The 144179-nt window shown below is 35.5% G+C and overlaps 3 protein-coding genes and 1 long non-coding RNA gene across 6 annotated transcripts in view; 3 read left to right on the forward strand and 1 right to left on the reverse strand.

Annotated features, from left to right (window-relative positions):
- Window positions 1-910: 910 nt before the first annotated feature.
- On the forward strand, window positions 911-35902 carry vps37ba (VPS37B subunit of ESCRT-I a). Its single transcript, XM_059336435.1, has 4 exons — window positions 911-1178; window positions 11844-12015; window positions 29191-29273; window positions 33196-35902. The coding sequence occupies exons 1-4, from the start codon at window positions 1074-1076 to the stop codon at window positions 33697-33699; spliced, it is 864 nt and encodes a 287-aa protein (XP_059192418.1). The 5' UTR covers window positions 911-1073; the 3' UTR covers window positions 33700-35902.
- Window positions 35903-40571: 4669 nt separating this feature from the next.
- ppp3cca (protein phosphatase 3, catalytic subunit, gamma isozyme, a) lies at window positions 40572-104345 on the forward strand. 3 transcript variants are annotated; one of them, XM_059336427.1, is made up of 14 exons: window positions 40572-41349; window positions 57038-57235; window positions 62235-62359; window positions 74127-74238; window positions 79984-80129; window positions 80324-80463; window positions 83571-83648; window positions 84234-84328; window positions 84430-84555; window positions 86242-86319; window positions 88476-88560; window positions 90717-90814; window positions 96902-96928; window positions 103749-104345. In XM_059336427.1, exons 1-14 carry the CDS (start codon window positions 41283-41285, stop codon window positions 103907-103909), a joined length of 1536 nt encoding a protein of 511 aa, XP_059192410.1. In that variant the 5' UTR covers window positions 40572-41282; the 3' UTR covers window positions 103910-104345. The 3 variants fall into 3 exon arrangements, with proteins under 3 accessions (XP_059192410.1, XP_059192411.1, XP_059192412.1); XM_059336428.1 differs by having other exon boundaries at window positions 103758-104345; XM_059336429.1 differs by lacking the exon at window positions 96902-96928.
- Window positions 104346-123597: 19252 nt separating this feature from the next.
- On the forward strand, window positions 123598-140342 carry LOC131974217 (uncharacterized). Its single transcript, XR_009394646.1, has 2 exons — window positions 123598-123659; window positions 140256-140342. It is a non-coding gene; the product is annotated as an uncharacterized LOC131974217 (long non-coding RNA).
- Window positions 138226-144179, reverse strand: part of arid3c (AT rich interactive domain 3C (BRIGHT-like)) — a 125982-nt gene continuing 120028 nt past the window's right edge. The window contains exons 7-8 of the mRNA XM_059336425.1: window positions 141036-141125; window positions 138226-139370 (exon numbers count right to left, since the gene is read on the reverse strand). Of these exons, the coding sequence (XP_059192408.1) occupies window positions 139192-139370; window positions 141036-141125 (269 nt within the window). The 3' untranslated portion in view covers window positions 138226-139191. The remainder of the gene's footprint in view (window positions 139371-141035; window positions 141126-144179) is intronic.

The raw sequence follows: 144179 nt of genomic DNA on the forward strand, positions 1-144179 counted from the left end.
GTGTGTCTCTCTATTGAGCTGTTACGCTGAGGGCGCCCCCTGCAGGTTTGGAGCATGCAGCGTTTTTCGTTTGCAGATCGTTTCTCGGTTTGTAGATCGTTTCTCCATTTGCAGCGCGTTTGAGTTTGTGATTTTGCATCGTTTCTGTACTTGAAGCTGTTTTCTCAAACTGAGACGTATTGGGCCGTTGCCGTCCGTTTGACCCTTGTCGGCCACCGTAAAAAATCACAAAGAGGAAAAAGAGAGGAAAACAGTAACATTTCATTTTCAACAAGTATAATATTCAAATTATTCTAACAGAGTTCACCGGGAAGAATTTGCCAGCAAAATATATAGTCAACAATAAGATCAAAGAAATTTCTTTTAAAATAATTCACAGAATCTACCCCACTAAATTTTTTCTTCAACGTTTTAAAAAAGATTTAAATTTGAATTGCTTTTTTTGTGAAGGACACCCTGAAAGTATTTTTCATTTATTTTGGTCTTGCCCTTTTTCGTCTAAGTTCTGGAAAGATATTTGTAACTTCCTTTTTTTTTCAATTGAATCTAATTTGTCCCTTTGTTTTGAAAATATACTGTTTGGTTTCACTGACTTCCCATACACAAAAAAAAATCAATATTACATTATAAATCTAATTATACTATTGGCAAAATATCACATACATAAATCTCGATACACCAAAAAAAATCCCCTCTTTTCTATATTTATAAGTGAAACCAGGCAGTATATTAATTCTATTAAACACTCTACTAATTTGAAAGCTGCTAAAACTCTGAATATTTGTAATTTTTATAATATTTTTGTATGACAACCTCTTTATGATTTATTGAAACCCCCTGGCGACGTTCTGATGTATTTTTTTGTATTACACCCCACCCAACTGCCTTAATAAAGTTTATTTAAAAAAAAAAAAAAAAAAAGTTCACCGGGAAATGCCATATTTCCGACAGCCCGTGAAGGCAGCACGGGGCCTGACAGACACTACTTCCTGTAAGAGAGGCTCAGTCAGCTGTCACAACCCGAGAGGCGAGAAGAGGATCACAGCGGAGAGAAACACACCACCGGAGCTAAAATGTCTAGTTTTTCCAACAAGTTCAGCGCTTACACGATGACTCAACTCAACGAAATTCTAGAGGACGACGAAAAACTCACAAATATGGTCCAGGAGATGGATGAGGTATGTTCAGCTATTCGCTGCTGACTCCTTTTTCTCCCTCACTGTTTTTCCCCTCGACCCTTTGTTGTGCTTCCCCAGCATATGCTCGCTACGGCAGGGCAATAGTTGCCTCTAATCACGTTTAGGATTTGATCATTAACACGTGTTGTTTTTCGAACTTCAGTGTTGTTAAAGCTAAATGATGGTTAACCTTGGCACGGAGCTAGCACTGTCTCAAGTTTGAACACTCGAGGATTCACACTTTGCGACATTGTTGCTCGAAAAAAACTGTATGTACCCAGACAACAGGAGCTGGTCTACATTCAGTCATGTGGATGAACGGGAATATGTTTTATTGGGCCACATGAATGGTGATTGCTTTGCATAAATGACTTGAATATAAGCAATGGCCTTGGTTCGACTCATTTCAGACAGGTCGTCATGCAAAACTCCACTCACAAATGTGCCAATTTATGAGTCATTGCTCAGGTAGAGGAAAACAGTACCTAACAGCCTTATCTAAACTATAAATTATTAACTAACTCAATAAATGAACCATAAGTAGTTCCAAGAACAGAGACATTATTCACACCAGTGGCTGAATTGTTGAATAAAGCCATATGCCCAATTCACCACTAGGGCTGGGCGATATGGACCAAAAAGTCATATCCCAATATATTTAGGCTGACGATCGATATACAGTATATATCCTGATATCTTTATCACAAAGAGAGAGCAAATGTTCAGTCAATGTCAAAACCAAATATGACATGACAAGTAGTTTTATTGAAATAGTTGAACAGTATACCAGTATACCAACAGGAGTACCTTTTTTAAATTCAAAGCTCCATAAAGTGCACATTTAAATAAAAAAAATATCTTAAATAAAAGCTGCAGCTTGCCTGGAGCAAGGATCACAGTGCAAATTTCAACTATATCGATATATGCGATATGGTCTAATTCCGTATCACATTTAAAAATATATCGATATATCGCCAAGCCATATTCACCACATTATTCTGTGGGTACACAATAGGTGATGCTACACGAAAAAGGTCATTTTGCTGGGTAAAATTCATGGACACTTTCAGAGTTGCTTTCTTCATATAGACAAAGGGCTGGGTGATATTAACCAAAAGTCATATCCCGATATATTTAGGCTGAATATTGATATACAATATATATCCTGATATTTTTATTGCAAAGTGAGAGCAAATATTCAGTCAAAGCCAAATATGACATTTCACAAGTAGTTTTATTGAAACCGTTCATACGTTCACATACATACAGTATAACAACAGGAGTACCTTTTTTAAAGAAAATCAAAGCTCCATAAAGTGCACATTTAAATAAAAAAATATCTTAAATAAAAGCTGCAGTGCACAATTTAAACTATATCGATATATGTGATATGGTCTAATTCCATATCACATTTAAAAATATAGCGACCTATCTTTTATATTGATATATTGCCCAGCCCTATATAGACCATTCCCTCATTTAGTTTTCTCAATGGCATTGCTCCAGTAGCACAAAGACTCAGCAATTTCCAATTAATATGTACCTGCTTTGCACTCTATCACAAGCTTGACCTTGTCATGATAAGCAGCTGATAAGGAAGGCTCAGTGTTTCCATACACGCATCAGTTACAAGCCATAGTCCTTATCAAGAGGTAGTGCGAACAGCTTGAACAACTTTTTGTACATTGGTTTCAGCTGCTGAATATTTCCCACACTGCTGCTAATTCCAAAATAGTCAATTCCAGTGTGGGCTTTGGTTTAACCTGCTGAATCAGCCCCGCAAAAATCCCCGGTGTTGGAAGAATTTTCCCACCGTGCTCAGTCTGTTTTTACTGTAAAGTGAAAACTCTACCAGAAACCTTCTGTCTTCATGTCTTACCCTACTTCACTAATTAGAAACATTAAACACACACTGTCAGGACACAAGCTTTTTTCTTTCCTGTTGTCATGGTGCTGTTTCTTTTACTGGCAGTCTCATTTAAGTTCATTTTGTGCAGATTCATGGCCAAAAAAATGTGATAAAAGCCTCTCTTCTCAGACATGAAGAACTATAAACTGCTATATGACAGCTCAAGTGTCTCACATCCAGTTTTTTTCCTCACAACAAGCAGGACGAATACAGGAAGTTATTAATAGCTGTTTGGGTAAATGTTGTGGTGTGAGCTGGCCTTTTGTGTTGTCAGTTCTGTTTTTGATCCACACCCTGTCTGATTGTCTCCATGGTTTCATTTTCCTCTTCCTGCAGTTTACAGAGAGGGAGGGACTTGTTTACTGCAATGACACTGCTGTTGTTGGCTTAAGTTAGTCATAAGATTATGGAAGAGATGGCAGAGAATCAGACAAGTAAATACAAGCCTTATTTAAAGGTGGAACTGTCTGGGAAATTCTTTCTTTGTTATACAGTGTATGGGAACAAAGGCAGTGGGTGTCATTAGGAATTGAGTGAAACCTGAGAGTGCTGAGAACTTCTGACTTTATAGCTGCAGCATACCGACGCCTGAGACGTGTGCTTTACTGTAGGTAATAGTCTTCTCATTTAGTAAAACTCACACTGAGGGCAGCGTGTTTTACCCTTTGAATAATGCAAATGGTCCTGTCATGAGTTCAGATTCAGTGCACTGTGTTTTTTTCACAGGAAATGACTTTTAATCTGTCGTACCTGTGCCTAACATTCTTTTAAACACTGAATGCAACTTCTATGTATGCATCTATGTAATAATATTATGTAGTAATAGTTTGTGGCTTACTCAGATAGCTTAACATATTTCTTTTCAGCAATATTTTGATAAGTTACTTTTATAGGGTGACTGGACTAAGGCTCCGTTTACATGATGACGGTCTGAACAGAAGACGCAAAAGTGGCGTCACGTCTTCACTTTTTATTCCGCGTTTAGACGAGCGTTTTCAGGAGGAAATCTGCTGCATACGGTGACGCTACAGTGTGTGAATGTGATTGGGTTTGCAGCCAGGCGGCATCACTTAAAGAGATAAGAGCATCTTTGGGCATGTGGAAGTTTTCCCGCCACACATTTTCATCAGCTACTCCTTCCTCAAAGTTCTCCACCATCACTAGATCTCCCAGGTCTCGTCCAAAGCCGTCTGGCTCGCCTCCCACCAATTGCTGCATCCAGAATGTGATGGAGGTAATTCCAGATCCTTCTCTGTTCACTAATACTATCTCTACATATCCTGTACATTTGGTGGAAAGACTCCTGTAAGTTTATTAGAGCTGCCAGAGCAGCTTGAAGGTCTGACGCATGGAAATAATCCCACGTTTTCTGGGGGCGGCTGTGGCTCAGTTGGTAGAGCGTTCTTCTACTAATCGAAGGGTTGGTGGTTCGATCCCTGACCATGGCAGCCTACATGTCGAAGTATCCTTGAGCAAGATACTGAACCCCAAATTGCTCCTGATGCTGTGTTCATCTGTGTGTGAATGAATTGCCAATGGTGGCAGGTGGCACCGTTTAGGGTAGCCTCTGCCACCAGTATGAATGTGTGTGTGAATGGGTAAATGAGTGCAGTCTGTAGTGTGAAGAGCTTTGAGTGGTCGCAAAGCGACTAGAAAAGCGCTATATAAGTGCAGGTCCATTTACCATTTACATGTTTATTTCCCTGTACTGGTACACGTATGTGATGTAAACGTGACGTGAGCAGATCTGAGCAGAGTTTTGTGCTTGTTTTTCACATTTTTGCGTTTTAAGCTCCAAAAGCGCCGTCACCGTCTAAACGAAAGACACTTCCCATAAAATATTTTGTTGTTTTTACCCGCAATCGTCCTTGTGTAAACGGGGCCTAAGGCCCATATGATCACGCTTTGTAGATGACCCAATTTTATAATATCAACACATGATGATTTGGCTCATTCAAGCTTTCTACCATACTTTACATTTTTTTAAAACAAGTTAAGATGAAGCTGAGCATCATCTCTCACATTTGGCGTCTTATCTTTTTAAGGTCTTCACTAATCCAGGAATGGTTTCACAGAGCATGCTTGCTGCAGGGTTAGGGTAAAGGAAGGGTTAGGATGAGACCAAAAACATTTGAGCCAAAGCTCATAAGAGTACAACTGTAAGTTATGTTTGCATACTTGCATTAGACTTCAATCAAAAGGGAACTAGTTTCTCCAAAACATAACCAAATCAGTTTTTTGTTTGAGCCCTACTCTACAACTGTTAGCCTATTAGCAAATTAGCAATTTGCAGACTGGACGCTAAGGGGTTAACATCCCCTCCGGCTCTGTGACTGTAGCTGGAGAGACTGCTGCAGGAGGACTGTGCCGCTTCTATTTGTTCTTACTCTTGTTAAGTCCCCCGCGACTGGTTAAGAAGAATAAGAACGAGTCTCCAAAAGTGCTAGTCTTAGCTTTGCGCATTGTTGAAAATGCCACTGTACAAAGTTCAGAATATCTGAACTTTACACTGGTTTGCTGTTTTGTTGACCTTTCAAATTACGACCAATAAAATACCAGCTGCAGACAGGAACGAGTTTGTTCTTGAGACAGAGTACATTTTTTTCCTGATTTGTCCGTCTGAAAAATGCAAATTCAGTGTCCGAATGGTCAGACAGAATATGCGGCTTGTGAAAAATGGGTCCAGTATTTACTATGAAACCAAATGGTCATAATCCTTTAATCTTCTCATTAGATTAATTAAACACAGGTGTGGCAGTGTCGAAAGGAAAAGAACCGTCAGTGGACTGTCCTTTTTATGAACTTCCTCTACTATATACTTACAATCTGCTGATATTGCCAGATTTCAGTCATCTTAATACTAATATTTAGGTACTTCTTGTCATAGAAACTGTGATAGTTTTGGCCAAGAGTGGGGACTCAGAAGAACATCAAACATTTACTTTTGTAAAGTTTGGGTTCAAACTCATTCTGTTTCCGCCTTGTGTGACATAGAGGTGGGCGATATGGCCCTAAAATAAAATTACGATATTTCATGTTTTTTTTGCAATAACGATACTCTTGACGGTATGACAAAATCCTGAAAAATATATAGAAAGTGTGATTTTTGTCTGTATAAATAAAAATCGTACAACAAAATAAAAATCAACCATAAATCTAAATTGTAGCAAATCTCAACAGTTGCCAAATACAAAAAATGACTCTTCAGTGCAAAATGGAAGTATTAGAAAATAATAAAAATAATACTGCAAATGCCATTGGTGGAATGTAACGAAGTACATTTACTAAAGTACTGTACTTAAGTACAATTTTCAGGTGTACTTAACTTGTGTATTTCCATTTATGTAACTTTGTACTTCCACTTCACTACATTTTAAAGGCAAATATTGTATTTTTTAATCCACTAAATTTAGCTGCCAGTTTAAATTACTTTTCACGTCAAGACTTAACATAAAAAATGTGAATAAACATTTTTATAATTTTACCCGTATTATCATGAACAATACGATATGGCACACCACTAGTGTGACAACATTTATGTGGTCTAACAATACAGGAAAAAGGAAGTGCAAAGTGGCATTTAAGCAGAAGAATTAGTACCACAAAATGAGCTTCCGGTTTTTATTTGTTGTGAGTGGCATATTACAGCAACCTGTATCTTATTGTGGGTTCATTACACTAGTTCTCAGAAATGCAGGTCTGTGGTCCATGCAGACGAGCTCTTAACCTACACTTCCTGTGATTTGAGGCAGTACAGGGAGAGTGGAGCGTTCCCAGCAGCAAACAATTATGTGTTTGGTTTGACAGAACAAGCCTGCAGTTATGGATGCTATTTAAAGGTCTGATTCTTCAGCGGGCCTCGTTGAACGAGCAAATCGGCTCTTGCAAAAAAAAAAAGGAGGCCGGTCACCTCAGGATATGAGTGCAGTGGTAATTGGCAAATTTATCCGCTTTTCCTGCGTGAAGTGTTGTTTTCTGTCAGTCCAACCACCAAACAAGGCCTGCCTCTGTCACTTTTACAAACTGTTCCATAATAAAGACCTACGCTGCTGTATTTTTAGAGTTTCCTACATGTTCCTGACTTATCCTGGTTGTGTTTGCATATACAACATGTTGGTTGGATGTGTGAAGTGAGTCATATGAGAAGTGGCAGAGGGACATTTTTTATCCAACCAAAAAACTGTGAAAAAGAAATGTTACACATTCTCAGGTTCCGCCTTCTCAAGAGGAAACATTTGCTGCTTCTCTGTCAGATATAATAATAAGTGAATATATTCTGGTTTTGGACTTTTGGTCAGAAAATTTGATTTGAAGACGTCATTTTCAAAATGTTATGCTCTTTTTTTAACCCATTTAAGGCGGGAAAGCATTCCCGCATTTCTACCATTAAACGGGGGGCGCTGTTGCGTTATTCTATCATTAAAGACGGGAAAGAGGATACGTCGTTTTGTTGTATTTGTAGTTTTTTCCACCTATTTTCAGTCTCTTGGCCAATGAAATGCATCAGAATACATGTGGGAGTGTCGCAGTGCAACATGGGACTTTTCCAGAACTTTGAAATCATCACCAAAAAAAAGACACAATGACCAAAAAGACACAAAATGACTAAAAAATGACCCAAAAAGACACTAAATGAGAATATATGTGGGAGTGTTGCAATACAACCTGGGACTTTTCCAGAACTTTGAAATCATCACAAAAAAAAGACACAAAATGACAAAAAAAGACACAAAAAAAACCCAAAATGACCAAAAAAGACACAAAATAACAAAAAAAGACACAAAAAGACACAAAATGACTAAAAAAAGACATTAAATGAGAATACATGTGGGAGTGTTGCAATGCAACATGGGACTTTTCCAGAACTTTGAAATCATAACCAAAAAACCCCCCAAAATGACCAAAAAATACACAAAATGACTAAAAAAAATACACAAAATGAGAATCATGTGGGAGTGTCACAATGCATCATGGGACTTTTCCAGAACTGAAATCATGGCGGAAGACGACTATAGCGGAGGGAGCTCAGATATAACAGCTATAAGCTCTCAAATACTTTTTGAATTTTATTTCTATCTGCTACAGAGGCTGAAAAATCTATTATTTAGTAGAAGAGTTGACACTTCTGTTGAATTTCCAGAAGAACTTCAGCTTTTAGGGGCTTATTTTAAAATCACTGAGGTTTTACAGGCAGTTTTTACAGCCGTTTTGGGCCTAAAAGGGTTAAATTGATACTAGTATTCTGGCTTCATGTGTGCAAGGGAGTCCAGTCTTCTCTGATTGGTCAGGATCTCAAGGTCTTCTGCAAGTAACCTATATATCTAACTTATATGTTTTTTGGTCTTTCGCATCTGCTCTCTCACTGTCTCTGTCATTGCAACAGAGAGAATAATAACAAAGTAATCAAGGATCTAAAAAACTGTGTAGAAACATGCAACAACCAAACCAAGACAACCGGTCTCCCTGATATTAGCATGTAGCTACATGTAGCAGTGTATGTGATGTAAACACTGCAGTAGAGTGCCTTGAGCAATGGTAATAAATAGAAACCTGTCACAAGAGTACACCAACTCAGGCCGACAGTAGAAAAAACCTGTTGGAAAAGTGTTGAGAACAGCTGGAAACCTGAGGCTTTTACTCTCAGGCTTAATTCTACATGCGTTTACCACATTATTTGACACTTTTATACATTTAACATGAACATCCAGCATTGTAATATCACATATAGGACAAAAAAATCCATGACAGCATATTAATTGATTGATTAATTGTGAAATTAGTTAATAATTGTATTTAGGGCTGCAACTAACGATTATTTTCATTATCTATTAATCTGTTGATTATTTAAACGATTAGTCGATTAGTTGTTTGGTCAATAAAATGTTGAAAAATATCAATCAGTGTTTCCCAAAACACAAGATGACGTCCTCAAATCTCTTGTTTTGTCCACAAACCAAAGAGATATTCAGTTTATTGTCATAAAGGAACAAAGAAACCAGAAATATTCATATTGAAGAAGCTGAAATCAGACAATTTTATCAGGCAAAGAACCATATTTGGTAACTTGAGCCAATCAGTAAATCATACAAGATTCAAGCTTTCCTTTATTGCCATTGTATTTAAATAGTATACAACTAAATTTATGTGTGCTTCTCATATATAAGGTGCTTTAAAAAAGACATTTAGACATTATGCATATGTAATAAGTAGTCTAAAAAGATAATAAATAGTTTAAAGGTTAAAGATAAAGTGGTGATGGATGCAAATGATGTGTTATTGTCTATTTAGGGTTGCTGTGAGAAAGAGACTATAATAAATATAATAATAATAATAATAATTACTCAATTGACCTCGATTTGCAATATTAAAATGAAATATTTTGCAAAAAGTCTTGCGTTATTCTCCAATATCACTTCAGGGTTGATATTTTCAATTTCCAGCAGTGCCCTATAAAGGGTTAAAAAAAACTGCTCAAACCAATTATTCGATTATCAAAATAGTTGACGATTAATTTATTAATCGGTTATTGTTCGATTAATCGAATTATTGTTGCAGCTCTTTTGTATTAGTGTTTAATATTGGGTTTCATTTAAATGTCACTGCCAGTGATTGAACTTTGCCATAATTTTCCAAGCTGCAGTTGACACTTCTGTACTTCTTTATTGGCTCACCTGACTGGAATGCAGTCATGATTATTGTTATTAGGTACACCTTCTTTGCTATGACATTTCAAAACACAGGTCTGTCCTGAAAAAGGGTCTTTTGTTTAGTAACAGGGTGGCTTTTACAACCTAATTTTTGTTTTGAGTCAGTCTGTCACCTACAGCTTAAGTTGCTAAATGCTGCTGAAAGAAACCATGTGACAGTTTTTATTTCTTCATATAACCGGACATAAACTGCTACCTGCAGCATGGCCGTGCATGTGTTTTAAATAGGGTTGTCACGATACTAAAATTTTCAACTCGATACCGATACTCTGAGGTCTGAGGTAGTGCAAAAAATAAATAAATAAATACAGTAAACAATAACAATTAGAGCAATATTTTTGGCTGTGTGTGTTGCTGTTTGGTTGCAGGTCGACTTTTCTCTGCTTCATTCTAACACTTTTCAGTCACCAACATTTATGTGAACTTATTAACTCTATTCTTATGTATACTGACACTGTGTCAATTAACGTAATATGGGCATACTGCGTGCCTGATTTATTTATTATTATTGTTATTATTATTATTATTATTATTATTTATCGATACTTTTGAAAATGAGTATCGTATCCGGATGCAACGTTTTAGTATCGATATTTTTTTGAGTATAGATACCTTTGACAACCCTAGTTTAAAACATATATATATATATATATATATATACACAGTACAGGCCAAAAGTTTGGACACACACCTTCTCATTCAATGCGTTTTTCTTTATTTTCATGACTATTTACATTGTAGATTCTCACTGAATTCATCAAAACTATGAATGAACACATATGGAATTATGTACTTAACAAAAAAAGTGTGAAATAACTGAAAACATGTCTTGTATTTTGGATTCCTCAAAGTAACCACCCTTTGCTTACTAGAATATAAGACATGTTTTCAGTTATTTCACACTTTTTTGTTAAGTACATAATTCCACATGTGTTCATTAATAGTTTTGATGAATCTCCAATGTAAATAGTCATGAAAATAAAGGAAACGCATTGAATGAGAAGGTGTGTCCAAACTTTTGGCCTGTACTGTATATATATATGTATATATATATATATATATATATACACATCACATCATATCACATCTTTCAAGTTTGAGAGTTTTATTGATTTAGACTTATCACTGTTAAAAGATAAGCGATTGTAAGTTTTCCTTCCTTGTGAAGAAAAGGGGCTGATTTTGAACAGCGGTGACACATTTTGTCGTCATGATTTTCTAAATATGTGAGAGGCTTGTGGGAGTTGTGTGGAAACTGGCAGGTTAAGTGTGATGATTCATAGTAAATGACACAGAGTTATTTATCTTTATTTCATAAATGTTTCTCAGCAAAGAATTGACCAAAGTCAAATATGATATGGTACAAGTAGTTTTATTGAAACCATTTATTTAAGGGAACATAAATACTGTATAACAGGAGTACCTTCTTTTTTTTTTTTTTAAATCAAAGCTCCATAAAGTGCACATTTAAATAAAAAAATGTCTTAAATAAAAAAAAGCCTATGAAATAAAATAGGCCAATCTTTTTCTGAAATAAATATATTTACAGTTGCAAGAAAAAGCATGTTTATTGTTTATTGTTAAAAAGATCCCCATTAGCTGTCACCAAAAGTGGGAGGAGCTAGTCTTCCTGGGGTCCACAAGACAAAACAAAAATCACTTAACAATTAAACATTGTAGACATTATTATATACGTCATCAGAAATCATTCCGAATAAGTTATTACATTCATATCTATTACATGAATTCTCACTTTCATACAGTAAATATGTTAATTCCCTACTCACAAATTTAAATAGTGCATTCTCAAGTAATAATTAAAAGATACTTTACTATTCAGTTCACGTATATTCAGTGGGCAATTATTCCAATAACTGATAGCACGATAAATAACTGTTCTCTTTAAGGCATTTGATTTTGATGTAAGAGGATAAACCCTTCTCTTAAAACTCAATCAGTCAAGAGTTGTGAATTGAAGGCAACACACAGGTTATCCCATAAAGATATTTCATCTGACATCTCTGGGGTTTTTGTTGTTGTCTTTCTTAGATGGAGGAAGTCCAGCAGAGCAAGGAGAAGACACTGGTCAATAACCGAACCCTGGCAGAGCAGAACCTGGCCCTGCAGCCCAGCCTGGAGCACAAGAAAGAGGAGCTCACCAAGCGCTACAGCTCTCTGCAGGAGGGCTTTGAGTCCTACCAGCTTCGCAAGTCCACCCTAGGTACAGCAGCAGGACAGCTATCCCACACTGCAAAAAAGTGTCTAAAAACATTAAATCTGAGGGATTGATCTTGCTGCATGGACGGATAATTTCACTTGACAAGATTTCTTGAATTAAGATTGTTAAATCTAGAAATTAGCATTTTGAACGCTTAAAATAAGAAATTAACTCTTAAAACAAGATAAATTAAAGCTGCAAGCAGCGATGAACTGGCCCGAGCAGAGTGCACTGACAATTATTAGCTAAGTAGTTAGCTTAGCAAGCTACTTAGCCAAGAAGTTAGCTAAGTATTTAGCTTAGCAAGCTACTTAGCCAAGAAGTTAGCTAGGTATTTAGCTTAGCAAGCTACTTAGCCAAGAAGTTAGCTAGGTATTTAGCTTAGCAAGCTACTTAGCCAAGAAGTTAGCTAAGTATTTAGCTTAGCAAGCTACTTAGCCAAGAAGTTAGCTAAGTAATTAGCTTAGCAAGCTACTTAGCTAAAAAAAATGGATATGGGTCATTTTTGACCCATGTTGTGCATTAGAAGCGTAGTGACAGAAAAAGGGATTTTATTAAAAAATGAATAAAGGAAAACACAAAATTTAGGATGTATGATGATCAAAAACTATTTGAGGAAAACCTGGAATACTGAATGATGAAAATCATTTATTGCAAAGATATAGAACATAAAATCTCTATCGGGTCACTTTAGACCCATGTTGTGCATCAAAGGGTTAAATCTAGAACTAAGCATGTTGAATGCTTAAAATAAGAAATTAACTCTTAAAACAAGATAAATTAAAGCTGCAAGCAGCGATGAACTGGCCCGAGCAGAGTGACCTGCAAATTATTGTTTCTTACCAAGATAAAAAAAAACCTTTAGATTTAGAAGTGTTAGATAATGTATCTTGTTTTAAGAGTTCAACATGCTTATTTCTAGATTTAATAATCTTAATTTAAGAAATCTTGTCAAGGTAAATTATCTGTCCATGCAGCGAGATCATTTCCCTCAGATTTGCTGTTTTTGTCTTGTTTTTAGACACTCCTTTTTTTGCAGTGAGAAAGAGAAACATTTTTTATTGATTCCTTTCTCTCTCTGTCTTGAATTTTTAATGTCACCCAGCCCTTGAATGTGGACGTCTTGATGTAATTGAAAACTGATACATAAGCAAATGCATGCGGGACAAACTTCAAACAGGGCACCAGACACATTATACACAGTAGGGTTGGCCGATCATTTTTCAAATAGTCTCGTCATGGTTACTGAAGATCACTGATGGGTGATCAGATTGCCTGTCTGGCAGGCAGGCTACTTTGAACACACAAGTGTAGTGCCAGTTAGTGGTGTGGCCATTAGGGACCTGTGTACTTTAGGCTTGGGTGGTATTATGTTATGCCAGGGTATTTAATAATCCAGACGGTATGATTTTCATTACTGTCAAAAATATAGATGCCCTCTTTCAATCTATTTAAACTGGTAGAATCAAAATGGGCTACAGCCAAATGCACCAAATTCAAAAAAAGCCCACCTTTAGCTTCCCAGCAATAAGCAGTGTTTCCACTAGGGGGAAAGTGTCCACCGGGAAAGTCTCAGGCCACACCCTCTCTAAAGTCCGCTCACTCTGCGTGTCTCCACTACAAGTTAGCCCCCAGAGCGATTTTTATAGACTCTGGAGGTGACGTTTGGTTTTCACCGTCGCTAACTGTGCACAGCGTCAGCAGCTGAAAGCAGCATGGCTAATTATGCACAGAGTCTCCACTGATCATAAACATAGTGATTGTGAATTAACAGCATCACTAACTGTGCACAGAGTGTCTGGTGCTTGTTGTAAACAAACAGAGATAACTAAGTGAACACCTCCTGCAGCAGCAGCACATACACACTGTACTGCTACAGAGCTAACTGTAGCTAACTGCAGCTAACGGCGGCTCCGGCTCGTTAGCGGCTCGTTAAGAAGAGTAGGAAGGAGTCGCTGGATTTGTCTCCAGTCGCTTTCTTAAGAAATAGTCGCTAAGGGGGTCTGAAAAGTCACTAAATTTAGCAACAAAGTCGCTAAGTTGGCAACACTGCTTTGCCGGCTTTTACAAATGGCGTGTGTTGTTGTCGTGTAGAGTACTACGTCACATCCTGCTTAGCGATCTATCCAGTCAGTAACCAGGCTGTTTTCAGGGGAGAAAAAAGACCCTGCTCTTCTACAGGGACGAAAAAAGTCCAGACAAAAGCTGGCTCCAGACTGCTCGTATTCAAATTAGGGGCGTTTCGGCGAGTGAGACCCGCCTCATTCCGGGTATTGGGTGGTAGTGGAAAGTAGATGAACAGTTGTTGAGATGTGTGAAGGACACACTTAAACTAAACCCCCTTCTTTTAGCAACTTTCTCGCTAATGTTGTTTCGAGGCTATTCAGGTCTGTTCTAAGCTGTTTTAGCTTAGTATTTATTGATGGCTTCTCTCTCTTCCTCTCCTGCTCGGTTTGTCAAATGTTTACTGATAATGATATCTATAATAAGTGTAGTGCATTTGCCATGTAGGAGGCGAGGCGTGGTGAATTGGAAGCGCAGCTCTGCACCATAGATGTTAGCTGCTGTAGGTAACCAGCCTCCATTAGCTGGTGTGGGCGGCCTAATGTAGCCTTCCAGCAGCTCCAGAGCGGCCAAGAAGCTAGGGAGACTTGGCATAAGAGACGAAAAACTGGTTTATAATTAAGGATCTTAAATTCAGTGGTCACTGGTGCTAATTAGCAGAGCACAGCGGGCAGTTGTGAGACTCCACCACAAACATCTCTATATGCATTTTTATTATTTCTGATAGTAAGTTTGTTAAAAATCCCCTTAATATTCATCCTTTCAATTGTTTATATATGATATATATGATCACCAATTGGTACAACTCTAATACATAGTGGACATTACTAATTAAAATAATTTTACTTTAAACTAAGGCTGCACGATTATGGACAAAATGATAATCACGATTATTAATCACGATTATTCATCATGTTAGAGAAAGCATCTGTATTATTATTGCACTACTTTTAAACAAACAATAGAACAGTTTTAAGTGTCTGGTGCTTGTTGTAAACAAACAGAGATCGCTAAGTGAACACCTCCTGCAGCAGCAGCACATACACACTGTACTGCTACAGAGCTAACTGTTAGCCTGTTAGCACATACACACTGTACTGCTACAGAGCTAACTGTTAGCCTGTTAGCAATTTGCAGACTCGACGCTAAGATGTTAACATCCCCTCTGGCTCTGCAGCTGGGAGAGACTGCTGCAGGAGGACTGGGCCGCTTAGCAGCTCGTTAAGAAAAGTAAGGAGTCTCTGATAACACCAGAAAAAGTTGCTGGATTTGTTGCCAGTTGCTTTCTTGAAAAATAGTCGCTAAGGGGGTCTGAAAAGTCCCTAAATTTAGCAACAAAGTAGCTAAGTTGGCAACACTGCTTGGCCGGCTTTTACAAATGGTGTGTGTTGTTGTGGCGTCGAGTACTACATCACATCCTGCTTAGCGTTCTATCCAATCAGCAACCAGGCTTTCTTTTTTTTTTTTTTGAACTTTATTGCCTTTATGCACATTTACAGACAATTAACATCACAAAGGAAAACAAATCAAAACATCTTGAGATTGGGTTTCATCTGTCACAAAAATGACACTGTAAAGGGTATTACACATATTTTATCTGGTTCTGTACTCCAAAAAAATAAAAATAAATAAATAAATAAAAAGGGCAACCAGGCTTTCTTTAAGGGGAAAAGCGGCCCCGCCCCCTGGTGGTTGGTTGGTTTAATCATGGCCGCCAAAATCGTGATCATGATTAAAATTCGATTAATTGTGTAGCCCTACTTTAAATTATACTTTCTACAGATTTTTTGTATAATACATTTAATTAAATCAATATAACCCCAAACAAGCATTGTTAAGCCAAGGGAATAATAAACATACTAACTATAAAAATGTTTTGGAAATGATTGAATTTCACATATAGTAAGGAATCGTTTAGCAGCAGTCATCTGCTTTCAGTTTTAGAATGGACCTTTCCATACTGTCAGTCATTATCATAGGAAGCTGACATGTTATGTAATGTTTTTTTTACCACTCGGTTAGTACTTGTTCAGCATGAACACACGCTAAAGAGACCTGTTCTACCGGTTCTGGTGTTCTCCGTCAGAGGCCTTAGCAGCCCTTTTACCGACAGCGATGTTGTCATGTAGCCGCAGGAGTTGCTGGAATTGGACTTCACTCAGGTTGAGCAAGTTCCAGATCTGATTGACATCTCCACTGCAAGATCTTGAGAAACTTATAGGGCCATAATAACCCTTAGTGACGCACCGGCACATTCACGGTACGTCCTGGTGTGTGAATAGGAGGGAGGGACAATTCTTGTGACCTTGTTGACGCAGTGGTTGCCAAGCAGCCCTCTCAAAATAGCATGCCAACCGTTCACTACTCTGCAGAATCTTAAAGCCTGGTGCTGTCATGTATACAATACACAATACAGCCAGAACTGAAGTTGGCAAAGATTAATAAACAGTTAGGCCTGGGAAACATGGCCAAAATCTTTTAGCACGATTGGTAATTTCATATCTAGTTAATGATACATATGACAATATAGCATCAGTAGTTTCTGGTAATTCAATAAATAAAACCCTCATTCCAAAGAAGTTGTCCTACACAAAACAGACTTCCATTATTTGCTTATGCTTCAGTTGAAAAAAGTACAAAAACAATATATTTAATATTCAATTTGATAAACATTTGTTTTTGTAAACATACCCTCTGAATTTGAAGCATTCTTTTTTTATTTGCATTTTGCACAGCTTCCCAACCTTTTGAATGGCGTTGTTTATAGTCTGTATGAAATCATGGTGTAGCCACCTTTTGAATACTGTGCGACGTAAACATGTATTTTCTCAAAATTGCATTTAACAGATAATAGAAAGTAAGAAAAAAATTATAAATATACATACAATATTCTGAGAAATGATTTTATTATGTGCTTGTTATTATCAATTTATTATCTTCAGATGACAGAGTTGTATGTCATGATATCTGAATATATGATTTCATCGCAACACGGTTCTATCAAAAGATGATAAAATGATCAATTTAAATTATTGAACCAGGTTGAATTAGGGCTGGGCGATATGGACCAAAAGTCATATCCCGATATATTCAGGCTGAATATCAATATATGATATATATCCCAATATTTTTATGGCAAAGTGAGAGCAAATGTCAAATATGAAATGGTACAAGTAGTTTTATTGAAACTGTTTATTTAAGTGAACATAAATACTATATAACAACAGGAGTACCTTTTTAAAAAAAAAAAAAAAAAAATCAAAGCTCCATAAAGTGCACATTTAAATAAAAAATATCTTAAATAAAAGCTGCAGCTTGTCTGGAGCAAGGATCACAGTGCAAATTTCAACTATATCGATATATATGTCTCATTTAAAGATAAATCGATATATATTTTATATGGATATATCGCCCAGCCGTAGGTTGAATATTAGTCAAAGTCAAAGTTTATTTATGGAGCACATTTAAAAACAACCTCAGTTGACGAAAGTGCTGTACAGTTATTAAAATAGAATAAATCATACACAAATAGGTATACATAAAAACAATGAAAACAATGAAATACTAAAAACAGTAAAACAATAAAATAAAATAGAATAAAATAGTAATAAAAACTCAATCCAAAACAGAGTTAGAGATAAAAAAAAAAGACAAATAAAAGGGTAAAAAAGTAAAAAAAAAGAAAGCCAAGGATTCTTGCCTAGCTGGGACTGAACGCCAAGGAGAATAAATAGGTTCTTATTAGCTATAATGTGTGCAGATATGTTGTGTTTGTTGACATAATTTTTTTTCTTTTATATATAAATGCCACCCTTACTAGGGCATATTGTCACATTGAGTTGTTTTTTAATGTTCGTTATTCTTTTCTCATATACAGTGGCAAGAAAAAAGTATGTGAACCCTTTGAAATTACCGAGTTTTCTGCATTAATTTGTTATAAAACGTGATCTTGTTTAAGGCAATAATGATCCTGTTGCCTCCCAGTCTGAGGCTGTGTAGCATTCCAAGGCCTTCTTCTGCAGGAGTCAGCACTGCTGCAGCAGTCTGTGGTGGTGTTTGTTGTCAGCAAGCGATGGCTTTTGTCAAATGTAGGTTACCCGGTGTCCCCCGCCCCCACCCTCCATGCTCTAGCCGTCCTAGTTGTGGATTTGCTGTAGAGCAGCTGTGGAAGGACAGAAGCAGAGAGAAATGTAGCCGTTTGACCCAGATGAAACATCCAACGTACAGTAGCTCCATGTGTTGTCGTCTGCATGAAGCAGCGGTTCCCAAACTTTTTCAGCCGTGCACCCCCTTCTATGTCCCAACTGTGTTGACGCACCCCCAATCCCCCACACCTTCAAAAAAAACAAAATGCTCTAATTGTATACGAGTTTTTATAGCCATATTAAAGGTGGAGGATGATGACAGGCTCAGGATCAGAGGCAGAAAGCAGATCAGTTGGGAAAATGTTATAATATTTTGAGCTGCGTTGAACAAAAATTGCTGCAAATTTAAAGGAACACTCCACCGTTTTTTCATATTAAAACATGTTATTCGGGTAAGTAAGACGAGTTGATACAGACCTCTTGCGTCTCAATGCGTGCACTCAATCGCCCTGGCGCGCGGCACCACTTGGCTAGCACTTAGCTTAGCCCAGTCCTAATGAATGAACTGGGCTATGCTAAGTGCTAGCCAAGTGGCGCCGCGCGCCAGGGCGATTGAGTGCACGCATTGAGACGCAAGAGGTCTGTATCAACTCGTCTTACTTGACCCAATAACATGTTTTAATATGAAAGAACAGTCGAGTGTTCCTTTAAATGAGCGTGGAGTGAACATAACCCCGTCATCATAACACAGGTTGGAAAAATGATACAAGAACAAGAAGATAACTTCTACGCTTCATTATAAGATCAAAAACAACCAAAAATAGATGCAAAAATGACCAAAGATGACACAAAATGATCAAAATAGACACAAATTGACCAAAAATACATGCAAAAATTACCAAACAACCAAAAAATAGATGCAAAAATGACCAAAGATGACAAAAAATTATCAAAATAGACACAAATTGACCAAAAATACATGTAAAAATGACCAAACAACCAAAAAATAGATGCAAAAATGACCAAAAAAGATGCAAAAATGACCAAAGATGACACAAAATTATCAAAATAGACACAAATTGACCAAAAATACATGTAAAAATGACCAAACAACCAAAAAATAGATGCAAAAATGACCAAAATAGATGCAAAAATGACCAAAGATGACACAAAATTATCAAAATAGACACAAATTGACCAAAAATACATGTAAAAATTACCAAACAACCAAAAAATAGATGCAAAAATGACCAAAATAGATGCAAAAATGACCAAAGATGACACAAAATTATCAAAATAGACACAAATTGACCAAAAATACATGCAAAAATGACCAAACAACCAAAAAATACATGCATAAATGACCAAAATAGATGCATAAATGACCAAAGATGACACAAAATTATCCAAATAGACACAAATTGACCAAAAATATATGTAAAAATTACCAAGCAACCAAAAAATAGATGCAAAAATGACCAAAATAGATGCAAAAATGACCAAAGATGACACAAAATTATCAAAATAGACACAAATTGACCAAAAATACATGTAAAAATTACCAAACAACCAAAAAATAGATGCAAAAATGACCAAAATAGATGCAAAAATGAACAATAAATGACACAAAATTGAATAGCCTGTATTTATTAATTAATTAATAACACGTCTTTATTGTGTGGGGGTAAAAAATACTCGCCCCACTGTCCATCCGACTCTAGAGAAAATTGCTGCAAATTTAAATGAGCGTGGAGTGAACACAACCCCCCATCATCATAACACAGGCTGGAAAAATGATACAAGAATAAGAAGATAACTTCTACGCTTCATTATAAGATCAAAAACAGCCAAAAAATAGATGCAAAAATGACCAAAGATGACACAAAATTATCAAAATGGACACAAATTGACCAAAAATACATGTAAAAATGACCAAACAACCAAAAAATAGATGCAAAAATGACCAAAATAGATGCAAAAATGAACAATAAATGACACAAAATTGAATAGCCTGTATTTATTAATTAATTAACCCATTGAGGCCTGAAATGCCTGTAAGTTTTTCTGGAAATTCAACAGAAGTGTCCACGCTTCTACTAAATAATAGATTTTTCAGCCTCTGTTGCAGATAGAAATGAAATTCGAATCCGCTTTCCAGGCTTCGATGGGTTAATAACACGTCTTTATTGTGTCGGGGTAAAAAAATACTCGCCCCACTGTCCATCCGACTCTAGAGGCCAAAATGGCAGGGCAGCCCCATCACCACCACCGTCCGCTGCCTCTGAGAACGGCAGCCCACAGTGGGCCATTGTGCTGCCAGGCAAGCTGGTGTAAAACAGGCCCAGTGGGAGGGAGGGAGGGAGTGGTGGATGACGGGACCGGCAGGCAGGCAGGCAGGGAGGTGGGGAGGGAGGGAGTGAGAGAGAGAAAGGCAGTGAGCCAGGCCAAAAACTCCCCCCTCAGATTCACAGCAGAGGTTGATGTGGATTCATTTCCTAAATGGCTGTCTCATGATCTCCAGGCCCAGACTGTGTGCTGTGTGCTCTGCAGGCTCAGCCAGAGAATCACAGCTTTGTGCGGAGGAGTGCTGCTGATATGCCTGAGAGTCTGCCTTGTTATGGGAGAGAGAGACAGAAAGGAATGGGAGTTCACCCTGGAAAAGGCTGTTAAGAATGAAGCCTCTGTCTTTCAGAGTTTTTCTATTCAATTCAATCTCTCAGTAAAATCTGGCAAACCATCAGGAGGTTTTGGCATCAAGTGCCAACAATAAGGAGACGTTAAAAAAAAAAGACTACCGGTAAATTGGCCAATTTGACTAATCTTGGTCCGGCTAATTGTTGTTTGTGGATTCCCTCAAAACCATTTTATTGGCAAATTACTCAGCCAGTGCAGAAATGATACAACAAGTTGCGTATGAAATCATGGTGTAGCCACCTTTTTGAATACTGTGCGACTTAAACAGGTATTTTCTCAAAATTGTATTTAACAGATTATAGAAAGTAAGACATTTTTTTTATAAATATACAAAATCTTTTAGCACGATTGGTAATTTCATATCTAGGTAATGATACATATGACAATATAGCATCAGTAGTTTCTGGTAATTCAATAAATAAAACCCTCATTCCAAAGAAGTTGTCCTACACAAAACAGACTTCCATTATTTGCTCATCCTTCAGTTGAAACAAGTACAAAAACAATATATTTAATATTCAAATTGATAAACATTTGTTTTTGTAAACATACCCTCTGAATTTGAAGCATTCTTTTTTATTTGCATTTTGCGCAGCTTCCCAACCTTTTGAAAATGGCGTTGTGTATAGTAAAATTGCATTTAACAGATAATAGAAAGTAAGAAAAAAAAAGATAAATATACATATAATATTCTGAGAAATTATTTTATTATGTGCTTGTTATTATCAATGTATTATCTTCAGATGACGTAATTGTATGTCATGATATCTGAATATATGATTTCATCACAATACGGTTCTATCAAAAGATGAGAAAATGATCAATTTAAATTTTTTAACCAGGTTGAATTAGGGCTGGGCGATATGGACCAAAAGTCATATCCCGATATATTACATAAATATTATATAACAACAGAAGTACCTTTTCTTTTTTTTAAATCAAAGCTCCATAAAGGCGAATTGTTGTTTGTGGATTCCCTCAAAACCATTTTCTTGGCAAATTACTCAGTCAAAGCCAGCCAGTGCAGAAATTATACAACAACCTTTTGAATACTGTGCGACTTAAACATGTATTTTCTCAAAATTGTATTTAACAGATTATAGAAAGTAAGACATTTTTTTTATAAATATACATATAATATTCTGAGAAATTATTTTATTATGTGCTTGTTATTATCAATGTATTATCTTCAGATGACATAATTGTATGTCATGATATCTGAATATATGATTTCATCACAATACGGTTCTATCAAAAGATGATAAAATGATCAATTTAAATGATTGAACCAGGTTGAATTAGGGCTGGGCGATATGGACCAAAAGTCATATCCCGATATATTACATAAATATTGTATAACAACAGAAGTACCTTTTCTTTTCTTTTTTAAATCAAAGCTCCATAAAGGCGAATTGTTGTTTGTGGATTCCCTCAAAACCATTTTCTTGGCAAATTACTCATACTTAAACAGGTATTTTCTCAAAATTGTATTTAAACGATTATAGAAAGTAAGACATTTTTTTTATAAATATACATACAATGTTCTGAGAAATTATTTTATTATGTGCTTGTTATTATCAATTTATTATCTTCAGATGACTGAATTGTATGTCATGATATCTGAATATATGATTTCATCACAATACGGTTCTATCAAAAGATGATAAAATGATCAATTTAAATTTTTGAACCAGGTTGAATTAGGGCTGGGCGATATGGACCAAAAGTCATATCCCGATATATTCAGGCTGAATATCAATATACGATATATATCCCAATATTTTTATGGCAAAGTGAGAGCAAATTTCAAAGTCAAATATGATATGTCACAAGTAGTTTTATTGAAACCGTTTATTTAAGTGAACATAAATACTGTATAACAACAAAACCTTTTCTTTCTTTTTTTAATCAAAGCTCCATAAAAGCCAATTGTTGTTCGTGGATTCCCTCAAAACTATTTTCTTGGCAAATGACTTGTGAAAGCCAGCCAGTGCAGAAATTATACAACAAGTTGCGTAAGTCCCTGACAGGTCATCTCGTGGTCACATTTAACAAGGAGAAAGTGGCGAGGCTGCTCCTTATGCAAAGTTAATCATTAGTGCTTTACAGTCACTGTTTCTGTTCTGCGTGATGCACAGGCACAATAAGTTAAGGAGAAGCATCCGTCATCTGTCATGCATATAAGTGAAGTGGCTTGAAGTTTAGTTATATTTTTACTTTCTGGCCTTTTACCAGAGAGAGGGAGCCTGTGGGACAGGACGTTTAGAACAGGAAACGGGTCTTACACTTGTGGTTTATTTATCACTCTTTACATGTTCTTGGCAGATTGTGTGTTGCAAAACTGCCTGTGATATTTTTCACACTTTTTGACAATTTTGCAACATACACTACTGGTCAAAAGTTTTAGAACACACCAACTTTTCCAGAATTTAATTGAAAATGATGCAGTTTAATGTCTCAGTGTACTCTGAAATTAATGCACATTTGCAACATTTAAAATTCTTCATTGAGCATGATAGTGTTTTGAAAGTAAAAAAAAGATTCAAAATCACATTTTATGTTGAACTAAAGGACTAAAAAAAGACACAAAATGACAAAAAAAGACACAAAATGACAAAAAAAGACACAAAATGACCCAAAAAGACACAAAATGACAAAAAAAGACACAAAATGACAAAAAAAAAGACACAAAATGACTTACAAAGACATGAAAAGAATTCAAAAATGGACAAAATAGCCCAAGACTCCATAGAGTGAAGTTGTTAACCCATTTCTTGTCCCCTGAAAAAGGCCTACTTGTATAATTCTGAAATGTACATTATTTTTCAGTTTTGGTTAAGCTTACCTTTTTTTATTTACCTCTGGCAGTTCACCACTTACCTTTGTACCCTTTCAAGCTGTTCATTTGACTTGAACTGCTTGAATTTCAATAAAAAACTGGAAAAATTGGGGTGTTCTAAAACTTTTGACCGGTAGTGTATATCAGTTTTTTTTTTTTTGTCTCTACCGATTTAAAAAAAACAAAAAAAAGGAGAAGTTGTGTAACATTTTAACTGCTACATTATTACATTATTACATGACTCAAAGAAAGTGTGAAAGGACGAGGAACCTTGGCAAGGCCTTTGGTCAACACTGTTTATTTTCTAATGCCTGCCACACCATCACTCATTTACTCTTTTTAACTCTTTCCATGGAACATGTTGGAAATGAACCCGTTGGTGTTCTGGTGGCCCAAGGCTATAGAGAAGATATCCATATCATATGAAACTAGAAGACCGCTGAAATCCTTTGGTACATATTGTGATACTTTGTCAGGAAGGAGGGCTAAATGATGCTCTGAACTAAATTTAGTATTTAGTAACCCTTTGATCCACAACATGGGTGTAAAGTGACCCGACAGAGTTTTTATGTTCTATATCTTTGTAATAAATTATTTTCATCATTCAGTATTCCAGGTTTTCCTCAAATAACTTGTTTTCCATCATCATACATCCTAATTTTTTGTTTTAATTTCTTACTTTTTAAATAAAAACCCTTTTTTTTTTATCACTGCACTTCTGTTTTTGCATTTTTGTTTTTGATCATCATACATCCTAATTTTATGTTTTCTTTACCAAAAGGTTTTTTATTCAAAAAGTAAGAAATTAAAACAAAAAATTAGGATGTATGATGATCAAAAATAAGTTATTTGAGGAAAACCTGGAATACTGAAAGATGAAATTAATTTATTGCAAAGATATAGAAAATAAAAACTTAGTCGGGTCACTTTAGACCATGTTGTGAATCACTTGACTTGAAGGTACACCCTCAGTGCTAATCATACTCAACATTAATTATGGAGTTTTGATTGCAGAGATATTGTAATCACTTGTAAGAACCTATCTATCTGGCGCTCAGTGTCCTGTGCATACATTAATTGGTGCAGATCTTTGTTCCCTGTGATGAATAGGAGGAAGTCTACAGTAGAACAGCACATCAGGTCTGACTGGAGGCTCTCCTGTAATTAGAGATCCTCTATATTGTGTCCTGGCTTGGTGGAAAGAAGGTGAGCTGCTAGTTGTATAGTGGAGATCAGTAACCAGTGATGTGTCATTGGTCTTGTTTCCAGAGTGCCGCCCTGCCTGTATGCGGTCCCAGCTCCAGTTGGTGTTGACTTTCAGTCCTGCTTGGGAACACAAACAAAAAAGGGTTCCTCCTTAGAGACACCGAGCCAGTTTCGGTTGACTCTGTGGGGCTTTGCAAACAGAAAGGCGTTCTGGTTGTTTGGATGTGTCAGTCACAGGACTACAACTGGCAGATTTCACAAATCCTGTCTCAGCCTCGTGTGACAGGCTCATTAAAATCTGTTACCACCAACACATTCATTTCACCTGAAGAACCACGGGGATATTTGTGGTGTTTTGTTAAGTGGTCGGCCTATTACATCAGGGTTATTGCTGCCTGATGGCCACCAATATTCAACTTTTTTTTTAAACATTACATATAATGGAGACAATTATGCCAGGGGTAATTTAGAAATAGAGCTATTTCATTTATCTATCCAATTAATTTGTATTGTTTAACCCTCCTGTACTCTTGGGCCCAAATCATTTTCAACATATGATTAATAGGTTAACTTTCATAGAATGGCTTGAAATTTTCAGCATAAATATGAAAAAATATGAAAATTATATATCAATGTGTTGGTCATGAGTTGCCTTAAAAGGTGGGGAAAAAAGTTATAAAATGTTTTCTACATGTCCTTAAACCAGTCTAATGTCATAGGGTCCTTTTTGACCACAGATGTGATTTTTTTTTTTTTTTTTTTAACTTTTTTTTGCTGTCATCCAAAAATGAGCAATGCTTTCAAAACATAAGTTTCACTAAAAGTTGACATAACCTACTCTGTGCATTCCCATCAAGAAATTATTATTTCACTATCACTATTTTAAAAAAATTCAGCTTTTATAACTTTTTTTCTCTTGAAATGAGGTCTAATTTTGTATATTTGACTAAAATTGACCAATAATGCCTTTGATGCACAACATGGTCTAAAGTGACCCGTCTAAGTTTTTATATTCTATGTCTTTGCAAAAAATTAATTTCATCTTTCAGTATTGCAGCTTTTCCTCAAATTGCTTGTTTTTGATCATCATATGTCCTAATTTTTTGTTTTCATTTCTTACTTTTTGAATAAAAACCCTTTTGTTCACCAATCACCAATATAAAACCTGACAAAGAAAACACAAATATTAATATTTTGTTAAATTGGTGTTTTTCCAATGGAAATTATTATTTGGTGGCTCTAATAAGTCTCAAATGTTAATATATGTTTTTCCAATGTAATCTGGTGGTTCTAACACCTCTTTTAAAGTTGAACCTTAAAGATAAGACAAACATAATTACAAATTTGCTCAAATTGTTAATTTACTACGCTTCTAATGCATGTGTGTAAACTTGATCTAATAATACGAAAACTGTTTTTCTTAATAAAGAATGAAAGGAAAAAAGGATATAATGAGCTCTTATAATAAAAAAAAAAAGATATTCAAACACACAACCAGCATGAAATAACATGGGAAATGAATGCAGGTCATTTCTGACCATTAGAAGGTGTTTCTATGTTGAGCATCAAAGGGTTAATCTTTCCTCTATACTCAGTATTGCTCAGTTGGGTTCTAGTTTGCTTTGGCAAGTGAGCTGCTTGGTTAATTTGGGTATGGCTCACACCTAATCCACAGTGCATCTGTGTTGTTTCAAGCTTTGTGTAAATGGTGCGCCAGTGTCTTGTGACTGAGTAGAAGAGGTAAAATATAACACTTGTTTTGTTTACTTCACACTTAAATTCCATCATAAAAAATAGCATTCAGTGAGGTTTGAGAGTAATGTGGGTCCTGTCATTTTGATCAAAAGACGATTTTGAGCAATTTTACACGTCCAGTATGTTACCACATCGTTAGCCTCATAGCATATTTGCTTAAGTCATATTTGAGCGTTTCGGAAAACAAGAAAAAAAACGATATATACATCACACTGGTCTTTTTTTGGAACGAACACAGTACACACAGTATTTCTGCTCACTGAACAATTTTTCTGAAATATGAACGAGTTCACTGCAAAAACTCCAAATCTTACCAAGAATACTTATCTTATATCTTGTAGCCAGTGGTGGAAAGTAACTAAGTACATTTACTCAAGTACTGTACTTAAGTACAGTTTTGAGGAACTTGTACTTTACTTAAGTATTTCCATTTTATGTTACTTTTTACTTCTACTTAATTTCATTTTTAGGCAACTATTGTACTTTTTACTCCACTACATTTAGCTGCCAGCTTTAGTTACTTTAGTTACTTTTCAGGTCGAGATTTAACATAAAACATAATAGATTTAAAATTTGTACTAATTAAACCAAACAAAAGTATATTAAGTAGTTAAAATGGGCCCTATGTTGACAACAGTAAATTCAAAGCTAACATAAATGCATCAAAAATAATAATACAATAATATATTTGGACAATCTGAGTGAATCCATTATGCATTGCGAATACTTTTACTTTTGATACTTTAAGTACATTTTGATGCTGATACTTTTGTACTTTTACTTCAGTAAGTTTTGAATGCAGGACTTTTACTTGTAGTGGAGTAATTTCACAGTGTGGTATTAGTACTTTTACTTGAGTAAGGGATCTGAATACTTCTTCCACCACTGCTTGAAGGGTTGTCACAATACTACAATTTTCAACTCGATACCGATACTCAGGACGATATTTGATATTCGATACCATTTTCGATACCACCAGGATAAAAACAAAGACCCCAAAATTTAACAGAAATATTTTTATTCACAAGAAAAATGCAACATGTAAAAATTAACAGAACCACAGGTTAAATATTTATAATAAAAAACAGTTGTGCAAAAAGAAACTGCAACTATGATAACAAGCTTCAGATCTGAGGTAGTGCAAAAAAATAAATAAATACAGTAAACAATAACAATCGATATATCCGGATACAATGTTTTAGTATTGATACTTTTTTGAGTATCGATATTTTTGACAACCCTACTATCTTGTCAAAATGTCTTATTTCTAGTCAAAACAAATCTCTTTACACTGACAATAAAAAGTGTTTTGCTAGTGTTTACATCACTTCATCATACCTCGTTGCAAAAATGTGATTAAAAGTAAAAACACACTTCTCCTAATCCCTTTGATTGACTGAAAGTACATTTATTGTCCAGAAAGTTGAAGAAACATGAACTACCTTACCAGATGAATCAAAGAGAAGAATTATTACTTCACATGTGGTCACCAGAGCCCTCTGTTTGTATGTAGCGGCAAAAATGCCAAAGTCAAAGAGATGACTAAGGCAGGAAGTGATTTTGGAGTCTAACAAGTGTTCTGATAGGAACACGGAGAACACGTGTTAGAGTAGAACATAGGCAATAAGGCAGAAAGATGCAGCAGCAGTAGTAGGAGAGTAAAGTTAGGCAGATATCACAAATTGGCCAAAAAATGACTTAGGCAATTATGCTATGAGGCTAATGAATTGCTTGAAATTTTTTAGCATAACTATGAAAAAATATGAAAATTATATATCAATGTGTTGGTCATGAGTTGCCTTAAAAGGTGGGGGGAAAAGTTGTTATTATTTTTTTTCTACATGTCCTAAAACCATGGGGTATTTTTTGACCACAGGTGTGATTTTTTTAAAAACTTTTTTTTGCTGACATCCAAAATTGAACGATGCTTTCAAAACAAAAGTTTCACTAAAAGTTGACATAACCTACTCTATGCATTCCCATCAAGAAATTATTATTTCACTATAACTATTTTTTTTTTTTTAAATTAGGTTTTATTACTTTTTTTTCTCTTGAAATGAGATCTAATTTTGTATATTTGACTAAAATTGACCAATAATAATGAAAATACATTTTTTGATCATGAGTTGCCTTAAAAGGTGAAAAAAAATGTTGGTAATATTTTTTTTCTACATGTCCTAGAACCAGTCTAATGTCATGGGGTCCTTTTTGACCCCTGAGGACCATGGGTGTTTTTTTAATTTTTGCTGACATCCAAAAATGAACAATGCTTTCAAAACATAAGTTTCACTAAAAGTTGACATAACCTACTCTGTGCATTCCCATCAAGAAATTATTATCTCACTATAACTATTTAAAAAAAAAATCAGCTTTTATAACTTTTTTCCCCTTGAAATGAGGTCTAATTTTGTATATTTGACTAAAATTGACCAATAAATGCTATGAGGCTAATGACATGTTGCTTTTAGTGTCACTCAGTTCAGGTCCATCAGAATAATAACATTTGTGTTTTTCCTCTCATTTGTGATTTTATAGACCACAAGTCAGGAAACACCTCCCTGGACATTCTGCTGGCCCTCCTGCAGGCAGAGGGAGCTAAAATAGAAGAGGAGACAGAGGTAAGCATGGTCCTGCTCTCTCCATCATCACTTCATGTGTCCCTCAGTGGAATCACTCACTAGTTCATATACCTGCATTTGCAGTTTTTGATGCCTTCCCCCACAGAGGATTTATTGTTCACTTGTGCAGCTCTTGTTGGAGAGCATGTGGGCAGCAGAATGACAAATTAACCTAGAGGTCAATATTTGTATCCTGGCAAAAGCTGCCTGTCCATTCATTGTTTCTGTGCTATAAATCAAATTATTAAGGGACTTATTCCAAAAGGTTATAGATAGTGGTCGACAGATACAGGTTTTTTAAGGCCGATACCGATTATTTTGACATCAGTCTTAACCGATCCCTGATATGTGCTGCCGATTTTTTTCGGGCCAATTCTTTTTTTTGTTTCTTTTACAACTTTTTTTAATGATTTTTTCATATTGAAAACATTGACATCATTGGTTAAGCATTTTTTACAAAAGTTGTGAACCCCCCCCATCGAGGTGGCACCCCCACAAACACTCACGTTTCAGACAGGCAGACAGAACATCAGAGGAAAACAAATATACATTGATGATAAAAACAGGAAGTCAGGCAAAAGGCAGGCTCTTGACACGAGTTATGAACTGTGACCAGGTTCTGTCATATTTATCCTCCAATCCACGTACTGCATACCTTTGGGCCAATTCTTGAAGCCGATATTGCCTTTTCTCCCTCCATTTACATGATAAAAAAGGAGACAACACACACAACACAACACACACCAGACCCAGACAGGATATAACTATGCAATAAAAAGTAATGTTCAAGTCGTCTCAAGTCCAGTTAGTGGTCACACTTTTGATGTGATTTGAGCCGTTGTTTCAGATTTCCTTTAAAAGAAGAGTAAGTGGGACATTCCCTTATTGTGGAGGGAAGACTGTTCCAAATGTCCCCCCATATGTAGTGTATGAGGGGAATCTCTCCTTTAACACAGGCCCTGGTGCTCACACCTCCCAGAGTCCTTTTCCTTAAGGCCCCCACACAACGTCCCTACGGGACCCGACGGGACCCGACGCCAACGAGCTCTTGTCCGACGATTCTGTCGCCTCTCATCAGACACAGCCGGGTGAAAAAAAACAGTGAAACACATCGCCACGACGACTGCCGACTACACAGCAGCCTGTACGTTCTACGCTTGCGCGAGATGCAATAAGTCTCCCTAACAACGGGTGGCGCTAGTCTCGTGACTGTAATCCAAAACATGAAAACAGGAAAGCTTGTTATTATCTTTGAGAAGATGTTTTGGAAATCAAAACTTCGCTGCAAAACGGTCGCTCCGGCTGAGCGGCTGTTTTTCTAAAAACGATGCAAAAAACGAAGCAAAATGTAGCCATGTGCCATGTGTTTGTTTACTCTCGTAACTTCCGCCCCTCCCACACACCGCGCTCATTCGCTAGAGCACCACCAATCAGATCCGCCCATAGCTAGCACACAGCCAATCAGAGGACCCGACGAGTCTACTGACCCGACAGCCGACGCTCCCCGACTGAGCATGTGGAATCAGGCCCGACAAGACCGACAGCTTCCGCGCTTCCCCGACGCAGATGAACACACGAAACAGACGCATACCGACGTCGTCCGACTGTCCCCGACTGTCCCCGACTGTCCCCGACGCCCAACTGTCTGGCCGGTGTGTTCCTGGCTTTATAAATTAATTCAGCGGTGGTGGAGCTAGACCATGGAGACTCTTGTATACAAAACAGGCAAATCTAAAAGTTTTACAATTATGGAAAAATGGTGTTATTTGAAGGGTCTGGCAGATATGGAAGGAGAAGGGTTTTTTATCCAGAGTCTTCAGGGCTTTTTTCTAGAGAGATTCTATGGGTCAAACATGTGAGTAACCAGCTGGTTAAACAGTAGTCTCTGTGTGAGAAGATCATACAGTGTAAAAACATCAAAGCTGCACTGCCTGTTTATGAATTCTTTTTCTTTTTTTTTTTATCTTGGCCTGTTAACCCTCTGGAGTCTCCAAAAGCTCCAAATCCAGACTTCTTCACCACATCCAGACTAGAAAACAAAGCAGCGTGGAGCCCTACTGTAAATTTACCTCTAAAGTTCTGGCTGTAAACTCCATGAGGCCAGTTTCAGTTTGATGATGATAGACCAAGTAAAACTGGAGACAAGCTCAAATATATTTAGTATAAAATGATAGAACTGGATGGAACGCTCTTATATGTTAGATTTGCAACATTTAAAATTCTTTATTGAGCATGATAGTGTTTTTGAAAGTTAAAAAAAAGATTCAAAATCACATTTTATGTTGGACTAAAGGACTAAAAAAGACATAAAATGACTAAAAAGGAAACAAAATGACTACAAAAAGACACAAAAAGACTAAAAATAGACACAAAATGACAAAAAAGACACAAAACGACTAAAAAAAGACAAAATTACCGAAAAAGACACAAAATGACTAAAAAAAAGACACAAAATGACTAAAAAAAGAAACAAAATGACCAAAAAAAGACACAAAAGACTAAAAAAAAGACACAAAATGACCAAAAAAAGACACACGAAAAGGATTCAAAATGGGCAAAATAGCCCCAGACTCCATAGAGTTGAGAGCTTTTGTATTCCAATCTTTTGCAGTGTCTTTTTGCAAACTTTATAATATAAATCCATTAATCCGACACAGACTGTCTACTATAATAATTATTCATGAGTCATTAGGCACCTTTTCATGGTTGTTGTTGTTACCTGTCCCAGCTGTCCATTAGGCCTTGGGTTGAGGCTGACCCGTCCCTCGTCTAAAAGGAAATCAGAACCAAACTCAATCTATAAAATACATTTAAGTGGTAATGTACACAAAGTCTTTGCTGTGACCGGCAGTTTTTTATTAGCAGCTCTTTGCACGGTAGGCATTTCTTGACCAATCGTGTACAACACATTACTTATGAGTATTTTTTTGGTAAATTCTTTGCCCCAGTGCATGCTGGGAGGCTGTCCCGTATGCCTGTTCTCAGTGTCTTAACCTCTTTTTCTGTGATGTTTTGTCTTAATCTTTGTTTAGCAGGTGGTGTTTTGCTTCCTCGCCATTTTTTGACAATTTTATTTGACCAAACAACTAATTATTAATAGAGAAAATAATCAACAGATTAATCTGCAATTAAAATATTCACAGACCGACTAACTTCAGGTAAACCACACACTTGTGTAGTGCCAAAATTAATATTATTCCTGATTATTTTACACAGGGCTGCAGCTAACAGTTATTTTCATTATCGATTAATCTGTTGATTATTTAAACGATTAATCGATTAGTTGTTTGGCCAATAAAATGTATAAATATATTAATCAGTGTTTCCCAAACCACAAGATGACGTCATCAAATCTCTTGTTTGGTCCACAAACCAAAGAGATATTCAGTTTATTGTCATAAAGGAACAAAGAAACCAGAAATATTCACATTGAAGAAGCTGAAATCAGACAATTTGGACTTAAAAAACAAACTAATTATTAGATTATCAAAATAGTTGACGATTAATTTAGTAATCGATTATTGTTCGATTAAGCTAATAATTGTTGCAGCTCTAATTTTACGTATATTAATGTGTTCGCTTACAATGGGCTTGCGTAAATATTTTGTAGCTGAGGAGAGGGGCGCCTGGAATGCCCTGATTAGCCTGCTGCCCACGCGACCCGGCCCCGGATAAGCAGACGAGAATGGATGGATGGATGGATGGATGGATGGATGGATGATCAAATAAATAATCATTAGATGATCTTTTAAAGACAGCAGTGTATGGGTGTCTGGTTTTATTTCTTTGTGGTTTTCCCTGGATGCTATTTCTATCTTCATGACTCAGCTGGCTCTGCGCTTGATGTTGAATAACAGTCAGAAGGGACTTCTGTGTGTTCTTTCCCTATAACTGTCACAAACCTCTTCCTCTCTGTCAACAGAACATGGCTGATTCATTCCTGGACGGCGACATGACCCTGGACTCCTTCATCGATGCGTACCAGAGCAACAGGAAGCTGGCCCACCTGAGACGGGTGAAGATCGAGAAGCTGCAGGAGATGGTGCTGAACGGCCAGCGGCTGCCTCAGGCCTCCGTCCCCAACTCCAGATCTCAGGATGTGTCGGCAGCAGCCAGACCCTCGTCCTCCTCCATCCTCAGCGAGGCCGGCAACAGCTCCTCCCCTCTGGCCCAGCCCAGGAGGAAACCGCCCCTCCCTCCGTCCCAGCCGGCCCCCAATCTAACTCCAGGTCCAACAAGCTCCGCCCCTCAGGCTCCCGTCTTCTACGCGGCATCACCGTACCCGCCGATTCCTCCGAGAACCGGCCAACCCTACCCCAACGTCTCCTCCGGCTACCCCAGCCACTTCCTGTCTCAGTACCCCCCCGCTCTGCCTCAGAGGCCTGCGCCCCGCATGGCCCCGCAGCCCGGCTTCATCATGCAGTAAATAAAGGCGGTCGCCACTCAAGAGTACACAGTGTGTCTCGTGGACTTTTCACTACTGGAACTCCTCTGAGAACTCTTTTTCTATGACGTCTACCTTCTCGGAATACGACCAATCACAACGCCAGAAGGCAGACCTGCACTGGCTGGTCTGGTCATGTTCAGCCCAAGCAGATCAATAATCTCTGTGGATTCGTGCTCACTTCTTACTCCAGTTAACACTCCAAACGAAAAAAAAAAGACGAGATCGGCCTCGACTCTCACTGACTTGAGTCCCTTGGTGAAAGGGCCCCATGCAAGTCAAACAAGTGTCCATCTAACGGGTCACTGGGACTTCTCATCTATCAGCACCTTCTGTCTCCTGGCAGCGCCCTCAGCTCTGCATGCCCATTGGTTCTTCGTCTCTCACCTCCCTTCAAACATGTTCCTCAAACTCTCACGGAACACTAAAGTCATTCAAAAAGGGGTTTGATTGGTCATTTTCCATCTGCAGCATACTAATTACTGGTAACCTATATGCAAGCAAAGAGAGACCCTAATTACTGTGCAGTAATCCCAGAATATATCAGGCGAAACTGCATCTATGCTGTGATTTTTTTTTTGGTTTTCTATAAAATTTCACAAGGTACATAGGAATATTTGAGTGTCAGCATCTTTTTATGATATAGTACTAATGGAGTTATGTTAATGATAGCCAGGATAGACTGATTAACACGTGTAAAGGAGGGCTTTGGTTGGCGACGTATCTCTTCTTCAAAATGTGCTTGTGTCTCGAGAGAGAGAGAGAGTCCAGACCTGCCTGGTTCAAGATGGCCGACTTGGTCCTTCTCAGGGCAGAAGTCAAAAGGGAGTTGAAGGAGCGGATTAGAGGCTGAACTATTGTAACAAAATGACTAGGGCCTGTTGAGCCTTGCCTGAAAATGAAGGATTTTTGTATAGCCATACAGTACACTTCTGGAGTGTGTTGTTTTCTGTGGGTTCCTGTTGTAACGCAACACTCCTTTTCTAATGTCTAATGTCTTAAACATCCTCAGTCGGGGTTGGAGATTATGCCAACAGTTCTTTGGATCTCATACATATGCTCCTGTTCAGTTTCCTGTCACACTGAGCACCAAAGACTTCCCACATCACGTTGTGATCATCAACTTTTTTTTTTTTTTTTATGTAAGTGAAACATTTAGTGAAATAATGTACCATTTGTTCCCAACATATCTGTTTGTTTGTGATGTTGAGCTCAAAAACACTCTTTTGTAAACATGCAAGCAAGATTTCTTGAAAGAGAAACTTGCGAGGTCAACCTGGCTTTGGGAGGAGATGTTTTCTGGTGCGATAGAAATTTTTTTTTTTTTTTTCTTTTTCTTTCCTCCCAACTGCTGGCGCTGTGCACTGTTGAAGAGCCACGAGTGCCTACACTTGAAGTGACGTCGATGGCGTCCTGCTGACTACTCCATGTTTCTTTATGCTCAGCTGTTGAGGTAACAATCGCTCCCCGCCCAGTCCATCAAAGAACAAACCGACCGAGCATACGGTCTCCTCCTGCAACTGATTTCATGTTCCACCAGACGTAGAAAAAGGGCAGGTCTGACTGTTGACTGTCGGGCCTGTTTTCTCACGAGAAGCAGAAGGCCAGAACAGAGTGCCACTGAACATGTGCCAGAGACGAGAGACGCCCTCAGGCTGGTTGCCTAGCGGTGCTTGTGCTTCTCTTGTATTCTTCCTCCATTGTATTGAGGTATACCTGGGGTGAATTCAGAGATTTTTTGCATGTCGTTGTTGCTGTTTTATTTTTAATCGGTGAAATAACAGGGCTCCAAATGTTTTGTGTAATATCTCGGTGATAATGCTTCACCACAAGGCAAAGAAGTGAACCACACAATGGACAAAAGCATATTTGTCATCAGGCAAAACTACAGAAATAGCTGAAGCTAAAACGTCAACATCACGATGAACCAGCGTTTCTAACAACTAACAGATACATTTTTTTTGTGCATGGCCTTTGCTGTCTGTGTCCAGTCTGAAGATTCCTCTTTAATACTTTTTTTTGTTTAGCTGTTGAGCTGCTTTTTATGTTCGAACTGATCCTCTATCCATGGTTTTATATGTGGTTGGTGATATTTTCAGTGTAATGTTGTAGGTATTTACTTATAATGAATGTGTAAGTGGAATTTAATGCTATTTTCAAGTTCAATAAATCTCAAATTTTTGTATCTGCTTTGATCCAGTTGTGTTATTAGTACATATGAACTCATCTGACTTCTCACTGGCTAACTGCTGTGTGTCACATAAGACTGGGCTGAGCCCAAGGGCTTTGAACATGAAACAAGACAGCCACCTAGTGTCCCTGGGATGCTAATGAATAATACTTTTCAATAACACTTGTGGAAAAACCTCTTTAAAAAAATCTGGTTTAATCATGCAATGTAATAAAAGATTTCTGGCTATCTCTTACAGTGCCAAGAGAAATACTGTACATTACTCTATTAAAAATGTATCTACACTACTGGTCAAAAGTTTTAGAACACACCAACTTTTCCAGAATTTAATGGAAAATTATGCAGTTTAATGTCTCAGTGTACTCTGAAATTAATGCACATTTGTAACATTTAAAATTCTTTATTGAGCATGATAGTGTTTTGAAAGTAAAAAAAAGATTCAAAATTACATTTTATGTTGAACTAAAGGACTAAAAAAAGACACAAAATGACCACAAAATGACACAAAATGACTAAAAAAAGACACAAAATGACTTACAAAGACATGAAAAGAATTAAAAATGGACAAAATAGCCCAAGACTCCATAGAGTTAAGTTGTTAACCCATTTCTTGTTCCCTGAAAAAGGCCTACTTGTATAATTCTGAAATGTACATTATTTTTCAGTTTTGGTTAACCTTACCTTTTTTTATTTACCTCTGGCAGTTCACCACTTACCTTTGTACCCTTTCAAGCTGTTCATTTGACTTGAACTGCTTGAATTTCAATAAAAAACTGGAAAAATTGGGGTGTTCTAAAACTTTTGACCGGTAGTGTATATAAATACTTCTCTAATATTTTTGCAACCAATACTAACAGTCCCAAATCACAGGTATATTTACTCTAAAGTAAAAACTGTCAAAGATGAAATGTTGGCAATGAGTACTGCATATATACATGAGAAATGGAACAGAGGAACCATGGACTCTTGTCTCCTGTGTGATTTAACCCTTTGATGCACAACATGGGTCAAAAATGACCCTCATTCATTTCCCATGTTATTTAATGCTGCTGTGTATTTCTGTGCTCTATCTTTTGATATCAACTTATTTTATGATTGAATATTCCAAGTATGCTTTAAATATCTTGTTGATAACAACAAAAAAGTTTTTGTATTATTACATAGCTAAATACTTGGCTAAGTAGCTTGCAAAGCTAACTATTTGGCCAAGAAGTTAGCTAAGTAGTTAGCTTAGCAAGCTACTTAACTAAGAAGTTAGCTAGTAGTTAGCTTATCGAGCTACTTAGCTAAAAAATGGATATGGGTCATTTTTGACCCATGTTGTGCATTAGAAGGGTAGTGACACAAAAAGGGATTTTATTAAAAATTAATAAAGGAAATCATAAAATTAGGATGTATGATGGTCAAAAACAAACTAATTGAGGAAAATCTGGAATACTGAATGAGGAAAATAATTTATTGAAAAACTATGAAATATAAAAACTCATACATATCGGGTCACTTTAGACCAGGGGTCTCAAACTCAAATTACCAGGGGGTCGCTGGAGGCAGTATCAAAATGACCAAAAAAGACACAAAATGACTGAAAAAACACTATATTACTTTAAAACAACACAAAATGACTTTCATACTAAGGTGAGGGCCACAAAATATCGTCACGAGGGCTGCAATTGGCCCGTGGGCCGCAAGTTTCAGACCCATGCTTTTTGTTGTGCATCAAAAGGTTAAAGGCAATCGCATCTCACAAGGTCAAAATTAGACTTTGAATGTAACTTGTAACTTGTGTTGTTGCAGGTTGTCTACTGGAATGTGATTTACTTTGATAAGTATTAACATTTGTGGTTTTGAATGCATCTCTCCTTCTCTAATGTTGCATTCATGTCCCATTTAATGTACAGAACAGTGAGTTTTTACAATGGAAAGAACAACTAGTAGCTCTTCTGAATAAATATCTGGTAAATCCACAAATTATATATACATTTAAAATAAACAACCATGTGCATCATCTCCACTTTTTTTGTGATTTTTTGTGATTATCATCATTTACAGGGCGAAGACTTGAGGCACGCCCATGCAAACTGGCTTTTGTTTTTTGTTTCTGGTGTTGAATGAAATAGTCACATGCAACATATTTTATCTTTGCTTTCAACTAACGCTATTCAATTTAATTTGTTTATTTAATTGTTATGTTTGCTTATTTATTACAAGGCCGGTTCTAGGCCACAATAAGGTGGCTAACCCTTACTAAAAAAATAAAATAAAATACATGAATAAAATAAAATGTAACATCCTTCATCCAGATTTCAACCAACAATCGTGTATCGTGGGTCCCTTTTTCTGCAGATTTTTCCGCTACTGCAGATAATTTGATCAACTTGTAATAGAGGTTAGGAATCAGGCTTGTAACTGGAGAGTCGCAGGTTCGAATCCCAGTACGGACAGGTCATAGAACTGAGGTGCCCTTGAGCAAGGCACCTAACCTCCCTGCACAGCTCCCCGGGCGCAGTAATGTGCTGCTCCTTGCATGGTGTGTTCACTTGTGTGTAAAAAAGGATGGGTTAAATGCAGAGGTTGACTTTCCCCATTGTGGGATTAAAAAAGTAATTAATCTTAATATTAATATCAATTTTGTGAGTATATTAAAATGTGCTTTCTCAACTTCTAAAATTTTGATTTGAGGGTTCAAGACATTTTATTGAAGGAGGCTCTGAGCCTGGATTTATTAAAACTTTCAGATTAATTTCGATTCAATCAGGAAAACCCATGAAACGTTCAAATACAGTTAGGAAAATGAAAACACAGACAACAATAAACGCTAAATCTACAAACATTAAAGCTATTTGCATGGACTATTAACACATTTGACACAACACTTGCTCTAGAAGCGTTTAGCCCAGTGCAGCAGTATTAACCCTATAAAGCCTGAACCATTAAATAATTGCCAGAATTTATTTTTTTTAAACTTGAGTGTTTATTGAACCTGCTGACAGATAATTTAAAAAAAAATCCAAAAACAATAGGGATATATGATTCTAATTTGTATCATATTTGATACATCAGCTCTTTTTGTGCAATTTGTTTCTCACAATTTGTTTTTCTTGAACTAACAAAAACATATAAAACCCAACATTTTTAACCTTTTAAGGCTTTACTTTCTTTTAACATTTTCCTCAAACATGCAAAATATTTTTTTCCATATAAAACAACATCATACATCTGCTTATATGAAGTTTTCACGCAGCAATGACTGATCCACCAGTGGAACCTGCATATCATTTTTGCTATATCTTGTATTTTTGTGCAATTTGTTGCTCGGTTGTTGTTTTTTTCAACACATGTATACATCAGGTTTTTCAGGAAAGAAATATCACACTGATGATGCATAGGTCTCAAAAACTTGTGTATCAAATATGATACACTTGGCTTTATAGGGTTAAGGGCTGTTTCACCACATCCAGAACCACTGCAGTGGGTCCCTTTAACCCTATAAAGCCAAGTGTATCATATTAGATCCAGTTATTTTTGAGACCTCTACATCATCAAAAACCTGATGTATACATGTGTTGAAGATAAACAAACTGAGCAACAAATTGCACAAAAATACCAGATGTAGCAAAAATGATATGCAGGTTCCACGAATGGATCAGTCATTGCTGCATTAAAAAACTTCATATCTGCAGATGTATGATGTTGTGTTATATGGAAAAAATATGTATTTTGCATGATTGAGGAAAAAGGAAAAGTCAAAGTCTTAATAGGTTAAAAATGTTAGGGTTTATATGTTTTTGTTAGTTCGAGAAAAACAAACTTTGTGAGCAACAAAATGCACAAAAAGACCTGATGTATCAAATATGATACAAATTAGAATTCATATATGCAATTTATTTATTTCTTAACCCTCCTGTTGTCCTCGGGTCGAGGAAGGAAGAAGAGGGAAGGACGCAAAGGGAAGTAAAAAAGGATGGAGGAAAGAAGGAAGGAAAAAAAGAAGGATGGAGTAAGGAAAGAAGAGAGGAGGAAAAGGAGAAAGAATGGAAAGGAGAGAGAAAGGAAGGAGGATGGAGGAAAGAAAGGGGAGGAGGAGAAGAAAGGAAGGAAAAAATAAAGAAGGAAGGAGGGAGAAAAGGAGGGAGGCAGGAAGGAAAGAGGGCAGAAAGGAGGGAGGAAGGAAGGAAAGAGGGCAGAAAGGAAGGAGGAAGGAAAGAAAGGAGGGAAGGAAAGGGGGGGCGAGGGAAGGGAAGAAGGAAGGAGGATAGAGGAAGGGATGGAGGCGGGAGGGATGAAAGAAGGAAGGAAGGAGGAAAGGAGAGGAAATCAGGAGGAAGGAAAGAAGAGAGAAAGGAAAGGAGATAGCGGAAGGAGGAAAGAAAAGAAGGGAAGGAGGGAGGAAAGGAAGGAAAGAAAGAAAGGAGGGGCGAGGGAAGGAAATAAGGAAGGAGGAAAGAAGAGAGGAAGGCAGGAGGAGGGAGGAAAAAGAAGGAATAGTCAAAACAGATTGGGTCAATTTGACCCGGAAGGACGACAGGAGGGTTAAAATTCGTCAGCAGGTTAATAAGCACTCAGTTTTTACAAAAATTGAATTTTCTGGCAATTATTTCATGGTTTCAGGCTTTATAGGGTTAACAGAATCTCTGTATTTTGGGACGCGGCCCTGAAGCACGTGTTCCGTGACGTCACGTCGGCTCCACCATGTTGTAGGAAATCCACCGCTGCTCCTCACTCACTGTCAGATTAGAGTTTAATCCGAGGGGAGGATACACTGTCAAGACGCTGTCTGCATCTTGGAAGGACTCTCGCTGTTTATGCATCCGAAGTAAACGCGACTTTTACCTGAAACTGCTTTTTTTTTTTTCCTACAACAACCGGCCTGCAAGTAGAAGATGAAACACCAGTTTTCCTTTGCTGTCTTTGTCAGTCAATCCGTGAACATGTTAGCTGGCTAACTAGCTGGAAAAGAGTAACTAAAGCGGATTATGTGATAACGGCAGCTCCATCTCGCTAATATCCACTATTATTAGCTCTAACGGGACTTGGCAACTATTCCACAGCAAACAGTCGCCTTTGTTATTTTTTTTTTTTGGTGTTTATTACATTTCTCATTTTTTTAACATTACGTGAACGCACCACTTTATGCTGTAAATATTCGCGAGCGTTAATGTCGCTGCAGGCCAGCTAGGTTATTATTATCCAGTCAAACCGCAACAAGAGCTCTGCAGCTTGTGATTTTTTACGGTTTGTTGGAAAAAAAAAAAAAAAAAGCAAACATAATATTAGGCTAGGCTGATGTGCTAGCTTGTCTTTTTGGGCCAGCTGGCAAGAGAGCTGTAGAAAGATTTCCCCCTGAAATTAATTAACCCTGAGATAAAAAGCAAAGATGTCAGGAAAGGATAAAGACAAAGACAAACAGGAGAAACAGTCCACGACGGAGCGGCTGGTTAAAGGTGAGTGTTGTCCTCAAACTTACATGTTACTGTTCTCACATCATCACACCTGCTGAGACTGAAGCTAACGCAGGCATTGAAAACCACCTGTAGCTTTTTAAATGACTGTCTGAACCCCTTCCTGTCAGACAGTATTGTGATGTATATATGTATATATATATATATATATATATATATATATATATAAGTATATGTGACTTCCTGTCAGACAGCGTGTGGCTGAGCACGTTATTAAAGCAGTCAAAGGGCAGTGGGCTTATTGTGATATGACATAAAAGTTGTATATAGAGTAATTATCAATTAATATGCTCAGAAATAGGGCTGGGCGATATGGACCAAAAGTCATATCCCAATATATTTAGGCTGGATATCGATATACAGTATATATTCTGATATATTTAGGCTGGATATCGATATACAATATATATTCTGATATATTTAGGCTGGATATCGATATACAATATATATTCTGATATATTTAGGCTGGATATCGATATACAATATATATTCTGATATATTTAGGCTGGATATCGATATACAGTATATATCCTGATATATTTAGGCTGGATATCGATATACAATATATATTCTGATATGTTTAGTCTGGATATACGATATATATCCTGATATATTTAAGCTGGATATCGATATACGATATATATCCTGATATATATATCAGGATATATATCGTGGGGGAGGTATATCGTATATCGATATCAAGCCTAAATCGATATACGATATACATCCCCGATATATTTAAGTTTATTTATTTTTAAGGGAGAGCAAATGTTCAGTCAAAGTCAAATCTGACATGTCACAAGTGAAACCGTTTTTTTATGTGAATGTAACTACTGTATAACCAATCCAATCCACTTTATTTATATAGCACGTTTATGACAAACAGAGGGTTTTCAAAGTGCTGCACAAAAACACAATAAGTAAATAACATTAAAAAAAAGGATATAAAATAATAAAAAAGGGATAAGTAGACAATAAAACACTAAAATACAATATGATGAAATAGAATAATATAAGATAAATAAGATATAACAACAGGAGTACCTTTTTAAAAAACAAATCAAAGCTCCATAAAGTGCACATTTAAATAAAAAAATATCTTAAATAAAAGCCGCAGCTTGCCTGGAGCAATGATCACAGTGCAAATTTGAATTATATCGATATATGCGATATGGTCTAATTCCATATCACATATAAAGATATATTGATATATCTTTTATATTGATATATCGCCCAGCCCTACTCTGAAAAAGAGGTGAATCAGGGCATGTCTTCCTATGATTGCTTAGGATAGAACTTCATAAAGGTATCATCCCTACAGTTGTCCACAGGTATAGGGCTGGGTGACATGGACCAAAACTCATGTCCAAATATATTTAAGCTGAATATCAATATATGATATATATCCCGATATTTTTATCTCAATGTTTAGTCAAAGTCAAAGCCAAATATGACATGTCACAAGTAGTTTTATTGAAACTGTTTATTTAAGTGAACATAAATACTGTATTACAACAGGAGTACCTTTTAAAAAAAAAAAAAAAACCAAAGCTCCATAAAGTGCACATTTGAATAAAAAAGAATCTTAAATAAAAATAGCCTATGCAATTAAATAGGCCAATCTTTTCCTGAAATAAGAAAATAATAACGAACATTACAAAATAACGAAATATAACAAACCCTAGTAAGGACAGCATTTATATATACACATACAAAGTTTTTTTAAACTATATCGATATATGCGATATGGTCTGATTCCATATCCCATTTTAAAATATATCGATATATCTTTTCTATCAATATATCGCCCAGCCTGACACTGGTATATGAAATACAACACCACATAGCAGAAATCAAAGGCAAGAAGTCGTCCTATATTGGTGCCCTATCTCCTTGACATTTCGGATGGATGAAATCTTAATTAAAGAAGCCATGGCTCACGCTCTGGAATACCCAACATCTTCTCCAGTTACCAGCAGAACTGGACAAGATGGATTCCTCCACACTGAGGTGGTCGTGGCTCATTGCATAGACAGGACACCATTTGTTGTGTCTACCCAAGACAGGACAGGCAGAGCCAAGTGTGAGGTAGCTCTGGGGAGAGAACACAACCCCACCACTGCTGCCACCACTACCACTACTCCTTAATGCCACACAGCCTACATCCCTGTCTGTCTGCAAGGGCACTGGAGTGTCCTGCCAGGGGACTGGAATGCTGTAGTGTGAGCCAGTATGGAGAGGGTGAGTTAATTGTGGAAAGAATCTCCCCAGTGATGTTCCCAACATGGTCAGCCAAAAGGTGTAGAGAGAGAAGAGGAACTTGACAGAGAAGAAGAGGGGGAAACAACAAATTGGGGTTATCCATATCGTTGTTTTATTTGTAAAATGGATGAATAAAATGCTATAAAATGCATTGAGTAATACAAACTGTTAGGGCTGGGCGATATATCGATTTAAAAAAATATGTCAATATATTTTTCAGTTCAGTTCAGCTTTTATTTCGAACATGTGCGAGTAACACAACAAAGTAAACACAAAAACAAATACATCCAATGAGAATAATCAAAAAAAAACAAAAAATAGCAATAGTCAAAACAAATGCCGAAAAGGAGTAGGATGAAGCATATGCTTATTTAAACCTTCTCCACTACTCAATTAACACTTTTTTTTCTTTTCCCCCTAAACATACATATTTAAATAATACATATTTACAAAAAAATATATTTTTTTTGAAAATACATAGATTACATTAACAAATACATGAATAATTTATCATTTATGAAAACACCCGGTTGTTAAAGCCCTTCTTCCTCCCTGTACCTTGTGAAAACCATGTGTTTGTACCGCTTTTTTTTAAAAACTGGATCATGCTTTTTGAATGTGATATGGAATTAGACCATATTGCATATATCGATATAGTTTTTTTTTCTTTCTTTAGATATAAATGCTGCCAATATAGGACAACTTCTTGCCTTTGATTTCTGCTATGTGGTGTTGTATTTCATATACCAGTGTCGGGCTGGGTGATATATCGATATAAAAGATATATCGATATATTTTAAAATGTGATATGGAATCAGACCATATCGCATATATCGATATATTTAAAAAAAAAGTTATTTCTATATATATAAATGCTGCCCTTACAAGGGTTTGTCATATTTAGTTCTTTTGTAATGTTCGTTATTATTTTCTCATATAAATATATTTATTTCAGAAAAAGATTGGCCTATTTTATTTCATAGGCTATTTTTAAAGATTTTTTTTATTTAAATGTGAACTTTATGGTGCTTTGCTTTTTTAAAAAGGTACTCCTGTTGTTCTACAGTATTTATGTTCACTTAAATAAACAGTTTCAATAAAACTACTTGTGACATGTCATATTTGGCTTTGACTCTGACTAAACATTTGCTCTCACTTTGTGATTAAAAAATATCAGGATACATATCGTATATGGATATTCAGCCTAAATATATCGCCCAGCCCTACTTTACATTAAATGAAATCTCAAAGTGCTACAGGTTTAGAGCAGAAGAAAACAGAAGAAAAAGTATACATATATACGTACACAAGCTAAAAACCATCTGGACGGGAGGAACCAAAGGTTTTGCTAAAAAAGAAAAGTTTTTAGTCCTTTTGACTTTGACTAACAATTTGCTCTCAATTTGCGATAAAAATATCGGGATATGACTTTTGGTCCATATCGCCCAGCCCTACAAACTACGAGTGTTAATATCACTAAAAATAGGAATCCACGGTAGATTCTTTGTGTTTGCTGGCAGGTAGTCACAGTGGTGTTTTCCGTTGTAGGGCTTAACAGGTTGACTATCTAAGACTAATGCTGCTCTGGTTGTGTAAGTCAACAGTTAAGCTTATTCACTGTGGAGCAGAGCAGTCGACCTGCTAGCTCAATCACTTGGTCACTTGATCAGATGAGTTCCCTCCAGGCTGTGTGTGAACAATCTGTTGACTAATAGGTGTGTGTTGCCACCTTTACTTCCTGAAGACAGGACTTTCTTGGCTTTGTGTGTTTTTCCAAAATCTCCATTGTCAAAGATTCACGTCAACTTTGACACAAATTGTATCGGATTGTTGCTGTGTGTTTGGGCTGGGCGATATATCAATATAAAAGATATATCAATATATTTTTAAATGTGATATGGAATTAGACCATATTGCATATGTCAGGGATGGGCAACTGCAGGCCCGGGGGACGCATATGAGCCGCACCCTCACTTGTAGTGGCCCGCAGTAAAACTACATGCATTTGAGCATGAAATCTGTGCAGTGCAGTGTAAAAATGCACTAAATTACTTCTTGCAATTAATGTTGGTCTGCTGTTCTTGCACTGGATAAAAAAAGAAATCACAGTAAGTGGTTATTTTTTATTTTCTTCAAACCTTTTGTATTCCTATTTATACTGTTATACATGCATTTGAGCATGAAATATGTGAAGTTACTGCACTGTAAACATATTTAAAATTGCAGTTTCATCATATCTGGTTAGTGCACGGTCCTATATGTGGCCCTGTGGTAGTATGCATGAAAAATTGTGGCCCCCTCCAGTATTTAAGTTGCCCATCTCTGGCATATATCGATATAGTTCAAATATGCACTGTGATCCTGTCTCCAGGCAAGCTGCAGCTTTTATTTAAGATATTTTTTTTCTTTAAATGTGCACTTTATGGAGCTTGTTATTCAAAATAAGAAGTACTGGGCGATATATCGATATAAAAGATATATTGATATATTTTAAAATGTTAAATAGGAATTAGACGATATCGCATATCGATATAGTTTTTAAAAAAAAGTATTTCTTTCTATATAAATGCTGCCCGTACTGGGGTTTGTCATATTTAGTTCTTTTGTAATGGTCGTTATTCTTTTCTCATATAAATATATTTATTTCAGAAAAAGATTGGCCTATTTAATTGCATAGGCTATTTTTATTTAAGATATTTTTTTATTTAAATGTGCACTTCATGGAGCTTTGATTTTACTCCTGTTGTTATATAGTATTTATGTTCACGTAAATAAACAGTTTTAATAAAACTACTTGTGACATGTCATATTTGGCTTTGATTTTGACTAACAATTTGCTCTCAATTTGCGATAAAAATATCGGGATATGACTTTTGGTCCATATCGCCTAGCCCTACAAACTATGAGTGTTAATATCACTAAAAATAGGAATGTTCACTTAAATAAACAGTTTTAATAAAGCTACTTGTGACATGTCATATTTGGCTTTGACTGAACATTTGCTCTCACTTTGCAATAGAAATATTGGGATATATATATCGATATTCAGTCTAAATATATCCGGATATGACTTTTGGTCCATATCGCCCAGCCCTACTGTGTGTTAAACCTGATTCTCTGTGTCTGAACTAAAATCAAAGACAGGCCAGAGGGGAATGTGTGCTCGTACTACCACACCACACGATTGACTGACGGAGATGACGAATAAACCCGAGGCCTGGCTATTTAGCTTGCGAGGGTAATACATTCACTGATAATTAGAGCAATCTGAAGTGGACTTCATGATTCACCCAGCCACAGTCTGCTCCATTCATCTCTACCCAGCCGCATCTTTGTAATTCAATCCTCCTCTATTGTGTTGATTTTGAAACAATGGCCAACATATTCGAGACCGTGGCTCATATCACTGTCCAAAACATTATCCTGGGTGGGCAGGATGGTAGATAGTAGTGTCTTTGTTTCTTGAGTCGTTTGTTGTCATGCCAGACTGTGTGGGTGTTGATGCAGTGCAGCACTGGCCCCAATGTGTGTCTGTGGTTTTTGAGGAGTTCATCAAACATTAATGCTAATTAGGCCAGGCTGTGTCAAATAAGAAGCCAGTCTCAGGGCGACGATGATGGCTTATTATTTTTAACGAAACATTTTTCTTCATTGGGTGATGTGTCAGGAAAGCCAGTGGCTCGCTTTACATTGTCTGCATCGTTGTTTGAACTGAGTGATGCTGCTTACTGGCAGCCAGAGATTCATTTGTATCTGTGTTTGAACAGACTGCTCCAGCCTTGATTGTACAGACGAACCTACTCACACTGCAAAAAGGTGTGACTAAAACAAGATAAAAACACTAAATCTGAGGGAGATGATCTTGCTGCATGGATAGATAATTTCACTTGACAAGATTTCTTAAATTAAGATTGTTAAATCTAGAAATAAGCATGTTGAACGCTTGAAATAAGAAATTAACTCTTAACCCTCCGAAGTCCAGGAGATTTTGGTTCAAATTTGTCAACTTCCTAACTTGGCTATCAGTCAGATTTTTCATTTTATCTGAATTAAAAAAGTATAAATCTGTCAGGAACTGAAAATACAAAGAAAAGACACAAGTTTCTATAGAAATTTACCATTTTTTCCTACCATTTATACACACAAAAACATCAGAAATAATAATAAATAATAAAACTACAAAACAGTATTTGCATGTAAATTAAAAATAGTAATAGTTTTCATCGTAGAAAGAAAATTCCCATTTTAAAAATGGTCTAGAAACATAAATGGCACACTTTTTCACTTGACAAGATTTCTTAAATTAAGATTATGAAATCTAGAAATAAGCATGTTGAACGCTTAATCCTCTGGTCACGCTGGCTGATACTTTCTCCAGTTTTTTGTTTGACGTTCTGAGGTTATGTAAAACCAAAGATATGATCGTTTTAATTTGATCGTACAAAAATATTTATTCAAGTGTAAAAGTAGGATGGGACGAGGCAGACAGTTAATTTTGTAAAAATGGGGGGAAAAAAGGGCTCTAATCATCTAACACATGTTTTTATGGTATTTTTTTATGTATAGTTTTATTATATTTGAATTTTACCTTTATATGTTCATATTACTAACCTATGTTAACATGTTTCAGGTCATAAATAGTAAAATTTTATTTCAGATTTCATGATTTTTATGGTATTTTTTTTATGTATAGTTTTTTTTATTATATTTGAATTTTACCTTTATATGTTCATATTTCTAACCTATGTTAACATGTTTCAGGTCATAAATAGTAAAAAAAAATTTCAGATTTCATGATTTTTATGGTATTTTTTTTATGTATAGTTTTTTTTTATTATATTTGAATTTTACCTTTATATGTTCATATTTCTAACTTATGTTAACATGTTTCAGGTCATAAATAGTAAAATTTTATTTCAGATTTCATGATTTTTGTGTATTTTTGGGCTCAATATGTTAATAAAGTGGGTTAAAGTGAAAAAATAATTGTCAGATCATGTTGACATTGTGCTGAGAAAATAGGCTACAAAATACCAAACATGAGTATAGTAAATATTATGTGGTATGTAAAGGGAAAATATGCTCAGACCCTATAGAGGCTTAAAATAAGACATTAACTCTTAAAACAAGTTGAATTAAAGCTGCAAGCACCGATGAACTGGCCCGAGCAGAGTGGACTGACAATTATTTGTTTCTAAAAAAAAAACCTTTAGATTTAGAAGTGTTGGAAAATGTATCTTGTTTTAAGAGTTAATTTCTTATTTTAAGCTTTCAACATGCTTATTTCTTGATGTAACAATCTTAATTTAAGAAATCTCAGAGAAATCTCTGGAATTATCTGTTCATGCAGCAAGATCATTTCCCTCAGATTTAGTGTTTTTGTGTGGTTTTTAGACAGACCTTTTTTGCAGTGCAGGATTTATCATTATTATTATTATTGGGCAGGGTGTGGGCTCATTCCTGTTCAGTTGGAAGGAGTGTTCACTTCTTTGGAATGGACACCAGCTATTATTGTCCAAGCATGGCGAATTACGGCCAGACAGAAGCTCGTAAATTTGGTCAGCGTTGTTGTTGTTGAAATGTCTCCGAGTCTGGTTATCTCGTGCCCATTATGTTTCCTTTTCTGTGTCAACAGGTTTTCTCTAACTGTCTGTTTTGTTCGTACTGGAGCCTTCCTTCAGTGTGACAAGGCTTTTAAGTAAACAGCCCCTGAATCTGGAAGCCCTTGCTAATAGAGGCTTTACCTAATCTGTTCTTAAGGCTCGTACCTCAGCTTACAGCTCTCTTCGTGGCTGTGCCTCGTAGGTCTGGGAGCACTTACTGTTTATTTATACCACACTGGTCAACGCATGACAGCTTGTCCTCGGCACAGGCTAGCCAAGTTAGAACTGTGCTCTATCGTCTCCATTGCAGGCCAGGTTATAGTCTGTGGCCTAACTAACATCAGTTACCAGTAGGCAGTAGTTCTCAACCTTTTTGAGTCGCAACCCCCAATTTAACATGCATGTTGTCCACGACGCCGCTCTCTGGACAGAATCTCACACGCACAGTTCAGATCACCCAAAAAAGAAACAAAATGACCAAAAGACACAAAATGACCAAAAAAGACACAAAATGACCCAAAAAGAAACAAAATTACCAAAAAAACCCACAAAATGACTAAAAAAGACACAAAATTACAAAAAAAGACACAAATTGACCACAAAATGATCAAAAAAGACACAAAATGACCAAAAAAGACACAAATCGACCACAAAATGATCAAAAAGAAAGACACAAAATGACCAAATAACACACAAAATGAAAAAAAAAACACACAAAATGACCAAAAAAAAAGACATTAAGTGACCAAAAAGACTAAAATACATTAATACATGAACACTTTAACACAGTGGAGACAGAGCTGACTTCCAAAATGATTTGGCGACCCCCAGAAATCATCTCGCGACCCCAATTGGGGTCCCGACCCCAAGGTTGAGAATAGCTGCCAGTAGGGTTGCAAAGGGCTGGAGAATTTCCGATAAATTTCAACAGATTTATTGTAAGTAGAACAAGTTTTAATAATTTTATTGAACAATCAATTCTTTCATTGAACAACAAAAAAAACCTTTTGTCGTTTTTTTTTTATTTAAAAATGTGTTACGGCAATAAATTTTGCTCACAGTGTCTCTAAAAATGTCAGAAAATACCTTACATTTTTAAAAATAGATTATAAATTCATATTAAACAGTGACTTTAGATTGTATATGTTATAAAGGGTCAAAGAAAATATGTATTCAATCATGAGAATCACCTTTGCAAAGGGCTGGAGAATTTCCGATAAATTTCAACAGATTTATTGTAAGTAGAACAAGTTTTAATAATTTTACTGAACAATCAATTCTTTCATTGAACAACAAAAACATAAAAATGTTGAGTTAAACATTACTAATTTTCTTCGACCCCACCCATTCAAAAATGAAGTAGTTAAAATGTTAAATGAAAAAAAAGTCCCATTAACATGTATGTTGAATTGAACACGTGATTTATTTATTTGTATTAATTTATTTGCACCATAAGAAAAGACAATTACAAAAAACAGAAATTAAACAAGAATAGTAAGTGCGGGAGAGGTTAAAAAACCCTATGGGCTTATAAAAAGCACCTCCCAAAGAAATATACAAAAATTCAAAAATAAATCAACAACAACAATGAGAGAAAGCAACAACAAATGGGTGATTGTCATGAAGCCAGTCTAAGTTCTGTCTGTGAAGATTATAAGGACATACTTTATTAAACTAAATATATTTCACTTTTATATGAATGAACAATATAGCCATAATGAGGCGAAATTCATTGTTTAGTGTTAAAATAATATTTTCTATATTTTTAAACATATTTTTGATTCACAATTTCATTACCGTAATGCGTCCAGATAAAAATGTCATGGTTTCCCCCACACTTGTATACAATAAATATTTAATAAACTTTATAAAAATAAATATACATTTGTTTAAAAATGTATAACTTCACAGAATATAATCAAACATAAATTATGTCTATGAAGATTATAAGGACATACTTTATTAAAACTAAATATATTTCACTTTTATATGAATGAACAATGTATCAAATATAAATCAACAACAGCAATGAGAGAAAGCAACAACAAATAACAACAAAAAAAGAATGCAATAAAAACACAAAAAAGTAAGAAATAAAGCCTGGGTGTGTATAAACGTAAAATAATTGTATTTGAGTGTTTGAGTATATGAACATGTATAAGAGATAATGATCCAATGACAACTAAACTGGAAAATAAACTATTAGGAGTCTTGATTTAACTGGTAAGCTTTCAGTCTGAACTTAAAATTATTGAGGGATGAAAATAATTTAACTGTGATTGAGAAATAGCAGAGATATTCAACTGCACTGCATGAAATCTCGTTTTTTAGTGAAGATTTTGCTAATTCCTTACAACCCTAGTTACCAGCATCTTCTGCACTGCACCACTCGCAGCCCAATATTCTAGGGTTGTCACGATATTAAAATGTTCAACTTGATACCAATACTCGGTAAAAATATTCGATACTCGATACCATTTTCCATACCACAAGGATAAAAACAAAGACCCCAAAATTTAACACATTTTTTTTTTATGAACAAGAAAAATATTTTTATATTATAGACATATTTTCGTTGTTGGTCAGACACAGACACTGTGAATAATTAGGGCCGGGACTCGATTAAAAAATTAATAAAATTAATTAGAGGCTTTGTAATTAATTAATCGAAATTAATCGCATTTAAATATTTGACCTGAGAACAGTGAGAAGTATTTTTTTTCCCATGGATTTTTAGTATACCATTGAATGATGACTGAATACATCAGCTTAAGCAACAAAAATATTGTTTATTTTTGTTCAAGTCCAACAGACCAGTGCCTGTAGGTAGCCTATAGGTAGGTAGACCTTCTGTACTTTGGTTTTTTAAGTAAAACACAATCCACGCTAGCTACCACACTAGCCGCTAGCTGCTATATGTTTAGCATTGAGGTGATACTTGAGGCTGGATGTGCTGCTATGGTGATATGTGAATTCCTTGTTGCCTAGCAACACAACCATGCTCTTATGGACGCTTCCATCCGTTGATTTTTAGTAACTAAATGTCCCATCATCCACGGGGCCAACCAAAGGTCTCATCAGCTTCTTCCTTCATGTTCACTGTGGTTTGTTGTTGTCTGAACTCATCAACGCTAGTTGGTGCTCCAGTATAATCGGTCCTCCTGAAACTCATCCAGTGAGAAACGTTCCGCGGTGCAAAAATAAGTGTGATTAAAATGCGTACATTTTTTTAACGCGTTAATTTTTGTGTCATTAATTAATCTTAATTAACACGTTAAAGTCCCGGCCCTAATGTAAACTTATTAACTCTATGCTTATGTATACTGACAATGTGTCAATTAACGTAATATGGGAATACTACGTGCCTGATTTATTTATTTACGTTGTTTATAATCATTAATGTGACGTCAGCCTTTAATTGCTAGCTGCGGCTAATGGCTAATAATAACACAGACAACATTAATGCGGTTAATTAGGTCAGTTCGATACTTTTGAAAATGAGTATCCAGATACAATGTTTTAGTATCAATACTTTTTTGAGTATGGATACTTTTGACAACCCTACAATATTTACAGCCTTTACTTTATTGAACCAGAAGTAAATATAGTGTGTTTCTTGATCAGATATAAGAAAAGTGCATACGATTCTAACCTATAATATGTTCCTCAAGTCCAGAATGAGACAGTGAGAAACACTTGAGGCAGGCTCTGCATTCAGGCACATCACTGATTGGCAAATGCACCCACACTAAAAACTCATTAACGCTTTTTTTCATATTGCTCTTTGGTTTGCTCTGTGTGGGTGTGACAACATTCTCAGAATGCCTCCCTCCCTCTCTCCTCTTCTTCTTCATTGGCACTGGCACAGTTTATCGCACAACGAGTGCTGATTTCCACAAGCTGATACAAGTATTTATGTGATACAAGTATTTATTTGATGGCTCTGTGTGTACTGTGCACTGACCTGCAGATGGAGCGGATGATAAGGGGGATCTGAGATGAAACATCTTTTAATTAATGCAAACAATTCTATCATCACCGTAACATTTAACCATTTTTTCTCATCAATTTTCAGTCAGATTTTGTTCTTTATACATTGTTAAAAACCATTATATTTGATTATATTTTGTTAAATTATACATTATTAACCAGATGTATATTTATTTTTATAAAGTTTATAGTGGAAACCAACCTTCGGTAACAGTTTCTGTGGTTTTTATGCTCACTTTTTTTTTTAAACTGTGCACAAAGGCAGTCATTTATTACACTCCTATTATTTTCGTCTCTGCATGCATTACAGGCAGTGTTGGAAAAACCAGACAAATACATAGTTAACTGGTGCCATAATGTTTGCCAGGCAAACACCAAATACTAATCGCTTTCACCCTGGAAGTGAGAAGGCTTGATCACACTCTACTATTGTTTTGAACATGTGCAGCTTAGTCAGTAACTATCTGCTCCCACAGTTTTATGAGCTGATGAAGCTGTTGCCAATGCTACATTACTAGTCTGCACTGTGGAAAATTGGAATTTTAGCCTTTTTTTCCATACGGTAACGCATTAATTCACTGCACATTGCAAAAAAACTTTTCTTTTTTTTGCTCTTTTACCAACCTGGTCTCACAGGAATCCGTGAAATAGCCACGGATTTGCTTAAATCAAAATCTGTGGAATAGCCACGGAATAACTCAAATTTCCGTGAAACTGACACGGATTTGGCTACAATGCAAGTTAATGACAGTCATATCCCGTGGCTATTCCAACATACAAAGTGATTATGTACATTCACTGAGTGAAGATTTGGAAAATAAAACATATATTTCTCACTAGAAATGTGATCAAAATCCATTTTTATGCAGAAACTAAGTCAAAATATTGATTTTTTCACTAAAAATGAGAGAACTGTCCGCCATGTTTTTTGTTCTGACCGCCGGGACCTTGAAAGTCACGTGACTTGGAACAAACCAAAAGGAAAAAATATCCATGGAATAGCCACGGGATATGACTGTCATTAACTTGCATTGTAGCGAAATCCGTGTCAGTTTCACGGAAATTTGAGCGATTCCGTGGCTATTCCACGGATTTTGAGTTGCATATGCCTACCTTTCCCAGTTTGTTCAAAATTCTCAAATGTAATACACTTAACTTTCTGTATCTTGTTTCTTGATTTGTAAACAAAAAAACCTTGATTGTGAGTGGCAGAAACGTTATTGTATATTGTCTGAAAGTAAGCACTGTATTATAATGCTCCCACAAAATAAAATAAAAAATGTAAAAATAAAAAATTCTAACAAATCAATAAAAATTTTTTCTCTTCCATGCAAAAAAGGTGTGTCTAAAAACCAGATAAAAACACTAAATCTGAGGGAAATGATCTTGCTGCATGGACAGATAATTTAACTTGACAAGATTTCTTAAATTAAGATTATTAAATCTAGAAATAAGAAATAAGAAATTAACTCTTAAAACAAGATAAATGTTCTAACACTTCTAAATCTAAAGTTTTTTTTATCTTGGTAAGAAACAAATAATCATCAGGTCACTCTGCTCGGGCCAGTTCATCGCTGCTTGCAGCTTTAATTTATCTTGTTTTAAGAGTTAATTTCTTATTTTATGCGTTCAACATGCTTATTTTTTTAATCTATTTTTTATTTAATTTTGTTTTGTTTTGTTTTTTTGTTTGTTTCTTTTACCTTTGTCAATTCCTTATTTTAATGCACTTTTTGCACTTTTATGTGAAGCACTTCGGTGCGGCTCAGCTGTCTGTTAATGCGCTATATAAATAAATTTGACTTTGACTTCATTTTTAGATTTAATAATCTTAATTTAAGAAATCTTGTCAAGGTAAATTATCTGTCCATGCAACAAGATCATTTCCCTCAGATTTACTGTTTTATCTTGTTTTTAGACACACCTTTTTTTGCAGTGCATTCATAGTCCATTTTGAAAAATCTGATTAAATGATGGTTATATATTCCATATTAGTGAGTTTGCATTAAAGTTAATTTAAAGAGAAAACTGTCTGTGTCTAATATCTTCACTTCACCACTATCCTCCTGCTGCTGGATCCCATATTAGACAGCAATACATTTTGCTGTTTAAGATGTTGCACTTGACTGTGTTTTGATCTGGAGTCTCAGCCTGTAAAGCATTGACTTTTAGCGAAGACAGTAAAAGGATTGTGTAGGTGGAAGGAGCAGAACACTGAGAGCAGGGGGGTCAAGTGAGGTGCAGAGCTTCTTACTGAGTGTCTTCTGTCTTTCTTGCATGGCATTATCACGTAGGTGTATGCGTCCCTCCTCTTTGGCTTATGTCTTGCTTCAGTCAATGCAAATGTCACTTCATGATTACGATTTAAGCAGTTGCGGTTGTCTGAGATGCAGAACGCTTCTCTTGCTCCAAGTTTCTTTCAGGGCTCATATCTTTTCATATATTCCTGTTATGAAATTGCCTTTTTTTTTTATAGATGCACTTCATCTAAATGGGTGATTCTCATGAACATGGTACAGGTTATAGCAAAAATCCAAGAGCATTGAATACATATTTTCTTTGACCCTTTATAACATATACAATCTAAAGTCACTGTTTAATATGAATTTATAATCTATTTTTAAAAATTTAAGGTGTTTTCTGACATTTTTAGAGACTCTTTGAGCAAAAAAACTCATTACTGTAACACATTTTTAAATAAAAGAACAACAAAACCACAATGTATTTTATTAAAATATACACATTTTTTTTTTCATTTTTATTGTCTGTTTTTATTCTTATTTTTTGTAAAGCGCTTTGTTTTTTTGTTGTTGTTTTTTTTAATTTTTTTTATTTTTATTAACGAATAAACAAAGAAAAGAACAGTGGATTACTTATTAGGAGCCACAATATGAAAACAAAACACTAAAACACAATTCTAGACAACAAAGACTCAAACATATTTACAAATTAGACAATGTACCAACAAATAACATACAAAGAATAATATAAAGGATAACCACAACAACAAAAATGAAAACATGGCGAAAACAGACAGATAAACAAATGACCCAACAAAAAAAAATATATATATATATATACATATACACATATTTTAATGCATCATTACTGTAACATTTAACCATTTTTTCTCATCAATTTTCATTCAGATTTTGTTCTTTATACAATGGTTAAAAACCATTATGTTTGATTATATTCTGTTAAATTATAATTTTTTCAACAAATGTATATTATTTTTATAAAGGTTATTAAATATTTATTGTATATAAGTGTGAGGAAACCATGACATTTTTAATCTGGACGCATTACGGTAATGGATTTGTGAATCAAAAATATGTTTAAAAATATAGAAAATATTATTTTAACACAAAACAATGAATTGTGCCTCATTATGGCTATATTGTTCATTCATATAAAGTGAAATATATTTAGTTTAATAAAGTATGTCCTTATAATCTTCACAGACATAACTAAGACTGGCTTCATGACAATCACCCATTTGTTGTTGCTTTCTCTCATTGTTGTTGTTGATTTATTTTTGAATTTTTGTATATTCCTTGGGGAGGTGCTTTTTATTTTAACACAAAACAATGAAGTGTACCTCATTATGGCTATATTGTTCATTCATATAAAAGTGAAATGTTTAATAAAGTATGTCCTTAGACTGGCTTCATGAGAATCACCCAAATGTCTCTTGAATACATTTTAAATTCAAACAACTTATTTGTTATTTTCACCTCTCTAAATGCCATGGAAGAAAAATTGAATTGTATTGAACCTATTTATCCTAAAAGCTGCTTTTTTTTCTTCAACAGCTGTGCCATACCCTCCACAACACAAGATGACTGTAAAAGAACTATATGAAGATGGCAAACCCAAGGCTGAGCTGCTCCGCAACCACCTGGTGAAAGAGGGCCGGGTGGAAGAGGACGTGGCTCTAAAGATCATCAATGATGGGGCCAACATCCTCCGCCAGGAGAAGTGCATGCTGGAAGTAGATGCTCCTATAACAGGTAGGCTGCTGTGATCAGTAATGCTCCCTATACACCAGAAGACTTTGAAAAGATTTGGAAAGACTCCTGCAAAACTATCAGCTCACACCTGCTCACATCTAAAGACAAGTGTTTAGAGTTTTTAGTCCCAGTCTAGCCTCACACTGAGATTCTACAAAGACTGTCAATCTTGCAGGATCACTATTTACAAGACTACAACTAGATTTCCTTTAGCATTTTTTACCTACCATGCAATGTTTGTGTGTGCAGTGGCTTGTGTTGGAAAAAAAAAAGAAAAGAAGAGAAGACGCCACAAAATGCCCCTCACAAAGCTGAAAAAGGATTTCTGTTTTTCTATTTTACAGTAAAAATAGATATAAGGAAGAATAAAGGGAAGGAAAATTTAGAAAATAATTCATGATATACATTTATGCCCTATTTAATTATGTGTTTAATTGAATACTTATATTTATCAGCTCTTTCAACTCTCATTTAGTTAATCATACATTAATTATCGATTGTATTTATACATTTTTACTGGGTCTCCTTACTGTTCTCTTTACTAAGAAACAGCACCCCCAAAATCCCGCTTGTGGCCGTAAAGATATTGCATCTCTATATTTGTATTTAGTACTGAGCTTACTAATGTTATTATGATGTAACTTTTTCCTGGTGAAGTGGTTTTACTGGTTTTACTGGCCGGTCTGAACTGGGGACCTTTCCCCCGCTCATCTATTGGTTGGTGATTGTGTTACGTCACTGAGACTTGAGATAATATCAAACACGTTTGATATGATCCAAACCAAGACTAGGAAAAGACTGATAAGAAACAGAGCAGATTACTACCTTAAACTTAACGATCTGGATAACGGGAGCGCCGTGACTCCAGTAAAACTCCTAGATTTACTAAAGACTTTCAGTTTCTAGTCTGGGACTGTGAAATTGTTTGGTGTAAGCCCAACATAAGGGACAGCTCAGCTTTGATCTCTGACCACGTGGGAAAATAATCTAGTTGAGCGGTTCCCAAACTTTTTTAGCTGCGCACCCCCTTCTATGTCCCAACTGGGTTGACGCACCCCCAATCCTCCACACCTTCAAAAAAAAAAAAAAAATGCAATAAGCTTTTTTATCGTCATATTAAAGGCGACATGTTTAATCATGCTCAAATGACCAGAACACACATATAATAAAATAATCACCATCACAACAATGCGCTCTCGTATTTGAATTAACCTGAACAGTTTCATTATAATGCAACAAAGTTATGTGCAAGCTTCCACTTTTAAGAGCAAAGAGGATGATGACAGGCTCAGGATCAGAGGCAGAAAGCAGAGAAGTTGGGAAAATGTTCTAATATTTTGAGCCGCGTTGAACAAAAATTGCAGCAAGTTTAAATGAATGGAGGTTACACAACCTGTCATCATAACACAGGTTGGAAAAATGGAAGAAGATAACTTCTTCTACGCTTCAGTTTAAGATGAAGTGCATTTTGAATAGCCTGCATTTATTTACCACACTTTGGGAATCCCTGATCTAGTTGCAAAGACCAATTCAGAAATTACAATTTAAAATGCAATTTTTCCACAAAGTTCCTTATGTCCCTCTATCTTCTTCTTACTGATCTCCTGTCAGAAACAAATGGCATAAAATAAAAAAGTGCACGCTGTAACCAACAAGAGGACACATATCCGACAGGTCGGTTAGATTGTGTAGCTTTTAAAAGAAATGCTTTTGCAATTTGGAAATTACATTTTGTTATAGGGGTGTGACGATACACTGAGCTCATGAGAAGACAGGCACGATATACCAACAGACTTTTATTGTTGCACATGCATTTTGAAATGTTTTATTATAACTCTTTACATGCATGATATAAGCATGAGCTTTTAATAAACTTCTTCTTCCACAAATTGAAACTAAAACTAAAATGTATAAAGTGTCTTGGCAGTGTAGACGGACACGCTACAGCGGAGCGGATTACAGTTTTACACTCTGGAGGATGGTTTCAGATTTTTGCGTTTTTAACCCGCAAGCGTCCTCAAAGCCATGAGCATTTACAAACTGTTCCCAGCATCAACATGTCTGGTTGTTGCGTATATGGTTGTACGAATCGCTATTCCACTGGTGGACTAGGATTCCGACAGGATCATGACAATTTCAGAGCAGCTTTGATTTAATGGGAAGCCTTGTTTGATAAGCTGGCGTCAGATTTAGCTAGTAGCCTGCTAAGCTAAAAAAAAATTGCTTGCTTGTGTTTTATTTGCAGGCGAGGCGACATTGGACTCTAGTTGTCCTGATTTTGTGCCTTCTGTGTTTATGTACACAAAACAACAAAGCCACTAGAGTCCAATCACCAATGTCAACAAGGCTTCTCGTTAAATCAAAGAGTAGATAGATACCTTATTCCAGTCCAAACGTTTAATCACCTGCAGCCACATACGCTGCCAGTTTGTTCTGAAATGGTCGTGATCCTGTGGGAATCCTATAAGACTTTAGTCCATCGTTGGAACATCGATTTGTACAACCATACATGTTGATGCTGGGAACAGTTTGTAAATGCTTATAAATGCTTCTTGGTCAGTCAGAAGGGCTGGAAAACAACACCAATGCGCGTGCAACATTTTGTGACGTCGGCTGAAAACAGGTCTATAACCTCTAACACAGCCTCTGATTGGTCAACAGGTCAGGAACACAGCCAGTAGACGGACTCAACCCAAGGCTCCATGGACGGATAGTAGATGATAGGGACGGAACAATACGTCACAAGACAGTTAGAAATTAAAACAAATGTGTGATGATTAAATTCAGTTGAAATGAAAATTAATCAGCAGAGGGTGTAATCTACTGTTAATTTAGTGGCAAACATCACGGCATACGTCACTGTGACTTACAATCATCGCTTTCTGTTAGCTTTGTATTAAATGAAGGAGCCTCTATCTTTTAGCAAACAACAGAAAAATGTCTAAAAGCTGCTATGTGGTTAAATGTGCTACCAACAAGTTAAAGTAAATGCACATATATAGCGCTTTTCTAGTTGATTTGCAACCACTCAAAGCTCTTTGCACTACAGACTGCGCTCATTCACCCGTTCACACACACATTCATACTGGTTTGGGAATTAATTCACACACCGATGAACGCAGCATCAGGAGTTATTTGCGGTTCAGTATCTTGCTCAAGGATACTTTGATGTAAGCTGCCAATGTTCAAGGGTTGAACCAGCAACCTTTCGGTCAGTGGGCGACCACTCTACCACACGAGCCACAGCCGCCCCTAGAGAAAGTTTTACAGATCTCACAAACAGGAAAACTGAACTTTTAAGAGGACAAAAATGGGTTTTGGCTAACATTAGCTTGCTAACTTATTGCTAACATTAGCTTGCCAACATATAGCTAACATTACCTTGCTAATATTAGCTTGCTAACATATAAGTATCATTACCTTGCTAATATTAGCTTGCTAACATATAACTATCATTACCTTGCTAATATTAGCTTGCTAACATATAACTAACATTACCTTGCTAACATAAAGATTACCTTGCTAACATTAGCTTACCAACATATAACTGACAGCTTGCTAACATATAGCTAACATTAGCTTGCTAACTTATTGCTAACATTAGCTTGCCAACATATAGCTAACATTACCTTGCTAATATTAGCTTGCTAACATATAAGTATCATTACCTTGCTAATATTAGCTTGCTAACATATAAGTATCATTAGATTGCTAATATTAGCTTGCTAACATATAAGTATCATTACCTTGCTAATATTAGCTTGCTAACATATAAGTATCATTACCTTGCTAATATTAGCTTGCTAACATATAACTAACATTACCTTGCTAACATAAAGATTACCTTGCTAACATTAGCTTACCAACATATAACTAACAGCTTGCTAACATATAGCTAACATTAGCTTGCTAACTAGGGTTGCCAACCGTCCCTTGAAAAACGGAATCGTCCCGTATTTAGAAACAAAAGCACCGTCCTGTATTGAGGTGAAAAGGGACGCACTTTGTCCCGTATTACTGTGAGATTAAAAAAATACTTAAAAGAATACGCTCATCCCATTGGTCGAGGAGGTACTGTTGCTCGCGAAGAAGATAGCGAAAGACAACAAATGAATGGGTGACAGTGACACAGATGCCGACCTTCAATTTTGTAAATTCCCTGTATTTCTGTTTAATCCCATAAATTCCTGTTAATTACCATGGAAGGTTTCAAACTTTGAAAGTTCCCGGAATTTTGAAACCCGAATCAAAATTGATTATTAATGCAATTAATCAATTTGACTGGCTAAAGCAAATAGCAATATGAAACAGTCTAAGTCTACTTCCACCATTATCAGTATTATACTATTATTGACACTATTGCAGTTGTCTTACACCATCAACAACAGTAAACACACCTTACAAAGTGAGTAGGGAAATAATATTTGGCCTACAACACAATAGAAAACCTATTAGTGAATGCTTTGAACTGCATGTTTAATAAATATGGTGGCTTCTTTTTGTTTGTGTGGCCCTTTGAGGAGAGAAAAGGGGCAACATTTACCAACGTACAGTACAGGCAAAAAGTTTGGACACACCTTCTCATTCAATGCGTTTCCTTTATTTTCATGACTATTTACATTGTAGATTCTCACTGAAGGCATCAAAACTATGAATGAACACATATGGAATTATGTACTTAACAAAAAAAGTGTGAAATAACTGAAAACATGTCTTGTATTTTAGATTCCTCAAAGTAACCACCCTTTGCTTACTAGAATATAAGACATGTTTTCAGTTATTTCACACTTTTTTGTTAAGTACATAATTCCACATGTGTTCATTAATAGTTTTGATGAATTTACAATGTCAATAGTCATGAAAATAAAGAAAACGCATTGAATGAGAAGGTGTGTCCAAACTTTTGGCCTGTACTGTATATATCCAAAGGACCAACCTTTTCAAATCTCAGCATGTTGTTACTTTAGCTGTTGACAGCAGTGTGTTTGTCTTTTGGCAGTATGCGGTGATGTCCATGGACAATTCTTTGACCTTATGAAGTTGTTTGAAGTGGGGGGATCCCCCAGCACCACGCGGTATCTCTTCCTCGGTGACTACGTAGATCGAGGATACTTCAGTATTGAGGTAAGTTGTTGTATCTTCCTGGTGCATATGTAATGATTTATGTACAGTTAAATGAAAACCATTTGGGTTCTATTGGGTTGACGATAGCAGTTAACATGTTGTGTTCTGCTCCTACAACAACAACATAATAACAATACAGTCAGACCGAGTTGTACTAGCTCTTGATGTTTGACGTTTGTTCACAGATACGTACCAGCTGACCCACCAAAAGTTTGCTAGGGCCAAGTCGTTGCCCCTGGTGACAAAGATTCCATCGAAAGGTTCTATTAGTTGTCAGTTAATTGCCTCAGCCTTTCTGGTAGCATGCACAAAGTTGGCTCCATTAATAGTGAAGGACAAGCGTTGCTTACCTTGTTGTCTGCTGGAATGCTTGCGATGTGCGTTGCAAAAATATGTTGTGCATAATCTACAATGGTGTAGATATGGTCATATATTGTCAAAATGAACCAAAAAAAGTATTGTTGGCAAAAGTAATAACCTACGGATATTCTCATGGGCTTTAAATGATTCTTTGACCCAGAAAATGTATTTTTTGACACCAAGATTGACATTTTAAGTGGCTTGGAAGATATATTGGTTCTCATAGACTTTATATGGATGCCATATCCGTTCCGGAATCTTGATGAAGTGGCTCCTACCAAAAATTCAAACCTATGGTGATAGAGAGCATGTGGAAAAAATGTTGTGCTTTTGTCCGGCGTGTCCCCATTCTTCTCATATCTGGTCCTAAGCCGCCTGACTATACCTTAATACATCACAAAGTAACAGAATTACAAACTGGATTTTTATTGTGAAATGTGTGCATTAGATATGTAGTGATATGTTTCAGTGTATTGTTACAGCCCCTCAGTATTTGTGCATGATGGCTTAAAAGGATGTCTTTATTTTTACATTTGCTGCAGGTTTAAATCATATTTCTGTCATAAAATATAATAATATAACCTGACCTCTTGGTTTGTTGCTGGCTTCGGACCCCGCTGCTTCTATCCTGGTGTAGTTTATGTGAAGTAGGGCCAGTGTTGCCCTTTGGATGAACATGTTTGTGTAATAAGATAAAGGTAAACTAAACTGGATGGGGGTTCGATTCTTAGGATGGTTAAGATGGTGGGTCAGAATAGCTTCTTAAGTTTCAGGCTTTGCTTTGCTGTGTGAAATTCTATTTCGATGACAACTTCAAAGGGCACAGTTCATACATGCCTATTAGATGGTTAAAAAAAGACAGAGGATTGAAACAGAGAGCTGGTGTCTGAGTGTACAAGTGAACATGCAGTTCCCTTTATGAGACTCCTGGCCAGAGGGTGGCAGCTGGAGTATAACTTGGATTCATAGCAGTTACAATGGTGACCCAGCTCCTTGGGTAAAATAAAGTAGGGCTGGGCGATATGGTCCAAAAGGCATATCCCGGTATATTTAGACTGAATATCAATATACAATATATATCCTGAAATTTTTATGGTAAAGTGAGAGCAAATGTTCAGTCAAAGTCTAATATGACATGTCACAAGTAGTTTTATTGAAACCGTTTATTTAAGTGAACATAAATACTATATAACAACAGGAGTACCTTTTTTTTTTTCTTCAAATCAAAGCTCCATAATGTGCACATTCAAATAAAATAAAAAATCTTAAATGAAAATAACCAATGAAATAAAATAGGCCAATCTTTTTCTGAGATACAAATATTTATATGAGAAAAGAATAATGAACTTACAAAAGAACTAAATATGACAAGCCCTAGTAACGGCAGCATTTATATATAAAGAAAGAAAAAAAAATTGATCGATATATGCGATATGGTCTAATTCCATATCACATTTTAAAATATATTGAAATATCTCTTATATCGATATATCGCCAAGCCCTAAAATAAAGGTCTCCATAAAAAAACAAAACTGCTGTGTGACCCAGTCCTCTGCTTTGCACCTGTATGTATATATATATTCCATACAATCATCCTTTCGCAATGGTTTGTGTAGAATAGGTCAAAAAGTACGGCAAGACTACCACATCAAGCATCGAACATTAGCTGAAATGAAAGATGTAGCAATAAAAATGTTGTTGAAAGTTTGAAGCTGTGGAATAAAGACGGCTATTTCAGCATCTCATCTTCTTCTTCAAAAAAAACCCTCATATTGTTCCTGTAAATACAGTGGGGGCTAAAATTCTGCCCAAATTCCATTCTCAAATTTAGAATTTTAAGGTTTTTTAAAGATTTTTTTAAAAACAACTCTTCACATGGGCATAATTTGATCCTTGACACAGCACTTAAAAAGAAAAATACAACACTACACTTGGTGGTTCGCCTGTAACTCCAGTTATTTCCTTCCACAACTGTGAAACAGAACACCAGGGACAGTTGTCAGGAGTTTAGTTTTTATTCAAACAAAATTATGTCTAGTGTGTTAACTGCATTTCTATAGTAATCTGAGAAAACAAGACCATATTGCCTCAATATTATAAGTCTGCATCTGACACAGTGCTCAACTCATAAAACGCAACATTACAACAATCTGGAAAACTTCAAGTCTATCAATGAGGTTCACTCTGACCTAGCTCAGCTAAAAACACAAAAACAGCCAACCTGTTAGCACTTTGATTGATTGATTGATTGATTGATTGATTGTCTTTATTTCGAAACATGCAAGCAAGTAAAAAAAACAACACAAAAAAAACCAAGTTTAAATATTAATAGATGAATAAATAAAAAACAAAACAAAAAAGCAAAAAAAATTGAGAAAACAGACACTTTCTGCAAGCTCGAAAGGGGGTAGGAAGAAGTAAAAAAACGTATTGAGTCCTACCCCTTAACAGGTCTCTATATCTATATACATATATATATATATATATATATATATATATGAATAATCAATATAGTCACATACAAATATTATAAACAATTATATATATATATATATACTATAAACAATTTATATTACATTGTAAATACCTATACATGTATATTGTAAATTACTATATAAATATAAATATTATAAACATAAATACAATTACCATGTGTATTACAAAACTACAGTCTACATATGTCCATGTTACAAAGTCTTTTCTAAATTTCTGTACTTTGTAAATGATGTCTTTATATTTGTTTACTTCAACATGTCATCAACTATTGAGCAACTTAACTGACAATGCTATCTTCACTTGCCCTGTTTCTCCTCTGCTTTGCTCAAGGTGGATGCCCACGTACATAAGCACAGGTTCTGTGGTCACAGTAGTAGTTTGAGTTGATTATAATGGACACGCTCTGTTGCTGGCACGCTGCAGCTGATGTGTTGCTTTGTTCCCTATGAGACCTGTACTTGCATGTGAAACAGAAGCTGTCCTGTTTCTGTCTTCCCACAACACAGTGTCCTCATGCCCTGGACTGTAAGACAAGCAGTGTCTCTGACAATACAGCAGTCAGAGTTGGTTTCAGTGTTACATTTATACATTAGGGGTGTGACAAGATCAAATGCCTTGAGAACAGTTATTTATCGTGCTATCAGTTATTGGAATAATTGCCCACTGAATATACACTACTGGTCAAAAGTTTTAGAACACACCAACTTTTCCAGAATTTAATTGAAAATTATGCAGTTTAATGTCTCAGTGTACTCTGAAAGTAATGCACATTTGCAACATTTAAAATTATTTATTGAGCATGATAGTGTTTTGAAAGTAAAACAAAGATTCAAAATCACATTTTATGTTGGACTAAAGGACTAAAAAAAGACACAAAATGACCAAAAAAAGACACAAAATGACAAAAAAAGACATCTAAAGACACAAAATGACAAAAAAGACACAAAATGACTTACAAAGACATGAAAAGAATTAAAAAATGGACAAAATAGCCCAAGACTCCATAGAGTTGTTAACCCACTTCTTGTTCCCTGAAAAAAGGCCTACTTGTATAATTCTGAAATGTACATTATTTTTATATTTTATATTTATTATATTTTCTTAGTTTTGGTTAAGCTTACCTTTTTTTATTTACCTCTGGCAGTTCACCACTTACCTTTGTACCCTTTCAAGCTGTTCATTTGACTTGAACTGCTTGAATTTCAATAAAAAACTGGAAAAATTGGGGTTCTAAAACTTTTGACCGGTAGTGTACGTGAACTGAATAGTAAAGTATCTTTTAATTATTACTTGAGAATGCACTTTTTAAATTTGTGAGTAGTGAATTAACATATTTACTGTATGAAAGTGAGAATTAATGTAATAGATATGAATGTAAGAACTTGTTCGGAATGATTTCTGATGACGTATATAATAATGTCTACAATGTTTAATTGTTAAGAGATTTTTGTTTTGTCTTGTGGACCCCAGGAAGACTAGCTCCTCCCACTTTTGGTGACAGCTAATGGGGATCTTTTTAACAATAAACAATAAACAATAAACAAGATCTAGTGCCACGAGATCTCCCGAGATTAAACTCCACGATATTTCTCGTTGCCTTAAAATCTGTCTCACGAGATTTGTGAGCTATCCAAACTTCTATTAGTGACCTGTGGAGGCAGTAAAAGTAAAAGAAGAAGAGGAGGAGAAAGGAGGGGAAGCAGCAAGCAGCCAGAATGACGTCGCAGGGGCCGGAGGCTCGTTAAGAAGAGTAAGAACGAATCGAGGCGGCACAGTCCTCCTGCAGCAGTCTCTCCCAGCTGCAGAGCCTGAGTCAGCAAATTGCTAACAGGCTAACAGTTAGCTCTGTAGCAGTACAGTGTGTATGTGCTGCTGCTACAGGAGGTGTTCACTTAGCGATCTCTGTTTGTTTACAACAAGCACCAGACACTCTGTGCACAGTTAGCGATGTCGGTTAATGCGCGATCGCTATGTTTATGATCAGCAGAGACTCTGTGCATAATTAGCCATGCTGCTTTGTTTATGATCAGCTGCTGATGTTGTGCAGTTAGCAACGGCGGCCACAGTTGCATCTCTCGTGTTTAATCCGTTGTGTATGTGATCACGGATCACGGTCAAAACTGTTGCTAAGCGATTACGAGACGGTTGAAAATCATACGTCACCTCCAGAGTCTCATTAATCCCTCTGGGGGATTTTATTTTTTTATTTATCTTATTTTAACTTTTATAAATTTTAGTTTTAGTTTCAATTTGTGGAAGAAGTTTATTAAAAGCTCATGCTTACATCATGCATGTAAAGAGTTATGTAATAAAATATTTCAAAATGCATGTGCAACTCGGTTAAATAAAAGTCTGTTGGTCCAGTCATATATTTTGTCATTGTAGTTTTATTAAAATCTCGTCTCGTCTCGTTCTCGTGAACCCAATATCGTGTCTCGTCTCATGAGCTGAGTGTATCATCACACCCCTAATATACATTACAGTGAATGAAAAAAGAATGGATTACAGTAAACAACAATTTGAACATTATGGTCAACAGCCCATAAACTGTATGAAGTGAATTGTGAATATGATTTTAAATGAATATGAATCATGTAAAAGTTTTTAGAATATATTTTTTCTGCGAAAATTCTATGTGACCTGTTTTTAACTCTTTGTACTTGCCCCACAAGGCGTTGAAATCCAAGCAGAAGAAGAATCAGAATAATTAAAATCCAAGCGATACCGACCCTACTTGGGGCTAATAATGAGTATTGCATATTAGTGGTCGACCGATACGGGTTTTTTAAGGCCGATACCGATTATTTTGACATCAGTCTTAACCGATCCCTGATATGTGCTGCCGATTTTTTTGGGCTGATTCTTGAAGCCGATATTGCCTTTTCTCCCTCCATTTACATGATAAAAATGACACAATGATAACAAATGTTACACAAGTCTCAATTTAAACAAAAAAGAAACATTTATTAACAAAACAAACCAAACATATTAACAGCTGGATAACAAACAATGTTTATGTTGTTGTAGGCCTGGAGGTTTTTTCTGGTATCAGCAGCAGCTCACCAGAGAATGGAGATGTTGCACTGAGCCTTGCCTGCTGTTGGCTCACTGAAATGGGATCATTGATCGGAGAACGCACGCACATATGGGCTGATGCCGATACAAGTAAAAAAAGCCAATATCGGCCCGATAGGGGTGTGCCATATCGTATCGTTCACAATAATATTGGTATATTTTTTTATGGTTAAAAAAAATGCATATCATGATATTGGCAACGTTCTTACTTCTTGCTGTAGTGGTTAAAGTTGTTTTAATCACAAAAAGCGACTTACTCTTTGTCGCTAAACACATGCAGCTTTAAAAATAAGAGCACAGTGTGTTAAGAGAATCCATGACAGAATTTACAAGAAGACTGTCAAAATAAGATGCCTTAAATAAAACATACAAGAACCTTTATTCTCCTTTACAAAATGTCATTAAAATATGCCCCCAGAATCCCTAAATGGTTATTTTTATTATTTGCTCATACTCAAGAGTCAAGAGTAAAAAATGTTGTGTTTGGCAACTGTTGAGATTTGCACTTCAACTACATTTTAGATTTTTAATTATTTAAACAGACTAAAAAAAAAGTCATATTTTCTATATCTTTTTAAGTATTTCCTAATATCGTCAAGAATATCGTTATCGCAAAAATAGCCTGAAATATCTTGATATTCTTTTAGGGCCATATCGCCCAGCCCTACGGCCCGATATATCGGTCTACCTCTGTTGCATGTGTCAAAAAGGTTGTTTGATTGTTGTGGCTCCAGAGGGAGCTGTGTGGAGCTTGTAATTTAAAGGCAACATTTCATGTAAAGTGTATTGACAAAGGGAAATATATTCTTTTTTTCAGTGTGACAAGTCTAGAAAGTAGTAAGTTACAAAATGTTAAGTTTGTTTGTTTGTGTTGGGCAGTCCTGATTCCGCTCTGTTGTCGTAGTTACTTATTTGTTTGTAACAACATACTTCTAAAATGTCAGAATGCCGTCTGTAATATTTGTAAAGGAGAGGGTGGATTGTGTTGTTGGTTGTATGTAAGAGTCAACAAGCCAGTGTGTTGACATTTGACCACTCGGTGGGAGACTTTTGATGGACACTGGGTAGTACAGAGGTGACTGAAATGTCACAGATGAAAGGATCAGATTCAAAGAGCATAGGGAATGATAGACTGATGCCGGTTTAGGGTCCGTGTCCACTGAGGACCTCCAAAAATCGGCCCTGGAATTATTTGTGCAGAAGTATGGGGTAATACATATGTGAGCAATATATTGCCTTTGTTCTTATTGCAGAAAAGAGCAATCCGAATCATCCACAAAGTCAACTTTAGGGAACATACCAATAGTTTATTTATTGAATCAGGGTTATTGAAACTTCCAGAGATAATAGAACTCCAGACACTGTAACCTGCAAAAGCTATTTGTGTTTACTTCAGAATATGAAAATCATAGAAGAAGATTTAATTTTAAGCACCAAGTTGCTCGGACTACCTTGAAACAAATGTGTGTTTTAGTTGTCGGTGTTATCAAAATTGTGACTTTAATTTGTTCAGGAAATATGGTCAAAACAAGTTAAATTCAATACAGGACACCGTATTAACGGATTAGAATTGTTAAATGGGTTTAAACTTTGCCTAGTAACAAAAAATAGAAGATTTAACATGTTTGTTACACGGGTGTCACCATGGGTTCTTATTGGTTAATAGATTTGAAAAAATGTACAAATCCAGACATTTTTTTTAAATTCAATATTAACTGTAAACTTAAACTGATTGTTTATGATCAGTTGTTGTTTTTTTTTGGTCATGTACTTGTATGGGTTTTTGTTTGTTTTTTGTCTTGTTTGTTTGTCTTTGTTGTTTTAATTGTTTTGTTATAATTAAATTTATGTTGGTGTAGGCTACTGAAAATCAATTGTATGTGATGTCAGACCATCTTTTTCTATTTTTATTGTTCAAGTAGGGGGCAGACAAATATAAGAAATGTTTTCTTCCTGCTGCTCCTTTCCAATCATGAAGGTGTAGAGCAGGGGTGTCAAACTCAAATACACAATGGGCCAAAATTTAAAACTTGAATAAAATCGCGGGCCAACATTGAACAAATAAACCTTTTAATATATACCAAACATGTTTTGCTTTAACATTAAATATGGAGCCAGCAACGCTTATAAACATACAATATAAAACTAAATAGTGCAGACATGCAAAATCAAATTTCAAATAAAAAACACATCAATGTCATTAATTAATTAAATAGAAAATAAATAAAAATCGTATGCCTCTTTTCTATTTGCATCCTTCTGATTTAAATATCAAAATAAACTTTTTCAACAGGTTAATAAATTCTGCCTTTCTTTTCGCCATTTTTGGGAAGGGGTAGCTGGGAGACAGCTCTAGCTTGAGGTTGCTATGACGACTGTCACAGAGGAGCGTTTTTGGGTCCTGTCCTGATTGACGCGCCACAACAACAGCAGGGCATTGTGGGATTTGTTGTATTAGCGGTAAATGCACCGTATAATACCGGCGGGTCAGCTTTTATAGTACAATAATAATATTATAATTTGGTATTGCTTGGCGGGCCAAATAAAATTACACTGCGGGCCAAATTTCTGTCAAACAGAGTTTGACACCCATGGTTTAGAGTGTGCCTCTGTACACATTTTGTTCTCCACCTTCATGAAAGGAACAAAATAAATACATTTAAAAATAAAATAAAAAAATAAATAAATAATTAATTACATTTTCCCATGTATTTCTATAGAAAGTGACACATTAACACTCCATCACAGAAAAGGCTTTTCCTCCACTTGAAAAACCAATTGAGCTTGTCTGAGCTTATCAGTGAGCTCCTCCCTCTGAGTGTCTAGAGTACGTTCTGCTGTCAGCACTGTGTTAGGTCTAACATGGAACAACTAATTAAAAGCAGTGGAACGCATACTGAGAAATGCTTACATGGTATGTTGTCAAGCAATTACTCTGATATAATTAAACAGAAGACAGGCTGTCTGGGGACCATGTGCCATTGAGCCTGACTATCTGCTTGTTGTTTTTTACCTGGCATTATTGAGCTTTCCTGCTATACTGTGTGTCTCTTGTCAAGCTCAATTGACAAAATTGAAAATTAATCGGAAAATTAATTTGCAATTTAATTGTGTAGCTAGTTAAAGAAAAATGAATAATATTCTCTAGTACCAGCTTGTGTAGATTTGCTAATTTTCTCCGTCATCTATGATAGTAAGGTGAATAACTTTTGTATTTTTTGAGTGATGGTTGGGTTAAATTAGGGATTTGAATATGGCACCTTGAGAGCTGGGGAATTATACTGGTAATATTTAGCGGTCGACCGATATATCGGATATATCGGGCCGATATTTGTGTTTTTTCGAGTTTTTTACTCGAGGCACATTGTTTGCTATCCAACTGTTAATGTTTTGTTTGTTTTGCTAATAAATGTTTCTTTTTTTGTTTAAATTAAGACTTGTGTAACAATCAATAATAATAATAATAATAATAATACATTAGATTTTTATAGCGCTTTTAAAAGGTACTCGAAGTCGCTTTTGTTATCATTGTGTCATTTTTATCATGTAAATGGAGGGAGAAAAGGCAATATCGGCTTCAAGAATCGGCCCAAAAAAAAGCAGCAGCACATATCGGGGATCGGTTAAGACTGATCAACTGACTGGTCAAAATAATCGGTATCAGCATCGGCCTTAAAAAACCCATATCGGTCGAACCACTAGTAATATTATTTCTATATATCAGAGGAAGCCAGTTTGCCTGATTTGCTCTCAGAACAAAACAAAAAAAACCTCCACCAGTTTCTCTCGCTAACAGGGTTGAAAATGTTCTACATTTCAAAGCAAGGCCGCTGAGCTCACATCAGTAACACATAGGACAGATATAGGAAAATGGATATCTGGATGCGGTTGCCTCGGTAACATAAAAAGTCACTGTAGCCTCTGGAAGTAGCGTATTACCTTTGCAGGCCAAGCAATTTGCCATGTCTGAATTCAGTGCATTCTCTAAGCTCTTTTTTTATCTACTTAGTCAATAGACACACTCTGCTGGATCAAAGAGAACTCAGTGACTCTCACAGCCCCAGCTGAGCCACACACACCAGTCACAGGCTGAAGTGTGTATGTGCATGTATCTACATATGTTTGTCTGGGTTTGAGGTGAAGTTAGCCAGTGTTCATGTCACCACACAAAGCTTTCTGTCATTTCCTTTGTCTGCCTCTCCCACTGCAGGCTCAAACACACAGAGGCTGGGCTAAAAAAGAACAGAGGGCTGTCATTAAAACCCATGTCAGCTTCTAGTCCCTCTCTCCGTCTCCACACAGACAGCCCCTCTACATATTTACCTACACACTTCACTATTCCTATGAACAATGGAAACCAATAAGACAAGTGGTGCTGGCTGTAAATACACACCTGCTAGGCCCTGTTTACACCAGGACGCTTGCAGGTAAAAACGACAAAATATTTTATCGGAAGTTCGTTTAGACAGTGACGGCGTTTTTGGGGCTTAAACACAAAAAAAATCTGAAACCACCCTCCAGAGCAGACCTGGGCATTGGGCGGCCCGTGGGCTACATCCGGCCCGTTGGCTGTCCTTGTCCGGCCCGCATGAGGTTACCCAGAAATTGGAAATCAATATAACCGCAGTGCTTTTATTTTGAAGGCGATTTACGTATAAGTTACCCGAGTTACCGAGGTACCTTGTCAAAAACACCTATTATACACCTAAAAAGCTGATGAGACCTTTGGTTGGCCCCGTGGATGATGGGACATTTAGTTACTAAAAACCAACGGATGGAAGCGTCCATAAGAGCATGGTTGTGTTGCTATGCAACAAGGAATTCACATATCACCATAGCAGCACATCCAGCCTCAAGTATCACCTCAATGCTAAACATATAGCAGCTAGCGGCTAGTGTGCTAGCTAGCATGGATTGTGTTTTACTTCAAAAACCAAAGTATTCTAGTTTACAGAAGGTCTACCTACCTATAGGCTACCTGGATTTATGAAATGTACTATATTTATAAATATGCTATTGCTACACTTAATGGCAAAAATTGCACTGGTCTGTTGGACAAAATTAAACAATATTTTTGTTGCTTAAGCTTATGTATTCAGTCATTATTCAATGGTATACTAAAAATCCATGTGAAAAAAATCACTTCTCACTGTTCTCAGGTCAAATATTTATATGCAATTAAAATGCGATTCATTTCGATTAATTAATTACAAAGCCTCTAATTAATTAGATTCATTTTTTTAATCGAGTCCCGGCCCTAATTATTTAATTAGAGCCTCCTTTACGACCAGCAGAAAACATCCTATTGCTTCATGAGTTTCTGAAGGAAATACAAATCTTTCTGTGGCATGCAGTAGTGTATTATAGTGTGTTCAGAGCCCCTGCTGGCTCAGTGTGTGTGGATTTGTATTCGACAGGAGTTCATTTGGTTTATTTATTGTTTTTAAAGCTCCTGCAGACCGCCGAAATATGAAACATAACTGGCAGCTAAACTAACTTGCCTTCATCAAGGTCACTATCGGACTGAAACATAGACAAATGAAGCAGACAAGTGTGTGGGAGTATGTCATTGCTTTTATTATTATTATTTTTTTTAAATCAAACAACTGCAGTAAAACCAGCTCCTTCCAGTCTTCTGCAATAATGTGAACAACATGCATGGGTAAAGGAGGGGATGGTTGGAAACTTGTCAGCATCTGACTGAATGCTGAAAGCGAATTATACAAGCACTTTCACAGCTTAGACTTTCAAGGTCTGTACATAATCATCAGTACACATCTCTGACTTCTTCCTCTCTTCTCCCCATGTTTTCTCTCTCTGCTGCATGTCTCCCCAGTGTGTTCTCTACCTCTGGTCGCTCAAGATCAACCACCCCAACACACTCTTCCTCCTGCGTGGGAACCACGAGTGCCGACACCTTACAGAGTACTTCACCTTCAAACAGGAATGTAAGTGAAGTGCTTCTCTCAGCCATGTGGAGTCCAGTCTAATGTGCTCCTACGCTCTCTGTACCACACCAGAGTGGCCTGTATTAATCAGCTTCCAGATGAAGCCTGGCTATAATGGCGTGGCATAGTACTCACAGTGCTGTGTTGCTCTCGCAGTCACTGCTGCAGATCAATTAATCATTCCACCCAGAACAGGCACAAACGAGGGATTAAATACCTGTAAGTGTGAGGCGACTGACTCCCCTAATAAATTAACAAGCTTCCCACCAGTAGGACGTGTTTGTCAGAAAGAGTCTGTGGGATCAGGAAGTCCCTTCACATGATGTGGCACTTCATCAGTGTTAGTCTCTGCAGCACAGATGAAGCGTTTTCTTTTTCTTGTTGCAGACGATAAACTGCTGGAGCATGGAGAGCAGCCAGGCATGCTGCTGATGATTTTCAGACAGTTGCACCTACACACTGATTTCTATTTGTGTGTGTGTGTGTGTGTGTGTGTGTGTGTGTGTGTGTGTGTGTTCTTGTGCTTCATACATAGTGAGGACCGGAACACGTTTTTAACCAACAGAGAGAGGACATTTTTGCAAAGTGAGGACATTTTGGCCAAAGCTATTGTAATCTTGCAAGGGAATTCACAATTCCAATGAGGGCCCTCACAAAGATAGAAGTACAAGAATGTGTGTGTGTGTGTGTGTGTGTGTGTGTGTGTGTGTGTGTGTTTGTACTTCTTACATAGTGAGGACCGGAACACGTTTTTTTTACCAACACAGTGAGGACATTTTTGGAAAGTGAGGACATTTTGGCCAAAAATATTGTAACCTTTCAAGGGAATTCACAATTCCAATGAGGGCCTTCACAAAGATAGAAGTACAAGAATGTGTGTGTGTGTGTGTGTGTGTGTGTGTGTGTGTGTTCTTGTACTTCTTACATAGTGAGGACCGGAACACGTTTTTAACCAAGCGAGTGAGGACATTATTGCAAAGTGAGAACATTTTGGCCAGTCCCCACTTCTTTTTTTGGATTTAAGACTTTGTTTTAGGGTTAAGGTTACAAGAAAATGATAATTAACTGAAACTGTATTGTGTGGCTACAAAACTAACTAAAATTATATTGAAAATGTCCTTCATTTTCATCTTGGTCAACTTTTTTTCATACATAATGAAGATGGATAATAAAAGGAAATAAAGGCAAAATTTACTGTGACCTCTTCTAATCTCCCACCCAACAAATACCCCATTACAAAAAACTAAAACTAATAAAAACTAAAGCATTTCAGAAAAATAAATACTAAACTAAAACTAGCAAACTCACTCTAAAAACTCATTAAAACTAACTGAATTTGAAAACAAAAATTCACAACAAATTTAAAACTAAAACTAATGAAAAATCCAAAACTATTATAACCTTGCAAGGGAATTCACTGTTCCAATGAGGGTCCTCACAAAGATAGAAATACAAGTGTGTGTGTGTGTTTGCGTGTGTGTGTGTGTGTGTGTGAGAAACAGGTGTGGCGGCATTAGTATGCAAACTCGAAGAAACAAAGACACTTTGGCTTCAGCTGCAAATAGATTTCAGTCACTACACCTCAGCCCACATACCACCTCATCTGCACACGCAAACTGTATCATTACACACTGTACCACCTGTCAGTGGTGTCGGCAGAGGTTGTTTCAGGTGGGGTGTTATACTTACATTATTAATTAAATACATTTTTTCACAATGAAAGGAGCCAAAAGTATGTGTGTAAACTAAAGGAGCCAATTCATTCTTCAAGAGATTCTACCAGACTAATTGAATTTCCCCTCGGGGATGAATAAAGTAATTTTGATTGATTGATTTGAATAACACAGTATAGAAAGGGAAAGTTATTTACTTTAAGGTGAATTGTGATTTTCTGTGGCTCTTCAGGCCATCTGCAGTGGCTCCATGAGGCTGTGACAAAAAAAATTTACATTTTAATTTTCATTTATCATTGGTGTAGGCCCAAAGCATTTTATAGCATTTATATTCTTCAATTGTAAAAATTTAGGCAATAGTGCATTTCTTTTTAACCCTTTGATGCAAAACATATTAACACCCCTTCTAATGCACAACATGGGTCAAAAATGACCCTCATTCATTCCCCATGTTATTTAATGCTGCTGTGTGTTTCTGTGCTCTATCTTTTGATTTATGATTGAATATTCCAAGTATTCTTTAAATATCTTGTTATAGTAACAACTGATCATTATTTCTGTTTTGCCTCTCAAACATTGAAGAAAAAACGTTTTTATTTTATTACATTGCTAACTACTTGGCTAAGTAGCTTGCTAAGCTAACTACTTCACCAAGAAGTTAGCTAAGTAACTAAATACTTAGCCAAGAAGTAAGCTAAGTAGTTAGCTTAGCAAGCGACTTAGCTAAATACTTAGCCAAAAAGTTGGCTAGTTAGCTTAGGAAGCTACTTAGTCAAGAAGTTAGCTAAGTAGTTTGCTTAGCAAGCCAAAAAAAGAGAAAAATATCATAATGGAGCCTTATTTTGAGCCTTACTATGAAGATGAAACAGCCTACTGAGTCTAAATGAACCGACCCATAATACTAATAGGTCATAATGTTCTGAATATACATAAGCTGAATAGCAAAATATCTTTACAGTACCATTTGAGAATGCACTATTTAAATTAGTGAGTAGGGAATGGACTGTATGAATGTAATAATGAATGTAATACTTGTGAATTTAATAACTTATTTAACATCATTTCTGATGATTTTTAATGATGTCTACAATGTTTCATTGTTTTTACATTATCATCGTCAGTGATTTCTTTTTGGACCCCAGGAAGACTAGCTCGTCCCACTTTGGTGACAGCTGATGGGGATCCTTTTAACAATAAACAATAAACAATAATGAGCATTTATTAGTATGATTTTGTCAGAATGCAGCCAGGACACAAGTGCAAATGAGAAGCTGGACACCAAAAATATCTCAGGAGATTTGTAATTGAAGGTAAAAATTCTAAACTAGGCTTAATGTTTGCAAAATGTATGCCGAGCCGTAGACTTTATTTCTCTATGGTCACATTTTAGTTGACTAAAATGTAAAAATAACATCAAATGTAATGCTGTATATAAGCAACACATTTTTATAATTCAGGAATACAAATTGCTTTGGGCCTACACCAACACCAATGAAAAAATTAACATGTAAAGAGAATAGAAAATACATTTCATTTGATAATTTTTGTTATTTTCACAGTCACAGGGAGCCACTGCAGACGGCCTGAAGGGCCTCATGTGGCCCCAGAGCCACAGGTTGCCCACCCCTGGACTATAGTATTGCATGAATGATATTAAAGTCAACAAGAAATCTTTATTCATACTTAGTTAAGAGTCATTATGTTTCACACATAAAAACACTAACAGGTTTAACAGCATATCTGTTGGTTTTTAAAATCATTGAATTCCTCAAAAAAAAAGCCTTAGACAGGTAGGTATTAGGCAGTGATGTCATTTATATAACTTTATACATCTGTATTCTAAAGATTGTCTGATTGTTTTGACAGTGGATTGTGCATCCAGGAGGCAGACTCCTTTTTACTGGCATTCAGCCCTTTTAAAACAGTAGATTAGTCGATCCTGTGAGACTGAATCCCAACTTTTTCTAACTACAAAAACTGTTGAAATCATTGTGTATACACATGTGACTACAGATACTCAGATACTATTATATACAGTATAACTGTAAAAAGAGGTCTATCACTAAACTTTCCACATGCTAAATGATGAAAGAACTCTAATTTCAAATACACAGCTTTGACCTTAGAACTGTAAATTGAATGCAGCACTCACTTGGCACCAAGGTTATTATAGTTAACGAAAACTAATGAAATAACGGAAACTAGAATTGAAAAAACATTTTCGTTAACTGAAATAAAACATTTTTTAAAAACAATAACTAACTGAAACTCTATTGTCTGGTTATAAAATTAACTAAAATTATAGTGGAAAAAAAAAACCTTGTCTTTGTCAACTTTCTTCATACATAATCCAGTGTTTCTATTTCTCCGCTACTGAGTGTGTGTATTCCTGCTTTGTGGGCTTCCAGGAGCAGCGAGAGTGAAATTACCGTAATGACACCATGTTGGCTGTAAAGAGAAACTTCTCAGCTTTCAGGAAACTTTGGAATTTTCCTGATAGAGCAAACCGTTTAGTTATTATGGTAAAAGTGTTGCTGGTGCAACACTCTGTAGACTCTGGATGTTGTGTTTTCACTGTCTGCAAGTGAAAGTCTTCAATTCAACCATGAGATTACAACTCTCATTTTTTTGCGGTGGCGCTGAAAATCCAGCAGCAGCAGAATACTTGTAGGGAAACACTGCATAATCCTTTTTGGTTGATATGAAATGTATTTATTTAGCTCCAAATAAACAGCTGCTGGTTAGTGAACATGCAGGAACACATGGTGAATATGTTTACTGAGACTGGGATGTTACACTCCAACCAGAATACAAAACACCTGGAACTGTAAGAGTTAATAATCTTATTGGGGCTGAGATGGATAAACCAAAGGAAATAAAGGCTAAATTTATTATGACCTCTTTGAATCTGGCACCAAACACATAGCCCATTACAAAAAACTAAAACTAAGCATTTTCAAAAACTAAAAACCAAACTAAAACTAGCAAACTCTCTCTAAAATCTAAACTAAAACTAACTGAATTTGAAAACAAAAATCACAACAAAATTAAAACTAAAAAATCCCAAACTATTCTAACCCTGCTTGGCACTCCAGCATTGTCTTTAGTTGTAACATTGTGTCCTGGCTGTGCTCTGGCTGCTGGTGCCATATAAGGGCATGACTTCCTCCTGGCCTAATCTGACCTGCAGCGCTGTGCTAGTGACACAGCAGACGCTGCCTGGAAGAAATCATCTGCACTACGACTCCTCTGCTTTCAAACCAGCACTGCGTTACTCCTCCACAACACTTCTGACAAACCTTGATGCCAACAACAGAAGTTTGAAGAAGTTATCAGAGAGATGAGCTACTAGGGTTGTCACGATACTAAAATTTTCAACTGGAGACCGATACTCAGGAAAATATTTGATTTTCGATACCAACAGGATAAAAACAAAGACTCCAAAATTTAACAGAAATATTTTTATTAACAAGAAAATGTTTTTGTTTTTGTTTTTGTTTTTTTGTTTGTTTTGTGTCATTAGTTTGTTGTTTATTTCTTTTCTTGGAGATCCTCATTTGGGGAATGCCAGTTTGCCTTGTATATATGTTTGTCTGTTTACCCTATGTTTTTGTTATTTACTTTGTGAATATATACCTTGAAAAAAAGGGGGGAAAAATGCAAGGTACAATATTGTAAAGAAAACGAAATGACTCATTATGTTTGTGAAATTAAGAAGCCTTGCAATAAAGTATTAAAAAAAACAAGAAAAATGCAACATGTAAAAATGAACAGAACCACAGGTTAAATATTTATAATAAAAAAAAACAGTTGTGCAAAAAGAAACTGCAACTATGATAACAAGCTTCAGGTCTGAGGTAGTGCAAAAAATAAATAAACAAATTCAATTAGATTTCAATAGTTATTAGAACAATATTTTGAGGTTGTATGCTGTGCACGGGGGGTATCGATACTTTTTAAAATGAGTATCGTGTCCGGATACAACGTTTTAGTATGGATACTTTTTGGAGTATCGATACTTTTGACAACCCTATGAGCTACACAAACTAACAATATTTAATGTTCTCTGCAGGTAAAATTAAATACTCTGAACGGGTGTATGACGCCTGTATGGAGGCCTTCGACTGCCTGCCCCTCGCTGCCCTGCTTAACCAACAGTTCCTATGTGTGCATGGTGGACTCTCACCAGAAATCAACTGCCTAGACGATATAAGGAAAGTAAGTGAACATTTACCCTTTTTAAATGCTACTTTGGACTGAAATCAAATGAACTGTATTATACTGTTATATTAGTTTGGCACGGCTACTGCAGTTTGTTTACCTTTTATCACAGAGGTCTTCTGCATCCAAGAAGTCAGTCTAAACCATACAGTAACTCTTCTAAGTGTCTGTGTCTGTGTTTTTCTTAACAGTTAGACAGGTTTAAAGAGCCTCCAGCATTTGGGCCAATGTGTGACCTGATTTGGGCTGACCCTGGTGAGGACTACGGCAGTGAAAAGACAAATGAACACTTCAACCATAACTCTGTCAGAGGCTGCTCTTACTTTTTCAGGTATTACATAACATCGCTGCCTTCTTCACTCCTGCAAACACATGCCAAACTCACAGAACAAACACATATACAGCACTTAATTATATTGTAAACCATTGTTTTTGGCAAATTGGGTGTTGCTTTTTGGAGAGCAATCTCAAACAACTATACAAAATAATGACCAATTATTATAACATAGAAAATATGCTGCATCACACAGGCCAGATGATGGAGCGTCACTTTTTTTTAGGTCAGTGTATTGAGGCACTTTCAAGATTGGTCCTCTGAAAACAGGTTAACAAAAAAAAAACACTTGTTCAAAATAGGAAACACACAGGAAACATGACTTGCATGACAGCAAAATAGGTTAACAGATGCCAACAGCCTGATCAGAACAGGAAAGAACAGTCTGGTAGTTTTGTGTTATAAAACAGAACAGCACCTGCTCTTGGAGCTCCGACCCAGCCTGTCATTTATATTGGTTCAGGAAAATTTGGTTCCCTGGAAAAAATGTAATCACTCCTGTGATCTCTTAACTTATCGTCATTGGCTATTGATTAGATTAGATTAGATTTTATTTGTCATTGCACAGAAATACAACGAAATTCAATGCACTCAGGTACTGGACTCATAAAAAAAGCATAATAAAAAAGTAAATAACAAGATACATTCTTATCTCATCTTAATAAATAGTAAATAGAAATATTGGAAATATATAATATATTGGATGTATTTATTTAAAATATATCCTGTAGAGATGTTTGGATACAATTTTTTCCCTCTCGATACCAATTCCGACACTTGTGCTGTGGGTATCGGCTGATACTGAGTACCGATCCGATAGCAGTATGTTATAAAAAAAATATCATGCTACACCTGCATGACTGTGATATGATTATCATTGTGGTAAGGCCTGGCTCAGGTTAAACCCTTTGTAAACATGAATTAATGCAGCAGATTCAAGCCATTTATTTTTATATTTATTATTAAATAAAACAGTAGCCCTATACAAAACAGTAGTGCAACAGCAACTTACATAACATACTCCCCCGGAGAACATTTTTGCCCTAAAAGCCTAAATTTGGTGCCTCTCGCACATTCTTGTGCCACTATTCCATCTGAATCATTGCATATTTTAGAGAATTATTGTAAAGGAGAATAAGGGTTCTTCTATGTTTTATTTAAGGCGTCTTATTTTGACAATCTTCATTCTGTGGTGGACTCTGCCAACACATCCATGTGCTCTTATTTTGAAAGCTACATGTGTTTGCTTTTATTTTGAAGGTGGGTCTAACACGTTGTTACCGTAACGCTGTAGGTTGTGTTTAATTTACACTCAAAGTCAGAACTTGAAAGTCGGAACTTGGAGCTCGGAACAACGTGGAAAATTCTGACATTCATGTAGACCTTGAACGCACCATTAGCCGCACACTCTATGTGTTGCAATGTAAATAGTATCGGGCACTACATGTGAAAATGAAAACATTGTTTAAGGACAACGTTTCTCAACACACATTTGAAATGAATTCAGGATTTAAAAAATCATCACATTTTTAAAGGAATAAGAGAATCTGGAGAAATCTCTCCACCTAAAGGCTTTTCAGCATGTCGTCATTATTGTATTCTTCTAAGCAAGAGGAGAGTTAAAAGGCTGATGAGTTATACTAAACATTCTATTAAAAAGCTGTTTAAATAACAATGTGAGCTCAGAGGTCTTACCTTATGTTCACGTAATCTGACATTTTCTACTCTTAACTATATGAATACTATGAACACGTTTCTATGTAAGCATAGAATTTCATTCATTCATTTCATTTCGCGAGTCCTGATAATGTAATAATTCCCCAATATTGTAATAATTTAACAGCAGACCACCCATTACTTGGGTTCAAGTGGTGATACTGTGTATCAACTCTAGCTCAAGAGCTCTAGCGCCACCAACAGGTCAAAGTTGAATGTTTATTCACTTTTGACCCGTTCATCCGTTTTTCACTAACAAGGTATCCATGACAACGAATGCATTCAACAGCTTCTTGAAATCTAAAGGTGCTTGGTGTTATACTTTATTACATTATTGGTAAAAAGTGTATTACATTATTGGGAAATGCACTTTATTACATTATCGGGAAGTTATTACATTATCAGGTTTTATTACATTTTCAATGGACTCAAGTGCAGATTTTTATTAGATAGATAGACAGACACCTGATAATTAAACTGGTGATATGATGGCAACAATGCTATAGTGACTAGACGGTATATAATAATAATAACAGTACAGTATATAATATAATATATATAATATATTATGTAATAATAGATAATAAACAACAAAAAATAAAATGAAAAATATAAATAAAGTAATTTTAAGTAAAATAATATGATATATAATATATAATAATAATAGTAATAATAATAATAATAATAAATAAGGCCGGTATAATAATAATAATAATAGTAGTATATTACAGTATATAGTAATAATAGTAATGGCAGCAACAGTATATATAATAATAATAATAATAATAATAATAATAATAATAGAAATAATATTAATAACATAGCAAAGTGAACATTATCAGGGTTATAACAGTATCGGGAATTTATTACTTTATCAGGTTCTACAAGCCTCCTTCAAATAATAGCCTGCCCCTATTATTAGCCAGGTCCCAAACTGATTTTTTATTAATAGAAGCCTCGGCTACTATTTGAGGAAATACGGTATGTAATTTGGCATCCTGGGACTTACAAATACCTCATTGGATCCACACACTTTCCCTGTTCATTCCTAATGGATTCGTAGGGTGGTGAAAGAAGGAAAGGCAGTAAAAACCCTTAAGTCGTCTCATCCAGCTGAGCTCGTCTGCTCTCTTGCCTTCTTCTGCTACTTTGAGTGTTGTCTCCAGTTAATGGAGAGGCTAGCAGAGCCCATAAATACCAGAGTCCATGATCCACATCTTAAACCCCCATGGCCTGCTGAAAATACATCTGAATGTATTTCCTTAGGCAGACAACAGTCAGTGGGTTGGCCTCATGTTGTTCCTTTGATAGATTTAGTTTGTAATAAGCTTTGACCTCCACTCACTATTTTAAGAGATCTCCCTCTCTGCTTTTCTTTCTTGTTGCAGTTACTCAGCAGTCTGTGACTTCTTGGTAAACAATAACTTGCTGTCAGTAATAAGAGCCCATGAAGCACAGGATGCAGGGTAAGTAGCTTACAACTTTATGATAAATCTCCCTCTACATCAGGGGTGTCAAACTCTGGCCCGCGGGCAAAATTTGGCCCGCAGTGTAATTTTATTTGGCCCGCGAGCCAATATCAAATTATTATATTATTATTGTACTATAAAAGCTGACCCGCCGGTATTATACGGCACTTTACCGCTAATACTAGATTTATTATTTTTATTTTATTTTTAAATGTATTAACCTGTTGAAAAAGTTTATTTTGATATTTAAATCAGAAGGATGCAAATAGAAAAGAGGCATACGATTTTTATTTATTTTTTATTTAATAAATTAATGACATTGATGTGTTTTTTATTTGAAATTTGATTTTGCATGTCTGCACTATTTAGTTATATATTGTATGTTTATAAGCGTTGCTGGTTCCATATTTAATGTTAAAGCAAAACATGTTTGGTATATATTAAAAGGTTTATTTGTTCAATGTTGTCCCGCGATTTTATTCAAGTTTTAAATTTTGGCCCATTGTGTATTTGAGTTTGACACCCCTGCTCTACATTATAATCTAGAAAATGTTGATGAGTGTTGTGTTTGGGGCCTGACAGGTATCGGATGTACAGAAAAAGCCAGACCACAGGCTTCCCTTCTTTAATCACAATCTTTTCAGCTCCAAATTACCTAGACGTCTACAACAACAAAGGTGTCTATTTTTCTCACTCTCATTGTTATTTTCTTTCTTGTATTTACCAGGCTTCAGTCCTTGAATCTCTCCTCCCATCTCTTTCCCTCTGTCAATCCTAGCTGCTGTATTAAAATATGAAAACAACGTCATGAACATCCGACAGTTCAACTGCTCCCCCCACCCTTACTGGCTGCCCAACTTCATGGATGTCTTCACGTGGTCTTTGCCTTTTGTTGGAGAGAAAGGTACATTTTTTGTTTTCATTGGAAAAATGTGGATGGAAAACCACAATATAAAGCCTGTTTAAAGTTACCTATGGTTATTTGACTCTGTGGAGTATACACTATGGCCCTCATTTATCAAACGAGCATATGAGAGAAAGTGAGCGTAAAGTGGGCGTACGATCATTTCTACGCAAGGCTCGGCATTTATCAATGTGGACGTGAGCGGGCGGTACGATCAGATCTCAGTCTGCTCTCAGCTCCTGTACGCAAATTAGAGTCTGAGAATTGATCTTAGACTATTGTATCGATGTCTGGAGCTGATAAAACAAATTGTTTTTTTTATTTTTTTTATGGTGACAAAGCAAAACATGTTTAGGCTTCATCATTTATCATCAAAACATAATCTAAAATAAATACAGTAGCAGTAAAATGCTAAAAAAAAATCTTTAAAAAATTAATACAGCCTGCGATCGTGAAATTCTTTAACCAGAATACTAGCCGACGATATTAAATGTTGTTGTCTTCTGTTATTTACCATTATTATTATTATTATTATTATCCTCATGGACACTGGAGCGTCAGCATCTCCTTCACCAGCGGTTCTGACCCAATAGAAACACTATTATTACTAAATGTAAAGAGGTTAATAATATCTCTCCATCATACACCATATTATATAGATTATTAGGGCTTTATATATCACGATGTATAAATGAAATATTCCCACCTCACCAGGAGTTTAATGCTCCACTGCTACTCTGCTGACAGCACCACTGATTTCCTTCCTTTTCACTTTTTATGCTGCCAAACAAAACCAGTTTGTTGTGTTGCAGCTGTTGGACGTCAGTGTTTCACTTTCTGACTCTGAGAAATTCCTCTTCTTTTGGATTAAAACTTACTTTAAAACATTGTTTACCTCCTTCAACCAAAAGCCGTGAAAACTTCTAAGTCCGTGCTCCAAATGTAAAACATTCACCGATTCACTTGTTTGAGTTTATAACTATAAGTACTTTTATTTCGTAAACCTCCGTCGCTGCATATTTCTGTGAAATGTCTATTTCCTCCTGTTGTTATTTATAACAGTGCACTTTGCTAATAAAGCTGACTTTAGGTGGGAAAAATCCTCTTTTTGGCCGTATTGCGTCCTTCAGTGTTGTAAACTCTGGAGGCGAGCCATCTGAATCAGGTATATATTATAAATATATCATATATATTAGGATGTGACATTTAAATGACGCTTGTTTCCAGCCACCACATTCATCAACAGCTGATCATTCTCATGCTGTGATTGGAGAGATACGATCGTTTGATAAATCACACGTGAACCCTGTCGTAAGACCAAATATACACTCATATCTACTCTGGTTTCTACGCTCGTTTGATAAATGAGGGTGTATGAGTGGAGTCCCCATGTTATCATACTATGACATCATGGGGACTTTCTAGTAAAAATCCCTTTATTGTATAAAAGCTTTTATAGACTGCTTGTTGACCTTCAGAAATTAAAAAGTTTAAATTTGAAGAGGACATTTAGACATATTGTAAATTAAATCGATTTATCCCTTTGACATTTTTTTATCAATTTCCACCTTATCACAAATACTTGAATTCATCAGTTCATCTCGGGGTCCTTTTTTCCACATTATTCATTCAGTCAGTATGACACAAACCCTGCCTCAAGTTGAATGTGGCTCCTCTCCCCCACAGTGACGGAGATGCTGGTGAATGTACTGAACATCTGCTCTGACGATGAGCTCATGTCAGAGGTAGATGACCTGTATGAAGGTAAGATCGAGAGAGCAAAACAATTATAATTAGAATATCAGACCGCCTGATACATTCTTGTTGGTGTTCAGCATAAATGATCATTTTTAATAATAATTGTTATTAGTAATTTCCAGGTTTTACTCTATATTCTTCATGTACCATGATGGTAAAATACTGTTTCTTACACATTACCATTCTGGCAAGAAAGAAAAAATCTGTTGAAAAATGGGAATATTTTACAATGGTATTGTATTTACAATGTATTAACATCAAGACTAAAAAGCTGGGTAACACTTTATTTTAGGGAACACATATTCAACATTAATTAGCTGCTTATTAGCATGCAAATAAGTAACATATTGGCTCTTAATTAGTCATTATTAAGTAGTTATTAATGCCTTATTCTGCATGGCCTTATTATACAACCAGTAAGACATTAACTAAGAGTTTTCACTCAATAACCTCAGAATTATTGATTATTAGTAGTAAGGAAGGAAGTTGTTGTATATGAGTTATGATCTTAAAAAGGAAATATGCACCCAAAAAAAAATGTAATCTTAAAAAATCTAAGATTTTTAAAGATACTGTTATCATAAGAAAACTTGAAGACCTAATTCAATGCTTCCAACCATGTCATGATATATTGTGGAGGGGACGAATACGCTCAAAAATTAGGCTAAACTTTGAGGAATGGTTTGCATGGCCATTTTTAAAGCAGCCCTCTGACCTCTGACCTCCAGCTATATGAACTAAATGGGTACCCATGAGTCTCCCTGTTCAAGACAAATCTGCATTATTACAAGATTTGGTTTTAAGACAAAGAGGAAGTGATTAATCACAATGAATCACACCAAATTGTGGGATTTATCATCAATTATTATGAATTGATGGACAGTCCTCCTAAAAAATGATTGCTAGATAGTAATTCTGCTTCTCTGCACCTTTCTGGGTTGTGAGCTGTAGATTCTCTCTCTTATTCTGTAAATTGCATTTTTTTTTTGTTTAGTTTTTCATTTCGGTGAATTGAAAATGAGTGCCGACACACTCTTAAATGAGCTTTTGATGAGGGGATTAATACACCACACTCCATCATAATTCAAGTCTGTGTCTCACATGTCTGCTGTTGATGAGGGAGTTCTGCTCCCTGGAGAGCATTCGCTGTGCTTTGAAACACAACATTAAACTAGAGCCAGACAGATATATCACTTGACAGATATTATTGGCCAATATTGGCCTATCACAGGCCTATGGTATCTGTGTTTATGCTGTCCGATATGTGCCGTTATGTTGGAGAAAGGGTACATTTGCAGAGACAGTGCACAATCCACAAAAAGGTCTTTTTTTCATTCCAGTTAAAAAATGACTATATCAGCCACCACATCCATTATTAATTAATTGCACCCTTATAAAAACAGTATCAGCATCGGTCTCAAAAATCCCATATCAGTCCAGCTCTACATGAAATCCTTAAGTTCATTTCTCAAATGCATTATCTGTTCATCCTTTGTTCTCTTTCCACAATGCTTTTATGAAACATATTGTTCATTTTAGTGCTAAGTAAGTGCTAAGGGTTGACCCTCATGAAGCCAGTCCAAGTTCTGTCTGTGAAGATTATAAGGACGTACTTTATTAAACTAAATATATTTCACTTTTATATGAGTGAACAATATAGCCATAATGAGGCTAAGCTAAGCTAACCACTTAGCCAACTTCTTGGCTAAGTGGTTAGCTTAGCAAGCTACTTAGCCAAGTAGTTAGCTATGTAATAATACAAAAACTTTTTTTTCACAAAGTATGAGAGGCAAAATAGAAATAATGATCTGTTGTTATCAAAAACAAGGTATTTAAAGAATACTTGGAATATTCAATCATAAAATAAGTTGATATCAAAAGATAGAGCACAGAAACACACAGCAGCATTAAATAACATGGGAAATGAATGCGGGTCATTTTTTACCCATGTTGTGCATTAGAAGAGGGTCAATATGTTGTGCATCAAAGGGTTAAACAGTGTCTTTAGATTGTATATGTTTTAAAGGGTCAAAGAAAATATGTATTCAATGCTCTTGGATTTTTTCTATGAGATGTTCATGAGAATCACCCAAAGGATGTAAACGGCAGGTTTGAATACTCAAGGTGGTAACCATTAACTTCACATTGTCAACTTGTTCCAGGTGGAACATCAGCGATGCGTAAGGAAGTTATCCGGAACAAGATCCGCGCTGTGGGGAAGATGGCTCGAGTCTTCTCCGTCCTCAGGTCTGACCCTGTCTTCAATACTCTCCATTTCATGTTGCTCTTCCTTTGTCATATTAACAAGCCGTCTGTATATACATGTATATACACATCACAATGAGTTCAGTGGGGTGTGGGTCACAATTACCAAATAGAATTGCAGGTCACCATGGGACCAGGAAGATGCAGTAGCTTTGGTGGAATTAATCGGGTCAGCTGAGTGCACAATGAAGTTGCCTTTGAAAAATAAAAATTGCTAGGCTAGCATTAATGAGCTAGCACCAGGTGACTCACCAGGCACTAGACTGTATGATGACTTTCAATACAATACAATACAATACAATAAATCCTTATTATCCACCATGGTGGAAATTTGCCTTCGGCTCACAGTAAAGTTACAGAATTTCATTAAAAGCATACAGCAGTTGAGAATGCAGTTAAAACCTAGAGTAAGAAAAGAAAAGAAAAGAAAAAAACAATTAAGAGCAGTTAAAAGTTAGTGCATCACTTATGTAGAGTTGAGGAGGCGAGTAGTGTTGGGGATTAAAGGCTCCCTTAGCTCAGTAGTTCTCAACCTTTTTGAGTCGCAACCCCCAATTTAACATGCATGTTGTCCGCGACCCCCGCTCACTGAACACAATCTCACACGCGCAGTTCAGATCATACAAAAAAGACACAAAATGACCAAAAAAAGACACAAAATGACCAAAAAAGGAACCAAAATGACTTAAAAAAGACACAAAATGACAAAAAAGGAACCAAAATGACCAAAAAAAGACACAAAATGACCCAAAAGAAGACACAACATGACCAAAAAAAGACACAAAATGACAAAAAAAAGACACAAAATGACTAAAACAGACAAAATTACCAAAAAAAAGACAAAATTACCCCAAAAAAGACACAACACGACCAAAAAATGACACAAAATGACCAAAAAAGACACAAAATTACCAAAAAAGACACAAAATTACCAAAAAATGACACAAAATGACAAAAAAAACCCCACTAAATTACCAAAAAAAGACATTAAATGACCAAAAAGACTATAACACATGAACACTTTAACACCGTGGAGACAGAGTTGACTTCCAAAATGATTTGGCGACCCCCAGAAATCATCTCGCGACCCCAATTGGGGCCAGGACCCCAAGGTTGAGAATAGCTGTCTTAGCTAGTTGGACCCTGTAACGTCTCCCAGACAGGAAGTTGGAAGGTGAGCACTCTCTCTACATTTGTGATGTACACCAATTCTAAAATCATCTGGCTGACCCCCAGGCTGCTCCGCCTCCTTAACAGGTTGACTCTCTGTAAACATTTTTTAAATACATAGTCTGTGTTTCCTGTGAATTTCAGTTGGCCATCAAGCACTGTTCCCAAATATTTAAAGGTTTCCACAGTCTCCACAGTTTGGCCATTCAGTAAGAGTATACAGTACAGGCCAAAAGTTTGGACACACCTTCTCATTCAATGCGTTTTGCTTATTTTCATGACTATTTACATTGTAGATTCTCACTGAAGGCATCAAAACTATGAATAAACACATATGGAATTATGTACTTAACAAAAAAAGTGTGAAATAACTGAAAACATGTCTTGTATTTTAGATTCCTCAAAGTAACCACCCTTTGCTTACTAGAATATAAGACATGTTTTCAGTTATTTCAAACTTTTTTGTTAAGTACATAATTCCACATGTGTTCATTAATAGTTTTGATGAATCACAATGTCAATAGTCATGAAAATAAAGGAAACACATTGAATGAGTAGGGGTGTCCAAAGTTTTGGCCTGTATATACCAGATTAATGCTGTTCCTTTCTTTCAACTCGTTAAAAGATGGACAATATGAAAATTCGAGTGTGTTAACATGACTGTGTGTGAACACACATCTCAACACTTGTAGGCAATCCGTAAAAATATTGCCTCAGCTGCTAAAATTGACACCAGTTGTCACTGACCCACTTACAGAACCAGGACAGCAGTTTGGCTCGAGGCACTTAGAGCTGGCAGTCTATCAGCCCATCAGAACAGTGAGCATGCACAGGTTAAATATCTAATGAGGATTGAACTTGTGACCTATTGGTTACAGAACAGCCTCGTAACCACCAGGTGCACACGCTGCCCTGCTGGCTGAGATGTAATCTGTATACTCTGTGTGTGTGTTTTGTTTGTGGACTAGGGAGGAAAGCGAGAATGTGTTAACACTCAAAGGCCTCACCCCAACTGGAACTCTTCCTGTGGGAGTGTTGTCAGGGGGAAAGCAGACCTTACAGACTGGTAAGTGTGTTCTCTACTCAGTAACCCCGTTCTCTCACTCTTCCTTTGCTAGCTGCCATTGAGCACAACTCACCACTGGGGACATTTCCTCGCCTTGTCAGGACGCATGTGGGGTTTTTTTGACTCAGAGTTTTTGCTGTGAGCAAACCTTATTTTTTATTTATTTCTCGTCAAGACGTGGAGTTACTGCAAATGATTTATCGCTCCTCTAGCACCTCAGTACGGAAGACGACACAAGATACTGGGGAATTACAAAGCAGTAACACTATTAATAGAACTTCATTCCGCTATATTTACCACATAAAAAATGTTTACTATACCCATATTTAGTATTCATTTTTTCTTCACCTAAATAATCTGACAATTATGTTTTCGATTTAACCTGCTTTATCAACATATTGAGCCCAAAAATACATAAAAAATCATGAAATCCAAGTTGGAAAATTATACTATTTACTATAATAAAAAACAAAAATATGGTCAATGAACTGTTTTGGAACTTGAAAATGTAAACGTAGGATACAAATATGAACATATAAAAAGGTAAAATTTCAATATAATAAAACTATATACAAAAAAGTCCCATGAAAACATGTTTATTTATAGGCTTTTTTTTCCTTGTTAGCTGCAACGCTTCAAAAACAATGTGCAAAATTACATATTATCATTATTATCTTCTGCCATAGCCATACCATAGTCAATGTAAAGTCAGAAAGCTAAAAATATACATTTTTGCTTTCTTGCTGAGAGTTAGATGAGAGGATAAATCTGTCCGAAGGTAACACAATCCGACGACCAATACCTTTAACCCCATAATGATACAGTAGGGCTGGGCGATTTGGACCAAAAGTCATATCCCGATATATTTAGGCTGAATATCGATAGACGATACATATCCCGATATTTTTATCACAAAGTGAGAGCAAATGTTCAGCCAAAGTATTTTTATTGAAACTGTTTATTTAAGTGAACATAAATACTGTATAACAACAGGAGTACCTTTTTTAAAGAAATCAAAGCTCCATGAAGTGCACATTTAAATAAAATAAAATAACTTAAATAAAAATAGCCTATAAAATAAAATAGGCCAATCTTTTTTTGAAATAAATATATTTATATGAGAAAAGAATAACGAAAATGACAAAAGAACTAAATATGACAAACCCTAGTAAGAGCAGCATTTATATATAAAAAAAAGAAAAACAATTTGAACTATATTGATATATGGGATATGGTCTAATTCCATCTCACATTTAAAAATATATCGATATATCTTTTATATGGATATATCGCCCAGATGATAGATAGATAGATAGATAGAACTTTATTGTCTGTCACAAGTGACAGAAATTCATTTTTGACAGGCTCATATAAGGGCCTCATATAGGCCCAGCCCTACTAGAACACTTTTGTACTGCTGAAACCAAAAGTAGCAATTAAAGTGTGTGTTTCTTAGTAAATGCTGACACGTCATTTCCAGTGCAATTACATCATGGCAGAAAATATCTTTTAATAACATTTTGCGCATAGCAAACCTCTTGTTCCGCACAAAACACTGCTGTCTATTCTGACATCAAGTTGGTAAAGACTGGCTTCCCTGTCCTGCTAGTCCCTTTGAAGGGTTCTAGATCAATGATGGCAGGCCCACCATAGGCACAGGAAGCTCTGACTAGACTTTGACTCCAGCTCCCCGTCTATACAGTAAAAAGTTTTGGGGCTGAGTTGTGGGCTGGCTGGTCGGGAGGTCAACCTGTCACCTGGAAGTGGCCACTGAACCTCTGATCTAAAGGTCAGAGCCTGGTCTCTCCCGTCGGAGGACCTGCTGGGACTCAGGCTTAGTCACACTGGAGGCTGACAGAGATCCAGAGCAACTGAAGGAGAAACCACATGTTTGTGACCTTTTGGAGAATGCCATTGTCCATGTCTGCTCCCCTTGACACAGCTATCAGATCAGCTAACCTGGACTGAACAAAGGGAGGACGAGTCATTATGTATTTTTGTATATCATTCTTAATCTGTTTATCATTCGTACTTTCCCTTTTCAATTGGCAATCAAAAAATCAAATAATGAAAAACTGACTGGATATTTTGTTCTTTGTTTTTCTTTCTTTTCTTTTTTTAATATTGCACAAAAAATGAGAAAGTGCTTGTTTTTTCAATATTAGTCAATATGTAATTGGTCGGGTTTACGTGACCTGGAAGTATGACTGAGGTCAAGTGAGCCGTCACTATATAATGTAGTGCGCCTATATTGTGATATTTATGGTAACTATATAATGTAGTGCCCCGTATTGTGATATTTATGGTAACTATATAATGTAGTGCCCCGTATTGTGATATTTATGGTTACTATATTTATGGTTACTATATAATGTAGTGACCCGTATTGTGATATTTATGGTAACTATATAATGTAGTGACCCGTATTGTGATATTTATGGTAACTATATAATGTAGTGCCCCGTATTGTGATATTTATGGTAACTATATAATGTAGTGACCCGTATTGTGATATTTATGGTTACTATATTTATGGTTACTATATAATGTAGTGACCCGTATTGTGATATTTATGGTAACTATATAATGTAGTGCCCCGTATTGTGATATTTATGGTAACTATATAATGTAGTGACCCGTATTGTGATATTTATGGTTACTATATTTATGGTTACTATATAATGTAGTGACCCGTATTGTGATATTTATGGTAACTATATAATGTAGTGCCCCGTATTGTGATATTTATGGTAACTATATAATGTAGTGACCCGTATTGGGATATTTATGGTAACTATATAATGTAGTGCGCCCGTATTGTGATATTTATGGTAACTATATAATGTAGTGACCCGTATTGTGATATTTATGGTAACTATATAATGTAGTGCACCCGTATTGTGATATTTATGGTAACTATATAATGTAGTGACCCGTATTGTGATATTCATGGTAACTATATAATGTAGTGACCCGTATTGTGATATTTATGGTAACTATAAATAATGTAGTGACCCGTATTGTGATATTTATGGTAACTATATAATGTAGTGACCCGTATTGTGATATTTATGGTAACTATATAATGTAGTGCGCCGGTATTGTGATATTTATGGTAACTATGTAATGTAGTGCCCCGTATTGTGATATTTATGGTAACTTTATAATGTAGTGCGCCCGTATTGTGATATTTATGGTAACTATGTAATGTAGTGCCCCGTATTGTGATATTTATGGTAACTTTATAATGTAGTGCGCCCGTATTGTGATATTTATGGTAACTATATAATGTAGTGACCCGTATTGTGATATTTATGGTAACTATATAATGTAGTGACCCGTATTGTGATATTTATGGTAACTATATAATGTAGTGCGTCCGTATTGTGATATTTATGGTAACTATATAATGTAGTGACCCGTATTGTGATATTTATGGTAACTATATAATGTAGTGCACCCGTATTGTGATATTTATGGTAATTATATAATGTAGTGACCCGTATTGTGATATTCATGGTAACTATATAATGTAGTGACCCGTATTGTGATATTTATGGTAACTATATAATGTAGTGACCCGTATTGTGATATTTATGGTAACTATATAATGTAGTGACCCGTATTGTGATATTTATGGCAACTATATAATGTAGTGCGCCATATTGTGATATTTATGGTAAATTCATTGAAACTGCTCCAAGCGAGCATATGTGTATATATATATATATATATATATATATATATACATAAATATGGAAATAAGATTAATTGAATATTCAAATTAAGTCCTGGTTCCCGTTTCTCCATTTCGTATTTTTGATCTGAGCCTAATATTAAAATATGAAAAAACAAGCATTTTTTCCGTTTTTTGTGTTATAATAAAAAACAAATAACAAAATAATCAGTCAATTTTTCATTATTTTATTTTTGATTGCCAATTGAAAGAACAAATGATACACGGATTCTTCTTGATTCTTCGCTTTGTTTTCCCACTTTGTTTTTGAAGCTACTGTACAACTGCTGACATTTTGTGGGAGGCACTGCTCACTGATTTTTGAAAGGCAGTTCCAGGGAACGCCCCAGTCTACAAATGAACCAGTTTCAGGATATTTAAGATTCAGTACAGGCTCACCAAGAACAAGAAGTGTTTTATCAAGTGTCAACAATAACAAAGCACCTCTCCAAGCTGCTAATTTAATACAGCTCTCACTTACCTTTAAAGCTTCACAATTCTTCTGAGAAATTTTACTTCATGCACTTAGATGACTTTCTTCATTTAGACATTTTAATGATTCAGGTGTTCTTAAAACCTGTACATCCAATAAGAAGTAAATACGGCTTGTGGAATCAAATATTAACCCTTAAGAACCCACGGTGACACGGGTGTAACAAACACTTTAAATCTTCTAGAATCTCCCATATTCAGCTTTATGCTTCACATTAACTCATTAAATCCCTAAGTGACACATACGCAACACCCTGGTGTGGTGGTCATGTGACTGTGACAAGAAGTGACTTCTCCAAAATATATGTGTGACTGGAAACAGAAATCCAAAAAAGTAGCTAGTTTCAAAAAGCTTATTTTTTGTTACTAGGCTAAATTTAAACCCATTTACAATTCTAATCCATTAATAGGGTGTCCTGTATTGTATTTAACCCTATTAGGGTGATTGTCATGAAGCCAGTCTAAGTTCTGTCTGTAAAGATTATAATGACATACTTTATTAAACTAAATATATTTCACTTTTATATGAATGAACCATATAGCCATAATAAGGGACAATTCATTGTTTTATGTTAAAATAATATTTCCTATATTTTTAAACATATTTTTGATTCACAAATCCATTACCGTAATGCATCCAGATAAAAATGTCATGGTTTCCCCACTCTTATATACAATAAATATTTAATAAACTTTATAGAAATAAATATACATTTGTTTAAAAATGTCAAATTTAACAGAATATAATCAAATATAAAGGTTTTTAACAAAGTATTAAGAACAAAATCTGAATGAAAATTGATGAGGAAAAATGGTAATGATAGAATCGTTTGCATTAAAATATGTGTATATTTTTCCCATTAAGTGTAGCAATAACATATTTATAAATATAGTACATTTCATAAATCCAGGTAGCCTATAGGTAGGTAGACCTTCTGTAAACTAGAATACTTTGGTTTTTGAAGTAAAACACAATCCACGCTAGCTAGCACACTAGCCGCTAGCTGCTATATGTTTAGCATCGAGGTGATACTTGAGGCTGGATGTGCTGCTATGGTGATATGTGAATTCCTTGTTGCCTAGCAACACCACCATGCTCTTATGGACGCTTCCATCCGTTGGTTTTTAGTAACTAAATGTCCCATCATCCACGGGGCCAACCAAAGGTCTCATCAGCTTCTTCCTTCATGTTCACTGTGGTTTGTTGTTGTCTCAACTCATCAACGCTAGTTGGTGCTCCAGTATAATCGGTCCTCCTGAAACTCATCCAGTGAGAAACGTTCCGCGGTACAAAAATAAGTGCGTTTAAAATGCGTCAATTTTTTAAACATGTTAATTTTTGTGTAATAATTAATCTTAATTAACACGTTAAAGTCCCGGCCCTATTAATTATGTAATGTAGACCACTGAGTGTTACTAAATTCGACTAAATTCTGAACATTTTTTTCACGTTTTGGATTGATGTTGTGTTTGATGTATGTGATTCCTACAGCTTTCCCTTCACTGTACAAATGTGTGATGGTGGTGTGGTCCCTGTAAGGCCTCCCGTCCCTCCTTAGATCTTAGTCCTCAGCCAAATCCTCCTCAGCTCTCCACACCTAAGTCCTCGTGACCCTTTAACACCAACACCATCTTAAATCTCCAGCAGGCTTCTTCTCTCTGACGTTCCCACCCACTGACTAACGTGTTAATGATGTTTTTACATCTGCTGTGAATTCTGAATGTATAATGACAGTGCCATGGGTAAGGGCCCTGTTCATCACCACAGGGTTCAGCATCAAATATTACTGTTTACTTTTATCTCTGGCTGTCTTTGATGACCTTCTTTTTCCCCCCTTCCTCAACTCTCATTAACATAGCTACGATTGAGGCAGCTAAAGCAAAAGGTACGCATGGCTGTCAGGCTCTGTTTTGTTTGTCTTGTTCACCCTTTAAACACAACTCCACCCTTAAAATGTTCTTTTTTTATTGCCCACTGTTTGTATACCACTGATTATTATATGACTGGATATTACTTTGTTGTTAGTTGCTCTTGTATCATCAATGTCTGTTGAAACGCACTGATTTCTCCATTGTAAAAAAACTTTTATAGCACTTTTCATTAGGGATGCAGGGATACTAACGATTATTTACATCATCGATTAATCTGTCCATTATTTAAACGATTAATCGATTAGTTGTTTGGTCGATAAAATGTATAAAAATATCAATCAGTGTTTCCCAAACTGCAAGATGACGTCCTCAAATCTCTTGTTTTGTCCACAAACCAAAGAGATATTCAGTTAATTGTCAGAAAGGAACAAAGTCAAGTCAATTCAAGTCAAACTTTATTTATAAAGCACATTTAAAACAACCGGGGTTGACCAAAGTGCTGTACAGGTATCACAGTTGCAGGAAATAAGGTAAAAACTAAAATACTAAAATACATAAACACAATGCAACAACAGAATAAAAAAAGATAAAAATATAAAAAAACAATAAAAAATTTAAAATTGCATACAATTTTGTTTTTGATTAAAAGCCAGGGAGAAAAAGTGTGTTTTTAGGGAGGATTCAAAAACCTCAAAGAAACCAGAAATATTCACATTGAAGAAGCTGAAATCAGAGAATTTTGTCTTTAAAAAAACTGCCCAAAAGCAATTATTCAATTATCAAAATAGTTGACGATTAATTCAATAATTGATAATTGTTCGATTATTCAATTCAATTCAAATTCAAACAAATTTATTTAACCCAAATAGGGCAATTCAGTTTGCAGTCTCCAGTCAGACAGCGCACGAGACAAAGCAAAAATAAAACAACAAACAAAACAAACAAACAAAACAAAAGCAGGACAGCACATAAACCAACAATTCCCTCTGTCAGTGGCAACAAATCAGTGTGAGGGTAGCAGCAATATCCAGTCCCCAATGGACCACAGTGCAAACAATCTCAGGACAAAATGAGGGGAAGAGTAATAAATAAATAAATACATTTCCACCTTATGGCTGGAATAAATAAATAAATAAATGACTAATTACTGCTATCGGTCATTAATCGATTAATTGTTGCAGCTCTACTTTTCATATATTTGGTGGCAGTCAAGCAATAAAAGAATCCTAGATAAGATATGAAAGGATGAATCAATTGCATGGGAAGACCTTTAAAATGCATTTAAATAAGTACTTTTAACCAACTATAGTTCAAGCTGTTCAGAGTCAGTGGGCTGGTTCTGTGTAACAGCTTTGGGACCTGGTTCGTTCCTTGTTGACCAGCGTTTCCCAGCTGTGGTCACATTGGCTTTTCTTGCCAAGTGTGGCTCCCCACAAAGAGAAAAGCTTGCTAAGACCTGGCTAAGATAAGACCCGGGACATCCCCGCCTGGGATATTTTCAGAATCTAATCCTGTTAGGCCATTTGGCTGTGACAATACTGTCTGTCTGCCCCTTTTGGTTGATAGTGGCAGTGCTTCAGCACGCCTCAGCCACGGGAACCACTTATTTTATCCAATCCATGTAATGTGATGGATTTAGTCCTGGCTGCTTTGGTTATAGGTTATAATACAAGGTTAAAGGTTATAATAGTTTTGGATTTTTCATTAGTTTTAGTTTTAATTTCGTTGTGATTTTTTTTTTTTTTTTCAAATTTAGTTAGTTTTAATTCGTTTTTAGAGTGAGTTTACTAGTTTTAATTCGTTTTAATCTTTTTGCAGGGTTGGTACGGGTGCTTGAAAATACAACACTTAAATTCAAGCATTTTCAAGGATTTCAAGGTTTAAAAAGGATTTTGGATAAAGTGCTTGTAAATGCTTGAAATTCTGACTGTATTTCTCTTCAATCTGACTATATCCATCTATAGACTATAGATAATCACATGTTCAATGTAAAAATAATGAGTAGCCTATCTGAAATGAAGGCCGTTCCTCCTAAAAGTGTAACACCATCACTGTTGGTATGGTTCAGTGAAATCTCCCCCTTTTAGTATGTACACTCAAAAAAATAACTTGTTACCAGAATGAAATAAAATTATGGAAAAAATTTCCACCTAAATAAAATGCTTTACTTTAGCGAGAAACAGTTTTGTTGAGTGAACAAAATATAAATATGTTGCGTCAACAAAATATAAATATTTTGGGTCAACATGATGTATTTGCGATACTGTGACTTAATTACCAGGGTCAGTCCAACTAGATTTGTAAGGGTAATTGTGACATACCAACGTAATTTTCTTGGGCCATTTAAACTTGATGAAAAGTTTGAAAAATGATATTATTAAGAGTTACTTTATTTAATAGGGTCGTTATAACTACTTTTTTTAAAATAGTGCAGTGCATGAATTAATTGTGCTGAGCCAACAAAACAAAGTTAGGTTGAAGTGGTTTAGCCTAAAAGATTACCTTTACCATATGAAAATGAACATAATAGTAATTATTCAGGAAATAAATCATTTTTAAACAAAGAGTATTATATTCAGCAATTTCATTAGGTTGTTTTAACATAAAGTATTCTAGCAAATTTTAAAGTGTTGCATTTTATGCTGAAACTACATGTTTTAAAACTGTAGTTTTAGTAACTACAAAACATAATTTCATTTAGTAGAAGCTACATGTTAGACTAAATATAAGGTAAAAGACACCCAGTTTGCTTTTTTTGAGTGTAAGTACTCATCTAAAACATGCAATTTAACAGGTGTAAGATACTGGAAAAGCTTGAAAATTTACCTTGAAAGTCCTTGAAAAATGCTTGAATTTCACCACTTCTAAAGTGTACGAACACTGATTTTGGAAAATGCTTAGTTTTAGTTTAGTTACTTATTAGTTTTAGTGTTAGTTTTAGTTTTTTTTGTAATGGGGTATTTGTTGAGTGCCAGATTCAAAAAAGTCACAATAAATGTATCCTTTATTTCCTTTGTCTGATCCATCTCAGCCCCAATAAGTTTATTAAGTCATAAAACCAGATAGATGAAATAGATTTCATATCAACCAAAAAGGTTTACGGATGAAAAAAGGTGACAAAGACAAAAACGAAGGACATTTTCACTATAATTTTAGTTAGTTTGAGTTAGTTTTGTAACCAGAAAATACAGTTTCAGTTAGTTATCGTTTTTTTAAAAAAAACTCTAGTTTTTATTTTTATTTCAGTTAACAAAAATGTTTTTTCAATTTCGTTATTTCGTTAGTATTCGTGAACTATAATAACCTTGGTACAGGTAAGCAGAACTTAAATCAGTGTTCCCTGTTACCTTCCCTGTCTGATACAGATGGTTTACCATGTTTCCATTTATACCACTAACACTTAAAGTGGCACAAGCTTTACCTGTCAACCAGTTTTTAGCTAACTTTAAACTGTTTCAATGTTACTTTTAACCAAATATTTCAACAGTTTAGTTCTGAATTTTAGTTTAGTATTTCAGCTGTTTCATCATTGCTTCTAGTGAATTATTTCAACTATTCAATCCTTATTTTTAGCTAATTAGTTCAGTTAAACAACTAAAAATTAAATGTGAGTTAACTATTTAAACTGTTATTAAAGTCCCTAGAAGTGGCCCTGGTTGGGAATCACTGATTTAGGATTAATTTAAATAATCTCATGCTTCATTGTCTCAGATATCTGGTTATGCAAGAGTACCTTTAACCACCTTGTTTCTTTTGCTAAAAACTGTAAAACCTTGACCTCAGAGTGTTTATTCTAAGTTTAACTTGGTAACTGAAATGATTGAAGAGTTGCTTTTCATTTGCAAACTTTTTCTGTCTGGTTTCCTTTGCTGTTTCGGGACGTTACCGTAAGTCTACAAAGTGTGAGGTGTTTTATTGTCGTAGCTTAGGAGTCATTGTTTCCTTGTGCATGTGCTGTATTCACTGATCATCTGTACTGTGCTAGGTCTATACTGTCTTATGTGCCTGTTAAGTTAAAGTCCACAAGGAATCCCTTTTGATTGAGGTCACACTGCAAAAAAAGAGGGTCTAAGAACACTAAATCTGAGCTGCATGGACAGATCATTTCACTTGACAAGATTTATTAAATTAAGATTGTTAAATCTTCCTTTAGAGAGAATAACTTACATATTAGAGGCTAAACAGCATGTATTTGAGGACCTATGGATCCCTTTCATCAACTACATTAAAGACTTAGATTTAACGGATGAAGAAGTGGATAACTAGTCTTTGTGGACAATGCAGCCGGGCACGACTTCTTCATAACGTCAAAAAAAGACAGAAATTACCAAAAAAGACACAAAATGTTAAAAAAAGACACAAAATTACAAAAAAACTACACAGAAAGACACAAAAAGACTAGAAAAAAGACACAAAATTACCAAAAAAGACAAAAAAAGACACAAAATAACAAAAAAAAGACACAACAGACACAAAATGACCCCCCAAAAAAAGGCATGAAAAGGTTTTCAAAAATGGACAAAATAGTCCGAGACTCCATAGAGTTAATTGATCTTGTATTCAGAGATAATTTCTTATTTTAAGTGTTCAACATGCTTATTTCTAGATTTAATTATCTTAATTTAAGAAATCTTGTCAAGGTGAATTATCTGTCCATGCAGCAAGATCATTTCCCTCAGATTTAGTGTTTTATCTTGTTTTTAGACACACCTTTTTTGCAGTGTAATGAAAAAGCTAAAGGACATAGTTTACAGCAAACATTTGCAGTGATTTACAGTAGGGCTGGGCGATATGAACCAAAGATCCAAAAATCCTGATATATTGAATATCGATATACGATATATATACGTTATCGCAAAGTGAGAAAAAAAGTTAAGTCAAAGCCAGATATGACATGTCACAGGTAGTTTTATTTATATTTATTATTTATTTTCCGTTCATTTAAGTGAACATAGATACTGTATAACAATTGGTGTACCTTTTTTTTTTTTTTTTAAGTCAGAGCTCAATAAGGTGCACATTTAAATAAAATAAAAATCTTAAATAAAAATAGCCTATGAAATAAAATAGGCCAATCTTTTTCTGAAATAATGATATTTAATATATTTATATGAGAAAAGAATAACAAACATTACAAAAGAACTAAGTATGACAAACCCTAGTAAGGGCAGCATTTATATATAAAGAAAGAAACGGGGGGAAAAACTATATCGATATACGCGATATGGTCTAATTCCATATCACATTTAAAAATATATCGATATATCGCCCAGCCCTAAAATCAAGGTCTCCATAAAAAAACACAACTGCTGTATGAGCCAGTCCTCTGCTTTGCACAAGAAAAGTAAAAAAAGAACTATATCGATATATGGTCTAATTCCATATCATATTAAAAAATATATGCTGATTTGCTCATCAGCATATATGTATGGCCACACAACACCCTCCTCATACCTACTGTCAGAAATCAACGTAAACAACAACTGGTGTTGTAAATATCAACTCTTTATTTTTATTTTTTAAATTATTTACCTGATTTTCTGTTCAAGTTGTTTGACCTTTTTTTGTTATGTAAATAAAAATAAAGTTGTCCTCCAAAAGTCAGGGAGTGGTGGTGGGCCAAAAAAAAAAAAAAAAAAAAAATATATATATATATATATATATATATATATATATATATCGATATATCGCCCAGCCCTAAAATCAAGGTCTCCATAAAAAAACACAACTTCTGTGTGACCCAGTCCTCTGCTTTGCACAAGAAAAGTAAAAAAATAACTATATCGATATATGGTCTAATTCCATATCATATTTAAAAATATAGCGATATATCGCCCAGCCCTAAAATCAAGGATCCCATAAAAAAAACACAACTTCTAAAAAAGTAAAAAAAGAACTATATCGATATATGGTCTAATTTCACATCACATTTAAAAATATATCGATATATCGCCCAGCCCTAAAATCAAGGGCTCCATAAAAAAACAAAACTTCTAGAAAAGTAAAAAAATAACTATGTCGATACATATTGTCTAATTCCATGTCATATTTAAAAATATAGCGATATATCGCCCAGCCCTAAAATCAAGGTCTCCATTAAAAAACACAACTGCTGTATGACCCAGTCCTCTGCTTTGCACAAGAAAAGTAAAAAAAGAACTATATCGATATATGGTCTAATTCCACATCACATTTAAAAATATAGCGATATATCGCCCAGCCCTGAAATCAAGGTCTCCATAAAAAAACACAACTTCTGTGTGACCCAGTCCTCTGCTTTGCACAAGAAAAGTAAAAAAAGAACTATATCGATATATGGTCTAATTCCATATCACATTTAAAAATATATGGATATATCGCCCAGCCCTATAATCAAGGTCTCCATAAAAAAACACAACTTCTAGAAAAGTAAAAAAAGAACTATATCGATATATATGGTCTAATTCCATATCATATTTAAAAATATAGCGATATATCGCCCAGCCCTAAAATCAAGGTCTCCATAAAAATAAAAAAAATCTATGTGACCCAGTCCTCTGCTTTGCACAAGAAAAGTAAAAAAAGAACTATATCGATATATGGTCTCATTGCATATATCACATTAAAAAATATATATCGATATATCGCCCAGCCCTAAAATCAAGGTCTCCATAAAAAAAAAACACAACTTCTGTGTGACCCAGTCCTCTGCTTTGCACAAGAAAAGTAAAAAAAGAACTATATCGATATATGGTCTAATTCTATATCACATTTAAAAATATATCGCCCAGCCCTAATTTACAGTGACTTTAGGTCTTTCAACCTCTGATCGTTCTCTCTTTGGTGTCTCTTCAGCCATTCAAGGCTTCTCTCCCACGAGGAAGATCCGTAACTTCGAGGAGGCTCGTGGCCTGGACCGGATAAACGAGAGGATGCCACCGCGCAAAGACGGCAAGCAGCCAGACGGCACCACCATCAACACCAACACCCCCAACAAGAACGGCACCGACGGATAGGCAACAGAACCAGCAGCCTCCCATCTTCACACAGCCCACATCCCCTGACTCATCACCCCGACCGACCACTCACTCTCTGTCTGTCTCTCTCTACTCAAACTGCCTGTCCATCTTCTGCTAGCTCGCCGTCGGGCGGCTAAAAGAAACGGACACATTGGTAGATAAATACAAAAAGGAGGCCACGGCACTGGGAACAGTCCAGCTGCTGAAAAAACATGTTCTATCTGGGGAAAAATCATTTATTTAAGGTATATTAAATATATTAGATATATTGTTTAATAGGAACAAATCATTCAATGAAGACATTTTGCTCAAATGTATACTATACACTTAACTTATATGTGAAAATTATAAAAATGAAAAAAAAACAGAAGATGATTTTATAAATTTGAGTCGATGCAGATAGATGAAGCCTCTGTTATCCATGAGTTTTAGTCACTTTGTTTTATTTTGTTTTTTAATTGTTCTCTATGTAAGGAATATTTTAAAGTATAAATATTTTAGCCTCAACGGATCTTGCTACGTTCGTGTCAAGACGTTTTTTGGCACTTGAGGTTCTAAATACAAAGCTGATATTTGTGTCAGTTAAAACATAAATGGAAAAAAATAATAACAAATGAAGTAAATTATATTGGAACAATTACAAATGAATGTTTTATACTTGAAGCCGAAATGTAATGAAGACTTGTCGTCTTATTTATACATTTTCCAGAAAACTTTGATGAATCCCCAAAGATGCTGAACAACTTTCTTTCCTGTATTATATATAATTTGTGAATGAAATGTTCAGAAATTAAGTGAAGTTAAGGGTAAATGCTTTTTGTGTGCAATGATTGTTTCTGTTGCTGGCTGTGCTGTGCTGGTTATGACTCGTGTTCACTTGATGGCAACTAGGATGTTCTCGCTTCGCTAAAACAAAAAGGGATATTCAGTACAGCATGTCTTATTCTATCACCACAAGCAGACCTGCCAATACTCCCACATCCTGTTTGGAAGCTCTTCTTCTTCTCTTGAAGCACTGATGTTAAGCTGAGCTCTCTGGGTCGGAGCGCCGAGCATGAAGATTACGGCATGACAAACTAACTGTTTGAAAAAAAGGACAAGTTTTTCTCTTCTGTTGTCATTTTTGGACAAAAAGGGGGATATTTGCTCAGAAAGCAAAGGAACTTCTTACCCTACCGTCCTCAAAACAGACTGATATTCGTTATTGTTTTAGGATATTTCAGTGTATTTAACAGAATTATGGCAGTTTGATTTGTGGTTTTAAAAAGAACAGATTGTGCTTTTTTTGGGGGCTTTGCTTTGTTTCTAAGCTGTGTCAGTGACTCCATCTACTGTTGATTAAACAGACTGCACTGCAGAAAAAAGGGTGTCTAAAAATAAGATAAAAACACTAAATCTGAGGGAAATGATCTTGCTGCATGGACAGATAATTTACCTTGAGAAGATTTATTAAATTAAGATTATTAAATCTAGAAATCAGCATGTTGAACACTTAAAATAAGAAATTAACTCTTAATACAAGATCAATTAACTCTATGGAGTCTTGGACTATTTTGTCCATTTTTGAAAACCTTTTCATGCCTTTTTTGGGGTTTTCTTGACAAGATTTCTTAAATTAAGATTATTAAATCTAGAAATAAGCATGTTGAACGCTTCAAATAACAAATAACTCTTGAAACAAGATGAATTATGTAACACTTCTAAATCTACACACACCAATTACAAACGATACTCAATTGTATATAAATTACCATTTCCTTTAACAGGGTGAGCGAACCTGTTCCAAGTGTTATGTTTTGTTTGATTTTATTTTTCTGTCTATGTAAATGCAGCTTAAAATATGGAAGTTGAATGAAGATACATGAATGTAAAAGCTGTATGTCAAAGTGTTATAAACTGAAAATAAGATAAAAATATTTCAGGGGGAAAAAAAGATTGTTGAATCTAGAAATAAGCATGTTGAACGCTTAAAATAAGAAATTAACTCTTAAAACAAGATAAATTATGTAACACTTCTAAAGCTAAAGTTTTTTTTATCTTGGTAAGAAACAAATAATCATCAGGTCACTCTGCTCGGGCCAGTTCATCGCTGCTTGCAGCTTTAATTTATCTTGTTTTAAGAGTTAATTTCTTATTTTAAGCGTTCAACACGCTTATTTGTAGATTTAATAATCTTAATTTAAGAAATCTTGTCAAGAAACCCCCCAAAAACCCCAAAAAAGACATGAAACGGTTTTCAAAAATGGACAAAATAGACAAAATAACTAAAAAAGACACAACACCAGACACAAAATGACAAAAAAAGACACAACACCAGACACAAAATGACCAAAAAAGATACAAAAAAAGACACAAAATAACTAAAAAAAGACACAAAATGACCAAAAAAAAGGCATGAAAAGGTTTTCAAAAATGGACAAAATAGTCCAAGACTCCATAGAGTTAATTGATCTTGTATTAAGAGTTAATTTCTTATTTTAAGCGTTCAACATGCTTATTTCTAGATTTAATAATCTTAATTTAAGAACTCTTGTCAAGGTAAATTATCTGTCCATGCAGCAAGATCATTTCCCTCAGATTTAGTGTTTTTATCTTGTTTTTAGACACCTTTTTTGCAGTTAGCAGATGTTTTTTGGGATTGTGATAACCGTGCACATCAAATAAGGGAAACATTTGACATGCAGTGAGATGACAGCTAGCTCTTTGATGATGCTGTATTCAGACACAATGGACTGAGTCATTCCCCTCAGCAGGGATAATGCTATATAAGGTACCGCTGCCACACTAACAGCTGTCCATCAAGGCCTAAGAGTACTGTAATCATCTCAACCACGGCTGACTCATATGTAACAGTATATTATTTTTACAACCTTTGGTCACATCGAGATGGGGACCATTAATACTTGCCGAGCTTGCTTGCTGGTGTGTGTGTGTGTGTGTGTGTGTGTGTGTGTGTGTGTGTGTGTGTGCTTTTCTGCTCTACAGTATTCAGCCATTCAGTTCTCTTCTGATCACAACACCCCCGACCCTTTAAAACACACGACCACCTGGTGCTTCGACACACCTGACTGTACTGCTGCCGTCTTTTTATCACTCTAGAAAAGATGGCGAAATAACCTTTAAGATTTGATATTTACTTGTGAATTTACCCCGAATTTTTTTTTTTTTTTTTTTTTTTTTTAAATCAAGTGTTAGCGCTCATGTGCCATGACACCTTGGCCACAAATGTCAAAATCTGTATGTGTGTGTATGTGAGAGTGTGTGTGTGTGTGTGGATGGTGAGATTTGCAATTACACATAAAGATTCAATGTCAGTTATATTAATCTTGATATCCTTAAAATTACCAAAATATTGTTGTTTGCCGTTATGTTCAGTAGACTTCTGGGAAAGCTTCCGGAAGGTTAAGTATTTTGGTTTACATTCATAACTGTGATGTTGAAATTTGTTCTAAAGGTAAGGCTTTATTGGGTGAGCCATACAGTATACTGACCTCCTGTAAGGTCCTATACATATCTTGCAGAATGTAAAAATTATTGTTCATTAAGAATCTTATAATAGCTGTAAAAAGGGGTGAAAAAAATGTACCGTATTTGTCATGCAAGGCCATGAAAACTTTTACTTAGATGTATCACCTGAAAGATGAATAAAATTCAAATACAGTGTTTTATTTGACTCGTCTGAATGTTGGTTATTATTATTTTACTGAACCCTCTAGAGTCTCCAAAAGCGCCAAAGCATGACTTCTTCATGACATCCAGACTAGAAAACGAAGCAGACCAAAAAAAAGACACAAAATGACCAAAAAAGACGCAAAAGGACCAAAAAAAGGACAGAAAATAACAAAAAAGACACAACAACAGACACAAAATGACCAAAAAATTCACAAAAGAGACACAAATGACCAAAAAAGACACAAAAGGACCAAAAAAGACACAAAAGGACCAAAAAAATAACAAAAAAGACACAACAACAAACACAAAATGACCAAAAAAGACACAAAATAACAAAAAAAGACCAGAAAATTCACAAAAAAGACAAATGACCAAAAAAAGACACAAAATTATAAAGAAAAAGACAAAATAACTAAAAAAGACACAACAACAGACACAAAATGACCAAAAAAGACACAAAAGGACAAAAAAAAAGACACAAAATAACAAAAAAGACACAACAACAGACTCAAAATGACCCAAAAATTCACAAAAAAGACACAAATGACCAAAAAAGACACAAAATAACGAAGAAAAAGACACAACAGACACAAAATTACCAAAAAAGACACAAAATGACTTACAAAGACATGAAAAGGATAAAGAGATTTGCAATTATACATTGAGATTCAATGTCAGTTATATTAATCTTGATATCCTTAAAATTACCAAAATATTGTTGTTTGCCGTTATGTTCAGTAGACTTCTGGGAAAGCTTCCGGAAGGTTAAGTATTTTGGTTTACATTCATAACTGTGATGTTGAAATTTGTTCTAAAGGTAAGGCTTTATTGGGTGAGCCATACAGTATACTGACCTCCTGTAAGGTCCTATACATATCTTGCAGAATGTAAAAATTATTGTTCATTAAGAATCTTATAATAGCTGTAAAAAGGGGTGAAAAAAATGTACCGTATTTGTCATGCAAGGCCATGAAAACTTTTACTTAGATGTATCACCTGAAAGATGAATAAAATTCAAATACAGTGTTTTATTTGACTCGTCTGAATGTTGGTTATTATTATTTTACTGAACCCTCCAGAGTCTCCAAAAGCGCCAAAGCATGACTTCTTCATGACATCCAGACTAGAAAACAAAGCAGACCAAAAAAGACACAAAATGACCAAAAAAGACACAACAACAGACATAAAATGATCAAAAAATTCACAAAAAAGACACAAATGACCAAAGAAAGACACAAAATGATAAAGAAAAAGACAAAATAACTAAAAAAAGACACAACAGACACAAAATGACCAAAAAAAGACACAAAATAACTAAAAAGACACAACAACAGACACAAAATGACCAAAAAATTCACAAAAAAGACACAAATGACCAAAAAAGACACAAAAGGACCAAAAAAAAGACACAAAATAACAAAAAAGACATAACAACAGACACAAAATGACAAAAAAATCACAAAAAAGACACAAATGACCAAAAAAGACACAACAACAGAAACAAAATGACCAAAAAAGACACAAAAGGACAAAAAAAGACACAAAATAACAAAAAAGACAAAATAACTAAAAAAGACACAACAGACACAAAATTACCAAAAGAGACACAAAAGGACCAAAAAAAAGACACAAAATAACAAAAAAGACACACAATTATAAAGAAAAGACAAAATAACCAAAAAAGACACAACAACAGACACAAAATGACCAAAAAAGACACAAAAGGACCAAAAAAAAGACACAAAATAACAAAAAAGACACAACAACAGACACAAAATGACCAAAAAAATCACAAAAAAGACACAAATGACCAAAAAAGACACAACAACAGACACAAAATGACCAAAAAAGACACAAAAGGACAAAAAAAAGACACAAAATAACTAAAAAAGACACAACAACAGACAGAAAATTACCAAAAAAGACACAAAATGACTTACAAAGACATGAAAAGGATTCAAAAATGGACAAAATAGCCCTATAAGACTCCATAGAGTTAAAGTGAAAAAATAATTGTCAGTTCATGTTGAAGTTGTGCTGAGAAAATACCAAACATGGGAATAGTAAATATGATGTGGTATATAAAGGGCAACTGTGTTTACAGGTTGTTCTGCTGCCCCCAAGAGGACAAAACATGACAAAATAACACACTTTTAAGATAATGTGTCATTCAATAAAACAGTTTCTATGTACAGCTGAGATAAATATTGTTTTTGCAAACAATGCATTTGGATAAAATAAGTTTTATTTCCCAATAGCAATTTATGTAAAGCATTTCTGTTTTCAAAAGGTTTTTCATGGACACATTATAGACACAGTTCTTGTTTGGAGCTGCCTAGTGCAGGGGTGGGCAACCTGTGGCTCTGGGGCCACATGAGGCCCTTCAGGCCGTCTGCAGTGGCTCCATGTGACTGTGACAAAAAAATAAATAAAAATTAAACTTCTTTTCTATTGTGTTTACATGTTAATTTTCATTGGTGTTGGTGTAGGCCCAAAGCAATTTGTATTCCTGAATTATAAAAATATGTTGCTTATATACGGCAATACATTTTATGTTATTTTTACATTTTAGTCAACTAAAATGTGACCATAGAGTAATAAAGTCTATGGCTCGACATGAATTTTGCCAACATCAAGCCTAGTTTTGAATTTTTACCTTCAATTCCAAATCTCCTGAGATATTTTTGGTGTCCAGCTTCTCATTTGAACTTGTGTCCTGGCTGCATTCTGACAAAATCATACTAATAAATGCTCATTATTGTTTATTGTTAATTGTTAAAAGGATCCCCATCAGCTGTCACCAAAGTGGGACGAGCTAGTCTTCCTGGGGTCCAAAAAAATAAATAAAAAATCACTTAACAATGGTAATGTAAAAACAATTAAACATTGTAGACATCATTAAAAATCATCACAAATTATTCAAATAAGTAATTAAATTCACAAGTATTACATTCATTATTACATTCATACAGTCCATTCCCTACTCACTAATTTAAATAGTTCATTCTCAAATGGTACTGTAAAGATATTTTGCTATTCAGCTTATGTATATTCAGAACATTATGACCTATTAGTATTATGGGTCGGTTCATTTAGACTCAGTAGGCTGTTTCACCTTCATAGTAAGGCTCAAAATAAGGCTCCATTATGATATTTTTCTCTTTTTTTGGCTTGCTGCAAACTACTTAACTAACTAACTAACTAACTTGACTAAGTAGCTTCCTAAGCTAACTAGCCAACTTTCTGTCTAAGTATTTAGCTAAGTAGATTGCTAAGCTAACTACTTAGCTTACTTCTTGGCTAAGTATTTAGTTACTTAGCTAACTTCTTGGTGAAGTAGTTAGCTTAGCAAGCTACTTTGGGTTGGTTCATTTAGACTCAGTAGGCTGTTTCATCTTCATAGTAAGGCTCAAAATAAGGCTCCATTATGATATTTTTCTCTTTTTTTTTTTGGCCAACAATGGCTCTTCAGTTAGTAAAGGTTGCCCACCCCGTTCACTAGATAATCAGGGGTTAATGCTAAGCTACATGGCAAGCTGTTACAGCAGAAAAGTGGATTATTGAAAATAGTTGATGGAAATAGTTTATTGTTCTTCTAAGAAGAAGCAAAGCTGTACAAATGACTATTTAAAATGAACATTGACATGTTTTGCAGCTCTGAATGTCTGAGTAGATGGAGTATATACACTACTGGTCAAAAGTTTTAGAACACACCAACTTTTCCAGAATTTAATTGAAAATGATGCAGTTTAATGTCTCAGTGTACTCTGAAATGAATGCACATTTGCAACATTTAAAATTCTTTATTGAGCATGATAGTGTTTTGAAAGTAAGAAAAAGATTGAAAATCACATTTTATGTTGGACTAAAGGACTAAAAGAAGACACAAAATGACTAAAAAGACACCAAAAGATACAAAATGGGGAAAGGACACAAAATGGACACACAATGACCAAAAAAGACACAAAAAGACACCAAAAGACTTACAAAGACATGAAAAGAATTCAAAAATGGACAAAATAGCCCAAGACTCCATAGAGTTAAGTTGTTAACCCATTTCTTGGTCCCTGAAAAAGGCCTACTTGTATAATTCTGAAATGTACATTATTTTTCAGTTTTGGTTAAGCTTACCTTTTTTTATTTACCTCTGGCAGTTCACCACTTACCTTTGTACCCTTTCAAGCTGTTCATTTGACTTGAACTGCTTGAATTTCAATAAAAAAACTGGAAAAATTGACCGGTAGTGTATGTTCTTTCAGTCGGAAGACAAAACTGATTAAACTTCAGTAAAATGATTTTGCAATACAAGATGCATAAGTTAGTATTACTTAATTAACATAAATGTAATGAACACATTATGGAAGTAGAATTAATTGCTGCATTTAAGTGTAAAAAGCTAATTCTTTACATTTCACTTCACCAAATGTTATTAGTTCTGATAACTCATAATACTCACATCAATAACTTGCATTTACTTACATAAAAAAATGGTGTTTACCTAATTTATTTGAGTTAGTAAACTGAAATGGTTCAAGGCAAAAATAAAAAATTATGGGGGATATACAACAGAACAAGTGAACCACAGAGAACACATTTATGATGTTTAAAAAAAAAAAAAATAGTACCCCTAAATGTCAAAGATCTGTGATGTGATATAAATGTTACATTGGGCGTTTATGGTATTTGTGTACATAATATTTCTTATTTTAAATTAAATAAACTAGACACATTTTCTGCTTACGGAAACACAAATTTGCCTTTTTATTTGCATCTCCACAACATATATCAAAAATGTGACATTAATAGTGCTGTTTAACAACAAATTGTTTTTCAGATTTGTTTTTAAGTAACAAAATTATAATAAATAAATTAACTTTTGTTTGCATCTCCATAACATTTACCGAATTTCCCTTCAGGGATGAATAAAGTAATCTATCTATCTATCATAAATTATGACAGGACAGGAAATATGGTCAGAAAAAAGTTCAATGCAATATAGGACAACCTATTAATGGGTTAGAATTGTTAAATGGGTTTAAACTTAGATTATAGAAGATTTAAAGTGTTTGTTACAAGGGTGTCACCATAGGTTCTTATGGGTTAAGTTGAACTAACTGTTCAGGTTGTACAGTGTAATGTTAGCCACTGGCCATGTGGGGGAGACAACAGCATATAAATGCTCACAGACATGTGAAATCTGGTCATGAACCAGAGTCAAGAGACTTTATACCAGCGGTCTCAAACTCAAATTACCTGGGGGCCGCTGGAGGCAGCATCAAAATGACCAAAAAAAGACACAAAATGACAGAAAAAAACTAAATTACTTAAAAGAGACACAAAATGACCAAAAAAAGAGAGACAAAATTACTAAAAAGACACAAAATGACCCAAAAAGACACAAAATAACAGAATAAAACTAAATTACTTAAAAAAGACACAAAATGAACAAAAAAAAAGACAAAATTACTAAAAAAAAGACACAAAATGACCAAAAAAGACACAAAAAGACAGAAAAAAAATTACTTAAAAAAGACAAAATGAACAAAAAATACACAGAATAACAAAAAAGACACAAAATAACAGAAAAAAAAACTAAATTACTTAAAAAAGAAACAAAATGACCAAAAAAGACAGAAAAAAAATTACTTAAAAAAGACAAAATGAACAAAAAATACACAGAATTACCAAAAAAAAGACACAAAATTCCCCGAAAAAGTAATTAAAGGGACCTTCCACACACAACACGGTAAAGTGCCATTAATATAAAACTCACATTAAACTTTCATATCAAGGTGGGGGCCACAAAATATCGTCACGAGGGCCGCAATTGGCCCGCGGGCCGCGAGTTTGAGACCCCTGCTTTATACAGAAGTTCAGGGTAAGTATTATCCATAACTAACTCAGCCAACGTGCATTTGTGGCATTTTCACTCCATGTTTTATGTGAAAACTGAAAGTAATGCACCAAATAGTTCAAATATGGGACATATTCACACCACAACATATTCCTGTTATTCCTTACCTGCAACACAACACACACATTCAACACAAATACACTGTTGTGTCAACATAACACACAGATATCATGCGCCTCCAACCCTCCAACCACTTTTATTGACGGGACCCTACACTGCAAAAAAAGAAAAGTTGGGTGAACTCAAAATTTCAAGGCAACAAACTTCGATAAAATTTTAAGTTGGACAATTAAACTAAATATTTTAAGATTTGTTTTTGAGTTTGTTCAACCCTGAATTTTCTGGCACGATTGTAACGCCGCTATGAAATGTCAGCTAATGTTGTGACCACAATTTTGAGTTAGCATTGATACACTAATGGCTACTCTTGTAGCTGTAACAAGCAGCGCCGCTAGCATCAGTTAGCCGCTAGCATCAGTTAGCCGCTAGCTTTCGCTAAAGACCGAATTTCACAACAAAGAAATAAGAGTTATCAGAACTATTGTCCCTTGTTGTGAATCCCAACTTAAAGATATAAGTAACAACAACTCACAAACTTGTTTTTGAGCAGACAACTGGCTTCCTTTGTTGTGCTAACTTACATTATTGCCCTTAATGTCAGTAATTTATATTTCCAAGTTTTACCAAATTAAATCACTGTTTTGGGCCAAAAAATACAAGTTGGCTTTTTTCGAGTGTAATCTTAAACCCTGACTTTACCCTTATAGTTAGCTAAATAAAGGGGACACGCCGGACACAAGCACCAATTTTTTCCACATGCTCTCTATCACCATAGGTTTCGATTTTGGTAGGAGCTACTTCATCGAGATTGCCAATCGGAGATGGCAGCCGTATAAAGTCTATGAGAACCAATACATCTTCCAAGCCACTTAGAAGGTCAATCTTGGTGTCAAAATCTACATTTTCTGGGTCAAAAAATCATTTAAAGCTATTGAGAATATCACTAGATGATTATTTGATCAAATAGATATGTTCACTTTCGCCATGTTTTTACATAATTTCCTAAGCGGTTGGACGTATATTGATATAGGTCATATACAGTGCACGTATTCTTTTTTTCCACATGCTCTCTATCACATCAGGTTTCAATTTTTGCTAGGAGCCACTTCATCAAGATTTTGGATTGGAGATGGCAGCAGTATAAAGTCTATGAGAACCAATATATCTTCCAAGCCACTTAGAAGGTCAATCTTGGTGTCAAAATATACATTTTCTGGGTCAAAAAATAATTTAAAGCTATTGAGAATATCACTAGATGATTATTTGATCCAAAAGATATGTTCATTTTTACCCAGACTGGTAGGCAACTTGCTTCAAGTGCTGCAGCAGGGAATCCTGTGCTGAAAATGTTTGGAATCCATGTTCACGGGAATCAAGGGAATGCTTTCATCTCATGTCAGATCTTGTATGTACATTTTTCCCAACAGAAAATGTATATTTTGACACCAAGATTGACCTTCTAAGTGGCTTGGAAGATATATTGGTTCTCATAGACTTTATATGGCTACCATCTCCGATCCACAATCTAACCTGATGTGATAGAGAGCATGTGGGAAAGAAAAGAATATGTGCACTGTATATGACCTATATCAATATACGTCCAACAGCTTAGGAGCTTACGTAAAAACATGGCGAAAGTGAACATATCTATTTGATCAAATAATCATCTAGTGATATTCTCAATAGCTTTAAATGATTCATTGACCCAGAAAATGTATATTTTGACAAAAAGATTGACCTTCTAAGTGGCTTGGAAGATAAATTGGTTCTCATAGACTTTATATGGCTTCCATCTCCGATCCACAATCTTGATGAAGTGGCTCCTACCAAAAATTGAAACCTACAGTGATAGAGTATGTGGAAAAATGTGGTGCTTTTGTCCGGCGCGTCCCCATTATTCTTAAATCTGGTCCTAAGCCGCCTGACTATTAACCTCTCAGCCAAGCACAGATCCTCAGACAGCCTCTTGAAGAAGAGAAGACAAAATGCCGTTAATTTGACGAACAACAAAAGCCTCTCACCGCTGTAATATGTTCCCTAAAAGACAGAAGCAGAAGAAGTTACACACATACACGGGCCAGAACAGCGAGCCTTCGTTACGTGTGGCGCTGTTCTGACTGGCAGACAGCGGCAAGATCCCAATTATTGTGTGAATGAACAGCAGCTGCTGCTCTCGGTGAGGTGGCTGGGAGGCTTGTTAGCTGTAGCTGCTGTAGGAGCTCCTCCTCTGGGAGCCTCGTTACCTGGTCAGACCCTGTCTATAGGCTACTACAGGCCTCATAACTCAGCAATTATAGTGGAAACCATAATATGCTCATTACTTAAACTATGGATCTTAATGTAGCTTTATTTTCAGCGTATGTTTTTTAATTTGACGTTAACTCAACTGGGTGTTTTTGCACTGTGCTGTAATTGCATAATTTCCACAGTTTGGAAGGCTAGTGTCCATTACCAGGATCAATTCAGACTGTGATTCTGACTTCCAACAGAGGAAATCATATCAAACTATTTGAGACGCTGTGTTTGCAGCTCACTAACAACAAGACCAAGTCTGGAGCTGCATAAAGCTAATTAAAACTTATTTCGTGAAAGTACTTTTCACCAGTTTATCTGGAGATATAGATAGATAGATAGATAGATAGATAGATAGAGAGAGAGAGAGAGAGAGAGAGAGAGAGAGAGAGAGAGAGAGAGAGAGATAGATAGATAGATAGATAGATAGATAGATAGATAGAGAGAGAGAGAGAGAGAGAGAGAGAGAGAGAGAGAGAGAGAGAGAGAGAGAGAGATAGATAGATAGATAGATAGATAGATAGATAACTTTATTCAACCCCGAAGGGAAATTCGGTTGTCACAGCAGTTCGGTATTCAAGTACAATAAAATACAATAGAATAAAATACTGAGGTAGCATAAATAAAAACAACAATAGAAAAAAACACAGAATAGAACAAGGACACTTAAGAAGTTAAGAAAAGAACATCAGTTGGTAGAATGGTTGGCAAGATGATGGTAATAATTAAACTGGTGGTATGATGGCAACAATGCTATAGTGACTAGATGGTATATAATAATAATAATAGTACAGTATATAATATATAATATGTAATAATAGATAATAAACAATATAAAAATAAAATGAAAAATATAAATAAAGTAATTACAAGTAAAATAATACAATATATAATAATAATAGTAATAATAATAATAAATAAGGCCGGTATAATAATAATAGTAGTATATTACAGAATATTGTAATAATAGTAATGGCAGCAACAGTATATATAATAATAATAATAGTAATAATATTAATAACATAGCAAAGTGTCGTGCATAGATTTAGTGCATAGATTTTAGTGCATTATATACATATATATATACATTATATATATAAAATATTGTTCAATATTGTGGTATTCAAACACAGTTAACCCTCTGGAGACCATGAAAGTGCCGGAGCACGACTTCTTCACAACGTAAAAACGTTCAGCAGCATGGAGTCCTGCTGTCAGCTTCTCTCTAAAAATTTTGGCTTTTCCACAAGTTTCCATGTCCAATTTAATGCGTCAACTGTTTTTCTTCAATGGTTAAAATCACCACGACGAAGTGTAGCAACATGATTTTACTTTTTTTGCAGAGATTTTTCAGATTTTGCAGTGTGTGTTTCAACATTTTTAATGCAATCTTTTGTGTGATTTTGGGTTATTTTTTTTGTGTGTTTTTGTGTGTTTTCATATATATATATATATATATATATATACAGTACAGGCCAAAAGTTTGGACACACCTTCTCATTCAATGCGTCTCACATCTCTATAAAATGCTTCAAAAGATGTCTAAAAGCTCATTTAACTGCTGTTTTAAAATTCTAATTCACACACAAATACACTTTTTGATCATGTTCATTTTTGTTTTTAATTGTTTTTGTTATTGTCATTATAACTTGTTGATGTTATACATATGTTTTTTCTATTATCAGTTTGTTACTTTCTAATAACTATAAAATTGTGGGTGGAGGCTTTAAATAAGCCCATCTGGGTTTTCTGCCTCCCCCTGCACTTTACATTATATGTTATCTTTGTAATTTTATGTAATTCTAACTGAACAAATAAAATAAAAATAAAAATAAAACCTAAAAAAGGTCATAATGCAGATTATTGCTTTTTAAAAAAAAAAAAAAAAAAAAATCTCTAACAATAACCTCAAATAAAAACTTGCTGTTGATCACATCCAGGGGTCTAAATCTGATCCTACTGCAGTGATGTAGAGGTGTAGTCCAGGTTTGACAGCAGTCCATGACATCACAGTTGGGTGTGGTTACACACTGTAAAAAATGTTTGTAGAAATTACAGTAAACGCTGTCAAATTACATCAGAAATAGGGCATAAAATTAAAAAAATGTTATCACCGTAGTAGACAATTTTAATTACTGTAAATCAAAGAATAGCACAAAACTTTTACTTTTACTGTTATAAACTGTAGGAAACACACAGTTTCGCTGTAAAAAATATAACATTTTCATGTAAAGTTAATGGAGAAATAACATAATGTCACAATGACACAATTACCCTAAAAATAACGGGAATGTTCAGTCTAAATTACAGTTTCTGCTGATATTAAAATTTAAATTTACAGTCGAAAACCCCACTTACTGTATTTTTTACGGTGAGGTTCTGGCAACCAAAGCTGCCGGTACTTTACCGTAAAGTAAACAGTTAATTTTTTTACAGTGCAGATACGAACCTGGTCTCACAGAAATCCGTGAAATAGCCACGGATTTCGCTTAACTCAAAATTCGTGGAATAGCCACGGAATCACTCAAATTTCCGTGAAACTGACACGGATTTCGCTACAATGCAAGTTAATGACAGTCATATCCCGTGGCTATTCCATGGATATTTGTTCCTATTGGTTTGTTACAAGTCACGTGACTTTCAAGGTCCCGGCGGTCAGAACAAAAAACATGGCAGACAGTTCTCTCATTTTTAGTGAAAAATCAATATTTTGACTTAGTTTCTGCATAAAAATGGATTTTGATCACATTTCTAGCGAGAAATATATGTTTTATTTTCTAAATATTCACTCAGTGAATGTACATAATCACTTTGTATGTTGGAATAGCCACGGGATATGACTGTCATTAACTTGCATTGTAGCGAAATCCGTGTCAGTTTCACGGAAATTTGAGCGATTCCGTGGCTATTCCACGGATTTTGAGTTAAGCGAAATCCGTGGCTATTTCACGGATTTCTGTGAGACCATGTTGGCAGATACACACCCAGCATCACTGCTTGTGCATCAGACTTCCAACCAGTGGAGGTCAGTGAAACACTGCTGTTCAGCTGTAAATCACATCACCATGTCCATCTTTATTCTGCTCTCTGGTCCAATTAAACAAATGACTGCAGTTGTATCTGATGTCGGTTTTAGAAGGTGTTTGTTGTCAGCCACCACAGTGAACCACAGCCACACTCAAAAAAAGCAAACTGGGTGTCTGCTACCTTCTCCTTAGTCTAACATGTAGCTTCCACTAAATAAAATGATGTTTTGTGGTTGAACAGCTTTAAAACGTGTAGTTTTAGCATAAAATGCAACAATTTAAAATTTACTAGAATACTTTATGTTAAAACAACCTAATTAAATTGCTGAATATAATACTATTTAAAAAATATTTATTTCCTGAATAATTACTATAATGTTCATTTTCATATGGTAAAGGTAATCTTTTAGGCTAAACGACTTCAACCTAACTTTGTTTTGTTGGCTCGGCACAATTAATTAATGTACTTCACTATTTTAAAAAGTAGTTGTAACTACCCTATTAAATAAAGTAACTCTTAATAATGTCATACACGTTTAAATGGCCCAAGAAAATTACGTTAGTATGTTACAATTACCCTTATTAATCTAGTTGGACTGACCCTGGTAATTAAGTAACAGTAACGCAAACACATCATGTTGACCCAACATATTTATGTTTTGTTCACTCAACGAAACTGTTTCTTGCTAAATTATAGCATTTTATTTAGGTGGAAATTATTTCCATAATTTTATTTTGTTCTGGGAACAAGTTATTTTTTTGAGTGCAGTGGACAGGCAGAGCCAGCAGAGCAGACTGTCTGTTGTTGTGGTTTTTTTTTTTTTTTAACTTAGTTTTTATTTAAGTTTCATTCACAATCGTGTACAGAATCATATTCAACATATCTGCTGTTTCATACACATGGTAACACTCATGGTACATGAAAAAAAAACAGAGACTATAATGACAAAGAAAAATATAAATTAAAATGTAATAAAAGAAACAAAATGATATCAGTATACCCATAGCAGGGCACTACCTTTTAGTGAATACATGTTTTTGAAGTCTTAAGGAGTATTTTATTTGTTCCATTTGATATATTTCCTTTATTTTTTCAGACCACATACTATATGTTGGGGGTCAGGCTTCAGCCACCTTACTGTAATGCATTTAATTGCTGTTGCTACTAATATCTGTAAGAGATATTTTTTGGCTCTTCCTTCAATGCCTTTTGGTAATAGAGCTAGTAGGGCCACCATTGGATCCATAGTAATATTTCCACCAAATATTTTATTAACTGTTTCAAACACTTCCTTCCAGAATGCTTTCAGTTTGGGGCATAGCCATAGTACACTCAAAAAAAGAATTAAGCCAAAAACGTGGACTTTATGTAATTTAATTACATGTAAATTTTCCATGTAATTTTGTTACATAAGTTGAATGTAAAAGGTCAAATTATTACAACATAATTTACAAACATTAGGCACCAAATTGGGGCAACAGATTACTGTTTAGGGAACACATATTCAACATTAATTAGCTGCTTATTAGCATGCAAATAAGTAACATATTGGCTCTTAATTAGTCATTATTAAGTAGTTATTAATGCCTTATTCTGCATGGCCTTATTATACAACCAGTAAGACATTAACTAAGAGTTTTCCCTCAATAACCTCAGAATTATTGCTTATTAGTAGTAAGTAAGGAAGTTGTTGTATGTGAGTTATGATCTTAATATGCTTTACTTTGTATGGACTTTATGTCTCTTTAACTTTATATGTAATATTGAATGAACTCATAAGGTTTATGTAAAAGTATAAATAAACTTTAAGTAAATTTCCACATTAAGTTTATGTAGAAATTTGCATTAAAGTTATTTAATTTATCTATATTACTTTTAAATGAAAGAAAAACATTGCATTTAATTTGACCTTTTACATTCAACGTATGTAACAAAATTACATGGAAAATTTACATGTAATTAAATTACATAAAGTCCACGTTTTTTTGGCTTAATTCTTTTTTTGAGTGTATGTGGGTCTGATTGCCAATGTGTGGGCCAGTTTCTCCAAGTTGTTGTGTTTTAGAGTAGCAGTGACCATGACCAGGCTCTGTCTGCTTGTATTTGTCAGGCAAAGTGGACCCACAGCTGTGTTTGTTAGGCTGTCAGCAGTTAATATCTGCAGGGACAGTCATCTGTATGAGGCCCATGGTGCCTCTTTGTGTGCTTTTAGCATATTTGCATATTAAATGTTCCATGGAAGAGCTCCTCATACAAGAACCTATCAGCTGTGCTGAGGCTCCTTTTAAGATTTGTAATGCAAAGTATGAAAATACAAAAGTTGAATATGGTGTTTGAAGATCATGCACATTGTAAAACAAGCCTGCGTCACGTATTCCCAAACAAGAGTAAGAAATGTGACGGTCAAAGGTGTGCTAGGACTTGTGTCAGGACTCAGATGCAGAGCAGGTGAACTTAAAGTTTCTTATTCAAGAAATGAAATGTGAGTAAATCCTCTCAGAGTGAAAGAAAAAGGCAATGAAACACCTGACTTTGAATAGAACCTAATGAAGAAAAGTTACTCCAAAGAAGGAAAAACACTGAACCTAGCTACACTAAAACTAAATAGATAATCCTAATCTAAGATAAGGGGGAAACAATTAAATAAAAACTCCTGCAAACAAAAGGACGCTCCAAAAGGGAGGAACAAAACCTGATAGGAAAAATAAAAGATTCTTCTAAAGCGATATATAAGTGCATATCCATTTACCATAAATGGATTTCACATTTCACACTCAATTTTAAGAATTGGGTCTTAAAATGTCTTCCTATTGGAGCTTTTTTTAAATAAAAAAAATAGTTGGAAATCAAACTAGTTCTTGAAGCATCTTTCCATCAGAGTTTTCTCTAATGCATTTCATTGCAAAACCTAAAGTATTCAGTTTAAAGAGTTATAGAACAAATAAAAAATAAAAAAGCTAGAACTCAGTTTGTCATTGATTTAAAAAAAATGAATCCTAAGATAAGATAAGGGGGAAAAACTAACTAAACTCTTGGGGTGGAAAACTATTAAATAATAACACCTACAAACTAAAAGCGCTCCAAAAGGGAGGAACAAAACCTGATAGGAAAAATAAAAGATTCTACAAATCACTATGAAAAAACTGGATCAGGACTAAAGGGGGAAAAATAATAAAGAACACAAAATCGCTTCAAAAGGAGGAAAAACAAAACGGCCGACTCAAAATGCTATGAAAATGCTATGAAATGCTATAAATTACAAAGAAAAATCTCTCTTGCAAGGAATCCAAAAGGGCGAAACAAGACAAGCTGTGGCAAGAAGGAGATAACTGGTTGGTATGGTGACGGATCAAACACACTGGACCAAGACAAGGAAACACAGACTATTGAACACATGGAGGGAAGGGAGCACCAGGTGAACACAATCAGTAATTAGGAGAGACAATCAGGCTCGTTTACACGAAGGGAAAACGCTGATATTTCCATGCGGTTTGGCCTCTCATTTTCACGAAAACCCAGTTTTTATCACAGACATCGATTATTTCTAAAAACTCCGGGCAAAGTGGAGAATTTGGAAAACTCTGGTTATGTGTTGTCGTGTCAACTGGGAGAAACAAATGGGGTTTTAGGTTCTCAAGCTCATTGTATGTGCCAGAAAATGCTTCACGTCATGTGAGCGCCCGATGTTTACAGTTTGTTTGGCTATCAAGGACGGTGTTAAGGTGGTACTCTTTTTTTTTAACCTTTGTGCTAACGTTTTTTGTCTGTTTGAAATTGAAAATACAACTGCTATGCTATATCGAGGAGCAGAGGCGAAGGAAGGAACAGGAAGTCGCTCGTGTTTATGCAGGTTGATGTAAATGACAACATTTTTGATAACGATATTGTGTCCACGATGTTATTTTTGAAAACGGAGGGGGGGGATATTTGTTTCTCTAAATACCCTGCTATGTATAAACGTGGCCCAAGACAAGAGAAAACACAGACTATTGGAACACATGGAGGGAAGGGAGCACCAGGTGGACACAATCAGTAATTAGGGGAGACAATCAGACAGATGACACACGGGGAAGGGCAAGTGACCTGAAACGAGAGGAGAGTTACTATTTCAAAATAAAACAGGAAATAACAAGACCAGAACACAGAATAAAACACCACCTCACAACTTGTCTGGAACTGAATCACTGAGTATCTGGGGGACATTTTTCAGATTGAATTAAAATGAAAAATATGCTCAAAGAACAATTTTTTCGCATGATCCAATTATGATAAATTTGATGTCACAATCCAAACAGAAAGGAAAGGAAACCAGATGTGATGAGTGGGGCTGGTACAGACGTGTTCTTCAGCTGCGTCTTTGCTGATTTGTTGATGAGCAACACAGTCAGTGAAGTATTCCTTGAATGTTTCTAAACTAAACTACTACTTACTGGTTCTCTGGACTATGTAACAGACAGTGTAATGATAAAAAAGGAACAAATTCTCTTTTCTTCTCCTCAGGTTGCACTATTCAGAGAGAAACAGCCAAGACCATGTTCAGTATTTCCCGTCACTAGAAGTCTGCCGAGGTATTCTGACTCTGGAACCTGGTCTCACAGAAATCCGTGAAATAGCCACGGATTTAGCTTAACTCAAAATCCGTGGAATAGCCACAGAATCACTCAAATTTCCGTGAAACTGACACAGATTTCGCTACAATGCAAGTTAATGACAGTCATATCCCGTGGCTATTCCATGGATATTTGTTCCTATTGGTTTGTTCCAAGTCACGTGACTTTCAAGGTCCCGGCGGTCAGAACAAAAAACATGGCGGACAGTTCTGTCATTTTTAGTGAAAAATCAATATTTTGACTTAGTTTCTGCATAAAAATGGATTTTGATCACATTTCTAGCGAGAAATATATGTTTTATTTTCTAAATATTCACTCAGTGAATGTACATAATCACTTTGTATGTTGGAATAGCCACGGGATATGACTGTCATTAACTTGCATTGTAACGAAATCCGTGTCAGTTTCACGGAAATTTGAGTGATTCCGTGGCTATTCCACGGATTTTGAGTTAAGCGAAATCCGTGGCTATTCCACGGATTCCTGTGAGACCATGTTGGACTCTGACAGCATCGTCCCATCGTCTTCATAGGATGTCCACTGTCCACACCACATTTATTGGTAACACTTTACAATAACCATCATTTATAAATGGTAAACAGTTGTTAATGTTTAATCATCATTTATAAACCGTATATAGGCCATTTAGAATTGTAAAATACATAATTTATTAATGTTTAACTAACTACATCATTTATAAATGGCAAATATATGGTATATTAATGTAAGTTTATAGTTACTTTACCATTAACAAACAATTACATTATAATTAATAGTTTATTAATAGTTTTAGTTGCACTCATTTTAACATTTTTAACACCATATTAAGTATGTTAATGATTTCTGAAATGATTCATATAACTTTAAGAAATTGGTTAGAAATTTTAAGATTCAATATGTATAGCACTTTGTTAATGTTAATAATTGGTTTATAAACCATCTATAAACATTATTTAGTTGGTTGTTGTAAAGTGTTACCCATTTATTTTTTTCCATCTCACTACCACAGGGACTGTTATTCTATATGTTTTGTCTAAAATCCCAATATACCCTTGAACTGACCAAGGTAAAGAAAGTTTGGGCAACTCTCAACTCTCTCTCTTTGCAAATACAGTTTATGTTCATATTACAGTTCTTTTTTTGCAAAGTGGTTCAACTTCTCTGAATATGTGGACCATAGAACATGTGATTACAAAACCATGGGCTTTAACCCTTTGGAGTTTTGGGCTATTTTCTCAGTTATTTAATACAAATTAAAATTTTTCCACTTAAAAAATGTTCACCATGCCGTCTTGGTATCAGTTTTTTCAGCACAACCTCACCTATATGACCTGATAATTATTTATTCATTTTGATTACTGGATTAACATTTTAGCCCCAAAAGAAACTAAAGTCTGATTTAGAAAATTATGTTTTTTTTTTAACTTTCAAAACACAATCATGCTCTGTGAATAATTTTAAATGTTGCAAATGTGAACACAGGTTGAAAATATTACATAAAAGAGGTCAAATGAGGATACCTGCTGGTTCTATATTTTTAGACTAAATATATTTGAGCTTATTTCTGGTTGTATTTGGTCTATCATCATCAAAAAAAAACTAGCACAAAGTTACAAGCCAGAACTTTTGAGGGAAAGAAAACAACAGGGCCACATTCATTAGACCATGTAATAGCACAAGGGTTGCACCTTTCAAACATTAGATGCATATATTAAAGCTTTTAAAAACTATGAAAAAAATCTATATTTAGAAAGGATACTTCACCATTCACTTTCCTGTTCACACTCAATAATACAAAACCCCTCACAGCTGAAACTCCAGCTGGAACTACAAGACAAGCAGAGTTAGGTAAATGCTTTTGGACAGCTACTCCGGACTCAACGTTGTTCAGGAGACTTTTTTAGAGTGTTTTAGGAGCCCTGATCCATAAACCAAGGTCCACTTTTGACCTTTTAATCCAGGGGTGGGCAATTAATTTTCCCAAGGGGCCACATGACCAATACCACGAAGGTTGCAGGGGCCGGAACAAAACTCTGAACTAAATTCTGCTCAATATTAATTTAATTGCTTTATAAAATACAGTCAATTATCTGGTTTTGAGCTGCTACTGATAAGAATACATGTTATGATAAGACTGTTAATGTGGAGTAAATCAAATATAGCAGTAAAAAGTAGTAAATACTCCAATCACTATATCACTATTCCATTTATTTTAAACACAACTGTAAATGACATTTAGCAAGCTTCCTATTTGTGTTTTTGTATTATATAGCTTGTTTTTCATGTTTGTACATTTTCAAGGTGTTTTACAATGTTGTGATGCTTTTATTTTGAAAAGGTGCCGTCCAGTGTAAAACGGGTGCTTTCATTTTGAAAGGTAGTGACAGGAAATAACCGGTAGAACAGTTAAATGAAAAAACGAACGGTAAATAATAACGAGTGCGTAGTAATTCATATAAAGTTAATATAAAGTATTAAAAGGCTTCTATAGTGGCTGACTGACAGGACACAAGGTTTGTTAAAGTTTATTTTCTTCTGTCATATATATTAGTGGCTATATTTGTTGTCTTAACTGTAGTAAAAGTGCTTGTTAGCTCTAGTGCTAATGCTAATGTTTGCTTTTTTTTTTTTTTTCAAAATAAAAGCACTGCGGTTATATTGATTTCTAATTTCTGGGTAACCTCACGAGGGCCGCATGTGCCGCCCAATGCCCAGGTCTGTTTTAATCCGTCACGTTCCACCACATCTCATGGCTTTCATCAGCAAATATGGAGAATATCCATCTCAATGAGGACTGAGCAGACACTAACCTCTAATGAGCACCATGAGATCACGTGGGAAGCTCCAGAATAAACTAGTGGATCTCAAGTTGAACATTATTTATTCAAGCAGCAATGCGTTACATTTTTAATATCTGTTATTCCCCTTGCCTACAGTTATTGTGCCGAGCTAACACGTGTCAGGAGCTGTATCTGCAGGTGTGTGCAGTAGTTGCTAATTGGTATCGACGGAGCAGCATCCAGTCGTTCAGATCACCCGTGCAAATCCCTCCCTGACAGACGAGGTGATTTTTATTCAGCGAAAATTCCAGCGTCCAGGTCAAAGGTCGCCATCAGAATCAATGGCCACTGAGAGAGCAGAGAGGAGAGGCTGAACCTGTCTGATACGGGCTGGTCATTCCTAAAAACAACCAGCAGTCAATGTCTGATAAACATGTTCACATATCACAATGAACTCCCGGGTGGAATTCATAAAAATGTAAAATAATTAAAAAAAAAAAGCCAAATAAAAACAGTATACTGATAAATGTCAGTCAGTGTTTTGGCAAGAACAAATGAACAATGATTGGCAGATTACTGTGTTTCAGGAAGAAGAAGATTGCACAGATGGTCTGACAGCTCCAGTGCTATATTAATATTAATACATTGTGTTCACTGCAAAAACCAACTGACAAAAAATGGGAAATTAATAACTAGAATTAAGCAAATACATGCTGGCATGTCTACCTGTGGCCCCTTGGGGAAATTAATTGCCCACCCCTGGACTAAATTATGAAATAAAGATGTGTAATGCTATGTTTTCAAGAAGACTTTAAAGTCTAACATTTTTGGTAAGGTTACAATGGAATTTGATTGAGTTTGCACATGACCAATACCACGAAGGTTGCAGGGGCCGGACCAAAACTCTGAACTAAATTCTGCTCAATATTAATTTAATCGCTTTATAAAATACAGTAAATTGTGGAGTAAATCAAGTATAGCAGTAAAAAGTAGTAAATACTCCAATTACTATATCACTTTTCCATTTATTTTAAACACAACTGTAAATGTCCTTTAGTAAGCTTCCTATTTGTGTTTTTGTATTATATAGCTTGTTTTTCATGTTTGTAAATTTTCAAGGTGTTTTACACATAGACTGTATAAAATATGGACGTAGTCTCCGTGACGTCACCCATAGGGTTCTGAAGAGCTGAAATGAAGCTTTGTGGGCGTTCCCACAGTCGCCATTTTGGCAAAGCTGACTCCGCCCAACTCCCCCGGATAATCCAAAAATGGGCAGAGCTGCAGCTGAGGCGGCCGAAACACGCCCACTTAGCTTGAAGCTACCAAGCTAGCGGAGGCCATCGGAGCTAACAAGCTAGGCTACATGCTACACCGGGATGGACAGCAGCCGGCCGGCTCACTGACTAACACTGCCGTGATGTTCCTGTCTGTTGGTGTCCCAGCTTACACTGCTTAACTCACGGTAAGTTACTCTAAAACTTTACCACAGCAACTTCAACTTGTTTTAGATATATAATTAGGGTCATTTGAAATACCGGTTTTGTCGAGACTTGCAGTAATGTCGCCAGTGTTACCTTGAATAAACATAACGTTTACGGATACTTACATGAGGCAGACATGTTAACCTGAATTTTAATTTAATTTTACTTTACCTAGAAGTTGTTTATTTTGGATGACCCTTGATTAAACTTTATTATGAGCTGAGTGATATGTAATTAGGTTAGTATTATTACCGTAGATGTTGGATTCATACTGGCACATAAATATATATTTTTTGCTTATTAATAACTTCTACTCAGGTATGATTAAAACAAACGTATTACATTAGAAAATCTGCGGGTTGTTTCTCAGTGTAGATGTGTCAGGGCGTATCGGTTAACGTATAAAATTATAATCCCCAACAGCGCTATTAAACAGTATGCATTTACCTTTATGATGTGACACTGACAGACTGTCTGGGATTATTATCTGGAATATCAATTATGACAGAAGGCCATTTTATATTTACTTATTTCAGTACATTTGTCATTAATTTAACTTCCAGTGTTGTAATGTAATCTGATTACTATCTGACACCACAGTTTGAGAAGAGGACTGCTGACCTCAGAGGAGCCAAAAAGCAGCAGCTCTCATTGCTTCCTTCCTGCTGTGTCAGTCTTTAGAGATGTAACACTGAGCTCAGGCTTCATTATGTACCGAGCTACTTGTAAATTTACCCAAAAACACTGCTGACATTTTTCTCTCTATCTGCTCACAGCTCCATCCAACACCTTCACTGCAGATTGATGCTTCACCTTATTTTATAGTAGTGTTATTGATTAGCACTGTGCTTGTCAGTGGTGCATAAAATTAACACTGTGTTATAGGACATGGATTTCTGTCAGGCCTTGACAAGATAACCCATTACTGGACGCCTGCTCCTAATTTGTTTTTGTTTATTCAGAAGTATAAAGTAACATTCAGCCAGCCCCAATAATAAGTCTATTACCTGCAAATCCTCGTCGAGCCATCGACAGCCACTAATCTTTGCTGCTCCTAATTACATCAGGATTCTCAACCTTAATTAACCAATCTTTACCCCATTTTACCTGCTTAATGCTGCACTCAACCAAACTGCGTTCATTCAACTGTCTCCATTTGCTGAATACGAGTTTCCACTTGTCACATTTAAAGAAAACAAATGTCCTTAAATCTTAAAGAGTTGTTAAAAAAAATCAATTTTTAGAATTATTTTATTATTAAAGTTATGAATGTTATATGATGATTTATGTTATTTGTAATTCTTTCTTTTCAGCCTTCAGTCACATCTCAGGGTCGCCCAAGCTTATTTAAACGTTTTATCACATGCTGTCGTATATTATCACGATATATTTTGTGTTAAGCTAATGCTACCTATAAATCAGAGGGCTTTGATGTATAGGTGTTTAGAGTTTTTAGTCTCACACTGAGATTTTAGACAGACTGTCAATTTTTCAGGGTCACTATTTACAAGACTACAACTAGATTCTTCTAGCAGTTTTTTCCTACCATGAATTTTTTTCCCATCATGCTCTTAGTGAAACCTTACAAATGGAGGAGAAGCAGCTTTTGGCTCCAGCTGCTCTAGTGTGTGCAGTGGTTTGTGTTGGAATAAAAAAAAGAAGAAGAAGAGAAGACGCCACAAAATGCCCCTCACAAAGCTGAAAAAGAGTTTCTGTTTTTATCACATGAAAAGTTGACTATTTTACAGTAAAAATAGATATAAGGAAGAATAAAGGAAAGGATAATTTAGAAATGAATTCATGATTTATGTATTTGGTTTTAGTGTAGATAGATTCAGTGTTTTTGCTCCTTTGGAGTGACTTTTCTTTTCTTTGAAGAAGAAGAAGAAGAAGAAGAAGAAGATTACTTTATTAATCCCACAATGGGGAAACTCAACCTCTGCGTTTAACCCATCCTTTATTACACACAAGTGAACACACCATGCAAGGAGCAGTGGGCAGCACATTACTGCATTACACATTACTTTGTTTAGTTTCTACTCAAAGTCAGGAGTTTCATAGCCCTTTTCTTTCACTCTGTGAGGACTTACCCTGCTGCATTTGTCATTTTGTCAACATTAGCTGGAGTTTGTAGTATTGTATTAGTGGAGGTTGTATAAAAACATTAAGAATATGTAGAATTGCAGATTTATAGTGACAATTTGTAAGTTTCTCTTGATGCCGAGATGTCTTTTCTTCCTGAAGCCACATGACTAACGGCTCAGTTGCAATTGCAACCCTGTCTAGTGCCACCAGACCGTGTCAATGCATGTGAATAATTGTTATTCATCACACAGAGGCAATTCAGTTTTCACCAGTATGACTCACCAGATGTAGACTGCCATTGGCTGCCTATGAAATCCTCCCCTCCTGCTATCTAATGTGGAGGTGCATACAGTTACCTGATTGTAACTGGTGTAAATAAATAATATTAAATAATAATAAAAAAAACAAGGTGGATGTTTTTTTTTTACCAAAACCAAACAAACGTAGAACATTCCACCCTGTTGAAGACAAGATTATTATAGTTTTGGATTTTTCATTAGTTTTAGTTTTATTTTTTTTTGTGATTTTTTGTTTTCAAATTTCAAGTTTGTTTTAATTAGTGTTTTTGCTAGTTTTAATTTGGTTTTATTTTTGGGAAAATGCTTATTTTTAGCTTAGTTTTTATTAGTTTTAGTGTTAGTTTTAGTTTTTTTTGTAATGGGGTATTTGTTGTTGTTTTGTTGTGTTGTTGTTTGTCTGATCCATCTCAGCCCCAATAAGTTTATTAAGTCATAAAACCAGATAGATGAAATAGATTTCATATCAACCAAAAAGGTTTACGTATGAAAAAAGTTCACAAAGACGAAAACTAAGAACATTTTCACTATAATTTTAGTTTGTTTTCGCTAGTTTTGTAACCAGAAAATACAGTTTCAGTTAGTTACTTTTCAAAAAAAAACAAAAACCTCATTTTTTATTTTTATTTCAGTTAACAAAAATGTTTTTTCAATACTATTTTTCGTTAACTATAATAACCTTGGTTGAAGACCCTCTCTGCATCTCAGGACAACACCCCCTCTGGTATGAAAGTGTTAAAAATGTTCAGAACATAAACCCAGTTTGATCCACTGAAATGATGTGTACAGTTAGTCAGGAGTATCAAATGATGAAGATGATAACGATGATGATGATTGCTTTAACATTCTGGGAGAGGAGGTGGAGGTGTTGCTCACAGGGGAGGGCAGAACAGACTCCACTTCCTGATTATTGACAAACTGCTGACACAATGGGACCAGAGTCAATCACCGAAACAGTCTCAACAAAGAGATCAACAAATTATAATGTTTATTTTTTCTTGTTAGAAAGCACTTTGGGAGTTGTAGTTGACATACTCCCCTTAGTTTTCATGCCCAGGCTTGTAACTTTATTTTATTTAAAGAAAAAAAACATTATCTGTGTAAATTAATGAAATGTTCAGAACATAAACCCAGTTTGATCCACTGAAATGATGTGTACAGTTAGTCAGGAGCTCTCTAGTCCCCTTTAAGGAGGGAAGTGTGTCTGTAACAGCTCAGAGTGTATTTTTTATTAGAAATCATAGTAGTATAGCAACAAGAACAAGAATGATACAGAAAGCATGTCACATGTGAAGTTAAAAGCATGATTTTATTTCTAAATACGCTACAAGTCAAATGGCAAAACAGGAAAATCTCTTTTACCTCTTTTTTGTAAATTTTTAACCCCTGAGCACCACAATCCAGCATTCCCATAATGCACTGGATTTGTCCAAGATGAACGAAAGGGAAATAAAAGAAACATTTAAAGCTTCATACACAGCTAATAAAGCGATTAGTGTCTAAAAACTACCAGCATAGCATAATACAAAGTAAACAACATGTTATTTGATTACATAAGTCAATTCATTTTTTTCTGCATGCAGAGCTTTCCCTTTCTCTTTGCTTGTCTGCTCTGCTGTTTGGTATGACCGTAAAACTATAGGAGCGTGGTCACAACTTGAAAACCTCTTTGGTGAGAAGAATGCCAGTGAGTCCATGCTGCGTTCACAGTCTTCTGAAGAGTTCAGTGGTCACTCAGCAGTATGTACAGGAGGAGGGGCTGAGGAATAGACTGTGCCAGTGCTCCGTTTACAGGGTGGGAGACAGGGCTGTCTTATGAGGACCACCTGGATCATGGAAGTACAAAATGTACACTGTCCTAAATGAGACATTTTAGTTGCTCGCATTTGTAATATTTGTCCGTAATTTTTGGGAAGTTTGAAAAATACAAACTCACTGGGTGGTAGGCAAGTTCTTCCCCACTCATTGACTGTATTCTGTTTGTGTTGACTGTAATGGAAGAAGCCTCTCTCTGTTGAAATAAGCCATTTTGTTACCTCATTTCTGCCTGAGAGTCTCCAAGAAGACCACCATCCAATCAGTTTGTATTTTCAATGTTTCTTGTTCAGGACCTTGACACATAATTCATCATCACAAATGGTAATAAGGTGAATGGATTCTACAAAATCTGGACATTAGCCACAGAGATGTGAAGTGGGAGAAGCAGCTAGTATTTATATGTTTCCTTTCAATGATCTCAAGTCCTTTCACCTGCAGAAATTGTCAGATGACTGCAGTATTGGGTGAATCAAAGGTGGACCGAACTCAGAGTACAGGGATCTGGTTTACCTGGAACCACCTACTACTGGACATGACCAAACTGAAGGACATGGCCACAGAATTCTGGAGAACAAAATTATGATGATGATGATTGTTTTAACATTCTGGGAGAGGAGGTGGAGGTGTTGCTCACAGACTCCACTTCCTGATGAATTGACAAACTGCTGACACAATGAGACCAGAGCCAATCACCTAAACAGTCTCAACAAAGAGATCAACAAATTATAATGTTTCTTTTTTCTTGTTAGAAAGCATTTTGGGAGTTGTAGTTGACATACTCCCCTTAGTTTTCATGCCCAGGCTTGTAACTTTCTTTTATTTAAAGGAAAAAAAATGAAGTGGGCTATTATTTTTCAAAGACGTGTACACCTAAAATAACTTCCCCCACTTTGCAACTCTGTTTTGGATTTATACATATCTATTTAGTCCAGCAGTTGATATTACTATTTCCCTTTTTAAGGATCCAACACCAGGTTTGTGTATGAGGAAGTGATTCTTTCCTTTACTGTGTCACCCTGCAGAGTTGTCCGATTGCCAAAGAACACATTTCAAGTAAACACGAGAATTATAAAGAACAACTACCTTCGACAGCTCAGCTGGCAGCTGAGGAGTCAGCTCATCTCATTGGCTGAGGATTGTCCTCTGCTGCACGATTGTGTTTGTACAATTTCAACATCACCATTTATACATACAGTCACACAATATATTATTAGCTTCATCACCAGTAATCAGCCTGGAGCGTTACACTGTCATCATGACACTCAACTAGTCAAAGCTTTTAAATCAAGAACTGTGAACAATCTGCATGAAACATCAGAAGGAGAGCAGGTGGAGAAGACAGCAACCCCAAAACAGGAAACAAGGCTGTTGTTAACGTTGTTTCAGTGGTGGAGCTGCAGGTGTGTGTCCTGAGGGTGGCGTACACAAACATCATTCAAATCAAAAATATCCATCTGCTTCCTGTGCTCACTAAATTACATCCACAGCACAATTCAAGGAGATATGACCAAACCTAATTTTTGTGGACTCTACACAGAGCACTTTGAATCAGGGCATATATATATATATATATATATATATACAGTACAGGCCAAAAGTTTGGACACACACCTTCTCATTCAATGCGTTTTCTTTATTTTCATGACTATTTACATTGTAGATTCTCACTGAAGGCATCAAAACTATGAATGAACACATATGGAATTATGTGCTTAACAAAAAAGTGTGAAATAACTGAAAACATGTCTTGTATTTTAGATTCCTCAAAGTAACCACCCTTTGCTTACTAGAATATAAGACATGTTTTCAGTTATTTCACACTTTTTTGTTAAGTACATAATTCCACATGTGTTCATTAATAGTTTTGATGAATCTACAATGTAAATAGTCATGAAAATAAAGGAAACGCATTGAATGAGAAGGTGTGTCCAAACTTTTGGCCTGTACTATATATATATATATATATATATATATAGTCCAGTTCATTTAGTATGCTATTATCATAAAACTTATGGAACTTATATAATTTAACAGGTAATCAACAAGTGACCTGAGCATGAAGTTCATTCCTGACTGTTGCCTGGACGATACTGGATGTTTGAGGTAGGTATTGATGTCAGTGTTGAAGAGTACGGCTGGGCGATATATCCATATATTTGTAAATGTGACATTGATTTTGACCATATCGGATATATCGATATAGTTCAATTTTTTTTCTTTCTTTATATATAAATGCTGCCCTTACTAGGGTTTGTCATATTTAGTGCTTTTGTAATGTTTGTTATTCTTTTCTTATATAAATATATTTATTTCAGAAAAAGACTGGCCTATTTTATATATTATATTTTATATATTTTTTATTTAAATGTGCACTTTATGGAGCTTTGATTTAAAAAAAAAAAAAAGGTACTCCCGTTGTTAGACAGTATTTTTGTCTGAACATTTGCTCTCACTTTGCGATATAAATATCGGGATATGTATCGGTATTTAGCCTAAATATATCAGGATATGACTTTTGGTCCATATTGCCCAGCCCTATTTAAGAGTTAAAATAAATCCAATATATAAACATGCAATGCAACATAAACATTTTGTGGGTTTTACATAACAGTGAGTGGGATGTTTTGGTAACACTTTACAATAACCAACTAAGTAATGTCCATAGATGGTTTATAAACCAATTATTACACATTTACGAAGTGCTATACATATTTAATCGTTAAATGTATTCAACCAATTTCTTAAAGGTATATGAATCATTTCAAAATCATTAACATACTTAATATGGTGTTAAAAATGTTATATCAGTGCAACTAAAACTATTAATAAACTAATAATTGTAATGTAATTGTTTGTTAATGGTAAAGTAACTTTAAACTTACATTAATATACCATGTATTTGCCATTTATAAATTATTTAGTTAGTTAAACATTAATAAATTATCTATTTACCATTCTAAATGGCCTATAAACGGTTTATATACAATGATGAAACATTAATAAACGATCTGTTTACCATTTATAAATGATGGTTATTGTAAAGTGTTACCGATGCTTTCTTTTAAAAACTTGTTTGAGCTCTCTGAAGGAATCATCTGAGATATTTATTGTGACTTATCAGTTGATATGATAATCAGAGCGACTGACACTGCCACCCTCAGGCTGCACTGCCGACAAGACAAATATCACCTCGGAGAAATTCCTTGTTTCAAAGCGCTGTCTTCTATTCACTGTCTCCTCGTGTTTTCATGCACATTGGATTCGTGCTGCTGTCTCACAGAAGGCTGTTTTGTTGCGCCGGCACAACACCCAACGTAAAAATCACTTTGAACATGTTGCTTAATTCTTTAAACTATTCTATTGTTATTTTTTTCCCCTTTTCTTTGACTGAAAAGCATTTTGTGTTCACACAAATACATGGATATGAAACACCATGAATACACTGGCAATTAAGATTATGGACATGCTTGTTGGCACAGTCTATAACAAATGAGGTAGATGTGTGTCAATAAAATATTCCCTTCTTTGGTATAATCATACAAAATATGAAAAAAAAAATCCAGTGATCTGTTGAAGTAAAACATTGGTTTTAGGTGGCTGTACAATAAAAAATAAATGAAATTTATGAGGTATATCTTGTATTCATACTTTACTATGACTATATACAGTTAGATTGGTGAGGTATCTGCATTCAAGAAGACTCTTAAAAAGGGTTTGCAAACAAAGTGGTGGAGCTGAATGCAATGTTTGCAGGATCGAATATAAAACATAATAAATAAAATCTGCAATTAAATGCTTACACAGACTTAATAAAAACCCATATATCTTCAAACTGCTTCCCATTCCCTTCACAATAAAGAAAATATTTTATATCTTTATGAAAGCTGAGAAGAAAGCAGGAAATAACAAAAGAAAGAAAGAGAGAAATGAAAGAGGGAGAAGCTATCTGATGTCAGACAAGTGCATTACTCAAAAAAAGAACCCTGGATTCTATTCACAATATAAAACTACTGAGTGACTCATGAACGTTTCCTACACAATACGTCTCTGTTTGTCCTGTTGTCACCTTCTTTATTTCTCATCACTTGCTGCCAACAGGCTGAAGTGCTCGACTCTTTCCCGCCACAGTTGTTTCTATAATGGATTAAATGGCATATGAGGACTGAACATGGTCTCACAGGAATCCGTGAAATAGCCACGGATTCGCTTAACTCAAAATCCGTGTAATAGCCACGGAATCACTCACATTTCCGTGAAACTGACACATATTTCGCTACAATGCAAGTTAGTGACACTCATGTCCCGTGGCTATTCCAACATACAAAGTGATTATGTACATTCACTGAGTGAATATTTAGAAAATAAAACATATATTTCTCGCTAGAAATGTGATCAAAATCCATTTTTATGCAGAAACTAAGTCAAAATATTGATTTTTTTCACTAAAAATGAGAGAACTGTCCGACATTTTTTTTGTTCTGACCGCCGGGACCTTGAAAGTCACGTGACTTGGAACAAACCAATAGGAACAAATATCCATGGAATAGCCACGGGATATGACTGTCATTAACTTGCATTGTAGCGAAACCCTGTCAGTTTCACGGAAATTTGAGTCATTCCGTGGCTATTCCACGGATTTTGAGTTAAGCGAATCCGTGGCTATTTCACGGATTCCTGTGAGACCAGGTTGGAGGACTTCAGGATTCATTTCTTCTCAAGGCTCTGTCACATCAGCTTTGTGCTTATTATGTTAACAAACATGACAGATATTTTCTACATGTTGGTGCTCCTGGCTTTAGTCAGTGTGCGTTGCAGAAGATTTCTTCAAAGAACAATGCAATTTTGCGAGCTGCAGCTCTACCACACTCAGCCTCAGCACAGATTTTTGCAAGTGTGTCTGACCACAACCACAGCAGTGGAGCAATCATGTCGATTGCAATTTTTTGTAATGAATGAGGAAAGCACCGGACCAGAACAATGCTTACCATCACATCAATTCAAGCTGTCTCTGTCACTGTACACTCACAGAGGAAGAGAGGACTGGATTTTGAAAATGTACTTTTCTTGTCCCCATGAGAAAGATATGTTGTGATCTTTATCAAGAGTTTGTATTTAAACTAATCTATATTTTAATTGTTATCATCTCTATTTGTACCATGTACAGTCTGTAAAGTCCTTTGAGGCAAATCTGTTATTTCTGATTACACAACAACGGCATGTTTTGTCAAGATCAAGCAACTTATTCTGTGATCATGACAAAAGAAAAGGTGTGAAACAAACACTGTACACTGCAAAAAAGTGTGTCTAAAAACATGATAAAAACACTAAATCTGAGGGGAATGATCTTGCTGCATGGGCAGATAATTTCACTTGACAAGATTTCTTAAATTAAGGTCATTAAAATCTAGAAATAAGCATGTTGTACGCCTAAAATCAGAAATTAACTCTTAAAACAAGATAAATTAAAGCTGCAAGCACTGCAAAGTGCACTGCAAATTATTTGTTTCTTACCAAGATAAGAAGTGTTACATCATTTATCTTATTTTAAGAGTTAAATTCTTATTTTAAGCTTTAAATATGCTTATTTCTTGATTTAATAATTTTAATTTAAGAAATCTCTTATCTGTCCATGCAGCAAGATCATTTCCCTCAGATTTAGTGTTTTATCTTGTTTTTAGACACACCTTTTTTGCAGTGTACTAATGTGGGCCATAGTAAATGACCTTTAAGTGATGTAATACTCCTTTGAGTGGCAATATGGAGATCCTTATACAGATTTGTGAACAGTTTGTGTCTCAACAGAACTGAACAGACAGTAACATGAGCATGTGTAGCCGTTTCATTACTTCACAAGAGAAAAACTCTGTTTAGCTGAAGATCTGACCAGCTGTCATTATTTTACTAAAAGCTAATAACGTTGTCCCAAATGCATGTTATAAACTAACCCTAATGTAATACACAACAGATATGCTGGGGCTAGAAACTCCCAGTTTGTCTCAGTGACCCCCTTTTAGTAGTGCATTAACAAAAGCCTTGCAGCATTTTCCTCATATACCACCTTTATATATATCTATAAAGCCTAACAAGGGCCTACAAAATCTCTTTTTTTGTAAGTGTCATCATCTGAAGGTTTATGAATGAAAACAGGTGCATGAATTTCTGTCTGGCAAAGTGTGTAAATCTTTGGTAAAACTTTGGGATTTTAAATGTCTAATGGAGCTCAGATTATTGACTGTGTCTATGTACATTTCCTCTTTTATAGCATCTATTATATTGTTTTTTCTCTCAAAAAACCCCAAATGTGCTCAGTTAATTCAATGCAAACTAGCTGACACACAGCAGGCCTATTCCACTGTAATACTTGCTGACTGAATGCCTCCTAACAACTGAATCTAATCCTGATAACATACCTGTAGAAGGTAATATTTCACTATATGGGTCTGTTAGTGTATACAGCTATGTGGCCACGTGCTTGCTTCCAATAGCCTGATTGTCTGTAGACTGAGCTGACTGTATTAAGAGAAACACTCAGTTACTAAATCAGTAAACTGCACACAAGAAATCCACATATTAGACTTTTCACTCTCACTTCTACCAACACATACATCAGTCTTTCTAGCCTTGTTGTTGGGACATGAAGAACATAGTGGTGAGCAGGCTGGGCAGCCTTTCTACACAATACATGATCATTTCACATGTGCTTGCTATGTTTGTATTCTAGCTCTAGTCTTCGGGTTTGATCATTGGTGCCGAGGCTCACTGCTGGACCTGTTGAACCACTATGGATTGATTTTCTTCTTTGGTATCAGCTGTAAGCAGTGAGGTTCTGAGGTCAGTCCTAAAGCCCACAAACATCGTCAGCAGCTTGCTGAAGGTTTGCTGTTCAGCTGCCTCGTCTTTTGATTGAAATGGTGCACGAGAGGGAGTGTTCATTTGGCTTCATCCAGGTTGCACCTTCAGCTGATGGGTGGTTATGTTTTTTAAAGTGTTCCTCACAGAACAGTGAAAACAATGTTAACACACAGAGGTTAAATGTGCTGGAAACACACTGCTAATGGAGAGCAGGAGTGGGGAAAAGGAGGGACTGGAAGATTTCTTGCCTGCGATTATGTTTTCAATCTGCTGTTAGCTGACCTATAAGGTATCTGATCGAGATGTCCCCATCTGCTTGGTGTTTTTGAGAAGACAATGGACCTCCTCCCTGGTGGGGCGGGAGGAGAAGGGGAGGAGGGACAGGAAACTCAGGGAGAAGAGTTTCTGTGTCCGTGGAGAGAGGAAGAGGAGGAGGACGAGGACGAGGAGGAGGAGCAGGAGGGCTGGAACTGTGTGGGACTGGTCTTTCCCTGAGTCTGACAGTTGTTGTGTCTCCCATGGTGTCCCGTCATTGCTGCTATGGCCGACTGCCGAGCAAACAGGACGCCTGGGGAGCAAAAATCAAGTCTAAGTCAGATTCAGACTCCACTGGCTCTGCTTATATTGTTTTCAAAAATAATAATTTCTACTTTAAGAGCAAATTACCACCTTCAAAAATTCACAAAAACCCAGTACACTACCCTGTGGAACCCCCACCCCCAAAATAAAAAGTTTATATAAAGTGAAATGGTAACACTTTACAATAACCATCTAAGTGATGTTTATAGATAGTTTATTAACCATGTATTAACCATTTACAAAGTGCTATACATATTTATTCTTTAAATGTTTTAAACCAATTTCTTAAAGGTATATGAATCATTTCAAAATCATTAACAGGTAACACTTTACAATAACCATCATTTATAATTGCTAAACAGATTAATAATTAATTAATGTTTCTTTATCATTTATAAACCATATATAGGCCATTTAGAATGGTAAATACATCATTTATTAATGTTTAACTAACTGTATTATTTATAAATGGCAAATAGATGGTATAGTAATGTAAGTTTGTAGTTACTTTACCATTAATAAACAATTAAATATAATTAATAGTTTATTAATAGTTTAATGTGCACTCATTATAACATTTTTAACACCATATTAAGTATGTTAATGATTTAGAAATGATTCATATACCTTTAAGAAATTGGTTTAACCCTTAATAGGACACTCATTGAAATACTTGCAAATTCCAAATTTCAACCCTAGAGAATATTGGAGGATATTACATACAGCCAGAATGTGTAAAAAAAACAAAACATACGGACCAGGGGGAGGGGGGTGATATCTCTACAATGCAAGTCATATCCTGTGGCTATTCCATGGATATTTGTTCCTATTGGTTTGCTCCAAGTCACGTGACTTTCAAGGTCCCGGCGGTCAGAACAAAAAACATGGCGGACAGTTCTCTCATTTTTAGTGAAAAAAAAAAATCAATATTTTGACTTAGTTTCTGCATAAAAATGGATTTTGATCACATTTCTAGCGAGAAATATATGTTTTATTTTCTAAATATTCACTCAGTGAATGTACATAATCACTTTGTATGTTGGAAAAGCCACGGGATATGACTGTCATTAACTTGCATTGTAGCCAAATCCGTGGCTATTTCTCGGATTCCTGTGAGACCATGTTGAAACCATCTATAAACATCATTTAGTTGGTTATTGTAAAGTGTTACCGAATTTTTAAGCTGTTTTTAGGCTGCAGTTTTATATAGATAATAAAACCATCCAAACAGATAAAAAATGATGAACAGGATCAAGTCAACAAGTCAACAAGTCTGAGCTGATGTGATGTGATGGCCACCATGCTAATAAACTGACATGAAAGGCCTATGTTAAAGAAAAGAGGCAGTAATTACCTGAAGACACAAGCTACCCCCGCTTACACACACACACACACACACACACACACAGACACGCACACACACACACAGACACGCTCTAGACAGGCACATAAGACAATAAGCCCCATCGACCTCGAGTCCACAGGCCCAATTTTGAGATATTTAACTTTTTTAACTCTATTGGACTGCCACTTCATTACGATGGATTTTATAGCAAAGACATCAAATTGTGTAGAGGACTAAGCACCAGGGTGCTGCTATAACTTATTGAATTTCCTGCCTGCAATTACATCAGCAAACGGCCCCTCTATTTACCTGTGTAGACAACTCCATTTATTTCTATTGACATGTTGATGCTGCTAATGCCGTTGGTAGACAGGTTCAATGCGGTCTCTTGTCTATCATCTGTCAAGAGAGGAGGCAGAGAACGAGAGAGAGAAAAACTCAATATGAGCATTTAGAAAGGGAACAGAAGAAGCAAGAGAAGCGCCCGGTGGAGTATTGGTGATAATTCAGAGAGTGACAGGATAAGGAGAACTTTATTAAATAGTTCTGGGGAGAAAGAACTGTCAAAAGATGTTACAGCCATTTGTACATGTCAGTTATAGATGACTTCTATAGGAGCACACAGTTGGAAAACTTGTCTGAATATGTGACTGGTTTTGAAATAACACAAATGTCTCAAGTAATCCCAACGGGCTGCTGTGATATCAAACCGTGTGTAAACATATATTTATCTGTCTAAGTGCATCTGGGTGGAGACAAATAATAGTGTTTGGATATAATCTTTAAATGACAGTGTTTATATGTGAGGGCCAGAGCCAGACGACCAGCGTGGGAATTAACCTGAGAAAGATTCTCACTCATTTTTCCATCACGTATCAAGTGCAAAGCCCGCTATTATGACTAATATGAGAGAGGCAGTGATGCAGACAGAAATGATATCACACTTGAGCAGATAGGCCCCTTATTCTTCCTTTAGCCTCTATCATTAAGTCATATGTGACTTATGGCTTGTCACGAGCCGTGCTGGCTGCAGCCAAAGCCCAGCAGGACGGGCATTTTTACTCATGACAAGCTGGATTCTGCCTGTGGTCAACAAGAACTATTTCTTCATAACATTTATGGAGCTTCAAATTACACGTGTTATATGATGAACTATGTGCACATTAGTGGTTCACAGCTGGATCTCAGACAGCCTCTCTGGCAGGCCATTAGCTGTTTTTGACACACCACCCACTGTGGCAGACACACTGTCATTTAAGTCTGATAGCTAACAGCCTCAACAGTAACAGCTGATTTTAAATTATACATTCAAATCTGATTAACACGTCACTGTTAAAAAAAAACAGCTGTTGTTTTTACGGTAAAAAAATGGCAAAAAACTGAACTTTACCGTAATAAATATGGTGCAACTTTTTCTAATATTACGGTAAAGTGATTTTAGCACTTTTGATTTCACAAGATTTTTTTTTTAAAAGATTATATTTTACCGTAAAAAATTAAACTTTTTCCATCAAAAGAAACGCTGTTCTGCCATATAATTGACAAGAAAATACTTTATAAATGCCCCATAAATTAAAGATTTTACCATTAAATATTACAATATATTTTTGCTATAGATATAGTGTTTAGTACATTTAACAGTGAGGAAAAGTATTTTTACTAAAAACAAATGCAAAAATTACAGTGATGGCTTGTATATATATTACAGTATATTTTTGTTACAAACACGGTGCCATTGTGTATTTTACAGTGGAGTAATGTATTTCCCCCCCCTAAAAAATGTAAAAAACCCCCCCAAAAATACTGTTTTGGCTACTGTTTTTATCATTTTACGTCTTTTACTGTCATGGTTTAACAGTTTTTCACCATAAAATCTACAGACATTTTTTTACAGTGTTGCTGAATGTTAATAAATAATGAAATAACTTATTTCACCTCAGATGTCACTGTTTCATATGATATGTACATTATATGCACATCTGCATTATATTTAAACAAATCCCATGAAAAGCTCAAAGCCAACATTGTGTTGATGTGTCTCTACTTTCTATTACTATAGTTTCATTTTTAACCCATAAGAACCCATGATGAAACGGGTGTAATAAACACTTTAAATCTTCTACTATAATCTCCCATATTCAGCTTTATGCTTCACCTTAACTAAGCTTATTTTTTGTTACGAGGCTAAGTTTAAACCCATTTAACAATCCTAATCCGTTAATAGGCTGTCCTTTATTGCATTTAACCCTATTAGGGTTTGTTTTTGTTTTTATTTATTATTGACTTATTATTATTTTGTTACTTAAAAAAAAAATCTGAAAAATCATTTGTTACACTATTAATGTCACAATTTTAATAAATGTTGTGGAGATGCAGAGAAAAACGCAAGAACAGTGGTGCAAGGTGTCTAGTTTATTTATATTGAAATAAGAAATATTATAAAAATAAATACCATAGACGCCCAATTTTTTAAAACATCATAAATGTGTTCTATGTCCCCCATAATGTTCCTTTAAGGATAAATAGGTCTGGGTTCTTATGGGTTAAAAGGCTTTGTGATTTCCTACAGCAGCTACTTATTTTAGTTTTTTATTATACATTACACAAACAGAAGGAAATAGTACATTTCTTCAGCAGCAGATTAATCCACATTTGGTGCTGCGGTGAGTATTCCTGGCAGCAGGACTGTGTGTTTGGGTCAGAATGATCTACAGTGTGTGTGTTCATGGTGATGAAGGAACTTGTCACCCAGCGCAACGCTGTGGCTTCTGATGTGTAACAACAATGGAGCTCTGAGGCAAGACGTGTCGAGCTGAGCTTCTCAATGTTGGTTTGGGGCTTTCCATGATATTTTTTCGACAACAATCAAAATACGGAATATCAAACCTAACCATTGTTATACCTACACTGCAAAAAAAAAAAAACATGTATTTTTTGGCCTAAGACAGTGATTTTAGTTGGTAAAACTTGGAAATATAAATTATTGACATTTAGGGCATATAAGTTAGCACAACAAAGAAAGCCAGTTGTCTGCTCAAAAACAAGTTTGTGAGTTGTTGTTACTTATATCTTTAAGTTGGGGTTCACAACAAGGGACAGTACTGCCCTACAAAGCAAAAAGGCAGTAACTGCATTTTTGGTCAAAAATGAGTTATTATCATTTTCATGAATTTCAAGGCATCCTTTGTTATGTGACAAAACATCTCATCTCAAATGTGTGTCGTTTTGGAGAAAAATGGCAGTCGTTTGTACAGTACCTAAACGGCTGGATTACAGGATAACTTTAAAGTCATTTTTCTCAGTTCTGCACTCTGCGTAGTTACTGCCTTTTTGCTTTGTAGGACAGAATAGTTCTGCTAACTCTTATTTCTTTGTTGTGAAATGCAGGAAAGCGGTGAAAATCATTAGCGAAATCTAGCGGCTAACTGATGCTCGCGGCTAACTGATGCTAGC

This window comes from Centropristis striata, chromosome 7, assembly GCF_030273125.1.
Source record: "Centropristis striata isolate RG_2023a ecotype Rhode Island chromosome 7, C.striata_1.0, whole genome shotgun sequence".
NCBI lineage: Eukaryota > Metazoa > Chordata > Actinopteri > Perciformes > Serranidae > Centropristis > Centropristis striata.

Bases quoted from the DNA above. Each gene is read 5' to 3' on its own strand.
- ppp3cca (XM_059336427.1), top strand. From the start codon at position 41,283: ATGTCAGGAAAGGATAAAGACAAAGACAAACAGGAGAAACAGTCCACG. The intron at 57,236-62,234 runs GTAGGCTGCTGT...GTCTTTTGGCAG, and splicing joins AGTAGATGCTCCTATAACAG to TATGCGGTGATGTCCATGGA. The intron at 90,815-96,901 runs GTAAGTGTGTTC...TCATTAACATAG, and splicing joins AAAGCAGACCTTACAGACTG to CTACGATTGAGGCAGCTAAA.
- vps37ba (XM_059336435.1), top strand. From the start codon at position 1,074: ATGTCTAGTTTTTCCAACAAGTTCAGCGCTTACACGATGACTCAACTC. The intron at 12,016-29,190 runs GTACAGCAGCAG...GTGATTTTATAG, and splicing joins GCTTCGCAAGTCCACCCTAG to ACCACAAGTCAGGAAACACC. The intron at 29,274-33,195 runs GTAAGCATGGTC...CTCTGTCAACAG, and splicing joins AAATAGAAGAGGAGACAGAG to AACATGGCTGATTCATTCCT.